Genomic DNA, 144,179 nt, shown 5'->3' with positions numbered 1-144,179 from the left:
GCAAGGGAGCAAGTGTCTTCTACAATTTGTACACATCATCAAGGTTGAAGGTATTGAGACACATGCTATCTCCAATGTGTCCTCATGGATTCCAATCTGCCCTCACTATTCTCCTGGATTTTATGTCCAGGTTTTCTTCCTAACAACTTATTCTGTGGACTGTTAATTTTTAGGCTCCCACCAAATACAGAGGCATTTTCCATAGACTTTTTCACAAGCTCCCACAATTGTGGATGGTTTAATCCATAAAATATTATATTCCCTTATTCTACAGCACTCCAAATGAATTGATTGAATTTAACTCATCCAGTGGTCCTCTTCTCTTCTTTCCCTATTAGTGACATAATCACAACTACGACTGAGCAGATAATACAGAATATTAGAATATGTTCTCCAATAACAATGGGGAGACCGGAATAAAGTAATAAGCATTTATCTTGTATAATGAAATAAGGAAAAAAATAATTTAAATCCAGAAGTCTTGATTTCAAGAATTAAACCCAACTCTCTACCTTAGTCTCAGATTTCAAGAGTCACTTATGGTTTAAATCTTTGTAGCTTCATTTTTCTCCATTTTACTGGCATAATATAAAAGCTTTGTTCAGGGTTTGGAAAAGATGATGTGGAGACAATAACTGATTATTCATTTTTACTGGGGTTACTGAACACACCTTCTGCTTCTTTCTTTCCTCTCCCATTTCTGTCATTGTCTAGTCAAGTTTAACTTCCAATGCTTTGCTCACAGATAGAATTTCATGCTCATTTAGCACAGGATACCTTCAGAGCTGACAGAAGTGATCCACCTGGAGCAGCCCAGCAACCCTATGCTTGGGCCCAGAAAGATGCAGAAATAGGCTTCTTTGTCTCCTCGATTCTCTATGGGTCATTTAATAGAAGCGGTGCCTCTATTCTCCTCTTTGAATGGTGCTTTTGAGAGTTGGAGTCTTGATGAAGCTGTTAGAAACCTTCCACTTTGGAGGTTAAACTACAGATCTAATGAGGGAAAATTATTTTTAGCTTAGCCTCCGGCACTATAAATTCCAGGAAATTTTTGAATTAAGCTTTATGACTTTATAGGAGAAAAATAGCAGGTTGCCAAACTGCCTTTAACACTATCTCTTTCTGCCTACTTTTAAATAAAAATCTAACTAGGTGACTTTTAAAATATGAATTTAAATTTCTTTTGGTAGCAACTACATGGCAGTTTAATTCAAACAAAAATTCTCAGACTCTTCTTTTTGGCGTGTTTATTTTCTAATTGGACCTCCACCTCTGACTACGGATGCCAGACTTGCAAAAACATTGCCCATGATCAATGACATGTGAGCAGAGCTTCTGTTGTCTTCTCTTCACAGTGGAAAATAAAATTTACCCCTTAGGTCTAATATTGAGGCTGAAGGAAAAATATATACTACCACTTTATCCTTAAAAGTTGAAAGTATTTCTCCCAAGGTAGAATTTTACCCTAGCTCAGTTAATAAATAAAATAGAAGCTGAGTCATATTAGAAACAAGCCCAGTTGTGAATCACTTGGGGATGTCTCCTCTGCAGTGTCTTAGCCCAGTGGTTGGCAAACCGCGGCTCGCGAGCCACATGCGGCTCTTTGGCCCCTTGAGTGTGGCTCTTCCACATGTGGCTCTTTGGCCCCTTGAGTGTGGCTCTACCACGGCCTGAGCGAGTCTATTTTGAAGAAGTGGTGTTAGAAGAAGTTTAAGTTTAAAAAATTTGGCTCTCAAAAGAAATTTCAATCGTACTGTTGATATTTGGCTCTGTTGATTAATGAGTTTGCCGACCACTGTCTTAGCCCAAACCCTGGGCTTCTCTTCTCAGAATCCCTGCTTTGGATATTTCACTGCTAATTAACAATTTCACCTGGGAGGAGGGAGTGGCAGAGACAGAGAGTAAAAGTGAAGAAAGGCCTTGTTTGTGGGCTGATGATTATGGAAAAAATATTGTACAACTACTACATGCACAGCAATGGGGGGTTTGGGGGATATCACATGTGGGGATAAAGATTGGCTGGAAGTAAAGCAACACATTACTATATATTAACTGTAAAGTTAATTAGCACCACTTACTCATAATGTTACAAAGTCTTACTCATCTATCCTCCAGAAATTATAAGATTCATTTGTGGGAAATGGTGGGCCTCATGACTGACTGAGAGAAACAATAGCTTCTTTTAAAAAAAATACTTTTATTGATTTCTGAGAGGAAGGGAAAGGAGAGAGAGATAACAACATCAATGTTGAGAGAGAATCATTGATCAGCTGTCTCGAGCTTGCAACCTGGGCATGTGCTCTGCCTGACCAGGAATTGAACCATGACCTCCTGGTTCATAGGCTGTTACTCAACCACTGAGCCATGTCTGCTGGGCTATAGATACTTTTTAATACCAGGGAAGGGCATGTTTCAGGCAGACATTGTGGTCAGGTTAGCAAGTCTCCTAGGCGGAAGCTGCTCTGTGTATTATAAAAACTATATAACTAAGCAGGGTGGGGTGCTAAGAAACAAAGGAAGACAATCTCATGCAAACAGGATAGAGACCTGGGAATCTTTGTTTGAATATTAAAAAGATGTGCCTGTATTTTATTCCAAATATGGTAAAGCCAGATAACTAGTCACAATGATAAGGGCAATATGTATTATTTTTCTATAGCCTCAGAATTGTGTAAATACTTTATGTGCATCATCATATTTATCCTCAAATGAGCATTATTGCCACCATTTTACAGAAGTAGAAACAGAAGTTCAGAAGATTCAAAAGCTCAAGTTTACTTAGACTATAATCTTAGATCAATTTTATTCCAGAGCTTATGATTTTAATACTAAAGATAAAGAGAATGGCTCAGACAATAAAAAACATTGTACCATTGTGAGTTTTGGTAGTAAGATAAAATGTTATGAAATCTGAAAGAGCTAAATAGACACTTTTCGAAAGAGGACATACAGAAGGCCAAGAGACATGAAAACATGCTCAAAGTCACTAATCATCCGAGAGATGCAAATCAAAATGGCAATGCAGTACCATCTCACACCTGTCAGAATGGCTATCATCAACAAATCAACAAATGACAAGTGTTGGCGAGGATGTGGAGAAAAAGGAACCCTCCTTCACTGCTGGTGGGAATGCAGACTGGTGCAGCCACTGTGGAAGACAGTATGGAATTTCCTCAAAAAGTTAAAAATGGAACTCCCATTTGACCCAGTAATTCCAAGTCAAGTTTAACTTCCAATGCTTTGCTCCCAGATAGAATCAACAAACGACTATATCCCAAGAAACCAGAAACACCAATCAGAAAGGATATATGCACTCCTATGTTCATAGCAACACAATTTACCATAGCTAAGATTTAGAAACAACTTAAGTGCCCATCAGCAGATGACTGGATTAAAAAACTGTGGCACATCTACACAATGGAATACTATGGAGCTATAAAAAAGAAGGAACTTTTACCATTTGCAACAGCATGGATGGAACTGGAGAGCATTATGCTAAGCAAAATAAGCCAGTCGGAGAAAGATAAATATCACATGATTTCACTCATATGTGGGATATAATGATCAACATAAACTGAAGAACCAAAATAGATCCAGAGACAAATGGCACGGGGAATGGGGGGGTTAGAGATCAACCAAAGGACTTGTTTGCATGCATATTAGCATAACCAATGGACACAGACACTGGGGTGGTGGGGGCTTGCCCTCAGGGGTGGGAATGGCGGGGAGGGTGTCAATGGGGGGGGGGCGGAAAGGAGACATATGTAAAACTTTAGACAATAAAAAAAAAAAGAAATCTGAAAGAGTACAGCCTAGTGAATCAGGTTTTAAAAGTTGATCAATGAATTTAAAAGAAACTCCCTGCCTATAATCATAATCAATAGTTATTTTAATTGATCTGGGAATGTTAACTATGGTCTTCATTAATATATATCTATTGTAACTATTAACATTTTCTGTTTTCTAAAAGAGGAAATTCATGGGATTCTTTATTTAACATCAAGAAAGATATGCAAAGAAATTTAGGGAAAATGGTCTTTTCTTTTTTTTTTTCCTTCAGGTTAAAGGGTGCTTACTCAGAAAGACAAATAATGAACTTTAGCCTAGTAAATGTCAAGTCATTTATTTCCAATTTTCAAAAACCAGATTTCCATGCAAGCTTAAAAATCAGGATAGGCATAGAAGGGGCGGGAAGACAGCCTTGGGGTTACTGGGGGTCAGAGGCCAAGCGCAAGCCCGGCAAAAACAACAGGTTGTAGAAGAAGGTTGGCACTGGGCAGAGAGAACTTAGAGGGGTTTTATCACTAAAGCCTAAGCATACTCTTTTGTCTCCAAGCATCCTGACTCACCTTCTTTTATTCTATATACAGGTTCTTTGAAAGCACTCAGGTATCACCTGCATTATCATATTTTATGACTCGACTGGAAGTCGCACAAGGGAATTATTCTCTAAGTACGCACAGCTACACGCTCCCTGGCATTAAAGAAGTGCCTTTAGAACAACACATCTAAACCTTTCCCCCAATCCATCCTATCCTTCAGCATCTACACAGCTGAGGAATCACATGTAAACCCATTGGTAAGAGTGCTTCAAATTTTCAGTCTTAACAGAGAGTGGGCGGGCTGGAGATAGTCATCTGGCTGGATGGTGTGCATCAGGGTCTCTGTAAGTCATGCTCGGCTCGAAGCAGCATTCCAGATGATCCTGGTACATCTTAGAGAAATGAGCAGCATTCTTCCCTCCCCAGCTCCGTGTGGAGATTCTTTTCTCTGGAGCTCTGTGCTTCCAGGTGGTACGTGCTGTCTGATGAACAGGCAGACTAACGCAAAATTTAGGCAAATGATGAGCATGGGCACGCGTATAAAGAAATGAAATTATGCAATGATTGATAACTAAAATGAAAAGCATTAACATGGTAATCTTTAAAACATTAGGACTCGGTTTGATGTCTAATTTTATAGTACAATTTTGTCTTCATTTTGAAATCCACTCAGGTGGCCAGGTGGCAGGGATACTTTTATAGCTTTAACATTTAAAGTGGTAAAGCTCTTAATCTTGTCCTGGTTTGGGTCTGAAACTCAGCCTGGGGCAAGATCCTATTTAGGTGGTCTCTGTGTATTAGAACTATGATAATTCTGGGGCTCCTTCAAAGATGAAAAAAAATAGAGCCAGAGACATAGAAGCATCGAACAGACTGTCAAACCTCAAAGGGAAGGTAGGGGTGAGGGGGAAAAGATCAACCGATGAACTCATATGCATATATACATAACCCATGGACACAGACAACAGGGTGGTAAAGGCCTGGGGGGCAGGGGCAGGATGTGAGAGGTCAATGTGGGGGAAAGGGACATATGTAATACTTTCAACAATAAAGATTTTTTAAAAATGCACACAGAGCCCCAGACACATAGCCCTCTGAGATTTCTGAGATTGCTGGGCTACTGAGATTCCTCATAGAAAACCATGACTCAACCTTTCCCAGTTTGTACTGTGTGATTATAAACAGGTGGCTCCTGAGTGAGCACCAAATGAAGGGCACGGTAAATATTACTTGGGGTGATTAGACAACAATCGGATCCTCCTTCAGCTGATACAGCTTCCAACTCCGTCATGAGCCACTGCCACCATGATGTGGTAGGCTGACGAGCAAGCAATTCTGAGATCCAGCCTGCCTTTAATAGACCTCTATCTGAGAGGAGGCTCTCTCGCTGGCCTATTTAAATAGCATCTGAAGAAAGGCAGTGATTAAGGAGGCAGGACAAAGATCTCACCCTTCTCATCACACCAGGCATTAGTGTGTGTTTTTTCCTTTCACTTCTGGGTACCGTATTTGAGGCTAAAACTCAAGTTTTAGGAACCTGGAGTGAAAGAAGAGTGTCCTTTTCTGGAAGACTTCAATATCATCTTAATCTGTTCTGTTTGGTGTGTTCTTGTAACTTCTTGCATTCAAATAATTTGTTTTACAGAAAAGCTGTAAGGATAGTGCAACAAACTGTATAGTACTGTCATCCAGCGTTTGCAGTTGTTAGCATTTTGTAACACTTCTTCATCATTGTGTGTGTTTGTTTGTGGGTAATATTTTTTTCCTGAATAATTTGGCAGAATGTTGCAGTCATAATTCTGTTTTACTGCTAAATATTTGGTATGCATTCTCTAAGAACAAGATATTCTCTTATATAACCAAAGCACAACTGGCTAAATAATGTAACCAGTAGTAGCACAATCTCTGATATAACTAACAGATCTTACTCAAATTTTACCAATCTCCAGAATGAATGTCCTTTATTGCTATTCCAGGACCCAACCCAGGAGCAGACATTGTTTTTCAGAATCTCTTTGCCTTACATAAATTAACATTTTTGAAAAGTACAGGACAATTATTTTTTAGAATGTCTCTCAGTTTGGGCTTGGCTGATGCTTCCTTGTGATAAGATTTAGGTGACTCATTTTTGGCAGGAATATTATAAAAATGGTGAAGTGACCTTCTTAGTGTATCATATCTGGAGTCACATAATTTTTGTTTGTCCCATTAATGCTGATAAATTTAATGGCTTGGTTAAGGGGATGTCTGCCAGAACTCCATGGCAAAGTTACTGAATTTTACCCTTGTAATTAATAAGTAACCTTTGAGAAGATACTTTGAGTATATGTAAATCCTGTTCTGTAGCAAATATTACCCAGTAGGTTGGAGATTTTTGCCTAACTCAATTCTTACTGTGATCATTGACAAATTGTAATTTTCTTCTTTTTATTAGTAAAATACACATAACATTTATCATCTTAACCATTTTTAAGTGTACAGTTTAGTAGAAGTAAGTACATACACAAGTTTTAGTTGTGGGACTCAGGTTTATAAATCTGAAATAGCAATATATATGTATATATATATGTGTGTGTGTGTGTGTGTGTATATATATATATATATATATATACATATATATATATAACATAGTTGTGGGAAAATTAAATAAATATATATCAAACCCTTAGTATTCTATTTTTTATGTATCTAATTTCATTATTATTTTTTAAATTTTATTTTTTTCAATTACAGTTGACATCAACATTATTTTGTATAAATTTCATGTCTAAAGCATAGTGGTTAGACAATCATACACTTTACAAAGTGATCCCTCTGTTATTTCAAGTCGTCACCTGGCACCATCCTATATAATAAAAGTGTAATATGCAAATCGACTGAAAGGTGGAATGACCAGTTGGCGAGGGTTGAGCGAGCAGGAGGCACCAGGCCAGCAAAAGCATGTGCCAACGGGCAGAGGGAGGGGATGGTGATGTGGGGGAGGCAGTGATCAGCTGCGGAAGATGGGTGATGGGGGGAGTGGCAGGGCCGGCCACTCGCTGGCCAGTGCCATTCCCTGATTGGCCTGCCCGGTTGCCTCCCGCAGATGGAGGCCACTGGTGGCAGCTGCTGTGGCAGCAGGGGGTGGGGCTGGCCACTAGGTCACCTCCTGCAGAGGGAGGCCAGACTGTGGCTTGGGCCTGATCTGGGAGCAGGCCTAAGCCATCACCAGTTGGACATCCCCTGAGGACTCCTGGACTGCGAAAGGGCAACCTCTAGTACATACTTTATTATTGACTACTAGAGGCCCGGTGCACGAAACTTGTGCACGGGTAGGGTCCCTAGGCCTGGCCGGTGATCAGGGCTGATCTGTGGGGTGACCCGCGGGGCAATCAGGGCCAATGTTCAAAGGTTAAGTTTTGAGTTAACTGTCACACCCTCATTAAGTGTAGTTATGTTATTCATTTGAAGCATAATGAAGTTTATGAGTTTGTTTCTATCCCATTTAAGTTTTCCCCTACATCTTTGTTGATTTATTTATATTTTGAGAATATAAAATAATAACAGGACACTGAAATTGGAATTATACAAAAAGATAGAAGAGTGTCAGGCCTCTGCTCTAACCACTTCTACTTCGCTTTCAAACATGCTGTAAAGATAATAAAAAACTACTTTCTGGTTTATCGTCCATGTATGCGCCTGTGATGGTGTTTTTTGTTTTGAAAAAAATATATATTTTAATGTCCTCTTCTTTCTTACAAAATAGCTAACATTCAATATATGTGACATATTGCTTTTTTCACTTTGTTTTTATATTTAACAAGAAATATAAAAAATCACATTATTTAATTTCCCACTGTCTGTTGTAGCTTTGTAGTAATCCATTGTGTGGGTGGACCAGATGCAGATATCACCTGGTGTTGCAGGGTTATAAAAATGAGCAATGCTTTACCCAAAGTATCAGACTCTTCCAGACTCTTAGATATAGAAACCCTGACCAATCTATGAGACCATGGCTCCCTCGATGCTTATCTGGACATGAACAGCACTATATGGAGCTTCGTGGGAATCCCCTTGAGTGTTCCTAGAACATATGGCGTGTGAACTGAACAAAGAGCAGCTGTTGCCCTTATTAGCTCTGTAGCCTTACATAAGTCACTTAGCTTCTCCAAGTCTCATTAGGAACACTGGAACAAAATTTCCTGTCCTGCCTACCGTAAAGGGTCATGTGAGGGTCAAATGGGATAATGGATCTAAATATGCTATGGGACAAACAAAATGTACTGCTCTTTATAACATCAACTAGGATTATTATCTTCAGAGCCAAAGAGATTACACTTTTAAAGCCTTTTAAATGATGATAAGAAAAATGGCCTTGCAAATCTACTAGTAGCCAATAGCAAACTAGTAGGGGCAGTGAATGAACCTGCTAAGACTGTTAAGAACATAACTGAAAACCTTTAGAAATCACAAGTTCTGTTTTGATCTTCCTCTACTGGCATTTTTCCTTGTTCCTTGTGATTTTAAAATTCAGCTACTGAAGACCTGAATTTATGTTCCTACTTATGTTTATCCTGTGAACGCCTCCAACTATAGCCAGAGGGGGGGAAAAAAAGATAGTGAAAATGAAAAAGAAGGGAGAAGAGGAAAGACAAAGAGGAGACAGAATTCTGTGTAGAGCTCCAAAGCCTAGCCTAGGAGGTCTGCGCTCACCTTCCCCAATCCTGTATTTTAGATCTTAGGAACCAGTGATCCCCTGACATCATGGGTTCCATAGTGAGTGAACTGATATTTTCTCTTTGCCTGGTGGGATATTTGCATGTTGACTGGTTATTCTAGGATGATATTTATCACTCACTGAAAGTTTCAAGGGCAAACAAATGTGCTAGATAGAACTTTGGGAAAGACTTAAGAAGCTATAAAATATTACCTCTTGGCAGCAAGATATTTTATAATGATGTCGTGTCTGGTGGGCAGGGCTGTCAGTGTAACACGAAGATTAAATCTTCAACCGGCAGTGAATTTTTATATATTGCCAAGGACAGCAACAGAAGAGGTCATTTTAAGGAAAGCGGGTACCTGCAGAAAGTGGTACAGCCAAGTGCTTGTGGGTGGTGGGCTGAAATGGGAATGAGAACAGTCCCCTATACAAGGGGACTTCTGCAAGGTGGGCGGGCACAGATGCTCTTAGAGGAATGATCCACAGAAGACGGCAGGCTACCTTCACAAGAAGCTATCCATATGCAAAGGAAGTGAATTCTTAGAAATTGCGATGAGAGCCTTTGCCCTTGATCACCACAAAGTTCCAACAATCCTCGGAACACTGCTAACTTACTAACCAATGAGACTAAATCACTGTAGTATCAAGAGGATCAGTATTGATCATTGGCTACATTTAGATTCCTACTCTAAAGGGGCAACTCAATATCGTTAAGTTCTTTTGAGTAAATTCAACTTCTGTTCTTCAGATAAAGGGTTTGTCTTCCTGAGTGAGTGATTTTTAGTGCTAAAGAGTTCAAATGCAGTTCAGAATGCCAATCTGATACATTTTGACTGGGAAAAAATGGCAAAGCATAATTTCCAACAGTTAATTATATCATCTGACATACCAAGTTTTGCTGGTATAAGAATTGCATCGGTTAGAATCCATACCATAAGTGTAAAGAGACCAGGTTATGTTTAAAAAGTATGATTACAGAAAGAAGACAACTATGGTGCATATAGGTATAGAAACTTAAATAAATTGTATTATCTCCTTGAGCCTCATTTTTCTAATCTGGAAAAAAAGTGTGGGTAATAAATGTTGTGAGCAAATGTTTCTTTACTGCTTCTGATATTTCCCTCCAGGTGAAGGGAACAGAATGTAACAATTCTGGCTTCTCTCTGCCTCATTTGTTTTGCTTCATGGATTGGTAAATTTATGGAGAACAATCTGAACCTGCTCTATTCAGCTCCTCTTTTCTTTTCAGGAAGGGTTTGTGAAAGAGGCAGGTGGGTAAGACAGTGTTAAGACACTTGATAATATTCTTCAAGGTCAATAACGAAGATGATAAAGCAATGTGTACAGACCTGCTTCGAGTTTTTATTTTCAAATATTTCATATTCTGGTGTGCAAGAAAAGTTCTATTTAAACTCCTAACAATAATACTTTGTGATGGACAGTTCTGTTGTGAGAGTCAAATGTAGTATTGAATATGGAACTGTTGCACAAATTTAAATCTGCATATAAATGTGTACGTTTTTTATTCTAGCAACATACTTTATTATTAAAACTCATTCTTTAAAATAGAAATAATAGTGAGAGCATAGGATGGAGGCTCCAGAGTTTTGAAGCAACAGTGGGCACTTACAGGATGCCTCAGCATTAGGTAAAGCATGGTGTGTTAGGTAAAGCATTTATCTACGAAGGGCTCATTCCCATCTCTCAGTAATGATCTCTGTTAAGAGTTGGATTATGCCTCCCAGAATAGCTTTGTTGAAGTTCTTACCCCTGGTATCTGTGAATGTGAATTTTTTGGAAATAGGATCTTTGCAAATATATTCAAGTTATGATGAAGTCATCCTGGAGTAGGGTGGGTCCTCCAACTAATGCGAATGGTGTCTTTATAAGAGAGGAGTCACAGAGACAGGCATATAGGAAGAAGGGAGCCATCTGACAATGGAGGCAGAGACGGGAGTGATGCATCTACAAGCCAAGGAACACCAAGGATTGCTGGCAAACACCAGAAGTTAAAAAAGCCAAGGCAGGAGGCTCCCCCACAGATTTCAGAAGGAGCATGGCCCTGTCAGTACCTTGACCTCAGACATGTAGCCTCCAGAACAGTGAGACAATAATCTGCTGCTGTGTTAAGCCATCTGGTTGTAGTGCTTTGTTATGGAAACCCTAGAAAATGAATACAGTCTCCATACCTAGTAGTAGGAAAAGCCAGGCATCATCTTTTCTGCTCCGCTGAATAGAAATTATTGTTGTAAGAACAGCATGGGACTCCTCAGCTTTTAAGAATGCGACCAAGACCATGTCCCAGTTGACTCCAGTTTCTCAGATGCTGCTGAACTCAATTCCACCCCAAACAACTTGCCCAGACTAAAACAGTGTGTAAAACAGTGTTGTGTCCACAGGACTGTATAAGTAAATGGAGGAGTCATGGAGACCAAATGGATGGCCAAGTGGAGTATGAGTATACTGCCTCCCAAATTCAGAAGATATCCAAAGGGAATCCTAGTAATATGATCATCATTTCGCAAAAAAGTAGTCTTCTTGTTGAGATTTACCAAATTTATCCTCTGTGTTTGAGTCTAGATTTGCAGAATGAAAGCCTAAAAATCCAAAGAATGTCATAGCAAAGAGATCTACCATCTCTCCCAGTGGATCTATTTCTAACTTCTCTCTCTTACACCTTTGACCCTATGCCTCTCAGTTATGACTCTACCCCTTTTATTCTGTTCACTCTCTTGATTATATACTATCCTGCATACTTTAGTCTCCATATTTATAGCTGATGATGTTTCTCTAAAGATTTCCCTTGCTCCTCTTTGGCCATCCAAATCCAACCTTCAAGATTCAAGTTACAATCCACTTTCTCCATGAAAACACTGCCAATCATTGGAATCAAGATCAACTACTCCAAATTATCTCATTGTGAAACTCTTGTTCCTAAATCACCTGTGTTCCTATTCAGTGATATTTATGGTGTGTGTGTGTGTGTGTGTGTGTGTGTGTGTGTGTGTGTGTGTGTGTATACATTTCAGTGAGGGAAGGGGAGTGAACAGAAGGTGGTAGCCTTGTTATTCAATAGGATTCTTAACTCTTTTAGGGTAGGTATTACATGGATTACAATTTTTGTTGTTCTCCTAAGGATATTTTTTCCCTATTGATTTTTGAAGAGAATGGAAGGGAGGAAGAGAGACACACAGAGAGAAACATCAATGTGAGATACATTGATTAGTTGCCTCCCACACAAGCCCCAACCAGGGCCAGGGATCAAGCCTGCAACCCAGGTACATGCCCTTGACTGGAATCGAACCCTGGGCTTTTCAGTCCACAGGCCAATGCTCTATCCACAGAGCCAAACCAGCTAGGGTAGATTTTACAAATGTAATATTCTCGTCAGCAAATAGCACAGTGAAGAGTATAGTAAATGGTTGATAATAAAACTTAACTTGATAATAAAAAATTTGTTATAATAAATGGGGAAAAATAAAGCTAAGTTATAGATGCAGAATCTGGACCCAATCATGGTATTCCATTGCATAAACAATATATGCAAACCAGGGTCAGTCCCAGATGATAGTTGAGAGAAATTAATATTTACTGAACCACTGGACTATGTTTCAGATACTGCACCAAACTGTTTACACACGTAATCCCTTCTCTTCCTCAGAGCAACTCTTTGAGTTGTCAGGGTCATTATTCAGAATTTTAAAAGTCAGAAAATTGAGAGTCAGAGAGGTTCTTGAAGTAATAATATTGAGTTCAAGGTCCTTGTATGATGTTATGCTCTCTCTTCTCTTTCATAGTCATGTTTCAAACATGTTTAGGAGCAGAGCAAGAGAATGCCTTTGGATGCTGTATAGGGATTCAAAGATCACATTAAAGTTAAATTCTTGATTGACAGCCACTACATGACTATGAGAGGATAATTTTGTTTCTTGTTGACATAGGGGGCAGTGTTCTCCCAAGAGTTAAAAGCCAAGCAGCAGGTCTGCTTCACGGAAAAAAACTTAGAAAAGAGTTTCTTTGAAGGAGAAACGTCTGCTATTAAAATTAATTTCAGAGACATTTTAAAATGTGCTTTGCTCTCTAAGATCGTGCTGAAAAAAGCATTTAACTATCAGCCCAAATTGACCTGTGTCATCTTGGAAAAGACTGGCTAAATATGTTTTATATGTTAAGCTTCCTCCCACTTTTGAGCAAAGAAGAATGAGGCTCAGCGATATGGAATGACTAGAACAGCAAAGGTTCGCTAATGTTCCTCTTCAGAGTTGAGGATTACCTAAGATCAGCCACAGCTCCAGACACAAGAGTGGTAGACAGGTCCTTTTCACATAGCAAAGTGATTAGAATACATACTTAGAAACAAGTACAGAGATATAGAAATACCTTATTTACAAATATATTCTTTTAAGTGCAGCTACATATAGTGGTTAAATGCTGGAGCCAATCTGGTGTTTTTTAATCCTGGCTACACCTCCTAAAAGCTGTGTGACTTAGGTCAAGTTACTACACTTCTCTGGGCCTCAGTTTCTTCATCCGTACTAAGATAATTATAGCGCCTACTTTAAAGAGCCATTCTGAGGGTGAAGTTCATAATTTATAAAGTGTTTAGAACCAAGTGTTTAATTCTGTTTTTATATAAAATAAATTTAATCCCTGAGAACATTAGTTATGGAATCATAAAAACATAAATTGTTTTCTTAGGAATCCTTAAATCTGAATGTTCCTTTTTTTTTTCTCTTGGAAGAAAACTGTCTTGCTCAGGTCACACAGTGAAATGTAGGCAGAGTGAGGGCTAGAGCTTCCAACACTTAATGGCTATTCTAGATCTTTTCCCATCTTGCACCCTCAATATTTGTCAGCCATGAAAACATGCTATTCACTCTTCCTGTTCTTTCCTCTCCAGCTGGGAGCTTCCCAGTCTTATGAATTTGGGAATTGACAAGCATGCTCTTGACACTTCAAAGCTTTCCTAGTCCCAGAAAGCAAGAGCAAGGAGGACAGCATTCTTCAGAGCTTTTGAGTTAAGGAATTATTCCTAAAGGCCATGGTCAAAATGGAAACTCTTTATTATACTATGGCACTGAATAATTTATCTGAAAAAGGATTGGTTGAGAATAGAGACCAAGGCAAGTAGATTATCATGAGATGATCAGTTTTTGGAAAATGTCATTGGTAGCAACCGACAGAGTAGATGGAGGAGGGGCATGTGAGAAGAATATAATCAATTCAAGAATATAATCAATTGGGGAGAATAGGGTAATGAGGGGGCGGCAAGAAGAACGAAGAGAAAGGGAAGCCAATGCTATTGGTACATGTGCAGGTACTGTGTTGGCATGTTCTTCACAATAACTCTGTGAGGTATTATGTTTTATCCCCACTTTCTGATGGGGAAACTGAATCTAAAATGGGTTTAAAAACTTGCTCTGTAGCTAAGAAGAGGCAGAGCTGGAATTGAAATATAGAACCATTCTTTGGAGTCTAGAATCCTTCTGTACCATACCTGATTCCCTCTGTATTGTAACAACCCCTTTTCATTTCTTCCACCCAATTGAAGGACCCTCACTATGGAGCACTTTTCTCTTATTGCTCTCCTGCCCCAAACCCATCATCCTGTATGAGAAGGTACGTGACTGCATGTCAAAGAGAGAAGAGAAATTACTCTTCTTCAGTTAACTATTTTTAGAACCAACGGACTAGCAGGCTCACCTTAAATGATGCTGGCACTACTCATGGGGCCTGGACCATTGAAAATACAAATGTTAATTGTGCTGACAGCTCTCTGTACAACTTCGACTTTTAGCTCATTCTAATCCAAAGGCAGACTGTAGGGCCTTGTTTCATGTAAATTTGTCTGAACTGGATGATTGTCTCAATTTCCCAGACTTATCATCGTACTCTTTGCTATATTCAACACGTTTGCTTCCCTGAATAACTCAGTTGCCTAAAATCAATTTCATCCATGTTTATTGAAAAGGGAGAAAGAGGTCACTAAACATAATATTAGAATCAAACTGGGAGGCTCACTTAGAGTGGAGAACATCCTGTTGAATGCCGTTCAGAATTACACAAAAATCATGAATGAAAGAGCTATGATTTCTTTGACTTCACATTCTCCACAGAACCCAATGACCCCAAACAAAAGAACAATGGTAATGGTGGGTTAGTGGCTGAAGGTAAGACATTCACATTCATCACTAAATTTTCTATGACCAAAATGAGCATTATCTTTACTAATAGTTAAAACATGAATACCGGTGTAGGGTCATAGATTTTTCTATATGTATATGATCATGACATTTTCCTTGAACCTCCACTGGCTTTCATATGCTTTGGTTAACGATAGAAGTTATGACATCTTTAAAGAGCACAGCCTTATAAATAATGTTATGTTTTACTTTTGTATGTTTCTAAAGAATGTATTTTGCTTTTGTGTATTTTTAAAAATATCTTTTTTTTTTATCCTTCAGTAATTGTGGTCTCTTTTCTGAGGCACCAAGAGATGGTATTCATTAATTGACATTCATTGGTGCTGAATATGTACACAGCACAGTGAGGAACACAAGAAAAAAGAAACGCCAAAGTTATTCCCTGTTAGCTTGCCCATTAGTTCTGGTTCTGTCACTTGTTAGTGCATAAATGACTTTCAGCAGATAATTTATATTGCAAGAGGCAGCTTCCTCAACTCATAAAAAAATAAATTAAAAAGAGGAGACTAATAGCCATCTTACTTAAAAGGATGTCTATGAGGGGTAAATGAAATAAAACTTGTAGTTGTTAAACACAGAGGCAGCCACATTAAAAAATGCCCCAAAATAATATCTTTTAAAAATAAGTATTACTGGCCTGGCCAGTGTGGCTCAGTTGGTTGGAGCATCGTCCCATACACCAAAAGGTGGCAGTTCAATTTCTGGTCAAGGCACCTACCCAGGTTTCAGGTTTAATCCCCGTTTGGGGTGTGTAAAGCAGGCAACCAATTGCTGTTTTTCTCTCTCACATTGATGTTTCTCTCTCTCCCTCTCTGTGTCTCTGTCTTTCTTCCTCTCAATAAAAGTTTTTAAAAAATTATTATGGGTAATATTAAAATTGTCATATTCCATTATTTTCTGTAAAACAATTGATTAGATATTAGAAACATTTTTCTTTCATTCATGGGAGCCTTTCATATATTTTCTTAATTTTTATATGTATTGTTTTATATTGTTTTGGTTACATACTATACTTATTTTGCTTATGATATTTGACTTCTTGCCTTTTGAATGTCGTATTCTGTCAAAAACATATTGACATATTATTTTGTGCTTTGTCGTTACATTATATATCATGGAGTACAGATATTGTATTACATTTTTAATTGATTTTTTTAGAAAGAAAGAGAGAAGGGAAACATCAATTTGTTGTTCCACTTATTTATGTATTCACTGATTGATTCTTGTATGTGCCCTGGCCAGGGATGGAACCCACAACCTTGGCATATCAGGACAATTCTGATTTTTTTTTTTACAGAGAGGAAGGGAGAGGGATAGAGAATTAGAAACATTGATGAGAGAGAAACATCGATCAACTGCCTCCTGTACACCTCCTACTGGGGATGTGCCCGCAACCAAGGTACATGCCCTTGACTAGAATCGAACCTGGGACCCCTCAGTCCGCAGGCCGACACTCTATCCACTGAGCCAAACCGGTTAGGGCATATCAGGACAATTCTGTAACCAACTGAGCTACCTGGCCAGGGCTGCATTACATTTTAATCACAAGATGTGGTAACCAAGTCATGAAATTTATAAATCTTAATGCTTCATTCATTCCCTGCTCAACTCAGTTTCACTGTTTTTAAACTCTGACCATTTACCTGTACTTACAATTGTATCCGTCGTTTGACCACCTTCTCTTTCTGTATTTCACCTGAAATTAACAACAGCTGCTTTACTAAGCTTCCTATCTCGGATCGTGCCCCCTTTATTTCAACCACGCCTCACCCTGTAAACAAAGTGGTGTCTCTAAATTTTATATATGACTGTCTTTTCTCTGTTTCTCAGAGGTTTTCATTTTGGATCTCAAGAAATGAACTTAACACTCATTGACCTCAAGAAAAAAATCTGAACTCCTTGAGGTTTTTATAAGGCCCTGTAAGAGCTGGCTGTCTTTTAAATGTATTGTTTAAAAAATATAAATAAATGCACAGAATTCAATTATTTTAGAATTGTTGATTCAAAGTTAACATGGAAAGGTATCCAAGAACATTGAAGGAAAGAAAGAATGCTCAGAAAGGATGTGCTTTTTGCTACCACATGAACTAGATGATTGCCTTAAATTCAAAATCATGTGATATTGGCTCAGAAAGAGATTAATAGATTGTTGTAACAGATTCAGAATTAGCATATAGAATCAAGTAGATATGAAAACAATATGTGACAAATATGATAGTTTAAATCACTGGAAGAAGGAAGATTTACAAATTTTGCTAGAATAAATGACTTTTCACTGGAAAGAAAATAAAGTTTGATTTTCTTCTTCACATCATATGGAAAATATGAAAACCACATATATTGATTATGAAATGTGAAAATACATAATTAAAGCCAAAATAGAACTGTGTACTCTAGAGCAAATAGACTTGGTATTATATTATAACTTACTGGTGGGAGCTCTTTTTAACTATGACAGTACATCTAGAACCAATACATATGTAGATGTTTAGAAATATACCTTTACTGTCTTATAATGGTTGTAAGAACAATAAAAGCCATTAAAATGTTTACAATAAAAGTATATGACAAAAAGTTATTATACTTACTGTTTGAAAAACTTCTTCCAGTGAGTCAAAAATGACAAACAACCTTATAATAAAGTTGTCATTGTAGAAAAATAGGCAATGTACAGAAGAAGAAATAAAAGTGTCCAGAAAATATGGGCTAAAGTGCTCAATATTAATGTGGTAAAAAAGAAAAAGCAATAATTGACTACCTTTTTATGAGGTTGGCAATAATTATAAAGTGCAGGACTGCCCACTACTTGCAATGATGGGGTTTTGTCCCAAATATATTGATGCTAGGAATTGATACCATATTTTATCAAAGTAGTCTGTTTGTAACTGGTCAAATTAATATTATAGAATATAACAAATAACGTAACAATATCATTTATGAGTGCTCATCATTCATTTAGCCTAATGTCCTCAAGGTTCATACATATAAACTATGACAAGATTTCCTTCTTTTTAAGGCTGAATAATATTTGTTATTTGTACATATTGCATTTTCTTTATCCATTCCTCTGTTGATGGACTTTTACATTGTTTCCACCGCTTGTCTATTGTGAATAATTCTGCAAAGAACATGAGAGTATAAATATCTCTTCAAGATCCTGCTTTCAATTCTTGGGGAAAGTACCCAGAAGTAATATTGCTGGATCATATGGTAGTTACATATTAAATTTGTTTAGAAACCACCTTTTCATGTTGTTGTTTCCTTTGCTGTACAGAAGCTTTTTAGTTTGACGGAGTCCCACTATCTACTTTTGCTTTTACTGTCAGTGCTTTTGGTGTCATACCTAAGAAATCATTGCTAAGATCTATGGCATGAAGATTTTTCCTTGTTTTCTTTTAAGAGTTTTACAATTTTGAGACATGGTATCAATTTTTTAAAAACACATATAAAGAGCCCTAGCTGGTTTGGCTCCATGGATAGAGCGTCAGCCTGAGGAACGAAAGGTCTCAGGTTCGATGCCGGTCAGGGGCACGTACCTTGGCTGCAGGCTCCTCCTGGGCCTGGGCCCTGGTTGGGGCTCATGCAGGAGGAAACTAATCCATGTGTTTCTCTCACATCAGTGTTCCTCTCTGTCTCTTCCTCTCTCTTCCACTCTCCCTAAAAAATCAATGGAAAAAATCCTCGGGTGAGGTTTAACAACAACAAAAAAACACATGTATAAAGATTTTTGCCTGGAAGGCACTATGATCATGCAATTACCGTGAATAGCTTATTAGTCAATTTTAAGACTTCAAAAATTTTTAAGAAACATGAGGATTTTAAAGTACATACAGAAACATTATTACAGAAATAAAAGTAAGTATGACCGAAGGAGGTTAAATCAGAGATAAAATGTTAAGCTCTAAAAAGCTTCACTTTTCCAAGAAACTGAAAGCTGAGAAATCAACATTTCATAGAAATAAAAATTATAACTTTGAAATCTTATTTTTAGAAAAAATATAATTTGTCAGTAGACATTCATAACTATATATATAATACTTTATTTTCTGCTTATAGTACATATATTTGCACACAGATATTTATGTTTCTTTATTTTCCTAAATCTAAATCTGTATCTCCAAATGCAGCTCTGGGACCCTGCTTGCCAAAGGTGACAAGTCATTCACACCAGATATTCTTGGTGAACACCTCTCCATTGCCAGGACTGCCAAGGCATCTTAGGGCTCACACTGCCTGAACATTTGGAACTGGACTTCTGGTCTTCAGTCCATCATGCTTACTTCTGCCATGCCCTGGCGCACATGGACCATTCAAACACCTGATACCCCTCTCCCTACCTGACAAGCTGGGGAAGCAAAAACTTTCACTGTAGCCCCAACTCCAACAACAGCCTTTACCCCCTACCTTTCTGATCAATTGAACTAACAGTCATTCTTTGAGCCTGAAATGCAAAATATTTTGCTCCTCTCTCCCCTATGCACACCTGCTCAGGCTTTAAAAATATACTGCTTTTTTTAAAATTCTTTTTCAGAATATGGGGATTTTTTTAAATGTTGATTTTGCCCTGGTGACTTAACAGCACAAGGAAAAGTAAAAAACACAAGGTAATTATTTTTCTTAAAAGTTCAACTTCTGACATATGTTAAAAAATTTGTTTTCTAATCAATTATTTGAGCATCCTGCTATGAAAATGGAAATATAAGATGACTCAAGATTTTTAAAAATCTTACTGAGTGCCTTTGATCCTCATCTTGCTTGTTGGTTTGTTAAATTACAATTGTCAAAGCCCCTCAGGAGGACAATCTTGTCTTTCTTCCAGGCAAACTTGGACATGGGCAGAGGAATTCTGGATTTAGGCTGAAAGGTGGAGTAGAAAACTGTGTCAAGTCTTCTTAGTGGCCTTTAATCAGTGTCTTCCTTCTTTGTTAAAATGACTTAAGAAAGGCACCCCAGGAAATCATTGGCCCTTTAAGGGTTTCATACTGAGCATCTTTTGTTTATATCTAGGGTGATAAAGGGATTTAGAAGAGGGAGCTCTCAGCTACATCTGAGTTGCAGCTTTCAGAAATAAAGTGCTACTTAGGTACTGAGGAAAGTGTCCACAATAACACAAATTTGTATTTAAGTTGATTATTCTTCTTATACCACCTCAGGAAAGATGATAAAAGAAGGGCTAACCTGAAGGCAGTCTCTGCATCCGTGGGAAATACAATGGGAAAAAAAAAAAAAAAGTGGTTCCCTAAAAAAATAAAAAGGGATCCCACGAAGAGGGCATAACTAGAATTTCTGCTGCTCTGGAAATCTCGGCCAGCCCAAAGACTGGAGTATTCTTCCCAAAGTCTAAGCCAGAGCAACAACCACCAATAAATGGTGCAGAACTCCAGCCAGGACAGAAATGCCTTTGAATGGCTTAGCTGGACCCCTGGTGCTCCTGCTTGGTCAGCTCATTAGGATTCTCTGTTCGTTTCACTAACCTCATAGTAACATAGCCTCATATTTTACTTGGCTGAATTGTTTGGATTAGAATATGATATAATTCTTAGTAGGCCAGGGAGATAACATTTTTCTGTAATCCAACATAATTTCTATTTTAAACTCACCATTTCTCAGAGCAACAGAAAATAATGTCAATCTAATTGTGCTCTTCCTTTTGTATTAGAATGTGTCTAAGGGGCTTACCTCATTCCAAGGCGAGGTGTGTAGGGGAGTGGGGGCAAAAGTGTTCATCAGTATCCTTGGAGATGTTCATCATCCCAAATGATTATCAACCATTGGTTTCAATGTCACTTTTGTCTTTCTGGCATCTGAGTGTCTGGAAGATTTCTCTGCTGTGTCTGTAACACAGATGGAGACCTAGAAATATCTACAGCCTATCTAAGAACTCATTTGTATGTGGGCATGTCACCTCCCTAGGATTCTGCCTGGGGAAAAGGCACAGGGCCTCACATCTGGATAAGCCTCTTTCCATCCCTCCTTCCCCAATCTGGGGGAACCTGTTTTCTGGCTGCCACAGAGATCCTACCTTCTTTCAGAGACAAAACCTGGTTCCTAAGGGAACTCCATCTCAGGACCTGTTTTGTTAATGGCTCAAGTTCTTGCTTTTCTCAAAAGCAGTCACTAAATGTTGGGTGGCTTCATTTTAGTTCCTGTGAATAAGACTTGGTCTGCATCCTTTGACATTTCAGGTACGCACATTTACGTAAGCTGTAATCCCAGGCAGTCCACATAGTAACTTTCTTTTGACCGTGTTTCATAGGCTGGTGAGCCCTGCACCTGCCCCGGGTTTCATGCAATTTATTTGACTAGTCTCCTGCAGGCACATGGAGCTCTTCTGTCCCCATTACTCTGCAGGAGGCAAATCCTAGCTGCTTCCAGTCCCAGAGCCCAGCAGGCCCCGGCTCCAGCCCCTGATTACTAAATTACTGCTGCGATTTTCTATTGCCTTTCTGTTCTGTTAATGTATTTTCCTTGGCTTGAGTTTTCCATATCTTAATCATGTTCCTGTTCTTTAAAAACTTTATTTTCCTGTTGTATTTACAGTTGATAGTGAAGTTCATGCCTAAACTCATCATAATGCCATCCTGACCCCGAGTCTCAACTTGTGTGTTTTCTGATTGTCCCAGTTCTCAGAGTGAACTTGGAACTATGCACATGAAGACCCACGTAGGCAAGTCAGCACTCCACCTATCCACAGCCCACCTGATCCAAGGAAGAAGACACAATGTCATCATGTGCTACAACATAGGTTACTTATGATGCAAACACAAAATTAAATACTAAAAAGTATTTTTTATAAGGAAGTCTTGCTAAATCCTATCTAATAAAAGAGTAATATGCAAATTAACCACCACTCCGCTACACCCACAAGCCACGCCCACAAGCCAATCAGGAGCAAATATGCAAATAAACCCAACCAAGATGGCTACGGCCACAGAGAGCAGGAGGGAGGCTTGGGTTTCCCCGGCAATGGAGGAAGCCAAGCTTTCCACCTGCCCTTGCCAGCCTAGGCCTCCACTCAAGGCTACAAAATTTCAATGATAGAAGATACATAAATCCCAACAGAAATGGCTGCCGCACGGAGCAAGCAGAAGGCTTGGCTCCGCTCCAGGCTACAAAGTTTCAATTGTACAAGATAAAGAATCTAAAAACCAATGTCTTAGTCACTGTGACTTCAAGGAAAACCCTATTTAATAAAAGAGTAATATGCAAATTAACCATCACTCCGCTACACCCACAAGCCACGCCCACAAGCCACGATTCTTTTAATACCAAGGCCTCCGCTTGGGTCACCAGGGGGTGTGGCCGGCCTGAAAACCACCACAGGCCCCTTGCCCAGGCCACCCCATACCTCAAGGGAACCCCCACCTGATCTGGGACGCCCTTCAGGGCAAACCAGCTGGCCCCCACCCATGCACCAGGCCTCTATCCTATCTAATAAAAGAGTAATATGCAGATTGACCATCACTCCAACACACGAGATGGCTGCCCTCATGTGGTCAAAGATCCTGCCCCCATGTGGACACAAGATGGCCGCCACAAGATGGCCAGCAGAGGAGGGCAGTTGGGAGGGACCAGGCCTGCAGGGAAGGGCAGTTGGGGGCGACCCAGGGCTGCAGGGGAGAGCAGTTTGGGGAGACCAGGCCTGCAGGGGAGGGTAGTTAGGGGTGACCAGGCCTGCAGGGGAGGGCAGTTAGGGGCAAATAGGCTGACAGGGGAGCAGTTAGGCATCAATCAGGCTGGCAGGGGAGTGGTTAGGGGGTGATCAGGCTGGCAGGCAGAAGCGGTTAGGTGCAATCAGGAAGGCAGGCAGGCGAGCAGTTGGTAGCCAGCAGTCCTAGATTGTGAGAGGGATGTCCGACTGCCTGTTTAGGCCCGATCCCACCAGGAACAGGCTTAAACGGGCAGTCGGACATCCCTCAAGGGGTCCCAGATTGGAGAGGGTGCAGGTTGGGCTGAGGGACACCCCCCCCCCCCCCGTGTATGAATTTCGTGCACTGGGCCTCAGTAAATAAAACAAAATGCCAAGAAAGGCTGTGATTCAACAATCTTAAACAGTATTTGCAGGTGTGAACTTGCCTTGGAGAAGTGGCTGTGATGTCTAACTGCATTCGCAGTGCACACTGATATACAGAGCCCTGGGAAGGCAGTCAGGGAGTCAGCATTCACAAACATGTGTGCGATGCCAGGGAAGCCACTGAACCCTCCACAGCATGTCTCTCCAATGGAAAGTGGGTATATTAATCCTGATCAATACCCCTCACAGCAGAGTGGATGAAGTACAGGTGCATACCGAGGGTTGGCATCACTCTTTTTTTTTTTTATCACTCATATTTTTTAAAAGACTTTTTTTTTAAAGAGCAGTTTTACATTTACAACAAAAATAAGAGAAAAATACAGATTTCCCATATACCCCTGCCCCCCACATGCTTAGCTTCCCCATGATCAACATCACTCACCAGAGTGCTACATTTGTTATCAAGGATGAACCTAAATTGACACAATGATCACTCCAAGTCCATAGTTTACCTTAAGGTTCACTCCTGGTGTACGAACAAATGTATGATGACATATATCTATAATTATAATGTCAGACAGATTATTTTCACTGCCCTAAAAATCCTCTATATTCTGCCTATTCTTCACACTCCTCTCTCTCCACCCTCCAGTAACCACTGATCTTTTTACTGTTTCCATAATTTTCCTCTTTCTAGAATATCGTATAGCTGGATCCATACAGTACATAGCCTTTCAGATTGGCTTATTTCACTTAAGGTTCCTCCCTGTCTTTTCATGGCTTGATAGCCCATTTCTTTTTAGGACTGAATCACTTTACATTGTTTGGATGTACCACAGTTTAGTTATCCACTCATGTACTGAAGGACATCTTGGCTGCTTCCAAGTTTTGGCAATTATAAATAAAGCTGTTATAAACACCGTGCACTGGTTTTTGCGTGGGCTTATATTGTTTATCAAACTTGGTGACAGAATATCAATGTGATCCTCATCCAGATTCTTATCTACACTCACCATATGGGGATGAAGGTCCTGCTGTCTAGTCTAGACCCTCCTTCCTGGATCAGTCGTGGACACTCCTTTGACCCAAAAGAACTGTTTCATATTTATTTTTTTTTAATTTGCTTTTCAATTATAGTTGACATACAGTATTATATTAGTGTCAGGTATACAACATAGTAACAAAGTGATTACCCTGATAAGTCTAGTACCCATATGACACCATAAATAATTATCACAATATCACTGACTGCATTTCCTATGCTGTACATATTTATTTTCCTAGCGATTTTTGAGGTAGGTCAGGGAAAGGTTAGAAGCTGAAAATACTGAGGAGCCCATTCTCCCTTCTCAGATTCCTTTCCAGTGTCCTGGGATGATGCTCCAAGGCTTCATCAGAACCCCACTACTAACTCTTCCAGGAGCTCTTAAAATCTGCCAAGGAAACCGAAGCCAGTCTATGACCTGGAGCATGTCTTCCCTGGGAGCTTTCATCCAACAACAATAACCCTGTCCTTTAGTATACTGCTATATTTGTGATGCCTGCTTCATATTAATCATGTTACTAATTAATTTCTAAATGGTTGTTGTTAAAATACTGAAATATTTAATTTAGTAATAAAAATGAATTAAATATACCAAAATAGCATTCCTTGTCAATTTTAGGCTCAGAAAATAGATGTTTCTAAGTTTCTTTTTTTCCTTTTGTTTTCTTGAATTTTTGGAGGTGACATTGGTTGAAAAAAATCATATAGATTTCAGATAGAGAATTCTATAACACAGCATCTGTATATTGTGCTGTGTGTTCACCATCCTCTAAATTACTTTTGAAGCCATATAAATTTTTGTCAAAATAAAATATATAAATTAAATAAAATATTTTTAAATAAATAAAATATTTAAAAACATAAAAATATATATTCATATGTTTTATGATCTTTGAAGTGGCTTATAAGTATAAAGTGTCCATTATTATTCAAAAAAGCAATGAGTCTAAGCTTATATTGTTGCTTGATTTCCTATATCCTATTTATTCAGATTTTCATAAAGTATTTCTTTAGATCTGACATATTATTGATGTTTTGAGTATAAAAATGTTATTTCAAGTCAAAAATACATGCCTAATCAATAAACCACTGAAATTTATTTCTGCCTTTCAATTTACACACGTTTGATTAAGGCTTTTCCCTCCTTTAATAGAAAGTCACTGTTGCTCTAGCTGGTTTGGCTCAGTGGATAGAATGTCAGCTTGTGGATTGAAGGGTCCCGGGTTGGATTCCAGTCAAGAGCACATAGGTATTTCAGTTACAGGCTTGGTCTCAGAGGCAGCCAATTGATGTGTCTCTCTCACATTGCTGTTTCTCTCTTTCTCTCTCTCGCTCTGTCTATCCCCCTCCGTTCCACTTAAAAAAAAAAATCAATGCAAAATATCCTTGGGTGAGGATTAATAAAAAAAAGAAAGAAAAAAGAAGTCACTTAAAATTGAGGATATTTCTCAGGAAAAGCAATACTTGGCTTAGAAACAAGGCAGGTAACAAATGCATAAAGCTGAGGGCAGTAATATTAGAGAACAGTGGGAAATGTGAATTTGAGAATGTATTCTCTGCCCACCAAATTCATTTATTTTTGACACTCACAGAATGAAACCAAACAGATAAGTGTTTTCCCCCATTTTGAAACCCTGTTTCAGCTGAACTGATAAACTATCTTGAAATAGCATCCTGTGAGGAAGCAAGATTTGTCAAGTAAGTTCTGAGGAAGAGCAGATGGAAAGAAAAAGAGGGTTACTCTCTAGAGTTGGGAGCCCAATATCCTCTGGTTTCCACCAATGCCATTGCAACATCTTCACTCTCAGAGGCGGCAAAGTTCTCTGAGGCTGCTCTGTGGGCAGAGCTGGGCTCATTATCTTGCAGAGCAAAGGAGCCTTTGTCGAGTTCATGGCTGTTTCTGTATCGCTTATTATAAATTGATCCTTTTCAAAGAACTGTCCGTTACATGTTTTCACTATCTTCTTAAAAAAATATATGTATGTATATATAGATATATATTGATTTCAAAGAGGGAGAGAAAGAAACATTAATGGTGAAAGAGAATCATTGATTGGCCGCCTCCTGCACACCCCACACTGGGGATCGAGCCCGCAACTTGGGCATGTGCCCTGACTGGGAATTGAACTGTGACCTCCTGGTTCATAGGTCGATGCTCAACCACTGAGCCATGCCAACCAGGGCTTCACTATCTTCTTTACCATCTCACACAGAATAATACTTACAATATGGAAGAATTGTTTTTTGAAATAGATGAAATTCATCATTTTATCTCAGATAAAACCTAATTTTAATCTCTGGCTTCAGCATTGGCTTAAAGCTGGGAAGACAAAGAAGCTCAAAAGCCCCCTAAAGAGTATCAGCATTCTTTCTAAAATTCTGTTAAGCGCAATGAGAAGCTATTGTGAATTTTGAAGGTTTTGTGACTATTATGATCTCTTTGTTAAGCATTTCAGTCAATTGTTAAGATAGCAAAATTTCATTTCTTCTTAAATTTTAGTTAATGACACTGGGTACTTTAAAAAATATTTGCCAAAATGTGTAGCTCACTGCCTGTATAGACAATATTGTACTATATGATATACTATTATTTTCCATTGTAAACCCCTGAATCTAAAAAAAAAAAAATCAAACTCACAAAAACAGAGATTAGAATGATAGTTGCCAGGAGTGGGGCATAAGAGACCTAGGGAGATGTTGGTCAAAAGGTACAAATGTTTAGTCACAATATGAATAAATTCAAATTATCTAATGTACAGCATAGTGACTAGAGTTAATAATACTGTTATACATACTTGACATTTTCTAAAATTAAAGTTTGCAATGAAAGGTAGCTATGTGAGGTGGTACATGTGTTAATTAACTTGACTGTGGTAATCGTTTTGCAAGATCTATGTTCATCAAATCTTCACACTGTGCACTCAAATATACTTTACTAGCTGATTCTATTACATTTTAATGAAATGTATTTTAATAAACACTGCCTTTATAAATATTCAAAGTGGGACACTTTGGGACACCTACATATAATTTTATTTATCAATTATATCTCAATAAAAATTATTAAAAAAAATTTAAAACACTTGTCTACATTTTAGAGTATCTAAATGGATCTAAATAGTTTTTAAAAACAGGAATTGTCTGTTTGAAAAAAGTGTCATGATGTTACAGTTGAAGAGCCAGAACTTGAACCCAAAAGATTCAATTCCAGACCAAATCCTCTTTCTACTTCCATTTACTGCACTGTTCATCTGCCAAGGAAGCAGGTCCCTGCCTGCCACTGAGCTGGTGAAGGCCATTTAACTATTTTCATTACAAAATGTTTGTTGAGCATTTACTGTAGTTCGGGTGTTAAAAAAGACCCAGATGTTACCCTCATGACACTTAACTGTTGGGCAGAAACAAAATACAAAAAATTAAAAGTAATATGAAGAATTATTTAGTTACAAATCAAGTAAGTTGCTTAAAACAGAAATGTAAGACAGATGACTATATGCAAAAAAAAAAAAAAAAAAAAAAGAACTTAACTTTGTTTAGGATGACGGACTCCTCAGGAACATTTGAAGTTAAGACCTTAATGACAAGTAGATGCTTTTAAGAAATTGGGACTATCATAGAGTAAATGTTTGGACCCACAATTCATACGTTGGAATTCTAACCCCCAAGGTGATGGTATTAGGAGGTGGAGTCTTTTGGAGATGATCAGGTCAAGAGGGTGAAGCCCTCATGAATGAGATTCGTGCTTATAGAAAAAAGGCCCCAAAGAACTATCTTGCCCCCTCTGCTCTGTTAAGGACACAGGGAGAAGATGGCCATCTTTGAACCAGAACCTGCTGGCACCTTGATCTTGATCTTGGATATCCCAGCCTTCAGCACTGAGAGAAATACACTTCCGTTGTTTATAAGCCACCTGGTCTATGGTATTCTGCTATAGTAGCCCAAACTCAGACAGGAATGGACAAAATCTTTTCAGGTAAAACAACTAACTTTCATACAAGAGCCTCACCCATTAGAGAAGATATTTGTACATTATGAAAAATTAAGTGAATTGTTGGTGGACTGTGAGGGAGGGGCTAGGCCTTGCTGGTAGATGAAGAAAAGCTGTTCTACATTTGGAACCGGTTTGATTCCCGGTCACAGAAAAGCACTCTCACATCTATTGCTCCATGACGCTGATCTGCTTCCCAGTACCCTGCAGCAGCGATTACCTGGAACAGCTCTTTCCCCTCGGTGCAGAGAGGCACTTTAAATTTCATACAGAATTCACATCTTGCCACTGCAAAGACTCCTTGTATGGATGTCTATTATGCTACCTAGAGATGCAGAAATGGGAACAGATAAATAACCTCTCTGTAGAATTTTGCAACACTGTGCCAAGACTTACTTTTCTCTGCATTTCCATAGAGAGAAGATTTAAAAAAAGAATAAAAAGAAGGTACACACTCTAAATTAGAATGTTTTTAAACAATTCATTTTGTAACCTGGCCAAGAACTAAAGTCCCAGCAAAAGTGCAGCTGATGAAGGGGAGGAACATTTATTTCCTGTTTTCTCTCACAGTAAACCTGTGGACCTTAGCTTTCATTCCTTGTTCTCCAGGTTAGTTTCCTCTCTGTGTTGGGGTCAGAAAGTTTGGCTAAATTAAGTTCCTTTTATTGACAGGACCTGTTCTCTGAAGTCTAAAGTCTATGAGTTTCCATCTCTAGCATTCATTCCCTTCATTATCAGGAACTCTAGATAGACTTGATAATTTTCTTCTAAGAATCACATTTCTTATATTTACTAGAGGCTCCATGCACGATCCATGTACCAGTAGAGTCCCTCGGCCTGGCCTGCACCCTCTCGCAATTCAGGACCCCTCGGGGGATGTCGGAAGCTTGGTGCATTGATTCAGGTGGGGTCCCTCGGCCTGGCCTGTGCCCTCTCACAATTTAGGACCCCTAGAGGATGTCAGACTGCTGGTTTCAGCCCGATCCCCACAAGGCAGGGGGAGGGACCCCACTGGTTCACAAATTCGTGTACCAGACCTCTAGTATGCATATAAGATCCTTGGTTAATCTCTTCCCGCCCTCTTCCCTCCCCATTCCCTCTAAGATTCGTCATTCTGTTCCATGTTTCCATGCCTGTGCATTGAGCGTCTGCTGCCTGGTGGTCAGTGTGTGTCATAGCTACTGGTCAAACAGTCGAATGGTTGAGTGGTGGCTTAGACTTTTATATATATAGATAACCAGTTATCTTTCTTCCTTTTTGTTTAGAACTAATTTCAGTGAAAGAATTATATGCATATATTTCTATAACTTTAAATTTTACTCATTGTCCTTATTCCACTAGAGGACTATTTATAACCTAATTATGTAAAATTATTGGTGACACAGTGTCAGCTCAGGAAAGGTTACTGTTTGGCACATGATTACACAGTCTCCTACTAATTGGATGAGAAAGTGGCATATGCTGGCACCTATTAACAGCAACACCCTCATCTTTATCAGTATCATTTCTATTAAGAACTTTTCCTGAAAAAGGAAAATACTCTGAAATAGTTTATGAGTGCAACAATATAGATGGCTCTTGAGGGCATCATGCTAGGTGAAGTAAGTCAGACTGAGAGAGAGAAAACACTATGTGGTCTCACTTATATGTGGAATTTAAAAAAAAACTCATAAAAATCAGATTTGTGGATACCAGAGTAGGGGGTGATGGGAGGAGGAACTGAACAAAGGTTATCAAATGCATATAAGATAAGTAAATACTAGGGATGTAATGTAAAACCTGATAACTTTAGTTAATAGTGTTGTAATGTATATTTGAAAGTTAAATAAAATATTACTAATTCCAAATAAGACTAATTGCTTTCCTGTTACTTATTATTTAATGTCATATGGTTACTCCAAACTTTGCCCTGTTGGGAAACATTTACAAATTACATAAATAGGCCACTAGAAACTAAAGTTCCAAGATTTAAATAGGGGAGTTAATGGAGCAGAAGAAATTTCTAATATCTTGTGAAGAGAGTAGCCATCTCCCAAGAACAGTGGTAGACAAATGTTTTCTGGGAGGCCAGGCACAGTTGGATTTAGACAAAGCTGTTTATTGAGGAAGGAGATGAAGGAAATACACCTGGAATCTCCCAAACAAAATAGAATCTTCTCTTTGTGAGGTCCATGGAGTCTAGGAGTGATGTTATTAAAGGCAATGTAAGAATGAGTGGGGAAATCTAGACATTAACAAAGGCAATGGGGTGTTACAGGAGCATTTTGCTGGGAGTGAATAAAAATGTATTTTATAATGACAACCAGCAAATTCTCCACAGGGTCTACAGAGCTCACAGTAGAACTGAATGAGAAAAGCATCTCTAGACCCCATGAATACCTTCAAACATATGGTATAATAAAGATTAGGAGATCCGGCTAAAAATCAAGGAACTAGTATTGATTATCTGCTGTCAAAAAGACCATTCTGCACCTGCCCCCCTAATTAGTCAATATTGTGTTCTTCTTTGGAGAAGTCTCCATTTTATTTCCTTACTGAATAAACTGTCTAGTTATAGAAAATCCAAGTCAGAAAGTCTGGGAATCAAGACATGGATTATAAAATATCCATTCAAAGGTACTATATATTTGAATTTCCTCTACCAAAATTAAGTGAGCTGTATTTCTGTTAGATTTCCAACTCTGATCCCTTCTTAAAGGACCTTAGAGACTCATCATAGACCCAGTGACATCACGTAGAATTAGGATGCTTCCAGAAGGGGTAGGCTACAGGTGATCAAACATTCAAGGATTACCCCAGTAATGCCAAAATTCCCATTGGGTGGTTCAAAGCCTTTATTTTCCTCCTGTCTATTCAACTTGGAAAAATAATCAGCAGAACAGAATCTACTAGAATAAACCATTGACCAATTATGTCTTTTTGATCTTATGACAATAATAAAAAAGCAAAATATTCTGTATAATAAAACAGAACCATTTGTTTCCAACAACCTGAACTTTCCCAAAATTAACATTAGTGAATTTAATGCTAAAATTTTAACTGTTAGAAGGGTTAAAATTTGCATGATCAATTTCTGACACAGAAATATTATGTAATCTAGTAACTAATCAAGCAAACTTTATGTCCAAATCATCATGAGGTCACAAAAGACATAAGAGAAAGCAGGAGTCATGCCAGAATGCAATCAGAAGCATTTAGAAATCCACTCCAAAGAAAGTCTCAAGCCCAGCTGGCAGGTTGAGTGTTGTCCTATGAACCAGGAGATCATGGGTTTGATTCCCAATCAGGGCTCATTCCCCAATATAGGGCATGCAGGAGGCAGCCAATCAATGATTCTCTCTCATCACTGATGTTTCTATCTCTCTCTCTTCCCTTCCTCTCTGAAATCAATAAAAAATATTTTTTAAAAAGCCTCAAAAAGCCTAAATATTCAGATCCAGGTTGTAAGAACAAATAGGAAACTCAGAAATACTGATTTGCATAAAGTGTGGATACAGGGAGCAAACTAAAATATTCACTTGAGTAAAAGTGATCTTTTTTTTTAAGTATCAACTAAAATTTCAAGGCCAGTGCAACAAGAAATAGTAAAAGCTTGCTAAATCATAATTTAACGTTTTTAACAATTGACTTATCAATATTAATTTATCCAGGTTCCATTGAGATTTGCCTGGAGAACATAGGGACAAAACCTACCTTTATAGCCAGTACAATTCCTGCACTTAAAGGTGCTTTAATGGATATCTAATATTATTGGTTCCCAATCTTCACTATGAATCAGAATCAGCCTGAAGATTAAAATAAATGGTATCCTGGTTCCACTCTTAGAGGTACTAGTTTACTTACTCTGGGATGGAACTGGTCACTGCTATTATTGTATTCTCAGGGTAATCTGGTCACACAAGGGCTGATAATCATTGATCTAGTTGAACCTGAATCACCCATTTTATAAGTGAGAGGACTAGAGAAGTTATGTGATCCACACAAAATCACTGTTAGTAGAAAGAAGAACAACTTATGATCAGAGATATCGGTTTGAGATGTGTCTTTCTTGCTGAGTAATAGTGTGAAATTGGACAAATCACACTGACTCTAAGTTTCAGGATATTCATAAGGAAAATGAAAATAAAATGCCTGCTTGACTTTACAGGTTTGTTGAGAGGATCAATATAAAACTATGTGACATAAGCTATGGGAAATTACTTTGTAAAATGCAAAGTACTGCACACATTTTTGCAATTGTTATTTGTAGTAGAAGCAAATTGAGAACACAAGTCTCTGCTATGTCCTAGTTCTTTAACCTTTCATTTTATTTATTTAAAAAATTTTTTAAATATTTTTTATATATTTCGGAGAGGAAGGCAGAGAGAGAGAAAGAGAGAGAGAGAGAGAGAGAGAGAGAGAGAGAGAGAGAGAGAGAGAGAGAATCATTGATTGGCTGCCTCCTGCAAGCACCACACTGAGGATTGAGCCCACAATCCAGGCATATGCACTGACTGGGAATTGAACCATGACCTCTTGGTTCATAGGTCAGTGTTCAACCACTAAACCACACCGACTGGGCATTCTTTACCTTTCTAAACCATTTTCTTTTTTTAAAATAAGTGATTATATCATATTACTAGTTATATGGCATTTCATAAATCAGCACAGAGTATTAACTAGCTTATCCCCATACAGTGGTAATTAGTTTTCATAATCATAACCCAGATGTCTAACAATTTCACTACTCAAAGCATCATTGGTACAAACCCAGCAGATCTGAATCCAGTGGAATCTTCAGTTTAGCAAGATCCCCTGGTGATTCATAGAACATTAAAATTTGAAAAGTACTGTTCTACAAGAGCTCAAGATGTTTTTGGCATGATGATACTAGGTTCAGAACCGTTTGAGCAACTTTTTTTTTATTTTATTTCTTCCAACACAAAAAATGCACATGATATATTTGTGCATAATTCTATCTGAAACTACTGGGTTAAGTAAATGTTCCCCTTCTCTGTTTGAACTAAATAACAGCATTCATTCTATTCATTTAATAAGATTCTCTGTAGATTTCTTCTCATAATAGTCAATTCTTAGCAGCAATTTTGATTCATTTGAACTAATCACTGTAAATTCCTGTGGAAGCTTAGAGATGAAACAATCTCATTTTAGAGGAGATTTTTTTTTTTTAACAGAAGTGATTAGACTCTATACAATCAGAGTCCCCCATTGACTATTACCTGCCTTTCCTCCCATTCCCAAAGCCACTAGCTCATATTAACCAGCCCAGGTTGAAACTAATTTATGATTCTTAGGGGTGACCAAAGTATGCATGCAGTTTATGATTTAGATCACATTTTCTTAGTAGGAAAGACATATCCTCAATGTTTTTAATTTAATAAGAATACTGCAATCTCAGGGCGGGGGGAGGGGCGCGGGGGGAGGTTAAAGGAGAAAAAGTATGGTCTCACAATTCAGACATTTTTTAAAAAGAAAAGAAGTAAAATAGTTTTGCCTTTCCACCTCCCTCTCCCCCCCCGCCCCCCCCCCCCCCAACAGAGCTGCTATGCTCCTATTAATTACCCTGTTTTAACTCAGTCCCTAGGCTCTACACAAATGAGGAGTGTCTGAGTGGAAATTACATAAGGTGAGACCTTAACAAATGGCCATTAATGAGTTACTCAGCCAACACACAGACTGCATACTGAGTGAATGGAAATTTTCTTACAACCCTAGATTTCCCTCTGCATCTATTTGGGTGTAAATTGCTGCCTATTTATGGTCAATCTATAAATAGATGCCATTCCAAATGTGTCATGGACTGGAGGTATATTGCAAGAGGCTTATGATGAATTTATTTCCCCAGGAAATATCGATTTTTGAAAAATGTGGCCACAAAATGTGAGCAGGGCAACAAGATGTGGCAGGAAATATGTTTCCTAGAACATCATGTGAGACTAGTCAGCAGTGAGGAAATTCAAAGTGATCCACAGGGCTTTGGCAGAGGAAGGGGGATGGGGACTCCCACTTGGGCAACTGTCAATTTCACTTTAGGAAGTCTAAATTCCAAGAGAGAATCGAAGGCCCAGACATCAGCTAATAGCTTGTTAAGGAAGATTAATTTGCTTGAATAGATTCCACCCCCCACACCTCCATCCCAAAGAGAAATACTGATTGTCAGCTATTAAACAGAATTTCTGGCATAGTTCTCTGGAATGCAACGTGTAGTGAGTGAATTAAATAGTGCTAAGCACACAGTCTTAGAGCCAGGGGTTATCATAATCAGCTATGCATGGAGCCAGGCTTGTTTGACCTTCATTCATCTAAGTCTGTATTATGTCATATGTCCTTTTTAATTTAATACGACATGGTACTAGATCATTTCTTTTACTCTCTGCAGGAATAATTCATGCTAAGGCAACAAGAAATGCTCATTGGTACATTCACTATTGATTGTCATTTGGTTTTGAGCTCCATGTCTCTCTCACCAGAAGCATTTCTCCCTGTGCTTCCTCATTCCCATTCTAGTCATCAGGACTCATCTCTGTCAGGGATTTATAGGCAGCCTGCACAAAAAACATTCTTTACGGCTATAAACATGTTCCTCCCCAGTTTATGGACACAGAGATAGATGATCTATCCAGTGTAGTGCCTGGGGTGGTAGAATGGACACTTACAATTAGCAATAAAGAGTTCCAATATTCAGAAGTTTCCCTGAAGATGGATAAGTTTCTAAAAGTTTCCACTTTTTAATACTCTACATTGTGGAGCACTTGAGGGGTTCTAGGTCTAGTTCTAAATGCTGTGGTAGGAGTCCTGTTTGGCATTATACGCTCTAGGAAATGCTAGATGCTTCTTAAAGGGCAAACAGATACAAAAGAGGAATGACTGATCTTGGTTGGCTCTGCCACAGTGCCTTTCAGAATGAGGTGAAGCCATGAAAAGTCAGAATAGATCATGGTCAATGGTGTGAATGAGTTACAGATTGTGGCTCTTAAAGTTGATTTGGGCTTTGTTACTTCATTATTTCAGGTGTTAGTGATGAAGTTTATAGAATGGTAAAATGTTTGAGAACAGTGAAAGTCCCAAGGCCAAAGGTCTCTGCTCCAATTTTACATCTTCCCCTCTACCAACGCCAACCACGAAAAGAGCCCCAATTGGTCAAGTTTGGGCCCAGTTCTCACTGCCTTCTGTCTTGGTCCTTGTTAACCTCTCTCCACATGCACCGGGCTGCTGATATTTTTGTCTCTACCCACCCTTCAAATTTGATCATTGATATAGTTTCTCCAGCACGAATCATTGCTCCCAACTTTGGGGGACAGAGATGTGAATGTGCCTATGACTCTCTCCAATTTCTGTGACTTTTTAAAACTGCCCTGTCCTCTTCTGCTTTCCATTTATTCCACTGGTTTATATATAACTGTAACTCAATACAATGTAGTCATTCTAAATTGCTTGTAATTATTATAGAATTATTCAACATTTAAAAATTGAATTAAAAACATTCAATTTATCTAAAGTAACTTTTTCTCTTAATAAACAAACCAGGTATACATATTCTCCCAGAGTCTAGGCAAAAGCCACAGAACCATGTGTTCCATTTACGTCTCTGAACTGTGTAGCAAGGATATCTTTCCTTCCCCAGTGAATGGAGAAGCTACTGAAGATCAATTCTAATACTGGACCTCCTGCTAGAGCAATGTTCACAGCCTTCAGTCAAAGATGTCAAGCTTTAGAAGAGCAACGGGACTGCATGTACCTGTAGCGGCGGAAATGGCACTGAGCTATGGAAGCACAGGGCTCTTAAGTCCACGTGTGAGGAACTGCCTCCCTACGGTTGCTTTGTTTTTATCTTGTAATGACTTTATACGCAAAGTAACCAGTCTTAATTTGTTTCTATATATGGTTAGTGAACGTGTTACTGCAATGACCCCTACTCATCTGTCATTGGTTGTCGCGATACACAAATTAGGCATTCTCCATATGTTGATGCTGATGAAATGCTGTGGCCAGAATTAAGACAGAAAAATTCAACTAATCAATTATACCTCCTGGAGCTCCCCATGTGGCTAACTCTCCAGCCTGCCCTACCTCGGACTCCCCTGTTAATATGCCATTTAGTGATGCCAATGGAAATCACACCTATTGACTTGGGTGACAGTCAAAAGAGTATTGCAAGGTTTTCCTTTTAGTAACCTGGGAGGTATATATTAAGCAATGGAATTTGATACAGATTGCCTTTTTTTTTTTTCTTTGAACAGGTTATACGAAGTTACTTCTGCTGGCGAATTATGAGAAGACAGGTCAAACTTTTTGACCTTTGCCAATACCAGAGGTAAATATGAAGACTCCTGTAGTTTTGGTTTACATTACTTTTATGATGTGTGATGTCAAACAGGTTTTTATATGTTTAAGAGCCAGTTATATTTCCTTTTCTGTGAACTATTTGTTCCTTTCCTTTCCTGTTTATTTATTGAACAGTTGGCTCATTTCTTACATTTTTATAGAGCTTGCAGCCATTTTTCAGTGATGAGATTAGCAAATGCTTCCCAGAATTTCATGTTTTCTTATGACTTTACTTATTGTGTTTTTCTAACATAAATTTCAACCACCTTTCTGGTGGAATTTATTTTTTTTCTTTTATGTTTGGGCTTTGTGTCATACTAAAAAAAGAATTTTTAAAATTATTCTCCATGTATTTGACCAATATTTTTAGCAGGTCATATTTCATGTTTAAATCTGTAGTTTATTTAGGTGTGAACTATGAATGCAATTTTATTATTTTATAGGTGACTGCCCATATAGTCCAGCATTTATTGAATAATCAATCTATCATTTCCTCACCAATGTCACATTTACCACATACTTAAAATCTCATATATACTTGGTACTATTTCTGGAGTTTCTATGATATCCCATTGATTGGTCTAATGTGTAAGTGTATTATATTGTTTTAATTATTCTACCTTTCTAATGTGTTTTAATATGTAGTAGGACTATCCTCTCCCATAATCAAGCCAATGGTGTCCTGGACATTGTTGTTTATATTTTTTCATATTAAATTTGTCCAGTAAGAAAACGATGTGTGAAATTGGTTTAGATATCATATTAAATGTATAGACCAAATAAAATATAAATTGTTAGCATTATTTGATTTTTTCCAAGAATATGATATTTAATTTTATTTGTTTGTATTTTGGGTCTCCTGGTAGTATTTCTGTTTTCTTCATGTAGAAGTTGCATATTATTTTTCAAGGTTATTCATTTATGTTTGTTTTTCCTTGTTTCATTCTTATTTGTTCTTTCTCAAAAATGGGGTGTTTTAAATATGGGACAGGAGTTTTTATTTTTAAAGGAGGAGAGAGTTGGTATGTCTGGTGCATGATTCAATCCTTATGTCTGGGGTCAAGTTTTAACCTTTTGCACTCAGATGTCGAGTGTGACTCGACACGGTTAGCATCGCTAGCAGCTCAAGAAAAAAGCAAGTGAGTGCAAAGGGTTAAAAAGCTTGAATGCTATGAATTTTGAATCTTATTTTTTTCTCATTTTAAAATTACATTAAATTTAATTTTTATTAAAATACTACAGGCCCGGTGCATGAAATTCATGCATGGGGGGGTGGTGTCCCTCAGCCCAGCCTGCACCCTCTTCAATCTGGGACATCCCTCTCACAATTCAGGACTGCTGGCTCCCAACTGCTCGCCTGCCTGCCTTCCTGATTGCCCCTAACCGCTTCTGCCTGCCAGCCTGATCACCCCTAACCACTCCCCTGCCAGCCTGATTGATGCCTAACTGCTCCCCTGCCAACCTGTTTGCCCCTAACTGCCCTCCCCTGCAGGCCTGGTCACCCCTAACTGTCCTCCCCTGCAGGCTTGATCGCCCCCAACTGCCGTCCCTTGTGGGCCTGGTCCCTCCCAACTGCCCTCCCCTGCAGGCTTGATTGCCCCCAACTGCCCTCCCTTGCAGGCCTGGTCCCTCCCAACTGCACTCCCCTGCTGGCCATCTTGTGGTGGCCATCTTGTGTTCACATGGGGGCAGGATCTTTGACCACATAGGGGCAGCCATCTTGTGTGTTGGAGTGATGGTCAATCTGCATATTACTCTTTTATTAGATAGGATAGAGGCCTGGTGCATGGGTGGGGGCTAGCTGGTTTGCCCTGAAGGGTGTCCCAGATCAGGGTGGGGGTTCCCTTGGGGTGTGGGGCGGCCTGGGCGAGGGGCCTGTGGTGGTTTGCAGGCTGGCCACGCCCCCCGGCTACCCAAGTGGAGGCCCTGGTATCTGGGATTTATTTATCTTCTACAATTGAAACTTTGTAGCCTGGAGCAGAGCCAAACCTTCTGCTCGCTCCGTGGTGGCAGACATTTCTGTTGGGATTTATTTATCTTCTATAATTGAAACTTTGTAGCCTGGAGTGGAGGCCTAGGTAGGCCAGGGCTGCAGAAGCTTGGCTTCCTCCATTGCCAGGGGCAACCCTAGCCTCCTGCTCTCTCCAGCTCCATGGCTGCCGCCATTTTTTGGGGGATTTATTTATCTTCTATCATTGAAACTTTGTAGCATTGAGTGGAGGCCTAGGCTGGCAAAGGCAGGCGGAAAGCTTGGCTTCCTCCATTGCTGGGGAAACCCAAGCCTCTCTCCTGCTCTCTGTGGCCACAGCCATCTTGGTTGGGTTTACTTGCATATTCACTCCTGATTGGCTTGTGGGCGTGGCTTGTGGGTGCAACGGAGGTATGGTCAATTTGCATATTACTCTTTTATTAGATAGGATAACACTGTATAAATTTAAAGTGTATAGCATTACTTTGCTATATCTATATATTATAATATGATTGCCATTGCAGTGATATTTATCACATTATCCTATCTAATAAAAGAGTAATATGCAAATTGACCATCACTCCAACACACAAAGATGGCTGCTCCCATGTGGTCAAAGATCTTGTCCCCATGTGGACACAAGATGGCCACCACAAGATGGCCAGCAGGGGAGGGCAGTTGGGAGGAACCAGGCCTGCAAGGGAGGGCAGTTAGGGGTGATCAGGCCTGCAGGGGAGGGCAGTTAGGAGGAACCAGGCCTGCAGGAGAGGGCAGTTGGGGGGACCAGGTCTGCAGGGGAGGGCAGTTGGGGGCAACCAGGTCTGCAGGGGAGGGCAGTTGGGGGGAACCAGGCCTGCAGGAGAGGGCAGTTGGTGGAAACCAGGCCAGCAGGGGAAGGCATTTAGGGGTGACCAGGCTGGCAGGGGAGTGATTAGGGGGTGATCAGGCTGGCAGACAGGCAAGAGGTTGGGAGCCAGCATTCCTGGATTGTGAGAGGGATGTCCGACTGCCCATTTAGGTCCCATCCCACTGGGATCAGGCCTAAAAGGGCAGACGGACATTCCTCGAGGGGTCCCAGATTGGAGAGGGTACAGACTGGGCTGAGGGACACACACCCCCACCCGAGCACAAATTTCATGCACTGGGCCTCTAGTGTAATTATAATTATAGCAGAATATTATTGTCTATACTCCTTATACTTTGCTTTAGACTCTATGGCTTATTTACCACTTGTTACGTTTGTACCCTTAAAAAATACTATCAATCTTTTCTTCTCATCTCCCATCCCCTGATGACCATTTTACTCTTTTTTTTTTTACAAGTTTGATTTTTTTTAGTGAGTCTTATTATTTAAATGCCAATTAATACCTAGTGATTTTTAAAAGGTGACATGTTATTTTTGGAACATGATAGTTCTGGAAGCAGCAGGAAGAATGGATTAGAATCAGGTCAGCTAGTTGCAAGGAATCTAATTCAAGAAAATGTTATGCTCTCCCGCATATTCAGGAAGAATGAAGAGAGAAAAATCATTACTTACTAAGAGCCTGTTACATTCCCAACATTGTGCTAGTACTTGCAGAATTTTCCTCTGGCTCTTTATATCAAGGTAGCCTATTCATTTACCACCCACTGCTGGTCTATTAAGAGAAACTTAAATAAAAACTGATAGTCTGTAATTTATCAACACTCTTCCCATGACAGACCCTTCCTTCTATGACAATTGGTTACTACCTGTTTGCTATTTATCTTGTGCCCTTAGGTCAAGGTCATATCTCTGTGTCCTCAATCTTGAATCCATGGTTTCGCAGCTTCAGATTCGACCTCATACTCACCTACCCATAACAACTGTGCTTCTAGTCTTCCTGACCAATTCTGGCTTGGCCTGGTTTCTCGACCAGCATTTTCCATGGTCAGGTAATAAACCTTTTCATCAGCTCTGGTCCCACAGAAATACATCCTCAGCCCAGTCACTGGACCAACTTTTATATTTGGGAAGAATGAAGGTAGATTGTGTTTGAACCTCAATAATCCTAGATTTTACACTATAAGTATTAGGTCACACTTCATGTGTATCTGGCCTAAATTGTTGATATCTTCTACCTGCTGAATGGCTGCCTCTCAGCCACACCCATGCCCCTCAATTATTTGAGGTCATCTGCCTCCCATAAAATCTTAGTTTCCACTGGTATTACATATTTTTACAAATCCTTCTGGTTAGGGCAAGCAACTTGCCCAGGACTCTCCCAGTTTAGCACAGAAGTCCCCAACTCTGAAAAACTTCTCAGACCTGGGCAATTGTTGTGCTTAGTCACCCTACTTCCAGTGCTCAGCCCAGGCTCCTTCTTGTGTCTTTTCTTGCAGCATTGCTGTGTGCCTTCCTCTGGAAAGAAATTTCTCATCATCATGGCACCTATTCCCATTTCCAGGACACTAACATTCATTCCCGTTGGCTGCTGCTGGCACGAATGTCACCTCTAATTCTGACACCTCTGATGCTCACCTCTCTCCCATCTACATGGGCACACATCTCTCCTTTTTTCCTCTGGATCTCACTGCTCTGCTCATTTTCCCACAGCCAGCTGGCTTGAGCATCTAGGTGTTACAAATATTTTAATATTTATAGATACATTGCTTCTCTCTCCTAGAAAGCATACACACTACTCAGATGGTTGGTTCTGGCTGATTTCAAATACAAAAACAATGCACTTATGCCTAAAGCCACTTTTCCCACAGGACCTTCAGGCTCTATTGCAGACTCTGGCTCACTGAGCTAAACTTTGATTTGCTTAGGCTGGATGAATTCTCTCCTGAGCCTTCTGTACTGGTGTCCTCATTTCTCCACCCCCATAGTTCTCCAGACATGTTCAGGTATCCCTGACCCCCACGTATGAATGGGCTAAAATTCGTAAGTTCCTTGCCTGGAGGCTCTAGACCCCATGAAAATCACTGGATTCAGTTAAGCACAAGACCAGGTAGAGGTGGATAATATATTTTCAGCACTGCTCTGGTCTGTACCAAGTTGATGCACCCATCCCAGTGTCAGCAGATATCTATTCAATTGTCATGTCAAATGTGGCTCCTTTTTTTCTGAATTTTCTCAAGTGGAATGAATTGTTTTTCATTTTTCACATCATTTCCCTCAGACCTTTTCTCTACTCTAGCCCATGCTACTTTGAGACCAAGAATTCATAGACCGCATCCTTTAGTAAGTTACTTTCCACAGAGCACTCAAGAAAGACAAAAGACTAGAACTAATTTCTTCCTTGTCGATACATTGATGATAAATTATTTTCTATGCTAATGTGTACCTGAAGAATGCATACAGAATACATGGATTCTAATCCATATCCATACTTTTAAATTTCCACCAGAATGATGACTTTCTCTTCAACTAAAATTTCTAACAGACAGCCTCAACATCAGCTCTAATAAAACTGTTTTTTTTTAGAATTTCATATATTCCAGATGCTCTAACAGATATTTGTAATTACATTTAGTCATTTAATATTCATGATAATATTTTTTTAAAAATTATAATTGGCATTTAAAAATGAACAAATTAAGATTCAGAAAGGCTAAACTAATTATCCTTCCTACGTCACAACTGTACAACACAACTTTAACTAGAGAGCCCTATTTTGGGCACATTGAGCACTGACTCAATATTATTCATTCTTCTTTTTGTCCCGTGTATACATGTCTCTCAGTCCAGTATTTTACCAGGAGATGAAGTAAATGGAGGGCATGATCTGGCTATGCATTTGTTCTTGGAAGTGCTATCCTCAAAATTCCACCCCATGAATATCTTATACAATAATAGCAATATTAATAATAACAACAATAGTATTAGCCCTGAGCTCTTCATAATCTTTTCTAAATGTTTTAGATGTATTAGCTCATGTAATCCTCAGGGCAATCCAATAAACTAAGTATTGAGGCACAAGTAAATTCACTACCTTCCCAGTAAACCAGCCAATAAAAGCAAAAAGCTGGAATGCAAACTCAGAAATTTTGGCATTAGCAAGTGACAGCTCTTATCCTTTCTTTTTTTAAAATATTTTTTTATTGATTTCAGAAAGGAAGGGAGCAGGAGAGAGAGAGAGAAACATCAATGATGAGAGAGAATCATTGTTCGGCTGCCTCCTGCATGCCCCTTACTGGGGATTGAGCCTACAACCCAGGCATGCGCCCTTGACCTGAATGGAACCTGGGACCCTTCAGACCACAGGCCAACACTCTATCCACTGAACCAAACCAGCTATGGCAGCTCTTATCATTTCTAATATACTGCCTCTAAGTAGGTGCCTATAAATAGGAGGTAAATGCAGAAATTGATCTGCTCCAGCCCACCTCACTATTATGGATAAATTAAAAAGTTAAGATAAGCCCCTTACTAGCTAGATTTGAATTAAATAAAAATAAAGCAAGTATAAATCCACTTATAGGAAGAAATAGGAAAATGTCTTTGAGGATATAACAGATTACTAGGACAAATATCTTACATGGATAGTAGGGAAGTCAAGATTATCACAGCCTACGTGTAATTGCAATAATAGCTTCTTTTCTCAACTGGATTTGGAGATTTTATATTTTATATTGAGAAGTAAGGAATGAGATTCCAACCACATTTCCACATACCAAGTCTTCATATTTACCGAGATTTGCCATCCTCTCACAAGGAGTCAAGTCTGTCCACACCCAGGACCTGCCATTTCTGTCTTCCTTTGTTTCCCTTGGCAGTGAGCAGGTCTCAAGCCAATATGCCTTTTTATTGACACTGAGCAGTATGAGGTTAGTAGCCTTATTCAACAAAGTTTAACTTTGGTAATTCACCTGCAAAGTCATAGAGCCCGAAAGACCAGATTCTACTACCTTTTAAGATTTGCATACAGTTTTGCAACCTTGAATTATAAACTAATTAACACACGTTACATTGATTGATTAACTGATGGGGCGACAATGATCCTGACCACTGATCGATGTTCAGCCACTGATAAGCTATAAATAGGAAGAAATGTGTCAGCAAATCAACACATATTAGCCAAGCACAACTTGGAGCCAAGATCTGCCCAGCAGCACAATAATGAACCACATATGGACCCTGCCTCTCAAGGGCCTCGAGTCTCATTAGGGATCTGAAACGTCAATACAGAAGACAGAGGTCAACATAAGATGCCAACAAGCTGAGACCGGTTTGGCTCAGTGGATAGAGCGTCAGCTTGCGGACTGAAAGGTCCCGGGTTCGATTCCGGTGAAGGGCATGTACCTTGGTTGCAGGCACATCCCCAGTGGGGGGTGTACAGGAGGCAGCTGATCGATGTTTCTCTCTCATCGATGTTTCCAACTCTCTATTCCTCTCCCTCTTCTTCCTCTCTGTAAAAAAATCAATAAAATATATTAAAAAAAAACAAAAAAACATAAGATGGCAACAAGAGGTATCAGAGACTGTGAAGAGCTAGTGGTGATAAGATTAACAACTATTGACATTTCAGCTAGCAGTGAAAAGGTATGTAATTATATACCAGTTCTGAACAATATAGCATTGCATATGCATTATTATTCACCTGAAAATAATTTTTAAAAGTTTGAAAATTCATTTTTCATATATTTTTACATGTATTAGGCATAACAGTGTAGCTCAAACAACAGAATCTTGGGACACATGTACCGTGGAGGATAGAAAAATGTTAATAATAGAAGGATGTAATAGCTAAAACTTCTAAATAAAAGAAATGATTGTGTTTTTCCTTTATCGCACATATGGCTATTGTACTTAGTAAATCATTCATCTGATGATTTACTTAACATCAGTCTAGGGCTTTTCCAGAAAGAGTTCTATCTAGGTTTGGGGAGGGGTGTGTGTTTTTTTCTGTTTATCTCCTGAGTTTCCTACAGCACCTGTGGCATAGTAGGTGCTCAATAAATATTTGTTAGATAAATGAACAAGGAACAAAAACATACTTAAGCAATTAATCACATAAACTAATCCCATTCAGGTTATGTGAAATTTAGAACTACAGACTGACAGCAATCAAGTTTCATGCAGAAAGAGCTCTTCATTCTTTATGAGGAAATCATCTGTGGGCACTACATATATGTTCCGAGTGAACATGCAAACACAGACCAACACACCTCGTTTCTCCATTTGTGACTCAACTGTGATTTGCTTAACAGGTTAGAAAGTGACATTTTTCTGGGCTCAAGAAATGCACTGAGGGGACTTGTTGAATAGTATGTTGTACAAATGCCAAACACCGCAAAGAGTCAGCATTCCCCAGCCGTTTCATAAACAAACTTCAGAAGTCAATTGGTTTAATTGAACTGTCAAAGTAGGTCAGACTGAGGGGGCGGAGAGTATATATAAATAGTCCAATATCTGCCAGTCTCAGGGAGCTAGTGATTAGATTTCAATCTGATCGTAATTAATATGTTATTAAAATCCTCACCAAATAAATTGGCTTCATTTAACTCAGAGAGTTGAAGTCAGGCCAAAGAAATGAGGAGGGAGAATATTCAGGGTGAAGGTCTGTACTTTCGTGGAGTTCCGAATTTAGGCAAACCTACATGGGCTGTGTTATTTCTCTGCTTGGAGAAAATGAAAAATATTTTAATTTAGTAGTAGTCTACTCACATTTTAATGCCTTGGAAACATAGAACAAGCATCCCCAAATCTGTCCGTGTTAGGTCAGAGTCATGGTTTTATCAATCCATTCTTTCATCTTCAACAAAAGAAACCAGTGAAGTGCATTCAGCCACCAGGTGTAAATATGTCCACAAAACATGGGCGTGGTTAGCATAGCCTAGAGCAGAGCAGAAGAGTAGACATGTAAAAATGCTTGCTGGGATGACTGACATTCTAAATCCAAGAATAACTCATGCATGTATTTTTCAAACTATTTCTAACTTTTAAATCTGTATTTTCTGACTGGCTCTGCTAGAGAATTATCTGGTATCATGTAGGAAGTACAATGTTTAGAAGAAATTTTAAGAAAAATTGTATTGAATGTTTGCTTCTGTACCAGGCACCAACTCTCATCGTACCCTCATAACAACCTTGTAAAGCAGGTGCTATTAGTGTGCCCATTTTCTAGATGAGGAAACTGACACTTTCAGAAATCAAGAAAGCAGCCCACATTTATGCAGCTAGAAGTGAGAGAGTCAGGATTTAAACAAAATCCTTATGTCTTCAAAACATCAACTTCCCTTGAGCCCAACTTTCCAATGAAATGCAGTGAGAGAAACAGCATAGCCCTCTCCCCTGAGCATAGTGTTTCTCTGTCTGTGTCCTGGGATCTCCCACTTCAAAATCTTTGGAGCTGGGGTAGGGGTAGGGGAGAGATCCTGATGCAAATGTAAATTCGTTAGCTTCACACAGAGCTTAATGAAGAAAGGTGGAGCCTGAAAAACAAATAAACGAACAAAAACACCTGCCACATTGGAAGAAAACTCAAAGAAATGAAATAAAATTTTGATGAAATATTATTAATACTAGAGGCCTGGTGCACGAATTGGTGCAGCAGTGGGGTCCCTCGGCCTGGCCTGCAGGATTGGGTCAAAACCAGCTCTCCAACATCCCCTGAGGGGTCCTGGATTGTGGAGGGTGCAGGCCAGGCCGAGGGAGCCCACCGGTGCACGATTAAGGCCAGGGAGGGATGAGGGAGGTTGGCCAGCTGGGGAGGGACCACAGGAGGGCTCCAGGGCATGTCTAGCCTGTCTTGCTCAGTCCCGATCTGCTGGACCCCAGCAGCAAGCTAACCTACTGGTCAGAGCATCTGCCCCTGGTGGTCAGTGCATGTCATAGCAAGCAGTTGAGCAGCCTTAGCATATCATTAGCATATTACACTTTGATTGCTTGAACGGCCCACCTAATGACCAGACACTTAGCATATTAGGCTTTTATTATATAGGATTTTTCAGAACTGGCTAATGTGAAAGGCATATATATTGTGTCTCTGTCAGTTAAGACTAAGTCCAAAGTAGAATTTCAATCACTTCCAATACCACTGTTAACTTAGAGAGACCAAGGGGAATGGGCTAACAGAGAAGGTGCACAGTACTGTTGACAGGAAGAGAAGAATTTCTAAGATAGAAATAGGTGAACAATTTGCATACTTTACTGGGAGGCCCTGAACACATTATTTAAATCTCTCTAAGCCTCAGTTTACTCATGTATAAAATGGGGGAAATAATACCTGTCAAGGAACAACAATACTGTAAGTTAACATGTGCAACTGAGTGTCTACCATGTAATAGGCACTGAGCCAGAAATAGCTTCCTTTTTCTTAAAATAGCAAGCTTCTGTGCAGGTAGTCCTAAATTCTCTGTATGTTTGAGAGTGCTCTGTTTAATTTTGGCTACATACTAAGCGAGGAGGCTGTTTCTATAGTCTGATTACTATACTGAGAAACCACCCTCCATGATCAAAAATGAAAAAACATATACACCCATAACATCATCTTGTGGGTTCCCCAGAATAGCAATGTACTCATTTTCTCTGAAACCAGATGCCCTTTGCAGACACTGACCAATGCCGAGGTCGTTCTGCTCCAGCTATTCTAAAAATGGCATAAAGACTTTTTCAAGTTAACTATCTTTATTGGATTAGACACATGACCTTGGGGCTAAGACGGCAGGATTTATCTGAGAGAAATTCAGCAACCACTTTAGAATCAGTTCTGCTGGGTAGAGTTGCTAATAAGGACTGGGTCATGGGTACAATCCTCGTATGGGCCCTGTCACATTCACCCTCTCATAAGGCCTCCTTGGCAGTATAGCTTGGGCCACTCTTCCCACCAGCCCAGCAATGGCCACAGAAAAAGATGGAGCAGAGAGCTAGGTTTTGGCAGACACCATCTCTATTGTTTCAAATCCCCCTGCACTAACTGGATGCGGGGTGTCTCTGTCACGTTCTCTTAGGAGAGACACCAACCCTTTCTCACTTTGACGCTCAAAGCATATTCTGAATCTGTTCTCACTGCAGGAGAAGATTGCAGTGAAGGTGCTCTATTGAATCAATGAATGGGGAGGTGAGCAGAGGGGAAATATATGTGCACAGATTTGAAGCACAAGGACACAGGGGTGTTACAGTATTTGTATTTGCAAAAGGATGTGCTTCTGGTGTTCAGAAAAAAAAAAGGCTATGGTAGAAAAAGGAGGAAGGAAAGGCATTCACATTTATTGAGCACTGTGAGAACCACTCTATATAAACCTTTTATTTAACTGCCCGTGAACTATTTCTAAGTGTCAGAAATTGTGCTAACAAGCTCTGGGTAACAGAGGAGCAAGGCAGCCAGTGTGCCTTGGTTTTTTAGAATTGACTTGTTGGTAAGGGAAACAAATGCTGACCAATTAATTACAAGTGTGACATGTGTTGTAAAGAGCAAAGGTACTACAGAGGCATTTAACAAGAAAGGGTTCTAGTTAAGATTTCTGAGTGTAACACACAGAAACCATTTCTGACTAAATTTAAACTGACACAGGTTTATGAAATGGACATTAGGACAGTTCACAGAATCCAAGAAAGAATATAGTATCCAGGCCTCTCACAGGACAAGCTGCAGTGCAACCCCAGGGTCCCATGATCAGCAGGACATCATGTGTCCACCGGGGGATCCTACCATCGCACGGGGATCCAACGATTGCATGACTTGGCTACAACCATAGCTAATCTCTATGTTTCCCCAGGCAAGAGTGGTGAAGAAAAATATCCGATTGGTGTTTTTTGGTCATGTGGCAAACTTTGGTCAAGGTGGCAGGATCTGTTACTAAATAGAGAAATAGCTGGGAATAAACCAGCTATGTTCTGCAGACAAAAGATATCATAATAATCTTTAACTATAAGGCAGGTATCTTTATGTCCATTTTACAGAAGACAAAAGTAAGGCCCAGGAGATTTAGCAACAGATCTATCGAGGGTCACACAGCCATTAAATTAAGGGGATGGGAAGTCAAGACTTTCTGCTTATGAAACTAATGGTTTTCCCATAACATCACATTTTTCCAACTTTTAAGCAATTAATATTAAAACATGGGCTTTCTTAAGATACCTTGGGCCAGTTTTTGAAATGTGATGTCACTGCCAATCCTCAAGAAAACAAACATATTTTACTCCCTATCCCTGATGTATTTTGCACAGTCTATTAAAGCTGTAGAAAACCAACCTTCTAAGACAGTGGTTACATTATATATACATGTAATAAAACTGCATGAAAATCAAACTTAGAGGAAATAATCAAGATAGCACTTGACTTCTGCTAATTGCTGCCAGCATGGCCAATATCAAAGGAGGCATTTGGAGTCAGTTAACAGATGGAGGGGGGAGGAGGTGTCTTTTTTCAGCTAGTTTGCCTCTCACTTGTCAGAATGTTGGCAAATTTATCATTTTCCCAATGTAGAACAGCAAAAATAAGTGAATTACCAAAAGCTAGAATAGCGATCATTTTTATTTTTTACCACTTTAACCATGGTAGACATGATAGTTGGTGGGTACCCTATGGGGAAATGTAATAAATAAGATATGCTGTTAGCTTTGAACTATTCAAAGCACTGGCTGTGTCTCTTTCATCACTTTTCCCCCCACTCAAAAAAGCTTACCAAAATATCCATGAGAATAATCATCACATATTCTTTACTCTCTCTCTGACCCTTCGGGTAGCCAGATATGTTTCATTGGGTACCCTCCTCAGGGTCTCAAACAATGTGAAACAGTAAAAAAAAAAAGTAGTTGTGCTGCCCCCTAAAAAGATAAAAACTCTGAAAAGTTAGAAAAATAAAGGGAACGAAGGAGATGCAATTTGAATTGAACCATCACTGGGTTTCCAAGAAGGGATCCAAGCATCCTGTAACCAACCCTGAAAGTCTCACCCAGGAAGGAAGCCATCCAGCTCATACATATAATACCTTTTTTAAAAAAATGTGGCTTTCAGAGAGGAGTAGAGGAGTATAAGGAATCCACAAGAAGAGATGACTCAGTAACCAGAATTTTTGCAAAGGTCTCATCCCATCTCCTCTGGGGCAACTGTGGGGTCCACATTTTAAGATATTTCATATTTGGAAACATGTGAGAAACAGCCTGGGATCTCTAACTGAAGACGTTACTGAAGGGTGGCTATTTGGCATTAGTAGTAACAAGAACTAACTGAACTTGAATGATTAACAGGATTCAAATTCTTACCCTAGATTTGGGGTTGAGGAATCTAAGAAAACTTGGGATATACATAAGATTCTAAGTTACTTTTAACATTTTGGCAATGTATTTGGTATGTAAAAATAATAACAGTAATAATAATACATCCTAGGTAAAATTTCAGTAAGTTTCCTTTGTTAACACCCCCTTAAGCCAGATGCCTCTTTTGAACTTTATTTACATACTATGCAATCCTGGGCAACTGAAAACATACTTTTACTGCTTCCAGGAGGATTCCAAACTGATTTCTTATCCTCTTTATAAAAATTTAAACTGAAAATTTTTTTGAAAAATGGCAGAAAGACTTTCTTTTCTATTAGATTATTTCTCAATTACTCATGTAAATGGGAATTTCTGAGGTTTGAAAAAAAATGAGGGCTCACTAAACCAGCAAAATTCAATCACAGAACAACTGTGCTTTCTGCTTAGAGATGGATCATAAATCACATCAGGAACTCCTTTCTCCCGATTTGCACACAGTATTGAATAATGCAATATAATTTGAGTGCTCACTGTCAAAGATGCTATCAAGGTCATCTGCATCTTTCTAGCCATTCATCACCTTCTAAAAATATTACTTAACCTTTAGAGCTAGAATTTAGGGTAAATTTTAACCATAGTATAAAGGCCTTGAATCAACTATAACCAAATCGTATTTTATTGAAATATTCAGTATGTATGATTAATTTAAAGGACACACGAGCTTGGTAGTAAAGTCAGGAAGAATAGTACCAGCCATGACTCTAAAGACCACCATATCTTCCCAGATTTACTCTCTTACTGCTTATTTACCTTAAATAAAATTCTTCTGTTTTCCTCTTACTTTGTCCTATTACTTTATGTTGACTGTGTTACTGGACATTGCAATTTATTCCATAATGTAGAGAATATCAAGGGGTTCATCATGAAACCAGAGGCAGAGGGATGGAGTAACCGAACAGCAAATGCATATTAGAGTCTATTTTTATGCCAAGCAGTCTTCCAAGCACTTTACCTGAATTAATTCATTTAATGTTTTTAAGAAGATACAGAATAGGTACTCACAAATAAAAAAAGCAAGGCAGCAAAGACAGGAAAGTTGGTTGCCCGGGGTCAGAAAGCAAGGATATAATGGAGTTGTATTTTTCCCCAGGCATCTCTGGCTCAAAAGTCCTCCTCTTAATCACAGTGTTAAAGGGACCCTCATCAAATGTTGGGTTCAACTTCATATGGAAGTAATTTTCCAAAGGTATCTCGTTCCAAATACCATTGGATAGATTAGGTAGTGAGGTCATGGCTTAACCAGCTATAACATGAAATTGAACTACTCCTAATGAGACACTTTCTATAAATATTACACTTTCCTATTTTTTAAAGGAAGAAACAATGAGCATATCATTTTATTTATAGAACAATTACATTATGTTGGGCAAAAATATTTGTCACTGTTGTTCTAGTTTGACATTTAAATATCATCTAAGTGCATAATTTACTATTGGGCCAAAAGGGGTGAACTGTAGCAGATGTTTTTCTTCAATCTGAATGCACCAATTCTTTGAACACTCTCCCTACATTTATGCAATTTGGTACTTAGGAGACCCCAAGTCCCTTTATAGAAACCAGTTATAGAAGCTTCCACCAAAAATATACATTCATATCAAGTTATTTTGAACTAATATCAAGTGGTCCACAACAATGTGAATGTATTTAATGCCACAAAACTGTACACTTAAAAATGTTAAATTTCCTGCTATGTATATCTTACAACAATAAAAAATAATTTTTAAGAGCTAGTGATGTGAAAAAGCAGGCCCTATGCAGAAACAGCTTTGCTGAGAGTGACACATGTAAAACATGTCTTAGACTGGAGACAGTGCAGAGGTTCCAGAAGTGGCCTCCAGAGTTTAGCATCCATGAGTTAGTTATGCAAATTTTAGGGTCAATCCCCAGGGTCACCACTACATCAATTCAGGACAGGATTTTGTACATTATTCCTACTGCATAGCCTCACAATCTAGTCTTCTCAACCTTCTAGGAAATCATTGAGCTATATAATATCTTTAATACATTTATTTTCTGCTCAAACTAGTTTGGATAGTTTTCTGATATTTGTAACAATGACTATTGATTGAAACAAATGATAAGTTTAAGTACTAATCCTCTCTAATAAAATGGTAATATGCAAATTAACCATCACTCCGCTACATAAGCCACACCCACCAACCAAGCCACGCCCACCAGCCAATCAGGGTGAGTATGCAAATTAACCCCAATCCAAGATGGCTACAGCCACAGAGAACAAGGTTTCCTAGGTAACAGAGGGAGCCAAGCTTTCCATAGCCGTTGCAGGCCTAAGCCTCCACTCAAGCTACAAAGTTTCAATTATAGAAGGTAAACAAATTCAAGCAAATGGCGGCAGAATGGAGCTTGAGAGAGCAGGCCAGGGTTGCCGGCGGCAACAGGGGAAGCAAAGCTTTCCGCACACCCTGGCCGGGCTCACCCGCTTAAGGCTACAAAGTTTCAATTGTAGAAGGTGAATTAACTGCCACAGAAATGGCTGCCAGAGCTCCAGGCTTGGCTCCGCTCCAGGCTACAAAGTTTCAATTGTAGAAGGAAAATAAATTCCAGATACCAGGGCCTCCCCTTGGGTTGCCAGGGGGCGTGGCTGGCCTGCAAACCACCACAGGCCCCTCGCTCAGGCTGCCCCACACCCCAAGGGAACCCCCACCCTTATCTGTGACACCCTTCAGGGCAAACCAGCTGGCCCCCACCCGTGCACCAGGCCTCTATCCTATTTAATAAAAGAGTAATATACAGATTGATCATCACTGCAACACACAATATAGCTGCCCCCATGTGGTCAAAGATCCTGCCCCCATGTGGACACAAGATGGCCACTACAAGATGGCCAGCAGGGGAGGGCAGTTGGGAGGCACCTGGCCTGCAAGGGAGGGCAGTTGAGAGGGACCAGACTTGCAAGGGAGGGCAGTTGGAGGTGATCAACCCTGCAGGAGAGGGCAGTTAGGGGTGACCAGGCTGGCAGAGGAGGGAAGTTGGGGGGTGATCAGGCTGGCAGGCAGAAGCGGTTAGGGGCAATCAGGAAGGCAGGCAGGCAAGCAGTTGGGAGCCAGCAGTCCTGGATTGTGAGAGGGATGTCCGACTGCCTGTTTAGGCCCGATCCCACCAGGATCGGGCCTAAACGGGCAGTCGGACATCCCTCCAGGAGTCCCAGATTGGAGAGGGTACAGGCTGGGCTGAGGGACAACCCCCCGCCGTGCACGAATTTCGTGCACCGGGCTTCTAGTGATTAATATTTGTGCTGGGCACTGTATTAATCTTCATTATGTCATTTAATGGTCATAGAAATATAAAGGAATGCAAGTTATGATTAACCTCTTTACAACTGAGGGAAATTAAGTTGAGTGGGTTTGTCCAAGGCCCACATGGCTAGGAATTGGTAGAACCAAGTCTGGAACCTAGGTTTGCTTGATGCCAATGTCCATGCTCTCAACCACTGTTCTCTAAAAGTTGCTGATTGATAGCCTTACATTAATATAGTCCAGTGGTACTACACCTTATAACTTGAGAGAACTAATATCAGATTTTAAATTGATATTAACCAAACCTGAAGTCTGAAGAGTTGATTTGAGGATTTGGCTAATCTCTATCAGTGATCCATCCTTCCAGGCCCAAGATTATTCCTCTGTAAAATTGGGGCTTGGACTAAAGATCTCTACAGCTGTGTTATTCCACAGTTCCAGCTCTCTAATTAGAAGTCTCTCTTCTTATCAGCTTTGTTAAGAAGGAAATGTTCAAAAAACGATTAATCACAGATCTTGGATGCTGTCCTCACATCTTCTGCATCCCCCTCCTCTCAGCCTGGATAGTGATGTTCTGATTAAAAGTCCAAGGAACTTTTCCATGTGTGACCCAGATAATCCAAGGTCAAGCTTCAGAAGATGTTGTGTAACTGGTTGAAAATCAATAGTACATGTCCTGTATTCAGGGACATAGACAAATAAGCACAAATCACTGAAGATGACATCTGGTCCTTTGATTTCCTAAGAGAAATGTCAAATGGTTATATTTTTCTCAATGTCATCTCATAAAGGCAAGGTATTCCATGGGGTAGGCTTTGGACCCAAGCATAAGTAAGGTCATTATTGTTGAATTCCAGGATTTTCCATGGGGCTCAAGGTGTCATTACTGAGGCAGTGTTTTCTTAGCCCTCGAGCAACCAATCAATTAGCCCATGCACCAGTTCCTTTTTTCATTATGACTGCTGTACCAGTTCTAATATTACTCATATTTTCATCACCCACATTAGTTTTTAGGATCTACTGCCAGACTAGGAACTCCAAATTAGAGACTGTGTCATCTCATTGTAGTATTTGAAGATGGCTGAATATTAATAATAATTAAAATACTAATACCTATACTATTTATTTAATCTGTGCCGATATTTGGAGAAAAGGTCTGTAGGCAGTATTACCTCCATAAGTATGGCACCCTCAAGTTATAGGTGCTGCTATTAACATTTTTATTATATATGGAAAAACTGAGGCCTGAAGAGGGGTAGTTTTCCCGAAGTCACATAGATAATATTGCAGGCCTGCCTGACTTCAAGGCCTATGTTCTTAATGCCTTATTGGTGAGATATTTATTCCCATTGAGAATCAGTCTGCCTAAAATATATATTAAGTAAAAATCTGGCCTAGAAATTCTAACAGAATAGCTGAGATCATCCTCAATCCATTATTGAAGAAAGTTTCTTTTTAGACTGAGTTTCAATAGTGGAAGACACTTGTGGATGTACCCAGATTGACTTGATAGTGACAATGAGGCAAGACCAAAGAGCAGATGAGGACAGAAGCAGTGATTTAATTTCAAGAGCAGTCACAGTGGCAAAGGTTGGGATTAAGGACCAAAGGCAAGGCCACTTACTAGGCATCCAAAATGCAATATGCCAAGTGAATAAAGAACTCATGAAATCATCAGTTAGCAACAAAAACAACAAAGGAGCTAGCAATTGGTCCTTATCAAAGAATTACAGCGGTTCAAATGAAAAGACTGCCTTGTGGGCTTGAATCATGCTTACTCACTGAGGTGTGACTGTGTCTGAAAAGATAAGCTCAACAAAACTCGTGTAGAAGGAAGAGTCAGACTTCATAGTCAGATGAAAAAACAATTACAAGATTTGTTGCAATGTATAATAAGGAAAAAAGCTGTGACTCTCAATGGGATGGACCTAGTTTTTGTTGTTGTTTTTTTTAACCAATACCTACAGTAGAGAAAGGCATATAAAACTTGATAGATGCTTCTATTAAGCCTCATTCCACAAGCCTTGCTGAATAAGCAACCCAGGCTGGGAGTGAGGGAGTGGGAAGGATGCAGTCAGGATACCACTCACAGACACCATGGTCTGCTTAACACACTGCTATCAAAGCTCTCTTTGGTGATGGAACTGATGCATTCCAGGACTGAAACAAACAGACAAAAATGTTTTCCTCATTGACTGCTGGTGTGGACACATGACAAAGGCTAATTGTCCTGCCTGTTGGATAGGACAATGTCATCCCTGCAAATGACAGCTCAAATCAGGTTTCCCCTCACCCCACTGTACCCGAAATCCAGGAAAGAAGGATCTGATAGGAGGATATCATCAAAGACAAGGGATATAAATACACATACGCACATATGTACACACACACATGCACACCATACACCCCGAGTTCTTACCTGGAAATAGCTTTTTTTTTTTAAAGAAACCTCTGTAGACTGAGCAAAACAAATAGGATTAAACATATATATCTTTGTTTTTAGACAATTTTTCCTAAAATATAAATTCTCTGAATGTGGGAGAGGCAACTAGGAGCATTTGTGCTCACAACAAGAAACTGGCAATAAAAAGTATTTTACAGAGACCCATGGGAGAAGCTTTCCTTGTGCTTCCCGCCTTGGGGCTGGAGGAAGTAGCCAGGACCTTTTGGATGCTTGCTACCTGTTTATCTTTTCAGGGCGCCAATTAAACATGGAATGCAGAATCGGTGTGCCTCCAGCAGTGATCTTGGCCAGACTCTTTCCTTGGGATGGAGTGAACTGTAGGAAGCCAACCATTAGAGATTAGTTGGCAACCTGGCTGAAACATTGCTTCTCACCAATCAAATCCCAGCAGCAGAGGAAAGCACTTCATCTCTACTCTTTTTATTTTATTTTTTCTTGTGCAGGGGCCATGCTAATCTTCTCTGTATCGGTCCAATTTTAGTATACATGCTGCCGAAGCGAGCACCAGCTCTACTTTTTAAATTTGTTCAAATTAATGAACTTGTAATACTGTAGAGCCAGAAAAAAAGCTAACAATTCCTAACTCGTATAGAAAATTTGATTTTGTTCAGCCTCTTAATTTTTTTTCTCCTAATCCCTACCTCCCTATCTCAGACATATAACATATACCATATTTTCACCACATTACTCTACACACATGAGAACCCCTTAGGACAAGTAGAGTATATAATGATATGGATATATATATATATATATATATATATATATATATATATGTAAAATGATAATTTTTATAGCGAACAATTGTAAGTATCATTCAGAATTGGATGATTTGATAAATGATGACTGTATAGTTATTTATGTCAGACCTAAATGCATGAAACTTGGCTGTGTTAAACTTTATCTTGTAGAAACTTTGAGAAAACCATTTAATTTATAGTTGCTTCAATTTATCTACCTGTAAGAAGATAATAATTTCAGATTCATCGTTGTGATATGATTAAATGAAACCATAAATCATTGCCAAGAAAACTATAACGTGATGAAAATCATTGAGATAATGGTTAAGATCTTTCATTCTAGAGGCTCTGTAACCAATAGCAGTGGATTCGAGTGAGGTTTGCTACCTTTTAGCTGTGCAAACTTTGTAAAGCCTCCAGACTTGAACATGAGCTGCCTCATTTGTAAAAAGATATCTATTCTACAGAGTTGTTTTGTAAGGTTTAAATCACATAATGAATATTAAGCTGTTAACACAGTGTCTGGCCAGCAATAAGTACTTAATAAATTAACAGCCAGGGTCCCATTGGAGAATATATGGCTTACACAGTTTAGAGTAATTTGAGGAGCATTCAATAAAAGGACAATTTGCAAAGATATGCAGAAGACATCGGAAAACCACAAGAGAGTGCAGGGCTATTACCATCACTGTATGGGAAGGAGTAAAGAGATGGAGTTACCTGACCCAGCAGAAGATTGTAAGGAAGAGAAACCTGCCTTAAGAGGTGCTGAGAGGCCTGGCATGTGTTGCTCAATGGTTAGAGTGTTGACCCATACATCAAAGGTTCACAGGTTTGATTTCTAGTCAAGGGCATGTACCTGGGTTCCAGATTCAATCTCTGACCCCAGTTGGGGCACTTTCAAGAAGCGCCCAATTGATGTTTCTCTCTTTCATTGATGTTTCTCTCTCTCATTGATGTTTCTCTCTCTCTCTCTCTCTCTCTCTCTCTCTCTCTCTCTCTCTCTCTCTCTCTCCCTCCCTCGCTTCCTCTTTCCCTCCTTTCCAATCACTCTAAAAATCAATGAGAAAAGTATCCTCAGGTTAGCATTAACCAAAAAAAAGCGGGGGGGGGGGGAGAAAAAGAATTGCTGGGAGCTTTGGCAGAGGGACTCCTTAGCCCAAGGAGCTCTTGCATAGAACTCATTCTTTTCCCTTTCTTCAATCTCTATCTAGCTCTTTGTTCCATTGACCTACCCAAGTAGAATTTAGAAGGCAAGGGAGCCATTGATGTAATCCAGAGTTCAGTTGTTGTTTTTATAAAGAGACTAAGAGTAAATATTTCAGGCTTTCAAGCCATAGGGTCTCTTGAAAATAGCCATGTAAACAATGAGTGTAACTATGTTTCAATAAAACTTTATTTACATAATCAGGCTATAATTTTCCAGATGCCTGATGTAGTCCATACAAATCAGATTCCTAGTGGAGAGAGGAGAAGACTGGAACATGGATCAGGAGGGTCAGATGGAGGACATCAGCTCAAAGCCATGTTAGCCGTGTTAACTTTTGCTATGCTTGCTCTTAATATGAATGCCATTTAAACTATATATGAACTGAATATATTAGCATATTTTCTTCAGCTCTATAGTGGCTTGTGTTTAATCATTCTGACCTTACACAGGTGTGCTACAGAAAACTGCACATAATCAAAGCTGTATATGCTCCATGAAGGTAGCGACTGCATTTTCTTCACAGCTGTAAATCCTGGGCCTAGCTCAGTGTTCTGGTGTATCATAGGTATTCAATAAGTGCTGAATAAATTAATGAATCCCAAAGGTATTAGATGCCATCAATTTGCATAGAAGTGTAACAGACACACAAAAAGTACACATTTTAAATATACAGGCTCAATAAATTTTGACAAAGTTGATACATCCATTTAAGCATCACTCACACTAGAAAAAGAAAGTCATTTTCTGATATACATATTGCAAATATCTTTGCCTACCCTGGCTTGTCGTTTTACTTTCTGAATGATGTTTTCTGAAGATCAAAAGTTTATTCCAATATTGTCTGATTTATCAACTTTTCCTGTACGGTTTCCATTTAAGGCCTCTGTAAGAAATATTTTCATACTTTAATAATATTAGAATATTATCCTGTGATGACTTCTAGAAACTTTATTGTTTCCATAGTCTAAAGAAATGTACTTTAGAGAAATATGCTTTTGTGTATGTTGCAAAATAACTGTCAAGATTCGGGCTTTACTTATGGGTATGATATTGACCCAGAATCATTTATTGAAAATACCACCTTTTACTCATTGCACAGAAGAAGACTGAGTAGCAGCTTAATAAGAATTATATATCATAGAGGTAGTAATAAATATTGCTAAGAAGTAGAACAATATTACGAGAGTTTCAGAGGCAAAATTAGTCTGTGGTGATAGAGGATAGGTGTTAGAGACAAGATTTGGAAGCTTGTTTTATTGCACAGGAGATAATAGATGTTACCAACAACAATAAAGCAAGGTTTAATAAATATATCCCTTGCAATGGTTTTATTTTTATATTTTTAGCTACAACAAAATTAAGAGAAGGGAAAAACTAAGGAAGGCATTTTTAGATGGGATAAAAAATGTCTTTTGTTTTGGTTTTCTTTTCTTTTTTTAACCAAAATGGAAAAATATATAGGGCATGCAATATAAAATAAAAAGGAGAAGCAACAAGTATGGCATAGGGCAGTTGTTTTCAAACTGCAGCATGAATTACATACTTAGAGGGCTTAACATGCAGATTTCTGGGTCCCACCTCCAGGAGTGAGACCAGATAATTTGCATTTCTGACAAATTCCTAGGTATGCTATTGTAGCTGATGCTGCTGGCCTGGGAACTATATTTTGAGAACCACTAGTATAGAGTAACCTTTGAAAGAATAGTAAAAGAATATATCCTATATAATAAAAGGCTAATATGCAAATTGTCCCCTCAGGAGTTCAACTGACCAGGCGTTCAACCGACTGGGAGTTTGACCACTCACTATGATGTGCGCTGACCACCAGGGGGCAGCACAGAACAAAGGAAGGCCCCGGCCAGCAGCCGACAGCCAGGGAAGGGAGGCCCCAATCAGCCCTGATCACTGGCCAGACCTAGGGACCCTTCCCATGCACAAATTTCGTGCACTGGACCTCTAGTCCTACCTAATAATAGACAAATATGCAAATTGACCGTACCTTCGCTATGCCCCCGATTGGCCAGGAGGCGCGGGGGGGCGGGACTTGGGGTGGCCGGGGTAGCTGATTGGGCCGGCGGGATGCTGAGCTGCATCGCCAGCAGCTGCATGAGCTCAGCGTCTGCGCCATGGCTGTGCTGTGCCACAGAAGGGGCCTCTGGGGCAGCGAGCTGACGTCCTGCCGCGCGGACCATCAAAAGCGGGGGAGCTGAGTGCCTGAGCGGACAGGCACTCAGCTCCCCCGCAATCGAAAGCAAAAGTGTGGGAGCTGGGTGCCTGTCCGCTGAGGCAGCAGGCCTTTCAGAAGCCTCCGCCATGCCGGAGGCTTCTGAAAGGCCTGGTGCACCAGCGATTGAAAGGAAAGCGTGGGAGCTGGGTGCCTGTCCACTCAGGCAGCAGGCCTTTCAGAAGCCTCCGCCACACCGGAGGCTTCTGAAAGGCCTGGTACACCAGCGATAGAAAGGAAAGCGTGGGAGCTGTCAACTCAGGCAGCAGGCCTTTCAGAAGCCTCCGCCGCGCCGAAGGCTTCTGAAAGGCCTGGTGCACCAGAGATCGAAAGGAAAGCATGGGAGCTGGGTGCCTGTCCGCTCAGGCAGCAGGCCTTTCAGAAGCCTCCGGCGCCTGGTGCACCAGCGGACAGGCACCCAGCTCCCCGTGATCGAAAGCGAAAGCATGTAGGGGACCCTACACGTGCATGATTCAATCATGCACTGGGCCTCTAGTATATATATAAAAGCCTAAGTGTTTGTCCAACCGTCCAACCAGTAGCTATGATGCGCACTGACCACCAGGAGGTAGGTGCTCAATGCAAGAGCTGCCATAATGCTCACTGGCCATTTAAAAAGAAATGGCACTGCGGATCTGGCACCGACAAACCAACACTCGGCTTCCCCCAAGTGGGACACAGGCCCCGCCACCAACCTGGAGTGACACCCCACCAAATCTCAGCCAATGCTGCCAAGACACCATGACACAAAATGTGGCCCACAGCCCAGCCCAGCCAGGAAACAGTCACTGTGGGCACCAGGTAATGACATCATGTAGCAATCCCTGGCTTCCTCTCCCTAGCGAATAGCCTCCTTGGAGTTTCTTCAGCCCAGGAACACGACTTGCTTTATAGACAGGTGCAACCATTTTACACTTTAACCAAATGTCTGTGAAGCTTTTTCCCATGCCTCATCTCATTTGATCCTCACAGAAGTCCTGGAGTAGGTAGATTTGAGACTCTGTGGAATCCTATTTTCTTTTCATTAGCCGGAAAACGGAGATTTAGAAACTTGACCTGACTGAAAAGAAGTAAGAAATAATCTGTTTCATGTTGATATTTACTGCTGTGTTGCTGACAATTACCTGAAGGAGAAGTTGGGATGCTTCACTGGGCTGGAAAAAGTTTAGCTAAATCAGAAAGCAGGTCTAATTAAGCAAGTTTATTCTATATATATAAAAGGCTAAGTTGACTCGCACATGCGTGATACCTATAAAGCTCTCACTGGTGCCAATCACATGCGTGTGTTTCAATATGTCATTGTTGATCATGAATTTGGTTGATACTTCTATTATAGAGAAAGAGTAAATAGCGATATTAAAATATTTCTTCTAATTAACTTCCTTTCAATGTGCACAAATCCATGCACTAGGCCTCTAGTGTGTAAATAACAGCTACTAGAGTGATGATATTGAACAGTGATTTAAATAATAATTCAAATACTTGCTTCAAAGAATTGTAATGTGTTTTATTTGACTGAAGCACGGGACCTGGGCATAGATTTCCGGCATGTAAGAGCATAAGCAATGTGGGCCTAGGATTATGAAAAAAAATTCTAATTTACTAAGAAATGTTATGGCCATGTAGCTAGTAAAGAGTATAATTACTTTATAAATCATTTTTCCTGAGCCAGCATCCTATTATCTCCATAACTTTGTAAATAGTGCAGTTTCCCTCTGCAGTATTTCTACCAAAAGTCAGCCTGATTGGTTTAAGAGCTGTAAGTAGCACTCCGTGATAATTTAACAGATTAATAATTGTAAGGAACAAAATCACCATACAGCATTGTTTTAATTCCATACATTGTGACTTTTACCTTCCATCAACTTACATTCCTAGGATAGAGATTAGTTGAACCACCACTATGATCAAGTGAATCTAGGTGAAAGGGATTTTCTTTAACATCCAGGGAAATTTGTTAATAAAAGTGTTAATTTAGAGTCAAGTTGATATTTACATATAGCAAAACATTACATTTATATGTTTCTGGAAAATCAAAAGAAAATATAGGTTTGTAGCAAAATTAAAATTGAGGTAAACTTACAAATAATCAGCATATTGCTTCTATAAACAAAAGGTTACATTGATTTTAAGTACTGAATAAAAATTAAATTATGGGGGAAAATTTTAACTCCATATTCTTCAGTCTTTGTTTGTAAAAGTCAGTCTAGGTGTCCTTAATAGTAATGCAGCTGTTTTCTTTAAGGAAAATGCATGTTTTAGGAAAGCTGACATCTCTAAAGAAGGTGCAGACACTCTGGCAAGTCTCACTATTGTCCCTGTCTAGTTTAATAGCTGGTGATGGGTTAATCCACAGCATTTCTGAGAATTCTCTTTTTTTAATTGATTGGGGGGTAACATCTATATTAATAAAAGGGTAATATGTTAATTAGACTGGATAGACCGGACGTCTTCCAGACATCATTCTGGACATTCTTCCTGACAAAGCCAGGGGTGTGGTTGGCCTGCAAATCCCCAACAGCCCTTTGCCTAGGCCGGCCCCACACCCCAGCGGGGACCCCCATTCCCATCTGGGGCACAGCCAGCCTGCAAACCACCTGTGCCCCTCACCCAGGCCGGCCCTGCCCCCCAGCGGGAACCCCCACCGATGGGGGAGTGGATGGTCTGCAAACCGCCTGTGGCCCCTTGCCCAGGCTGGCCCCACCCCCCAGTGGGGACCCCTACCCCAATCGGGAGTTTGCCTGCCTGAAAACACCGGTGGCCCCTCCCCCAGGCTGGCCCCAGCCCTAGTGGGGACTCCCCACTCTGATCCGGGGCCCCCTTCAGGGAAGACCAGCCGCCCCCACCCATGAACCAGGCCTCTATCTTATCTAATAAAAGAGTAATATGCAAACTAACCATCATTCATCATTCTGCTACACCCACAAGCCACGCCCACCAGCTAATCTGGAGCGGGTATGCAAATTAACCCAACCAAGATGGCTGTGGCCATGGAGCAAGCAGGAGGCTTGGGTTTCCCTGGCAATGGAGGAAGCCAAGCTTTCCACACACCCTGGCCAGCCCAGGCCTCCACTCAAGGCTACAAAGTTTCAATTATAGAAGATAAATAAATCCCAACAAAAATGGCGGCAGCCACAGAGCTGGAGAGAGCAGGAGCCTTGAGTTGCCCCTGGGGATGGAGGAAGGCAAGCTTCTGCAGCCCTGGCCTGCCTTGGCCTTCGCTCAAGGCTACAAAGTTTCAATTATAGAAGATAAATAAATCCCAGATCCCACAGATCCCAGGGCCTCCGCTTGGGTCGCCTGGGGGCATGGCCAATCTGAAAACCACCACAGGCCCCTCGCCCAGGCCACCCCACACCCCAAGGGAACCCCCACCCTGATCCGGGACACCCTTCAGGGCAAACCAGCCGGCCCCCACCCGTGCACCAGGCCTCTATCCTATCTAATAAAAGAGTAATATGCAAATTGACCATCACTCCAACACACAAAGATGGCTGCCCCTATGTGGTCAAAGATCCTGCCCCCATGTGAACACAAGATGGCCACCACAAGATGGCCAGCAGGGGAGGGTAGTTGGGAGGGACCAGGCCTACAAGGGAGGGCAGTTGTGGGTGATCAGGCCAGCAGGGGAGGGCAGTTGGAAGGGACCAGGCTGGCAGAGGAGGGAAGTTGGGGGTGACAAGGTCTGGAGGGAAGGGCAGTTGGGGGGGACCCAGGCTTGCAGGGGAGAGCAGTTGGGGGGGGGGGAAACCAGGCCTGCAGGGGAGGGTAGTTAGGGGCAATCAGGATGGCAGAGTAGCAGTTAGGCATCAATCAGGCTGACAGGGGAGTGGTTAGGGGGTGACCAGGCTGGCAGGCAGAAGTGGTTAGGGGCAATCAGGAAAGCAGGCAGGTGAGCAGTTGGGAGTCAGCAGTCCTGAATTGTGAGAGGGATGTCCTACTGGGATCGGGCCTAAACGGGCAGTCGGACATCCCTCGAGGGGTCCCAAATTGGAGAGGGTGCAGGCTAGGCTGAGGGACACACACCCCCATGCATGAATTTCATGCACCGGACCTCTAGTCCTATATAATAAAAGGGTAATATGCAAATTGACCCTAAAGGCAGAATGACCAGAACAACCGCTGGACCAGTCACTATGAGGTACACTGACCACCTCTCGGTCCCTCCCCCCAGCCATCAGGCACTGATCACCCGATGGTGAACGAGGAACCAGAGGTGCGTGGCAGCAGGGGGTGGGGCCGGCTGCGGGCAGCTGGGGAAGATGGCCCTAATCACAGGCCAGGCCTAGGGACCTAACCCGCACACGAATTTTGTGTGCTGGGCTTCTAGATTGTTAATAAAATTATATAGGTTTCAGAGGTACAATTCTATAATACATCATCTGCATATTGTATCGTGTGTTCACCACCCCAAATTGTCTCCTTCCATCATCATTTATACCCCTTTACCCTCTTCTGCCTCCCCCATCTTCCTTTCCCTCTTGTAATTACCATACTGTTATCCATATCTATGCTTAATCCCTTCACCTTTATACTCAGCCTCCAGCCCCCTTCCCCTCTGACAGCTGAGAATTCTTACATAGACAAAAATCACAGTGGAATTTGCCAGAACTCAGTACATTAGTATATTAACAATTTGAAAAAGGTACTGAATCTGGAGATACAATAGATGAAAACCTGGGGAAATGGCGATTGTGATAGCATCAATAATGAAATTCATTCTATATAGGTATAGCTGAGACTTGGTAAGGCAAATCTCTCAGCTCTTCAAAATGAGTCTAAAATGTCCAATAGCTTTCATCACCCTCAACCTGGGTCTGATCTGCCAACAATGAAGACGAGGCAAATTGAATTTCTAAGCTTTAAGCAATGGGTCAGCAAATCCCTTATTGGTTCTTGGCTCTTTAAAATAATTGAATGTGTGATTTTATTAAGCAGACATTAAAGACAGAGGAAGTAAAAGACTCCATGGAAAGCTGCTTATAAAGAACCATTTAATTAAATCAAAGTAGAATGTTCTGCTTTTTCTTTCCCTTTCTTTATCGATTAAGGTATTACATATGTGTCCTTATACTCCTATTGCCCCCCCTCCCTGCTCATGCCCTCACTCCCCTGGTGTCTGTGTCTATTGGTTGGGCTTATATGCATGCATACAAGTCCTTTGGTTGATCTTTCCTCCTAACCCTCACCCTCCTCTACCTTCCCTCTGAGGTTTGAGCATCTGATTGATGCTTCTCTGTCTCTGGATCTGTTTTTTGTTGATCAGTTTATGTTGTTCATTATAAACCACAAATGAGTGAAATCATGTGGTATTTATCTTTCTTGACTGGCTTATTTCACTTAGCATTATGCTCTCCAGTTCCATCCATGCTGTTGCAAATGGTAGGAATTCCTTCCTTTTTACAGCAGCATAGTATTCTATTGTGTAGATGTACCATAGGTTTTTAATCCACTCATCTGCTGATGGGCACTTAGGCTGTTTCCAAATCTTAGCTCTTGTAAATTTTGCTGCTATGAACATAGGGTTGCATATATTCTTTCTGATTGGTGTTTCTGGTTTCTTGGGATATAGTCCTAGAAGTGGGATCACTGGGTCAAATGGGAGTTCCATTTTTAGTTTTTTTGAGGAAACTCCATACTGTTCTCCACCGTGGTTGCACCGGTCTGCATTCCCACCAGCAGTGCACGAGGATTCCTTTTTCTCCACATCCTCGCCAGCACTTGTCATTTGTTGATTTGTTGATGATAGCCATTCTGACAGGTGTGAGATGGTACCTCATTTTTATAGTAAAGCATCAAATTGTTTGTGGTTACCCAGAAAAATATTCAGTCATGAAAATTATGACCTCCTTTAACATTGAGTGAAGCACAATGTATCCTTCCAGGATGCTCCAGTCTTTGATGATCAAGCAGGGGCAGTCCTCCCGGCCTCCTGCTGGGCACTATCTGTGGGGATCACTAAGGGACTGCTGCCACTCATTGGACTGTAGAATGACACGCCCATTACCATTTTCCCACAAGGAAAAACAATCAGTCCATATGGCACAGTCCTCCTCTCTCTAATCTATATAGAAATTATAGACTTGAACTATATGTTTATTAATTGCAACATGTTGAATAGCTTTATGTTTTTTTTCTTCTTAATATCAAAGGCAACTTACAAAATAATACATTTTCCCTCTGCCACAACCATATTTAACCTCTCTGCCAAAAACTAAATTTATTTTACTGGTGTGGAGACCTTGATGAATGTTTTCTGTGTTTCAGGGTTCTTCAATAAGAACAGGTTCTATATTCTTGCATTTTATTTGGGATATAGCTAGCTATGTATTTCTTTAAAGGGCTGGATAATAAATATTTTACGTTTTGCAAGGTCCATGTCATAAGTATTCAATTCTGCCATCGTAGTGGCATTTAAATTGGAAACAGACTGACCTGGGTTTGACATCTAGTTCTGCCATTATGTGACCCAGATAAGATATGTAACAACTCAAGTCTTAGAATTATGACTAAGTCTCTAAGCTGTAAATCATCTGTAAGATGGCATAACAAGGTCTTTCTCAAAGGCTTGTTGGGAAGGCTATTGAGTCCCTCGTTTGACCTGGAGACAGTACCACACCATTCCACTCAGGGCTCATCCTCCCAACAGTGGCTTGTGGAGTTGTTATTAGCCCTTAGGAAACTTTCAGCAATAGATTCAAAGGGATTAATTGTAGGTCACAGAGCTAGCAACATAAAACTGGGATTCTGAACCAACATTTCTGAGAATCCAAAGCCTTTTTGCTCCTTCTAAACTGTGATAATCTGGCTCACACTTTGCTTCCTGATAAGAACAAGAGAGCAGGCCTAGTCACTTTGGCTCAGTGAATAGAGCATTGACCTGCAGACTGAAGGGTCCATGGGTTCGATTCCTGGTGAAGGACACGTAACTTGGTTGCAGGCTCAATTTCTGGCCCTGGTCGGGGTACATGCGGGAGGCAACCAATCCGATGTGCCTCTCTCACATAGATGTTTCTCTGTCTCTGTGTTTCTCCCCCTCTCTTTCACTCGCTCTAAAAATCAATGGAAAAATATCCTAGGGTGAGAATTAACAACAAAATAATAATAAAATGAGAGATCATGCAAAAAAATGACTAGCATATTTGGTGGCCTGTGGTAGGTACTAAATAAATGTTGGTTTTCTTTCCCTCACTAGAGAGTCAATCCAAGGCTTGTTAAAGGCAGCACCAGAAAGATAGTCTGATAAATCTTTATGAGGAGAGAAGAGAACGGGAAAGAAACCTATCAGAAAATATCAACAGCTTCAAGTAGAAAATTCAATAGTTGTCTGTCTCTCATGCACGAGCAGTTTCTGATGCGCAACAAAATAAGACTTGAGGCCTGAAGCCTGCTGCAGCCCTGAACTCTCCAGGGAGAACACGCCTGGTAAATTTTCAGCTCCAGAGCGCATCTCATTACTTTCAGTGGTGCCTGTTAGTATGCCTAGGCATTAGCAATATGACGTTTCTCTCCTAAGCTTGCATTCTTTTCCAGAGGCCCAGAGATGAACCACAGTATGTGGCAAGGCCAGTGCTAGAAAGAGACGCCTGCCATCAGGACCCTGAGTAACTACTAGCTCTATACCACCCTAAAGAAGGCAGCTGCCCATATGGTATCCCCTTGTTCTCCTTTCCTTTTTCAGAGAGAACTTTTCTTATTTAACAAGGATACTGTCAGGTCCTGCAGAGCTCAACTACAATTACACAGACCAATGGATGTTACTAGGAGATAGGCTTTGCCTTTATATTACTGGAGAAAATCTACCTAGTCTTCATTTTCACTTACAGCAGAGAAATAATGGAGGGAGCTCTGGATTACAGGTTAGACTTCTAGCCCATTCCTCTTTTCCAGACAAAGGTCCAGAGGGTCTGATCTGAATGATCAGGCTCCTCAAAGATAGGGCTAAGGGAGGAGAGTTTGTCTTCCACTCTGCTCTTATATACAGGGAGGTAGGTGGACCCCAGGCACTTTTTATTTGAGGACAGTATTAGAGAAAAACATCCAAGTCATCTTCTAGGCAAGAGAACCAGAAACAGTTCAAGAATCAGGATGAGATAAAGGTCAGAATAGGAAGATCTGGACAAATTATTTTCATGGGCTAACACAGCTAGAATTTTTACTTCTAATGGAATATATAGAGTAAGACCATATCAAGGGGCCAGGAATGAATGGACATACCAGAGACTTTTGACTAAAAGACCTTTGGCTAAAAAAAAAGAGATGAATATTTGCCTAACTCCTAAGAGTGAGTTAAGGGGCCTTGAGAAGGAAGGATAGCCACCTCAGGTCAGGTGCCTGCCCTGATACACAGTTTTGATATAGTTTTAAAAAACACACACCTGCCGGGGTTCTTGTTCCAGCATTACAAAGGGTTTAGCAATCTGGAGAAAGGCTGTGTGTAGATTAAGTAAGAGTCCAAAGACTAAAGATAATTTTGAAAGGCATTGGGGATCAGAGGAACTTCAGCTAAAGGAGCTAAAGTTCTCCTTGCCTCAGGACCCTTGCTTTTTATTAACACAATTTGTCCTAAGGCAAGGTGGAGATAATACACTTCAAAGGGTAGGGTACAGAAGCATTGTCAGATTGGGGAATAGCCTATGGCTGTTCAGGTGTTTGGCCAATAGGAGGCAATAACATGTAGATTGAGATGCCCTGAGCTGTCTGGCAGCAAACAATCATCCTATTCAGGTTTGGGGGAAGTGCCTTTTAGCCATTCCAACAGGTGATTACATATGTGACTCAGTCCTTTGTTGAGTCCCCAAGTTTCATCAACCTTTTGATGAAACCCTTGTAATTATGACATGCTGGAATTGGCTTTCGGCACACACCTGTTACTTCCACCAGAAGACCTTCCTGAGAACATGTATATGCTCCTACAGAGAGTTCTAAAGCAGAAAGAACACAGTATCTCTTGTGGAGTAAAGAATGATTATGGGGAAAACAGAACATCTTTATTTGGTACAGAATAAAAGGTGGTGCTCAAGGGAACCATAGCTAAAAGGAAGGCAGCAGAAATATTTAGGTGCAGCCCTTCTTCTAAAACTAGGCCCACCAGTGTGAGTTGGAGCTAATTGAGATGGTGTTGGTGAATTTGCAGAAAAGTAGGACATTTGAGGGAAGGACTGCTGCTGGAATTGGAAACCCAAATCTAACTGAGCTGGAGTTGCGTGTCAGTGATAAAGAGTTAATTTCTACCACCCATGTCGTGCCTGGGGCATACAGCAAAGCAGGGGCAAAGAGGGCTGGCTGACTGCGAAAGAGTGAGTGACCTCAAGAAGTAGTGAGATTACTGTTTATGAAAACACCTAAGAAGAGGCAGGATGACCAACAGCCCGGGTTATTGTAGAAAACCTCCTGCTTTGACAGAGAAATTGTGGGAGACGCCTAAGGTCCCTTATAACATCTGTCCGATTGTGAATGAAGAGTCTGGTTTTCTTACGAGGCTTAGTTATGTCAGATCGTATCTGTGCATCCCTATTATTCAGAGCTCTGTAAATCCACGGCCGTTTTGGGAATCAAAGAGATAATGTGGAGAAGGATGACAGAGGCGGAGACAAACACTGTGAGCATGCTGCCCAGCATGTTCAATCATAGCTTCTCCCTATTTCAGCCCCTGCCATCAGGTGCAGCCACCCTGTCAAACTGCTGGTCCCAATCCACAGTGGCAGTGCTTCTTTTCATGACAGTCTAAGCCTGGGTGTTCATTCTGAGCAAGGCTTGAGATTAACTGATGAGGCTGCATTGGGTGTTTTTCTCTGTAAACTGTAATGGGCTGAGGCAAAGCTTTCAAATCCCAGGGCACCGCCCTCTGTGCTCTCTCTCTCCGGACACCTGCCCGATTCCTGCTCCAGAAGCACCACGAATCCAGTCCCCATCCCAGCCTGGAGGCTCATGAACTACTACCACAAACAGAAGGAGCTGGATGTCATGATTTCCCTCTGGACAGGGATCCAAGGGCACAGCCGTTCTCCCCCTACCCCGTTGCAAAGCTTGGGCCCGCAATGCAGCCTCCATCGGAATAGAGGCATTTTCTTTCCAAGATTCTCACGATGAGGCCCAGGCTCATTTGGATGCAGAGCCACCTGACTCCTGCCAACATGAGTTTCCTTCCATTCTTGATCAATAAGTCACAGACCTATTTAGCCTTTCCCTGGCCTTGAGAGAAGCACAGCTTGAATATTTTTTTAAAAAGGCCAAAATAAACTCTCGCCTTTGCCTGGTAAAAGAAAGGAAGGAAGAAAAAAGAAGAAAGATGACAAGGAATAAAAAGAGAGAAAAGAGACAGGAGAGAGGAAAGGATCAAAAAGGATGTTGTTAGGTATTGGAAGATGTAAAATATATATTTTTCTATTTTGAAAATATGCCCACACATTCTTATTCTTCCCACTGCTTGAACCAGAAGACACAGTCTAGGCCCTTTACTGATCCCCTCCACCAGCCTTCCCACTGCCCATTAGTAAGACTCCATTTCCCAAACCATGCCCTATTACATTTCCTTAGGTTCAAAGGCACTCAAACTTGGGAGACAACATTTAACCAACCACTTTTACTTGACAAAATAATAGCTATTAGCTTATTGACTGTTCCCCATGATTCAGGCTCGATTCCAAGTGCTTCATAAGTATGCTTGCCTCTAGTTGTCATCACCTCCCTGCAAATTATTATCAGCTCAACTGTAGGATGAAGAAACTGGGGCTAAGTCACTTGGCCCACTGCAAGGAAGAAGTCATAATTTAACCCCAGGCAATCTGAAGCTGGAACTCCTGCTCCTAACTGCCTCCCCTCAACCCTGCCTCCCATGAAGGAGCAGAGGGGACAAGACAGCGCAGGCTCAGACTCTGGAAGCAGGCTTCTCAAGCTACAGCGTCCTCCAATGAGAGAAGAGAACCTTCTCAGAATCCATGGGACAGCAGAGAGGCAGCCACTCTTTCCTTCCCCGAGGGTGTGCTCTGGAGCAACATGGAGCAGAAGGTTAGTTAAATCACAGAACCTCGGAGCTGGAAGAAAATGCATCCAAAGTCTATTTTACAAATGAAAACAAGGCCCTCAAAACCTGAGAGGACTCCTAAGATTACTTTGCAGAGTATAACTAGGATGAAAGCTGCTAGATCAAAGAACGTCAGAACTAGAAGGCATCTGATAATCCAGCTAGTCTCAGCCACTCTTTTTCTACCTGCCTCTCTTTTACAGATGTGGATACTAAGAAACATAAGTAACTGGTCTACATTTGAATCATAGTATCTACTTTCTACAAAATGTGGAGGCAGCTGAAATCTCGTGGTTAATTTCAGAGAATTATTGAGGTCTACTCTAGAACAATGGTGTCCAGAATGAGCAGATTAAATGAAGGATACAGTGTATAGTGCCTGGATATGGAAGGTACTCAATAAAGAGATATTGAATGGATGAACAATGTGTGATTAAGGGAAATTTAGAAGTAGAAGCATAAACAACTGGTTGATTCATGTGGTTCCAAATAAACTATCTTAAAATCTTCTGTAAGAAAAATCCTAGCATCTTCCTTATTAAGAAACTCTTTTCACTAGGATAAAATAAGTGGGACATTTTGACACTGTGATGAAAGTATGAGTAGGATCCAAACTTGCTATTTGATCTACAATTTCATCAACCGTACAGTTTCATTTAACTTGCATTGGTTTGGCAAGTTAAAAAACAGGAAACACGCTTCAATTACCTTCTTGACCTTGAGACAAGATTCTAGGGTCTGGTGTCTTAGGCTTCCATCCTGAATAAAACCTCATCAGAGATGTCCTCACTCTTTGTGGATAACTCATCCCAAAACACCTGGTATTGTTAGCTATCATTTTATGTATGTCTGCAAAAATTAAAGGAACACCAGCCCACACTGTAATGTAGTGGTTAGTTGGGCTCTAGCTTTGTCAAGGTCAAAAAATTTTTGTTCCAATTGTGTCTCCATTACTTAACTATAAGATCCTCAAAACCTTACTGAATCTCTCTGAACTCTGTTAGAGCTCATCTGTAAGATGAATGGGCTTTATCAACAGTCACTAACTTGCAACAGGTTCTTGGTGCAGAGAATTAAATATGAGAGGTTTTTTTTTTGCAGAGATTTCATTTCTTCTTTTCAAGAAGTTGTTCATATACTCCAGACCTGACCCAAGCAATTCCTCTTCTGACCACTAGTGGGCAATGATATAATAACTGCATCTCCCTTAGTTCTATTTTTATCAAACAAACTTCTTTTCTGGTTGATCATTAAGATACTTAATCCCCAGTCATTAACTATGAAGTTGGGAGTCCAAATCAAGTCTGTTCCTCAGTGTTAAAAGACAATTTCAGGCTAGAGTGAAGACAAATTGCTTGAGAAAAAGAGGTTTGATTTTATTTATGCATATATTCACTGTCCCCATGGTCAGTGAACGGTGTCTCATTCAAAATTCAATTTGGGGAATTATGGTGTTTCTGAATGAGAGAAAGAGAAGCATAGATAAAATCACCACGGAGTGGCATTTCTCTCTTTCTTACAGGTTGGATGAGTCACTGCAAATAGAAGAGATCTGCTCAGAGGTCTCTTCTGAGGGAATCCTAGGAGAGCAGACATGGGAAAAGAAGGTAGGCACTCTCTCTCTAAAGATTCTGGCTGACACTGGTGAGCCCTGCCCCTGGCAGCTTCCAGAAAGGAGAAGAGGATGGCTGGAGGGAGAAGCTGGAGAACTTTGTTCTGTTTTTTAACTAAATGATTCAGTTGCTCTCAGAGATGCCACATTAGACCACTAACCAAAAGATGCCCTGATCACAGTGAGTTCTCCGTTCTCTGTGTGTATAACAATTAAATATTTAACACCAGGCTCTTGTGTTTGAAGCTGCTCCTAAAACTCAGTTCTGGCATTTCGTCCTTCTCAGGAGGGTGAATTAAAGAAAAATTACTAGTGTGATTTTTTTCTTTTTCTATTTTTCACGGTACAGAAAGGCAACCCACCTGAACTGTGGAACAATAACTGATAAGCTGACACACAGAAGCTAGGAAGGGGAAAACAGGCTTAAAAAGGGAATTCAGAGAGGAGACAAGGAAGGAACATCTAAGCATCTATGGTACAGCTTGCTTTCCATACATCTCCTCATTTTAGAAGTCACCACAACCCCTGAAATGGGTGAGTTATATCAATTTTAAATATGGGAGAACTGAGGCTCAAACACATTCAATAGCTTACCCACGGTCACAGAGCTACTAAGTGGCAAAGTCAGGTTAGAATTTGTAGCCTGGATAACAACCTTACATTAGGTCTTCAATGCCATAGTTAGTGCCTAGGGATGAACTACCTTAACAGTCAGCTAAAGCATGAAAGGATGACTATGTTTTGCAAAAATGAAACTTGGGGGTGGGGGTGGGGGATAAGGTCATTAGATCATTGTTCACTTTCATCCTTCACTCTTGCCTAATTGTTCTCTTTCCTAAGCAGAAGTGACTGTTAGTCAAATGGACCGAAAGAGAATTTCTTCTTCACAAGGTTGCTAAATTATTGCAGCTGGAGAGAAATGTATCCCTTTTTATATACACAAATGGATGCATGCACACACACATATATATACATATCAAAGAGTTTAAGAAGGGTAATCAGAAAGTATTTTCTCCTCTTCCTCCTCCTCCTCCTCCTCCTCCCCCCATTCCTCCATCTCTCATCAAAGTCAGATGCATCATCATCATTCCAGGACCAGCCTTAATTAAATAGATAAGGAATCTCCTTAACTGTCCATTTGGGCAAATGTTTCCCTTATCTCTGAAAAAGGACTTAGGCAGTTCTAAGAACCATAAAGGAAACAGATTTTTCCAAATCTTTGTCTTTCAAGCAGCACCAGGCAGATAAGACTTTTGAGGCTCCTGATAAATGTATATAATCTCCTTCCTTCTTCCCTTCCTTCCTTCCTTCCTTCCTTCCTTCCTTCCTTCCTTCCTTCCTTCCTTCCTTCCTTCTCCCAGAAAATGTTTCCTGATTGCCTATGATGTGGCCAACACTGAACAAGGCCCTGGGGATGAAACTCTTATTAAAGTAGCGTGTACCTGTCAAATAGAGCTTTGTGACTGGTGGTGCAAACAGGCATTAATCAACCGATCCCACAAGTCATTGTGAGGTTACAACTGTGTCAGGTGTACTGAAGCAGAGGTGCACAGGGCTTTGAGAGGAGGTCTGGTCAGGGAGGGCAAAGACAGCTTCCTGAAGAAGGGACACGTGGCTTGAAATCTAAAGGATAAACAGGAATCAACTTTTCAAAGTAGGTAAGGAACATATTTTAGGCAGGTAGGACAGCATGTGCAATGGTCCTGTGGTGAGGGGTGTCATGGCAACTTGGAGGAAGTGAGCAGATGCCAGCATGGATGAAGAACAAATATGGTGGGGACATTTGTTGGAAGATGAGGCTGGAGAGATGAATAGGACTATAAAGGGACATGTAAGTTATTGTAAGAAGTTTTTCATGAAAACCTCAGAAGGGCTTTTGAGTAGGAGATAAGATGATCAGGTTTGTGTTTTTAAAACTTTATTTTTGTTTAGCTGTGAAGAATTGATTCTCTGGCAACAATTGTGTGTGGGGGGCATGAGGTAGAGTTAGGGGACACATATAAGTTCTCCTGCCCATCGTGTGCCCTGAATTTCTGTTGTCATTTAATTTCTATCATCCCAAGGGCATTGAAAACCCACATGCCTGGGTTTCGGGTTCGCTCCCTGTCCCCTGGTTGGATGCATGCAAGGGCAACCATCAATGTGACTCTCTCACCTCTCTCTCTCTCTCTCTCTCTCTCTCTCTCTCTCTCTCTCTTTCTTCTCTCTCTCTCACCCTCCCTCCCTCCCTCCCTCCCTCCATTCCACTCTGAAAAGCAACAGAAAAAATATCCTCTGGTGAGAATTAACAAATAATAATAATAAAGCAGGGTAATCTTTTAAAGTTGTGATTAGTTCTTTCCTTTACATGTACGAGAGTCATTTGCTTCTATTTTACTCTATGTGATTATTCTGCTTCAACACCAAAATGTAAGAAGTATGAGGGATGTTTAATAAAAAATGACTGTAGCAGATCAAAACCAGGCGATAAGAAATCAACTGGTTATCACAACACTTAGAAGAGAGGAGATAACAAATATCTTTAGAAACAAGTAGATAAAATAATTCTGTGCATGAATTTGAGGATGGGAAAAAATTTGCTGTAGGAAACACCCGCTCCCAAAAGACACTGAGAAGTGACAGCAATTGAGGCAGAAAGGAAGGTTAAAAAAAGCAAGAATGAGAAAACATGAAGGTTGCCGAGATGAACAGGACAATCTGCCCACATGTGTGTTATTCCTCTCATAAATTAACTTCACTGATGGGCTTAATTGTCTGAACAAATGGGATGAAGCTATTTTCAGACCAATTATTTTTTCTAATCACCAATTCCCTTACAGTGAGAGGAACTGCAGAAAAACCTGGATTTTCCAGGCTTCAACATTTCATTTAAATATTTACACATTCAAAGTACTTCTTGGGCCTTTAAAATATAAGGGTTCATGGCATTAGTGAGTTTAGGTTGCTGCAGTGGGTCCTTCAGGAAAGAATCCATCTCTCTGTGAACTTGCTGCCAGCAAAGAGCTACTTCCTTTTATTCAGACTGTGTGTGTGTGTGTGTGTGTGTGTGTGTGTGTGTGTGTGTGTGTTTGTGTGTGTGTGCGTGCGCAATTTAATTTCTAGAGTTAAAAACTGGACTCTAGCATTAGAAAGTCTAGGTTCAACTACTAGTACCATCATTGCCAAGTAGCACAACCTTGGCCAAGTTACCTTTCCTCTCCAAACGTCAGTTTGCTGTCTTGTAAAATGGGGATAATAGTACTTTCTACCCCTTAGGGCTGTTTGTTGTGATAATTAAGTAAGGAAAAGCACTCAGAATCATGGCTATCATATAAGGAGTTGCAAAAGCATCAATTATTGTGATAATATTAATTCTTCTTGTTATGAGTTAGTAGATGAAGTGATTTAGTTAAAGCACAGTAATACCTCCAGATATATTTGTCTTCGTGTGAGCTCCCTCAACTGTAGACCAAGATGAGGGTTTGAGTGCAGGTAGTTTAAGTGGAATGTGTAGAGATGACTAGGGAAACAAGACAATAATAGGAGCAGGGAAGGCTGTCAATACAAGCTGAGTTAAGTCAGCCATCGCACTGCATGACTGAAGCTAAATCCTGCAGGGAATCTCCCCAAAATGCTTGCATATCACTTGAAAGTTGATAGAACTGGTGCATTCATACACACACTAGCTTTACTAATTGATTGATGATGCTAAGTCCCCAGCATTTCCTGTCAACTGTCAATGGGCAGAGTAGCTTCATAGAAAGAACCCTTAAGCAAAGAGATGCACATATTGGCAGCTGGGTGATGTCCGGAGCATTGAATGGACATCTGAAATTAATAATAACTCAAGGTCTTGAAGACAACAGCTTTTAGGACACAGCTCTGAACTATGGCGGTTGATTTCCTTGTAACCTTAAGATTTAACTAGCCTTGGAAATGACCACATCACAACCGTCACTTTGCAGGTATGTTGATCCAAAAGAGAATCATACCATTTTTTTCAAAAGCAGTGTGTGATAAAATATTGAATATAAGTGCCATTACAATGCAGCAAAATAGAAGTAATTGGGGGCTGAATATATGGATTTGGGTCTTGGCTATGTTGTTTCCTAGCTTAGGAGTTTTTAATCTTGTTGTGTTATCTTTTTGAGCCTCTCTACTTGTTACATTGGAAATAATATTTGCTATTCATGGATGTCAAAATGCTTTACAGTTATAAGGTATTCTTATAGTCATCGTTCCCAGATTACTAGAGTTGACCTTATTTTTGGGGAGGGGGGCATTACTGATGGAAATGTTTGCAAAATACATATCCCAATAAAGTATATTTTATAAAAATGATTGAATTATTTCTCAGAGCTCTTACACTGCAACAATCATGATTTCCAGGCTAATACTATATGTCATGCGATTTGCTTTCATTCTTCCCTCTCCCTCATGGTATGCTTGTCCTTTCTTATTCCTAATAGTTTCTATGGCAACTAAGTGACTAAGTTCATTAAATCAGTAACCCACGGTAATACCCAATACTAATCAAATAAATACCAGCTAGCTTGAGGGTATGCACCAATGTAAATTAACTTTGTGATAGCTATTTTCCTTGCTGTTCAGAAAAATGTTTTTTACTTAATTTCAGATTCTTTGTTATATTTGGATAGTTGAAGATTCCAATAATCTGACCAATTTATAAAAAGTAGTGGTATACTATAAACATTTACTGTAGTATTAAAGAAGATATTCTATAAATTCCTCATTCATTCACTCAATATCTTGTTCATTCATTTATTTATTCAACAAATATTGCCTCCCACATGTACACTGAAAATATAATAAAGAATCAGAAATTAATGTCACCATAAAGAAAAATATAGTTTAGAAATGCAAAAAAAGAATGCAAAACTGATCAGTTATATTAATCATTATGCTTTATTAATATTTATGTCATAAGGCAGTTGCAGATAAAGTGCTTTGAAATGTAGAGTTCAAGGAGAGAAAAAATATATCTATTTTGGGAGATCAAGAATGACTTTGGGCCCTGGCTGGTTTGGCTCAGTGGATAGAGCGTCAGCCTGCAGACCAAAGGTTCCCAGGTTCAATTCTGGTCAAGGGCTCATACCTCGGTTACAGGCTCTTCCCTGGCCCGTACCCTGGTCAGGGCTCCTGTGGTAGGCAGCCAGTTGATGCATTTCTCTCACATCAATGTTTCTCTCTGTCTTTCCCTTTCTCTTCCACTCTCCCTAAACATCCATGGAAAAATATCCTCAGGTGAGAACTAACAACAACAACAAAAAAAACAAAAAAAATAAAAATAAAAAATAATAAAGAATGACTTTTGGCAGAGGACTTGGATAGACATTTCTCCAAATAAGACATATAGATGATCAACAGACACATTAAAAGATGCTCAACATTACAAATTATAAGGGAAAAATAAATCATAATGACATATCACCTCACACCTATTAGAATGAGTATTATTAAAAAGGCAACCAATAACAAGTGTTCAAGTGTTGGTGATGATACAGAGGAAAGGGAACCCTCATGCACTGTTGGTGGGAATGCAAATTGGTGCAGCCATTGTGGAAAAACAGTATGGAGTTACCTCACATAATTAAAAATAGAACCACCATAACTGAGCAATTTTACTTCTCTGGGAATTTATCTGAAGAAAACAAAAATACTAATTTGAAAAGATATATGTATCCCTATGTTCATTGCAGCATTGTTTACAATAGCCAAGACATGGAAGCAAAATGCCTGGCTGGTGTGGCTCAGTGGTTGAGCATTGACCTGTGAACTAGGAGGTCATGGTTCAATTCCCTGTCAGAGCATATACCCAGGGTGTGAGCTCAATCGCCAGTGCAGGGTATGCAGGAGGCAGCCAATCAATGAATGAGTCTTTCTCATCATTGATGTTTCTATCTCTCCCTTCCTCTCTAAAATCAATTTTAAAAAAAGATATGGAAGCAACATAGGTGTCTATCAATAAATAAATGAATAAAGACAATGGGATTATATATATATTTTATATATATATATATATATATATATATATATATATATATATATATATATATATAATCTAGAGGCCCGGTGCACGAAATTCATGCACGGGGACCGGGGGGGGCGGGGTGGTAGTGTCCCTCAGCCCAGCCTGCACCCTCTCAAATCTGGGACCTCTCGAGGGATGTCCCACTGGGATCGGGCCTAAACGGGCAGTCGGACATCCCTCTCACAATCCAGGACTGCTGGCTCCCAACTGCTCGCCTGCCTGCCTTCCTGATTGCCCCTAAACGCTTCTGCCTGCCAGCCTGATCACCCCCTAACCACTCCCATGCCAGCCTGATGGATGTCTAACTGCTCCCCTGCCAGCCTGTTTGCCCCCAACTTCCCTCCTCTGCCAGCCTGGTCACCCCTAACTGCCCTCCCCTGCAGGGTTGATCGCCTCCAACTGCCCTCCCTTGCAGGCTTGGTCCCTCTCAACTGCCCTCCCTTGCACGCCTGGTGCCTTCCAACTGCCCTCCCCTGCTGGCCATCTTGTGGTGGCCATCTTGTGTCCACATGGGGGCAGCCAACTTTGACCACATGGGGGCAGCCATATTGTGTGTTGGAGTGATGGTAAATCTGCATATTACTCTTTTATTAGATAGGATAGAGGCCTGCACGGGTGGGGGCCAGCTGGTTTGCCCTGAAGGGTGTCCCGGATCAGGGTGGGGGTTCCCTTGGGGCATGGGGCAGCCTGAGCGAGGGGCCTGTGGTGGTTTGCAGGCCAGGCACGACCCCTGGCGACCCAAGCGGAGGCCCTGGTATCTGGAATTTATTTATCTTCTACAATTGAAACTTTGTAGCCTTGAGCAGAGCCAAGCCTCCTGCTCACTCCGTGGCCAGCAGCCATTTCTGTTGGGATTTATGTATCTTCTATAATTGAAACTTTGTAGCCTTAAGTGGAGGCCTGGGCTGGCCAGGGTGTGCAGAAAGCTTTGCTTCTTCCATTGCCAGGGGCAACTCTAGCCTCCCGCTCTTTCCAGCTCCGTGGCTGCCGCCATTTCTGTTTGGATTTGTTTACCTTATATAATTGAAACTTTGTAGCCTTGAATGGAGGCCTAGGCTGGCAAGGGCAGGCGGAAAGCTTGGCTTCCTCCATTGCCTGGGAAACCCAAGCCTCCCTCCTGCTCTCTGTGGCTGTAGCCATCTTGCTTGGGTTTATTTGCATACTCGCTCTGATTGGCTGATGGGTGTGGCTGGAGGGCGTGGCTGGTGAGTGTAGCAGAGTGATGGTTAATTTGCATATTACTCTTTTATTAGGTAGATTATCAATGTGATATATATATATATATATATATATATATATATATATATATATATATCTTCTCAGTAATATATAAAAAGAATAAAATCTCATTTGAAACAGTTGAAACAGCACGAGTGGACCTACAGGATATTATGCTAAGTGAAATAAGTCAGATGAAGACAAATACTGTATGATTTCACTTATGTGAAATATATATGTAAAAAAAAAAAAGCAAATTAACAAAACCAAGCAGAAACAGATACATAGACACAGAGAACAAGCTGATGGTTGCCAGAGGGAAAGGGTTGGGGGGAGGGTGAAAAGGATAAAGAAAGAGGATTAAGAAGCACAAACTTACAGTTACAAAATAAATAAGACATGGGGATGTAATAAAGAGTATAGAGAATATAGTCAGTATTATCATAGTAACTTTGTATGAGGGCCAATGGTTGCTAGACTTATCATGGTGATCACTGCAAAAGGTACATAAATGTTGAATCACTGTGCTGGACACCTAAACTAATATAATATTGTATGTCATCTATCTTGAATTTGAAAAAAATAAAAAGAATGAGTTAATGAAGGGATTGAGGTATTAAATGAGTCTTTGAGAATGAGTAGAATGTGGATTTGGGAAGGTAAAGGGAAAGGCTGTTACTGGTTTAAAATAAAAAACATGAATAAAGGCAGAGAGGCAGCTCCTTGGGAGATATAGAACATGGAACCACAAGTGGGAAGTTTGACTTGAGGTAAATATATAAAGAAATCCATGGGAAATAATTTTCCTAAAGTAAGTGTGGCCTAAAGTTAGGAGGCATTGAATAACCAACTAATAGCTGTGGACAATGAGAGGCACAAATGATTGTGAACAGGTGTGGATAGAGTAGGGGTCATGGCTATTCTTGGGATATTATTGTACTAGGTGCAGCAGGGATAGACTGGAGTAAAGGAGACGAATATATATGTTTTTCCATGTATAAGATGCCCCCCCACTTTTCCAACCCCAAATTAAGAAATCAATATTTTAAATATTTTGCTAGTTTTCCTCTTAAGGCCTTCTTCTTTTTTGGCATCTTAAGGAGTTGTTCTTCCTGTTTTCTCCACTGTCTGATCACACACTCAGTGGGAGGAGGTTCAAATTGTCTCTCTGCAGCTCTATGTCCAAGCTCTTTTGCATAGCTGATTACATTCACTCTGAATTTTGCAGACTAAGATAATCGCTTACTGGTTTTTATCTTTTTATTTATTGACATCTTTATGGGTTCAGAATGCTCTGGTCCCTGTTGCATCTGCTCACTCTCCACCTCCACCTCCACCTCCAATTATGGCATCAACTGACATCAGTAACAATAAGGCTCATGATTGGAGGAAGCCTGTTTGACAAGGTATGGGTAGCTATGCACCCACGGGGCTCCCTCCTTGGCTGACTTCAGTGTACAAGACACCCCTCGATTTTTAGCCTAATGATTTTAGGGAAAAAAATAGCATCTTATACATGGAAAAATGCAGTAAGTGTTAGGGAGAGAGGAAGAAAATGATGAGAGAAGAGTTACTGCCCACTGGGAAGAAGAAACATGAATAATATCTTCTAAGGAAAAGACAGAGGAAAGAAGAGGAAAAGTCTTGGGGCCTTGACAAAAACAGAGAGCCACTCTGGATCACTCAGCTCCACAAATAATTTCCTTCCCTTGGAAATGAACTTATTTATTATAAACTCATTCTGCTCTCCCCTTGTCTGTCATCAAAACATTAATGTCAAAATAATTGTTCCTTAGTCATCTCTCACCTTAGGAACAAGTGTATGAATCATAATTTATACTTTACAGCAAGAAAAAAGAAAGCCTAAGAAGTTCTAAAATTCACTTACTATTAAAAGTTCAGGTAGAAGCTAATATAATAACCCATGTTATTAATGAAAAAAACAAATCTAAGAATAATAACAATAACAAAAACAACCCATGCATTTATTTAAGTTATAATAAGGTATTTGGCAAATAATAGGCACTAGATAAATGCATTATAGATGACTTAATAAATAAATAAATTAGGGAGTAAATAAATTATTGAAAGGACATGCATCAATAGGCAAATGAGCTATTGAAACAAAGTTCTAGATGTGACAGCAATGTTTCCTCAATTGTTTATATGCATATTTCTCAAGAATTTTTATATGCATAACAATCCTTAAACCATTCAAGTCAAGTCCAACCTTATTCAACAAAGTCACAATGACCCATGTGTTATGATGAGATAGTCAATCAACATACATTTGGCAACACTATGTGGCCATCAATGCATTAGATATAACGACATATAGGACTTTGATCTTGAGAAGTCAACAATCTGGGGAGATAACATATTGAAAAATAAGTATAAACAGTTCCTAAGCAGTTCAATTGCCCTGTTGACAAAACTGCGTGGTAGAAAATATACCTCTCCTGCAACAACTTGTGGTGAGGGCTATGGGTCTGTGTGTGATCTGTCCCAACTAACACCATTGACAATTTTGTTGGAGATTTCCAAAGGCACAATGCCTTAAACAAGTACTTTTCAAAAGCGCATTTTATGGAACAAAATTCTCCTGGGATATTTCTCTCTGTAATATTTAAAAAAAAATAAAAGGAAGTGGGATGGTGTCTATATCTCAGGACACACTAGCATGCCAAAGGAGTTGTGCACATGCATTAAAAATAAATTAAACTGTTATTTAATACCAAATTTCTGAACACAAAACACTTATTAACAGCCAGCAGGACCCCCTTTGGGAAACATCACCTTCCATGATGCTAGGAGTTACAGACACATTGGCAAATTGTTGAGACAAAGAATGAACAGTAAGGTAGATTTTCACTTTCCTCTCTATTCCACGATGTATATAGATAGCTGTTCTATTTGTGCGATGATTATCTCTGAGATTATTAAAAGCTTTTTTAAAAATTATATTTTTATTGATTTCAGAAAGGAAGAGAGAGGGAGAGAGAGATAGAACATCAATGATGAGAGAGAATCATTGCTCAGCCACCTCTGCAAGCCCCCTACTGGGGATCAAGCCCCTAACCCAGGCATGTGCCTTTGACTGAAATTGAACCTGGGACACTTTATTCTGCAGGCCGACACACTATCTGCTGAGCCAAATCAGCTAGGGCTATTAAAAGCTTTGATAAAAAAAAAATTTAAGCTGCAAAAATGAGAATGAGAGTAAATACGAAATATTGGAATAATGTCAGAGAGCCTAGGCTCTGGTCCTAATTTTAAAACTAACTACCCCTTTGTAGCTGGCTTGACTTGGAATAAATTCTATCCCTATCCCTGTGACTTTGGGCAAGTCTATAATCTCGATGAGTCTCCACTTACTCTTCTGATAAATGGGGGCATAATAATAAATATCTTTCATGATTGCTACCAAGTTGAATGTAAAATGAAGCGAATGCCACCTACTTGGAATGGCTATGCTAAGGATGATAATGTTGCATAAAAAGTACTCATCACAGCTGGAGCATGGTAGGTATCCAGTAAAATTTAGCTGCAAGTATGACCACTTTAACATCCCTGAGCATCACTTTTCTTTATCAGTAACCTGGAGTTGACACAGGACCTACCCATTACTCAGGGTAACCTCCATTCTTTCATTCACTCACTCATGCATTTTTCCTTCATTCATTAAAGGCTACTCTCTAAATATGTTGGGGTAAGCACATGACAGAGATGAATAAAGTGTATGCCTGTGATTCAGAGAGCACATCATCCAACAGAGAAGACAAATGTGCATGTGATACTCACAGTAGAAATGGTTTAGGGCTACAAGAGAATTGTGCAACAGATGCAATGGGAACACAATCAAAGGGGGGAAAATTATTCCTGCCAGAAAGAGAGAAAAGGAAGTTGAGAATGTTTCAAAGAAAAAATAATCTTTGAATTGGACTTTGTAGACTAAGGAAGAGATCACAAGGCAAAGAAGCAATGTAATTAAAAATTGCTATCATTATTGAGCTCTTTAAATATGCCAGGCATGTGGCAAACTGTAAATTCAAGTGCAACCAGCGCTACTGTGGCATCCCTATGTGAACCGTCTTGATTAATCATCTATGAAAACAGAATAATTTCTTTACTTTTCTATGCATTTCCTAAGGCCTTGCCTTCATTAACATAATCTTTTAAAATTAGAGCTATCTTTAATATTTACATATATGCTATTTTAGTGTCTTTTCATTTTTTAAAATTACATTTCCCTTTTAAACTATGCTAAATACAATGTTCATATGTTGTTTTTTGCTCTTGTCTTTAGTTTTTGAGAAAGGAGGATGCCTTCTTGTGCCAGGTATGTCTAACAGTAATTTAGCTCATGTCTTCCACTTCATTAAGATTGAAATTAGATTGGTTTCCTTGGAGTATTCCTTGGAGGGAATTAAAATTTTAAGGGAGTTCACATTCTCAAGTTCCCTTTTGATTCTCACTTCTTTAGTCTGCTGTATGTTAGTTCCCTGGACCGATTCTGACCTCTGACTCACCTAATCTCGCCAGACTGCCTGTCCTTACCAGGAAGATTTGAAGGTCATGGTGAAGGTCTCATAGTAAATAGCAAATAGCTTATCCAGGTATCAAGACATTCACCTCAACAAAGAGTCTTTTAAATACTATACTTACTGGCCTTAAGAGACAACTGTTTATAACTAATACTTTCCCATTTCTATTATAATTTGAGAGGCTGAAGACCCAATTTTCCACCTTACTCATGCATTCTTTTGACAAATGTTTACTAAGGACTTATCCTGTGACAGCTGTACTTCTTGTCACTGGTGAAATTTCAGGAACAAAGCAAATTATCTACTCTGAGACTTAGTTTGGTATTGTTTTGTGTGTGTGTGTGTGCGTGTGTGTTTCATTTGTACAAAGGTGAAAAAAAGAAATCGTTACCTTGAATTTTTTAAGGGTTAAATAAGATCTGTGGATAAAGCACACAATAAAGTGCCTGACACATACTAATAAGAATAATAATATTGCCCGGATGGTGTGGTTCAGTTGTTGAGCAGCAACCCACGAATCAGGAGGTCATGGTTCGATTCCCAGTTACAATACATGCCTTGGTTTCTGGCTCAATCCTCAAAAAGGGATGTGCAGGAGGCAGCCAATCAATGATTCTCTCTCAATATTGATGTTTTTAGCTGTCTCTCCCTCTCCCTTGTGAAATCAATAAAAAAATTTAAAAATAATAATAATATTACCACCAAAACCAACAATAACATTAAGGAGAAAGTTAGACTTGGAGAGAAACAGAGAAAAGCATTCCTTACATTCAGCCAGTGGTGGTGGCAAGGTACTTGTGATTAAGAGACAGATATTAAACATGTAACTCCAAAAGTATTATTATAGAATGTGTAAATACTAAGAAAACAAGGCATGGAGAAGTTGATACATGTGAGAAAGCTACCTGAGAAAAAATGGCACACAACCACAGAGATGTTCATGGTGCACATAACTACAATTATAAAATTCAACACGAAAGCCAGGGCCAGTGTGGCTCCGTGGATTGGGCATCATTCCATGCACCAGGAGGTTGCTGGTTTGATTCCTGATCAAGGGCACATGCCTGGGTCTTGGCTCAATCCCCAGTAGGGAGCGTGTAGGAGGCACCTGATGATACTGTACTCTCACATCGATGTTTCTCCCTCTCCTTTTCTTTCTCTCAAAAAAATCAATCAACTATTCTTTAAAAAAATTCAACAGGAAAGAATGCCCATTAAGATAATCTTTTATGCTTGCTAGATAATGATATACAAGTGTAGAGGGAGTTCCAAGATGGCGGCAGATTAGATGGAAGCTACACTGACACTCTCCCAAGACTAAACTGGAATTACAAGTAAAACATAGAAAAACCATCCTGAATAATCAACTGAGAATGATATACAAGTGCAGCTGTAGGAGAATTTAATCTTTTATTTTTTCTTTTGAAAAAAAATTACTTTTGCTTCCTATGAAAAATATACTATTCATTATAAAAATGAGAAGTGCGATTAACATGATGTGTATACACCTAAAGGCTCCAAGACATACAACCACATTTGAGTAGAGGCACCTGCCATGTAGTCACAGTCTTGGAATCTGGGACACAAGGTGTTAGAAATCTATGTGATGATGATTCCAAGATGTCAACCTATCAAATGATCCTCCCAAGGAAAGGCTTTGCCCATCTCCTTCAACAGCTTTTGGTGCCAATAGGAAGGACAACAATAACAACAACCAGCCCTCTGTTCTTCCTAGAAGCCATTTTCTTCTGCTCCATTTGCATGTTCTATGGAACTTGTACAACTAGAGAGGATTGACAGGCTGGGTCTCACTCTGGGCCCACATGTGCTTTTAGAATGAAATCTCTGCCCACAGGTGGGAGTTAAGAACAGAGCAGAGAAGTTGGTTGGTTGTTTGGCTGGATGAGAGACTTCTGTTGATATTCCTTAGCCAGGATCCTTCTTCCTGGCAGTTTAAGGGATAGAGGTGAGAAAGGGAGTTAGAAGGATCTGCTGTTTCACTACATAATGGAGGTGGTTGTAAAAATGTACCAGCATGCCTGTGAAAAGAGTCCTAGCATATAAACAAGACAGACCAGCAGAAGGTTTTCTCTTTAGTGTGATGAGTTGACTGGCACCCTAACATCCCCCCCCACCCCACAATTCTTTAATCACTTGGCTTCTCCCTCTTGATTTCTTTATCCCATTTCCCACCTCCACAGGCTCCCTTAGGAACCACTCTGAGGTCTGTTATGTCCTTAGACAAGGGAACGTAAGGAGCCAAATTCAGTAACTTAGATGACTTACCAGTAAGTCTCTTTCACTTTCCTTCCACAGTGACCCAGTGTTCCAGCCGTAGGAAATAAATTTCTCTCCTATTTTTGGCTAAAGATTCCATTTCCTGTGATAGACGTGAAAGCCACAAATGCAACTAATGAATCTGTGGATCTGGTTAAAGTTTCAGGGCAGAATGTTAAATATGTCAATTGACTTATTTTTAAGCCGATCATTATAAATTATGTTACTAAAGTAATGAATTAAAAAAGAAATTATCCTCTATGCAAATAGATTTTAAAAGAAATATAAAGGAGCCAAGACTATCTGGGTCAGGAAAGAAAACTATTTCACATTTCTGTTCTCTCCAGGTGGTAAAACCTTTTCAAAGTAAGAAATGACCTCAGGGTAGAGATCAAAACAAGGATATGGCTGTAAGATCCTATGTTAAGACCTCAGAAAGCCTTAAGGTGGTAGCTACCAGACACTTGAAATCTCAAAGATTTGGTTGCATCAAAAACTTTGTATGAATAATTTACCTGCTTGGACTAAAGGAGATAGTTCAAAGAGAAAAGAGGCCCATAGTCCAAAGTTTTCAAGCAGGAAGCAGGATAACTAAGCCACCGAGCTGTAAACATGGAATAGTAATTACATTTCAGTAGGCATAGCAGGAGTCCAGAGGTCAGGTTCAAGAGCCAAAGAGAAAAGGGAACTAAAGAATTACTTCCAGGAAGCAGAAGTTGCCCCTATATGAATCTAAGAATAAGGTAGGTCCTCGGGTTACGTCGGAGATCCGTTCCTATGGCGCGAAGTAATGCGATTTTCGCCATAAGTCGGAACCCACCTACATAAGCACCTACGTCACTCATATGGAGCACATGCACAGCAGTAATGAAGTGAAACAGTAAAAAAAAATTTTAAAGAAAGATAAAAATTCCTGACTTTTACTTGTGGTAAATACAGTAAATAATAAAAAAAATAAAGCACAGCCCTAACTGGTTTGGCTCAGTGGATAGAGCATCGGCCTGGGGACTGAAGAGTCCCAGGTTTGATTCTGGTCAAGGGCATATACCTTGGTTGTGGACATATCCCTAGTACGGGATATGCAGGAGGCAGCTGATTGATGTTTCTCTCTCATCGATGTTTCTAACTCTCTATCCCTCTCCCTTCCTCTCTGTAAAAAATCAATAAAATATATTTAAAAAAAAAATAAAGCACATATTTACATATGTCAAAATGACGGAATTTTTTTATTATAAATAAATGGGAGATGGTGACGTAACCACGAAATGACGTACGTCAAGTCCGACATAACCCGAGGACTGTCTGTATATTCTTTCCCACAAATAAGAGGAAACAGGAGACTTTCAGGTATGATGCCACAGTTGGAACGAGACACTCATGCTACTGGGAGATGATCCTAAATGGGGACCTTACAATGGAGTTGATAATATTTGGCATGTGGGAGAAATGTGAATAATTTGTGTCCAGAGAGCCAGACATTTGCCAAATTTACTAGTAAATTGTGATGCTATAAAGTGTGGCCATATTCTTCCACTCTTACTATATAAACCTCTTTGCAATACAACTTTGCCATTTCCCTCATCAGTATGTTAAGTCTACTTTTGCACCTCTTGCTTCTGGGCTGGCCTTGGGACTAGCTTTGACCAAAAGAAAGTGAGTGAAGCCATTCTATGCCATGGCCTCAAATGGCATTGTAGGTTCTTTCCCCTCATAACCTAAACCAGTATGCTGTGAAAAAGAACAGAATGAAAAACCACGGGGGGGAGAAAGAGGTTGGTTACCGGGGCTATTCCAGACTTCCCATCTGACCCATCAGGTGACTGTGGCTGCATGAAATCCACAGAAAAACCACCGTTCAAACCACTGAATCATGAGAAATAAATAAATTGGGTTTTTTTAAAGCTACTATGTTTGAGAGCTTAGTTTGGTGGTTTGTTATATGTCCACAGATCATTGAAACAACATGTGATGCATTATGAAAGTACTTAGCCTTCATCTATCTCTAATTCATCTGTGATAAGTTATAATATCAATTTTATCCTCTTTCCAGGGATACTGAGATAATTAAAGGGGAACCTGAGTATTTAAATACAGCTAAATAATAATGATTTATTTTATGTTGCCTCTTATATCTTTCAAAATTAGTTTGCATCCAAGTAATAAAGTTAAACCATATTTTAAAACCTTCGCTACAAATTTCTCAGAAGAAACATCTGAATCAATAGTAGTAAGGAAGTGGTAAGTAATTCAAGAGTCAGGTGAAGGAAGGGAGAAAGGGATAGAAGAAGAAAAAGAAAAGGAAAAAATTACCACAAACTATCAACCAAGCCAGAAGTATTCACTGAAATGAATTTTAAAATTATGATTTCTTTATACTAAAGTATAAAGTTTGGGGTGAATTAAACTTTGATGTCACAGAAGCACAGATACCAGTATTGGAAATGTTTTAAAAGACATGGGGTTCAACTTCCTATACAAAATTTAGGCAAGTGAATATCTATGCTTGTTTGAACACAGGAAGGAATAATTTGCTTTCTCCCCAAGTAATATATATTATCCCAATGCAGTTTAGTGCCACATATTTCTATTTTTGTTCTGAAACCTGACAGTGAACTCAGAAAAAGTCTCCCCAGAGACTCTCATATTTATCTAAAATCAGAGTTTTCCAGATACCGGTCTCAAATTAGATTAGTCAGCATTTCCTGTGATGCTCAGTGAAAATGCACATCCCCAGTCCATTTACCTTGACCTACCTAATTTGCATCTCGAAGTGAGTATCTGTATGTGAAATTTTAACTAGTGCCCTAGGTCATTCTTATGTATACCAACATCTGAGAATCTTACCTTACACTCTCCTCTGAGAAAGAAACAAAAATCTAATTTGATCTTGTATCCCTAGTCCTTGACATAGTGTCTGATACATTTCTGTAATTTTTTTCTGAATGAGTGAATGAAAGAGTAAATGATGAATAAATGACACACATACAGTTCTAAGATTTGAATACTACCATCTGTTATCAGTCACTGCTTTAGTCAAGATATCCAGTTTAAATGGGGCCAAACCATATTCCATCTAAAACTGCCAGGCACAAACATGTCTGAAGCTTTATGCATTTGCCCTCACTCTCACTATGTTCACTGATTTTCCTTCCTGGATTCTGCCACCAGCCCTGCCTAACTGTAGTCAGGGAAATATTTAGGAACACAGACTAATATTCTGGACCCAGTTCCTGGCCAACACAAAATTATTGAGAGGTCTTTGCTTTGAATTTTTTGCTAGTCTATTTCTTATTACTTATTATAATCTGAGTAGTTAGGCTTCTGTTCTGATAATTGAGATGTTAGTTAATATTTTGTCCTGAAAAATTTTCATGACTCCAGTCCTTGTATAAGGACTTGTCAATCTTTTACCAAAATCCTCAGATAGGACACCTGATCCCAACAGGTGTCGTGTTGACTTTCTGAGAACTGCTGCATGACCCTGTGGTAGCCACCTTCCAAGAACCCCAATAGTGCCCACTCTTGGGTAACCCACTTCTGTGATTTACCCACTAACCCCCCTGAAGCCAATTGCTGGCTTGATTCCACTGTCTGTTCCTATTTCCTCAGAAAACCATGCCCTAGCTTCTTCCACCATTCATAGGTCTGACTTCAAATTCTGGTCCCTTGTTGACTGAATTCTTTCCTTGGCACAGAATAATATTATCATATTCTAAACTGACTGCTTTATTCATTTCCAGTTCATGAAATAGAGAGCAATAATGCCTTGAAAATAATGAAAGGCCAGGGAATCATTTCTCTAATTTGATTTGAGAACTGAGAGTTTAAACTAATTATATCCTATTTTCCCTTTCTAATTGAGCTTGGAATTTGGAGTCAACCAAAAAATGGACTTGAAAACAGCTCTGCCTTTCACACCTACAAACTTACTTAACTCCTCTAAGTATCAGTTTCATCTATAAAATGGGGAAAATATTAACATCTCCTCATTGGACTATTATCTGATTCACTGGGATACGTGCTTTGCCCAGTTCCAGGTACAGAGTAAATGCCTGAAAAATGGTAGTATTATTGGGAGTGTCTGTGCGGTTCCTCTCCAGGGGGCTGTCATCTCACCTATGGCAACAGGGTGTTAGGAAATGGGGCGTTTTCCACCACCCTCTGTAATAATGTATGTGGATCATCTCTGGTGTATAGCTCCTCTTGCCTAAAAATAGAACACCTTCTGCTTTGTGTCAGGAACTATCATTATTCCATTAGCGGCTCTGCTGAAAGCCACAGACAGCTCAGCAGAACGAACCACAGTGTCTGCAGCTTGCTCTCTGACCCCCTAAAGAACCACAAGGGCTAAGTTTCATTCCGCAGACTACACATCCCTCACAGCTCTCCTTGTCTCTCATAGCTCCTACCACGCTAATAAACAAGTATCCACATATCACTCTTCTCTAAAGAATAGGAGATGACAGAAAACACCACGCTTATGATAATTGATCCATCAATTTATTCGTTGCCAGGAAGTGACTAATTACAAGAAGCTTACAAACATACTGAAAAACAATTTATGCTGGTTGGAAAATTTGTGTTTTGATTTCTTCCAGGCAGACAGGAATTGGTAGTTTGCATACTGTTGAGTAAATACTAATATTTGGCCCTGATACAAAATTTAATTCAAAAGAGAGCCGCTACCATTTTTACCCCTAACTGTAAGGATCATGGATTTGGCTAAGAAAAGGAATAATTTAAGGCTTAATAATGGTGAATTAAAAATAATGATGATAAAAATGATTATAGCCTACATTTACTGAGTATTCATTACGTATCACCCATCATATTACCAGATTAACATGTACTAAAACATTTAATTTGGAGAAAGCTTAAGGGGTAAGTATTTTAATCACACTTTATAGAAGAGGGAAACTGTGATGCTGAAAGTATGAGTACCATGTCCAATGTCCCACAGCTCGTGAGTGACGGAGCCAGGAACTCAACACTGACAATCTAGCTCCGGATCCACAGAATGAGCTCCCATGATGCTCAACACTGGGATCAACAAACTTTTTCGTGAAGTGCCACATGGTAACTATTTTAGGCTATATGAGCCATGATGTCTCTGTAAAAACCAGTCAGCCCCACTGGCAGAGTACAAAAGCAGCCACAGACAATAGGGAAATGAATGGGCTTGGCTGTGTTGCAATTAAATTTCCCTTACAGAAGTAGGTACACAGCCCGCCCCTGCGGGTTACAATGTGGGCACTGAGCTTCATTCCTCCAAGAGACCAGCAATCTCCTATCATAAATTTGACACTAAATGTGTTTCCTTTGACCCAGGAAAGCTGTGCCTCCCCACCCTCTTGCCAGACCTCTCCTTGGCCCCCCACTAACGGTGGGAGCCTGAAGGAAGAAGTTGCAATTTTACTCTTGCTCCCAAAGAAGCAAGTAGAATATTAGCTCGTGACCAGCAGCCTGGAAGAAGCTGGTCAGAGTGAATATATTTGATCCATCACCTCTCTGTTCACTCTTTTACATTTTCTGTAAACACAGAAAGGGAAAATAAAGTTGTTTTCAAACTGAAATCTTTATATGACCATCCCAACAGGAGAGTAGAAACAAACCTGAGAAACTCTTTCACCCCATTGCTGGCTACTGCACCAGAACTGCTGAATAATTAATTGATCATTATTTGTCACAGAGTACCGCTTCCTTACTAAGTAATTAGTCATTACTAAGCAGGCTCTATCACGCAGACCACCTGGCTTCAAATGCTGGCTCTGGCACTTCCTAACTATATGACTTCGGGAAAATTAACTCATTTTTCTGTATCTCAGTTTACATATCTATAAAATCAGAATAATCATTAAGCTAATTTAGTTTGGTAAGGATTCAATGAGCTAATACATGCATATTAAATGCTTAGAAAAACACCTGGTTCAAGATGAATACTTAATAAATGCTATTTTATTAAAAAAAAACATAGGAGAAAGAATTTTTAATTTTATCATTTTTTGGTTAAGACAATACTGACTGAGCACGTACTTTGGGCCTTTCTTGGGTGTTATTTTGAATAACACATAGTGTCAGCCCTCAATCTACTGGTCATTAAATGTTTGTGTTATTTCAAGGAGGTTTTAAGAAATGATACACAGGTTACATTAAAATATTCTAAGCATAGTTGCCTTAATTCTGTTTCCATTCTTCTTTTTAAAAAAATATATTTTATTGATTTTTTACAGAGAGGAAGGGAGAGGGAGAGAGTCAGAAACATCGATGAGAGAGAAACATCAATCAGCCGCCTCCTGCACACCCCCTACTGGGGATGTGCCCGCAACCAAGGTACATGCCCTTGACCGGAATTGAACCTGGGACCCTTTAGTCCGCAGGCCTACGCTCTATCCACTGAGCCAAACCGGGTAGGGCTCCATTCTTCTTATATACCATAGACATCTATCAAAAGCCTCAACATGTGTATTACCTAAATATATAATGAGGTGGAGGAATGACTAAAGTATGTTGTATCTGGAGTGAAATCTATATATATATAAAAGCCCAGCAACCAGAACGGTGGAACGACCAGAACAACTGGTAGCTATGATGTGCACTGTGGCAGCCAACCAGCCTGATCTGGGCCCTGATCGTGTGCTCCCCCCCCCCCACCCGCTCCCCAGCCAGCCTGACCTGATGGACCCCCATCAGGGCAGGCCGGCCAGACCCCACCCATGCACAAATTCATGCACCGGGCCTCTAGTATTTTTTATAAAAGCTAGTAGAGCAAATATTGGGGGACTAGAATACAAAATAATGATTTTCTTGGACTGTAATAAAGTTCATGACATTGTGAAAATCTCATAACCCTCAATAGTCAAATTGTGTTATGAAATATTCAAAGTGAGATTCATAATTCCTAGGTGGAACTGGGATCTAGTGGTTGTTTAAAAAAGGTTTTATTTGTGACAGTGGTTAGAAATTATGTCCTTTACAACAGATGCAACCTTGAGTAAGAACAATAATCTCAATGTCTATTTTCTCATCTATAAAATAAAAATTAAAATGATAATGGCTACCTCATTGCATTCTTATACAATGTAAATGAGATCATGTACATAAACTTCCTAGCATGGGGCTAATTTAAAATAGCACTTATCATTATCCTATCCTCCCTAAGAGCTCAGAATAAAACTCCTACCCAGAGTTTTTATCACAAAGGGGTATGTTCTATATTTATTATTCAAACCATTAAAAATCTTAAAGGAGGCATATTAGATTCCATTGGATACAATGGCGGCCTTGAAAACATGCAGCTCAGGTCTCCTGCTGTGGGGAGTATAATTGATTGACAGCCCTAGCAGCTGCCCTTCTGGATTTATCCCCACATTCATGCCGAGGCCCCACTTCCCATGGGCTGCTCCCAGTCACTGGCTGAGCACAATGGGAATGGTACTGTAGGTCCCTCCTATAAGACCCAGCATTATTTTAACAAGTGCCTTCAGCTTCAGGACTCCCCATCAATCTGAATGCAGTTTTGTTAGAACTGCCTCCAGCCTGAGATTCTTCCTCATCCTGTTCTCCCACACATGCACAGCAGTGCGAAGGCTCCCCTTCCTCCTCCGGCTTCCCCTCCCTTTTCATCCTTCGCAGAGAGTCCCCCCCAACAAATGCCCTGCAGTGTAAGCCCATGTTGGCCCCTGGTTCTTGGAGGACACAAACGGACACAAACACCCAGAAGGTATTGATATAGATCCTGACCTTTTTGGATTTACCTGCCTCACCCTCACTCCTGGTTCTGTTTTTCAACCATGTTCTATTGATTATTCAATACAAACGAAGTCAGTTGGACACATGATATATAGCTTTTTCAAGCCACTGACCTCTAATTCCAAGCGACGATATTTTCTCCCTTCCACAAATCAGTGCTCCCACTACTTTTATCAGCAATACCACTTCCCCTCCTCCACACCCAACCCAGGCCACTGTGAACACCAGTGCTTCCCCTTGTTGTCCCTTGCCCAGTGACTGCCAGGCTCCCTAGGAAGTCCCTTTTGAACTCATGGCCACCTTTCAAAATGGTTGGTATAAGTAAGGGGCCAGTCAGGATCTACTTGATTTCTTAATGGTACTTACTAAAATAAAGATCTAGAAAAACAAATCCTTTCTTGTTAGATCTAAGGAGGGTCTTAGAAATTACCTTTTCCAGTGAAGGGATTCAAAAGTACAAGCTGGTAGTTACAAAACAGTCGCAGGGATGTAAAGTAGAGCCTAGAGAATATTGTCCATAATATTGTAATAATTATGTATGGAGTCAGATGGGTACTGGAAATATCAGAGGGAACACTTTGTAAAGTATAGGATTGTCTAGCCACTCTGCTGTACACCTGAAACTAATAAAATATAATATTGAATGTAAACTGTAATTGAAAAATAATTTTTTAAAAAGAAGTTATTTTTTTCAATCTCGACTTTTTGCACACAAAGAATATAAGGACGAAGATACCAACTGACTTTCCCAAGGTCATACAAGGAATAGAGCACCGTGCTCCCAAAGAGAGAATGAGTATGGACAGCACATGTAGCAACTTTATGAAGAGCTCCAGCATCCACAACTCAGGCAAAAAGCAAGAAGTTTGAAGACAACATGTGGGGACAGAGTTTTAAAGAAGGAAAAAATGCATGCTTTTAAGGAGTTTCATATAGAGAAAAAGAATACTAATAAAACTAATTTAGAATAATGCCTTAGACAGTCAAGTGCATAAGAAATCAATTTTAGTAACCAAAGCTTTTTGCTTGGACATTTAGCTACAGTCTCAAATATAATGCTGAGTGTTCTGATAATCACCATCTGCAAATAAAGCCACATTGCCCTACCAGGTAAGGATGATACAATTTAAGTGAATAGACACTATTTTAAGGAGTTTGGCTTAGAGGAAAAAAAAAACCTAGGATTCAGAATAATGTCTAAGACAATCAAGTGCTTAAGAAATCAAGTTCAGTAATCAAAGGTTTTTGCTTGCACATTTAGCTACAGGCTCAAATATAATGCCAAGTGTTCTGATAATCACCATCTGCAAATAAAGCCACATGGCCCTACCATGTAAGGAGGATATAATTTAAGTGAATAGACATTATTTTATTCCTAACAATAAAACTGGGTCATTTATCCTCAATTTTTTTTTCCTTCTAAATAGTGATGAATGCAAGTATTTTTTTGAGGGTGAGGGTGTGGGGTTCTTTTGTCTCTGTCATTTATAGTTCTTCAACATTAAGTATACACTAGTACCAAGAAATTTTCAACCCTGAGTATATGTTTCATTACTTAATGTTACATTTGTCATTTTCATCTCTGAGATCAATAATTTACAAATCCTAGCTTAATATTACACATAGCAATTAGTACAAATTTTGAGCACACATTTCTCAATAATATATAAATACTGGTTTATTTATAAATTATGCACAGGTACTATACTAGTTGAACATATGCATATCATAATACATAAACCAAAATAGTACTTTACACAAGAATTAAATAATAAATATTAATGTAGAGTCTAATATATTTTTTTTTGTTTTCTCCCTCATTTTGAATTTTTAGACCACTGGTCTATTTCATGAAAATAGAAATAAAAACCCTCTGTATTTCACCATAATAAAATTCTATTTCATTTTCTTCATATTTATATTTCTATCAGAATGCATTTGAATAATTTTTCCTGCTATTCCAGCTCTTGACAATTTTCTCCCAACATTTTTTTCCATCAAGGCTTACAAACAGGTGGGTAATGGGAAACCAAACCCACAAATACATTCTCTATAGCCCCAACAGTATTTCTTAAATATCTAAAATCTAAGCTACATAGGAGGGGCAAGATGCCCGCTGATCTGCATGTTTCATACCACTCTTTTTAAAAATATACTAGAGGCCCAGTGCACGAAATTCGTGCCTGGGGGGAAGGGGTCCCCTCAGCCCAGACTGGACCCTCTACAATCCGGGACCCCTCAGGGGATGTCTGACTGCAGGATCAGACCGAAACTGGCAGTTGGACATCCCTCTCATAATCCAGGACCGCTGGCTCCTAACTGCTCACCTGCCTGCCTGCCTGATCGCCCCTAACTGCCCCCCCTCCCAGCCTGGTCACCCCCAATAGCCCCCCCTGATGGCCTGGTTGCCCCTCACTGTCCCCCTCTGCTAGCCTGGTCACCCCTCACTGGCCCCCCTGCTGGACTGGTTGCCCCACACAGACTGTTGGTCAGTTGTTTGGTCGGCCCTCGCTAACCCCCTGCCCGCCTTGTTGCCCCATGCAGCCTGCTGTTCTGTTGTTACTGTGAGGGCGTCGTGACCAATTTGCATATTACCCTTTTATTAGTATAGATTTTTATTGATTTTAGAGAGGAAGGGAGATGGAGAGATAGAAGCATCAATGATGAGAAAGAATCATTGATTGGCTGCCTTTGACATGCCTTACACTGGGGATCAAGCCTGCAACCCAGGCATACCAGTATGTCCTGACTAGGAATCAAACCCTGACCTCTTGTTTCATAGGTCAACGCTCAACCACTGAGCCATGCAGGTTGGGCTCTTATTTTTTGTTTTGTTTTTTAAATCTCACACTGTCCTGCTTCACTCATTTAAAATGGCCACAAATGCTTTGACACTCCTCCCAAGCAGAGGTGAGTTTTCATCTGCACTTGAACCTGGGTTAGCTCTGGATTTGCTCTGACTGATAGAATGCAATGGGAAATGATGCTGTATGTATAACTTAGGACACGTGCAGCTTCTATTTTCACACATTTTCTGATAGATTTCAGGTGTCACTCTCTAGGAAACCCAGGTAAAATGGAGAGGCCACGTGGAGGAAAACCAATGCCCTCCAGTAGAAAAGTCAGGTGAGCGCCTAGCTGACAGCCATCTCTTATTGGTGAACTACCTGAGTAAGTAATCTCACGTTTCAACTGTTTCCAGCCTCTGGACTACCACAGCTGCAGTTGGTACGTGATGAAGCAGAGAAAGAATACTATTTAGTGCAGTCTATGCACCGAATTTTGAGTGATAACAGATGCTTGTTATCATTTGAAGCCACCAAGTTTTGAGTTGTTCATTACACAGCAGTAAATAACCAAAACATACATTATCTTTAAATGGCATGTGAATTTGTGTACTTTGCCTAAGCAAACTTTTCATTCCAGTCAAATTGGTCTATTAAAGGATTTTCAATCTGACTTCACATGTGCATTCGCCATGCCTTTGCTTGTGATACAGATTTTGTGCTTATGCATGTATGTAAATTCTAACCATCTCTCAAGGCAGAACGGTTATATATTCTAGTTCCCATGTCCTAATTAAGTAATCATGGATGAATTGCTTCATCTCCTAAACCCTCTCCTTAGTTATAGAATATGCATAGTAATAGTAACTACCTCACAAGGTTGTTAGGAAGATTCGAACACATACTACATGTGAAGGGCTAACACAGTGTCTGGCCCACAATAAATATTCGGTGAAGGCTCTTTATTATTGGAACACACTTTAATTAAAACCTATATAATTTTATTAACCAATGTCACCCCAATAAATTCAATAAAAATTTTTTTAAGTTCTTAAATAGTCTGTTTTCTTCATCCGTTCCATGTTGTTTAGTGATTCATTTTCAGAATTCTGTTACCAAAGATGTGAAAGAATTCCTATTTATTCCTTTAAACCTTGGCTCTAAATCAATCATTGAAGAAAGTTGCTGTCAAAGAGCTAAGAGTCATCCTTCAAAGTGGAAATACTTTGGTCAGGTTAAGCCCCGAAAACAGTAGAAAGTCAATGGATATTTGTTGAATTAATGAATAAATGGACAAATGAGAAGGCACAACTGATGTTCACCAGAAAATGGGAAAAACAATCATTCCAGATGCTTTATGTTTTATCATTAATTGCCAACACCTTATATACCATTCACAAATTGGATTGCTTATTAACCAGACTTGGTTTTTGGATACGCCCTCTGTTATGCCATCTTACAAAATGTATTATCCATAAATGTGTATAAAGTAAAATAAAGGAGTTAAATTTCATCAAGTCCACTGTCTAAGAAATGTTTTTAGAACCCATGAAAGCCTCAGGGTTATTTAATGATGCTGCTATATAGCCTAAGAGCAGGCCTAGTAGATGCTGGTATTTAATGTCTTCCTAATTTTTGTCCTTCACTCTTACATTGCACTTCTCATTGAGTAAGAGTTCTAGCTACCCCATTGTCCTGGAAAATTAAGAACAGCAGAGGAGGTGACACTAGAGGGTAGAGACCAACACAGAGCCAAGTAGAGTGCCAAGACTACAGCTTAGAAATACAGAGATCTCCTACTTATAGATAGTAATTCACCTCTGAAACTCATATGCACTATGTGGGGGGAAAGCCAAACAACACTTGGGAAGTTTTCCCATTATTTTATACAGGAAAAATATATTTTCTGCCTCAACCCAAAACTCTCAACCTATTTGTAAATATGACTAACACACACACACACACACACACACACACACACACACACACACACACTACCTCTAGGGCAGTGGTCGGGAAACTCATTAGTCAACAGAGCCAAATATCAACAGTACAATGATTGAAATTCTTTTGAGGGCCAAATTTTTTTAAACTTAAATTATATAGGTAGGTACATTGTTATTAACTTAATTAGGGTACTCTTAAGCTGGTCTTTGCAAAAAACTCAAGGGGCCAAAGAGCCGCATATGGCTCGCGAGCCGCAGTTTGCCAACCACTGCTCTAGGGAATTAACAAACCATCATCTTAGAATATAATATACTCAGGCTATAGGTCTGTGATTATCAAATAATATAGTAATTTAAAAAAATACATTTTATGCAGCAACATTTCAATTTCATTGCAATCACTTTCTCATTTGCTTTGTTTACTTCCCCACAATCATCATGAATACTTCCTTGTGTTTGGGGGTCACAATGTACAATTAATTCTTGGCAAAAACTTGGCAACAATATGAAAGACATTCAGGACTGATTCCCAGTGGCCAAGGATGGCTCCCCTTGACGATGACACTGTGATGCCTTTCTTAGCACCAGACACACCCACACTCCATGTCCTCTTTGTCACACTCATCGTAGTTTATACTTTTCAAAACACTTATCATGATTTTGACATTATTTTAATTGTTTTTGCAATATAACTCAAGGCTTTTCTTAAACATAATTTTTTGAAATGTTGAATTGAACTCTAGAGATAAAAATATGAATTTTCTGATGCAAAGATAGGTTTGAAAATGTTATAATTGAGGGTGCTATAAGCTCCATGAAGACTGAATATTAAACTCTAAAAGACATCATTCCATCAGGAAATATTAACTAAAGAGACACTCTATAGGGCATATCTGTACAACATTGCCTAGAGTTAGTTATTAAAAGATAACGTCTATATTGAAAATTTGTAAATTAATGTGGACTTTTTTTTTTTTGCCTCCAAGCATCAATTCACCCTTTTTCAGTAATAGCAATTTTATTTTATTTTGTGGAACCTCTCGTCACTTATTGTTAGTCTATGTGATTTGCGTGGAACTAATCATTCCTCTTGGACTCTGAACAGGCCAATCACAACATAGTAAATCTATGGTCACAATTTCTCTTCATGGACAGAGAGATAAATACCCAAACCAATGTAATGGTATTCAATTCCAGGCATGTGTGTGTTTGTTTGTTTCAGAGAGAGGAAAACATTGCAATTAAATGAGCCTTTTTTTTATTAGACTGCTAAACTATAAATATAAGGAGCCAGCAATATTTTAGGGTAATAGCTTGTCTAGGAATGGAGTCAACATAGAGAAATGCAAAGCAAAGATGAGGCATCACTTAAGTCCAGCTATTCCTAAAGTCAGTTACCCATGGAGATTTAGACTATCGTTTTTGTTTTGTTATCTAACTTAATTTAATTCATTTACTCTTCTGTTTTTACACAAGTCACACTGACTTGTAATATCAGGCAGGATATAGAACAAGATTGTAGTAACAAGTAAACCCAGTGGCTCAAGAGAACAAAGATTTATTTTTTACTCACACAGAAGTCTGACTTGGATCAGACAACTCTCAAAAGAAAGTTCTCCATGCATTGACTCAGGGCCAGGCTGACTTAGCATGTGGCCTGCACAGTTACCACCAGGAGGGAAGAGACACCTCAATGTTCCCCAATATTTTGGCCTATATGTTACACGTGTCATCCAAAAAGTGTTTTGGGGTATTTGTAACTGAGTATCCTGATTAATACAGAAATATTTCTCAAGTAAATTATAAATATTTCCTTTTCATAATTTCTTACTGAAAAGAGGATTGACAAAAAAAAAGGTATTAGGGCAAAATGTGGTAAAGAAGGTGAAACTGAGTCTCTCTAGAATATGCCCAGTATAAAATACTGGATAATCCCTGGCTCCTGTGGCTCAATTGGTTGGGGCTTCATCCCCTACAACAAAAAAGTGGGTTTGATTCCTGGTCAGGGCACATACCCGGGTTGCAGGTTCAGGAAGAAACTGATTGATGTTTCTCTCTCACATGACGTTTCTCTCTCTCCCTCTCCTTCATAAATAATAAAGAAAATCATCTCAGGTGAGGATTGAAAAAAATATATAAAGAAATAAAATACTGGATAAATGCCTAATACAACACATATCATGGATGCACATTAGCACCATCGACAAATCACTTTTCAAAAATATTATTTGCCCAAACAACATAGCATTATGCATTAACCCAGACATCCAGTAATCACCCTCTTTTAGTTCTCCATCCCAGTATCAATCACATTTTGTAGTTGAGAAATGACAATGGCAACGTGGGCTCAGCTGTGAGGTACAGGGTTGAGAGTTTTCATTCATCTCTATCAGCTCCATCATCAACTTTGTTGCCATTCTCAGCAGCACACCATGTTCCAGCCACCAAGCCTAGTATTGTGTAGTTTAATCTTTTCAGCTCCATTTATTCAACAAATCTTAGCGTATTTCCTCCCTTTTCTGACTGATAATACTCAAACCCAGGCTCCTGGTTTGGGCCAATATCCTTCTTTTTGGTTGTCTTGATTTTAGGTCACCTCTCTGACCCCACTGGTTCACCCTTGCCAGTCTAATTTTACAACAACACCCACAACATAGTCATTCACATCATTTCATTGATTTTCTAGTGGGTCCCTATTTTCTACCAAACCAATGTTAGGTTCTCATTTTATTAATATGACCCTGTACTTTCTCCACCAAAGCTAATGGTACATTATTTCAAATATTTATCTGTTATTCTAGACAAGGGTGTCTCTAGTTCTTCAGAAGAAAGCTAGCTAGAAGAAAAAATCTGTGATGAATGAATCCAAGTAAATACTCCCAGCAGTAGACTTGGACTCCAAGGTGGGTAATCATCAGTCTAAATGTTCAGAGATATGGTAAACTCATTTATTATATTTAAAGGGGTCTATACTATACATAAAGGTAGTATAGTAGAAGTCTCCAGGATAATGAATTACTAAAAAACAAACAAACAAACAAAAACTCAACAACACATCTCGAATATAATCAGACCACATTGATTGTACTCTTTAAATGAATGTTATACCTCAATAAAGCTATTATTAAAATAACTAGAGGCCCAGTGCCTAAACCAGCAGTCGGACATCCCTCTCACAATCTGGGACCACTGGCTTCTAACTGCTCACCTGCCTGCCTGCCTGATCTTCCCTAACTGCTTCTGCCTGCTTGCCTACTGGCTTCTAACTGCTCACCTGCCTGCCTGCCTGATCTTCCCTAACTGCTTCTGCCTGCTTGCCTGATTGCCCCTAACTGCCCATCCTTGCTGGCCTGATATCGCCCCTAACTGCTCTCCCCTGCCAGCCTGATAGCCCCCTAACTACCTCTGCCTGCCTGATTGCCCCTAACTGCCCTCCCCTGCTGGCCTGATCTCACCCCCAACAGGCCTCCCCTGCCAGCCTGATCTCGCCCCTAACTGCCCTCCCCTGCCAGCCTGATCTCACCCCCAATGGCCCTTCCCTACAGGCCTGATCTGGCCCCCAACAGGCCTCCCCTGCCAGCCTGATCTTGCCCCCAACTACCCTCTCCTTCCAGCCTGATCACCCCTAACTGCCTCTGCCTCAGTCCCCACCACCATGGCTTTGTCCAGAAGGAAGTCGATGTCCAGAAGATGGCTGGTTGACCCGGTCTAATTAGCATATTACCCTTTTATTAGTATAGATAGATTATATAGGATAGGATTGCTTAAATGTGGGGGGGGTGGGGCTTTTTTCATCAGGAAGAGATGCTCTTGGCAGACAAAAACATATAATCCTTATATCTGGACTGATAGCCAGCCGTATGCACTATACTGCCAAACCGGTCATTAAAAAAATGAACCACTTTCTTACACCTTACACCAAATAGCTGTTGTCCTTAAAACCCCTCCTCAACCCGCCCCCCCGCCCCCCAGGTTCTGGCCTTATAGTTCACCCAGATTAGGTTCTGACTGGTTGGTTTCTATGCCAGTCAGCGTCAGAAGCTCCAACTCCTAGGCAGCTATTGGCTCCTCGCAGTTCATCCAGATTTGGTTCTGATTGGTCAGTTTCTATGCCAGTTAGTGTCAAAAGCTCCACCTACTAGGCAGCCATTGGCTCCTCGCAGTTCACCCAGATTTGGTTCTGATTGGTCGGTTTCTATGCCAGTCAGCATCTCCGGGCATATCTCCAGGCCTGATCAGAGAGTTGGGGCTGATCAGCAGCTGCCCCAGGCTGCTGGTGAGCGGCTGGACTGCTGACCTCTTAGAGAGAGAGAGAGGCTTGGCTGTTGGTGAGGCGAGAGCGAGAGGCAAGGGCTGACCAGCTCTTGCCTCTCTCTTTCTCTCTGGGCCTTGCCAGCAGCCTGGGGTAGCTGCTAATGAGCACAGCCTCTCTCTCTCTCTGAGAGGTCAGCAGTTCAGCCCGCTCGCCAGTCCCTGCCCACCTGAGCCTGCTGTGTGAGCAGCCTGGCGTTTGGTCGTCTCTTCAGTTGTTTTGGATGTTACGAACTCTGGCTCTTTATATAGAGAGAGATTATATCTTGCCCTATCTGGTTTCGTTCAGTGGCTAGAGTGTCAGCCCATGGGCTGAAGGGTCATGGGTTCAATTCTGGTCAAGGGCATGTACCTTGGTTGCAGACTTTATTCCCGGCCTTGGTCAGGGCATGTGCTGGAGGCAACCAATTGATGTCTCTCTCTCTCTGACTCTCCCCCTCTCTTCCACTCTCTCTCTAAAAAAAAAAAAAATCAATGGAAAAAAATATCCTCGCGTGAAGATTAACAACAACAACAACAACAAAAATAATAATAATTACATCTCAATTAGGGTACAACCATCAGAGTCAGATGTATGAACTATAGTAATATTTTTCACACTTTAGTGTAGTGTCTCTAAAAGTTTTTTTTTAATTTTATTGAGATACTAGAGGCTCAGTGCACGAAAATTCGTGCACTTGGCGGGGAGGGTCCCTCAGCTCAGCCTGCACCTTCTCACAATCTGGGACCCATCAGGTAGGGTCCCTAGGCCTGGCCTGAGATCAGGGCCTATTGGGGCTTTCCTTCCCTGGGCTGCAGGCAGCTGGCCCCACTCCCACTGCTGCCACTGCTTGCCATCTCTGCAGTGTTGCCCCCCCTCCCCTGCCACTGGTGGCCTCCCTCTGCAGGCAACAGGCTGGAATGCGATGGCTTGGCTGGTCTGGGCCTCCCTATTTCTTTGCTGGGGGGCAGGGCCAGCCCTGCCAGGGGCTGTCTGCCTACCTGATCACCCCTAATCACTTGCCTGCCTACTTGATCACCCCTAACCACTGGTCTGCCTACCTGATCACTCCTAACCACTCTGCCTGCCTACCTGATCACCCCTAACCACTTGCTTGGGGGCAGGGCCAGCCCACGAGGGGCCATCTGCCTACCTGATCTCCCCTAACCACTCTGCCTGTCTTCCTGATCACCCCTAACCACTTTCTTGGGGTGGGGCCAGACCAGCGAGGGGATGTCTGCCTACCTGATCACCCATAACCACCTGCCACCTACCTGATCACCCCTAACCACTCTGCCTGCCTGATTGCCTCTGACTGCTTGCTTGGGGGCAGGGCCAGCCCGGCGAGGGGCCATCTGCCTACCTGATCTCCCCTAACCACTGGCCTGCCTACCTGATCACCCCTAACCGCTCTTCCTGCCTGCCTAATTGCCCCTAACCACTTTCTCGGGGCCAACCCAGCAAGAGGCCATCTGCCTACCTGATCTCCCCTAACCACTGGCCTGCCTACCTGATCTCCCCTAACCACTGGCCTGCCTACCTGATCACCCCTAACCACTGGTCTGCCTACCTGATCACCCCTAACTGCTGGTCTGCCTACCTGATCACCCCTAACCACTTTGCCTGCCTGCCTGATTGCCCCTAACCACTTGCTTGGGGTTGGGGCCAGCCCTGCGAGGGGCCGTGGTGGTCTGGTCTCTGTTCATTCCAGTCGTGACACCTCTGTCCTTTTATTATATAGAATAATTCATATACAGTGCTGTATAAGTTTAAGGTGTACAGCATAATGATTTGATTTACATACACTGTATAATGATTACCACAATAAGTTTAGTTAAAATCCATCATCTCATCTAGATACAAAAAAGAAAAAAAAATGTGTGTGTTTTTTTGTGTCTCAAAGTTTTATTAATTGTTTATTTACATGCCAAGTTCAAGGCCCTATATACATACATTATGATTTGATAACTCTATAGTAGGATACTGATAATTGTACATTTATTAATCAGTCTAGGAGACACTACAGGTATCCCATGGCCCATACTTTAAAATAATAATAATAATACCACTGGTCTACACAACAACCAGTCCTAGGAAGAGAAACTGACCATGGCTGGAGGATTTGTCAAAATACCAGTCAAATGTATTGGTCAGGAAAAAATTCAAGATTTTATGAATGGGAATATACCAGTAATCAGAAATATAAGAAAGACTCATTTTATTCAGATTACAAAATGGCTGATACAGTGGTTAGGGCAAGATTGCAGTTCATTAACTCAAAAGTACTCCTGATCAGACCTGAGGGACTCTAATTATCAGGCTTTATATAAGGCTTAATACAGCAAGACTAGTGTAGGCCCCACTTACTCATGGGATGATTAAATGATCCTACGCTGTCCATTTTGGATTGAAGTGACAGGGCAACTGGGATAGGTAGCTACAGGTTGGCAACCTCAGGGCTGGCACTTAGAGAAGGTTAGAAATATGAAGAGTGGCCAACAGTGCAAACACCCATATTCATTGCTGCTTCCCTACCTCAGGAGCCTTTACTCACTCATACACCATCTCTGACTGGGTAGTGCCCAGAGTGACAGAGCATTGGATAAAGTGTATGCCTGTAAGATCGGTGCTGAATATCTACAAAGTGCTGACCAGCATAACCTGTGACTTCAATGATTTTAATCTAAGTCATCTTAAAAGTCACTATTCAATATATACATAAGATCTCATGCCTTCTGGCTATTTCTTATTCCTTCTTATCAGGGCTTTATGGCAAGCATCATCAATTCTACACCATTTAGCTCTAAATTGTTTCCTTCCCTTCACTAATATATCATGTATTCATTTAGTAAACGCTTATTGAACACTTTATCAGGCTAACATGGCAAGCACAAGTTCCTTATTCTCAAAGGGCTTTGAGTCCAATATAACAACACTTGACCCCAAATAAACAAGAAATATTTCAGTCAGTAACTGGACTGTATCTCCCAGCTGTGTCCACTTTAACATCCATCACAACAAAGCTCAATGTTATCTTTGAATACGTTTGCTGATTTTAAAACACATTTATTAAACCCTGGCTTTCTTATGAAAATATTTCAGGCACTGTGAGTTAGGTTATGCCTCAGGATGACCAGGGATTATAATCTCTAACACAGGGCATGCCAAGCTCTACAATTAGTTTGAATCTTTTCACGGAAATTAAAAGTTGATTTTACATTTTAGAAGTTATCCATTACTCAGGCTTTTACTATCAAATAAACTGACTGGAGGGATTCCCAGATAGAGGAAATTGTAAAGGTACCAGACAGGTTTTATAGAATCAGACTGAAAAAAATACCTAAGTGTCACCATTATCTACAATAAAGATGAGATTCAATTAAGGGGGGCGGGGATGGGGTGGGAAATGGTTAAATGGGAGGAAAACTAGTAGTGAATTAGTTATTTGACATAAACAGTCTAAACAAGACAGCTAGGAGATGGAATTTTTAACTTTTCAATCAACTTTCAGAAAAACAAGGTGCTAAATTGCCTGTCTCTGCTCATTACAAACAGAAAGTTAGGAGTTGGAGTCACATTTATGTAAATGATTTATTCACCATCCTAGTATGTGTTACTATCAACCAATTTTAGCAGGTTTCATGGCATTCAATGGAGTAAATGGTGGAGTCTGGGACAAGGTGTGTTTGATAAAAATCAGTGTTGATCTCTCTGGAGATCAACATTATATCATTATATTTGAACCTGGCCTTTCCCAGCAAAGGAAGAGAAGATTTAACTTCCTATACCCCTTATGAGCACTATGCTTATAGACTAAGACACTTCTGAAAGGTCTTTGGGCGATCAGCTGAAGGCAGCAGTTTTTATTTTCCAATACCCTTATATATTGAATTAAGAAGATTCAGAGTCTCAAATAATTGAATTATTTTGTCAAATGTCTACTTAACGATTATTTGGGCTGTTATATCAACATAGTACATGAAATGAAACAAATTTAAGAAATAAGGCTCTTCAGGTCCTTTAAAACTGTTATGCAGACTTGGTGGATTTTCTTAGTCAATATGAAAGGAATATTTAAAATAATGTCACATAACTGTGTTTTGTTTAGGAGACTAAGTATAACTCTTTGCAGCGATGATTCACAATTCCTCCCCAAATTATAAGGGACTACAAATACCAAATATCATATGTTACCTATAATTGCAATAATGTTTTGGATAAATGTCATGACTTATCTAAACCCAGTCTAAGTTCATGCTGAAACTCTAGCTAAAAAGGATTGCTGTAGGTCAGGGTCAAAGGAGTCTTTGGTTGCTTTCTGGTGCCCAGAGTTTGCCTTGAAGAAAGAGAAGCATGATAGTTTTGCAAGGGCCTATGCATGAAAACGGGTCAGCTGACAGAGAAACTATGTATATCTAAGGAAACTGGAAGAAAAAAAGCTAGAATATGAGAAATGTATAATTCCATATGAAGGAGTGACTGTCAAACTGAAAAGTGAGGATCAACAGATACCCCAAACAGATTAAGACTGAGCCAATGTGTATATTGCCAGGAGAGGAGAGAGAAGCAAATTCTGCCTGGACACCCACTCTGCTTCTAATCTACTAGGAATAAAAAAAGCTACTATTGAGCAGCCAGTGGAGCAAACTGCTAAAGAGGTCGGAGCTATCAGGAGCACTCGATCACAGTTACCATTCAACTGCACTGTCTTGCCCTTTGCTGCTTCAGCTTCTTCAGTAAACAGATACTATCCATGAAGATGGCCTATAAGAGGGGGAGGAATACATTTAGAGCCTTGTGTCAGTTCAGGAAGCAAATACCAGGACAGAATTGGAAGTGCAAGATATATTTAGTGCAGCAAGGCCAGTGCAAAATTAAAGTAAGAGGGAACAGGAGTAGGCAGGGACTGCCTTTACACTGGTGCAGGTTTGTGAGTGTTGCAAGAAGCTCTTACTGGGTAGGGAAAAGGGAAGGAAGGATAATGCAGTAGAAAGAGCCCGGTGTGAAGGATAATGCAGTAGAAAGAGCCCGGTATTGCACTGTAGCTCTGAGAAAGTCTCAGCCAGCTGAAAGAGGAGCCCAGGGGAGCCCTGCATTGCACATAAATAGCCAGAGTCTAGTCCTCCCTGTGCTCAGTCACTGGATGGAGGGATCATGGCCCCGGGGTGAACATGCAGCGCATTCGCATTCCAATAACAATGTAGCTAGAGGCTATCAGCTCCTATTCTCATCCCAGGAGCTTCTCTCTTTTAATTGAACAGAATTCCATTGCTGCCACAGTCCACCCCTCACTCTATACAAAGCAACTTCACACAGTTTCAAAGCTGTTGCTCTGTTTTCCCTTTGACCCTCTCTTCATAAAAGGAAACTTAAAATGTAGTCTGTAACCATTATACACATTTTTATTCCTTTTGCCTACTTCCCCATTTAATCTTTGTCCTTCTACCCAATACAAGCAGCTGGTTTATAGGGGATGCAGAGCAGATTTTCGTGGGTGACCTGCTGCTCTCCCATACTGCCGGCAGTATTGGAATAAATGCTCATATATGATTCAACTCTGTTTCTGCTTAATTGGCTCAAGTAGTGACAGGCACCTGGACCCATTGATTGTCTGGTTTCATAAGTCCCTCTGATCATTCACATCAACAGCAATGCCAGGCCCAACACCCCAGACATGGCTGTTGTAAGAAACATGCCTCTGATTCATCTTCATAGAACAGAAACAGCACGTGGCCAGGCAGTTACTGAATTTCCCCAGAGCAAACAGGATGTGGGGTGTGGGGAGAGGATATGAGAGCTGTGCCTGTTGCTGCACATTTTCAAGGAAGATTCGCCTAAACAAAGGGAAGTGGAGTCAGCTAGAAAGGTCTCAGTCCAATATTTTAATGGCCCAATGGGACACAGCAAGACCTAGGCCACATATTAGGAAACAGGTGACCAAATAGTACTTAGCCAATGAGGAACCAGAGGAGGGACTAAATAAATAGGCTATGTTCCCTGCCCCAGGGGTGTGCCGAACAATGGACACCCACTATCAAGAGTGTTACTAAAAGTCTCATTTTTGCCATGTTTTTGTTTCCCAGTCTGTCATTTGAAATTTGGACAGGTGAGCCATTTCTCACAGCTGTAGACCAACAAAGGGGTGACTTCTCCTTTTTAGAAGCAACAACTTCCTCAGAGGCAGCGACTTCTATAGACACCTTAAAAGTTACCACTTCACTGTCCACATTGGCTCTGACATGTCCACTCTCACCAGTGCAGGTAGACTGGTTAGCAGCTGCTACTCTGACCCTCGGACTTAACTTTTTCAGACCTCCACTTCCTTACCTCCTCCTCCATTTGTCTAAAATCTAATTTCTAGAATAAACCCCCAGTTTTCACAAAATTTATAATGGCTGTTTGCTGACAGATAGAAAGCTGCCATAATTTTCATGCCTGCTACAACACTCTTGACAGATTTGATACCTAACTATATTAAGAGCTAAATATGTAAAAAAGTATATAAAACTTAGGAACTTATTTTTTTCTTTTGATATATAGATTTTATTATTGCTAACACATTGTTTAAAAGCTAAACATATTTTTAAAAAGTATAGAAAACTTAGGAACTTACTTTTTCTTTTGACATATAGGTTTTAGTATTGAGTATTTAATGCCTTTGAGTGCTCTGAAATTCTTAGAGATTTTTGAATAACAAAGGACCTTAAAACCTACTTCCTCTATGTCCTTATGAGGTAGATGAGAAAACTGATGTCTGGGATGCCAAGTATTTGCTTATAGTCCCTCAGAGTCAGTGACTTTCCATTCTGGTAGAAGTGTATTTCTTTTTTTTTTTTTTTTTAAATATATTTTTATTGATTTTTTACAGAGAGGAAGAGAGAGCCAGAAAAATCGATGAGAGAGAAACATCGATCAGCTGCCTCCTGCACACCCCCTACTGGAGATGTGCCCGCAACCAAGGTACATGCCCCTGACCGGAATCAAACCTGGGACCCTTGAGTCCGCAGGCCGACGCTCTATCCACTGAGCCAAACCGGTTTCGGCATGGTAGAAGTATATTTCTTAATCTGTTCCCATAACTGATTACAGTAGGTCCTCGGAGATCGGTTCCTACGGCGCAATGTAAAGCGATTTTCGCTGTAAGTCAGAACCCACCTACATAAGCACCTACGTCACTCACATAGAACACATACACAGCAGTAATGAAGTGAAACAGTAAAAAAAATTTAAAAGAAAGATAACAATTCCTGACCTTTACTGTGGTAAATAAACAATAAAACACATAAAGCACATATATACATACGTCGAAATGGCGGAACTTTTTTTTTTTTAATAAATAAATGGGAGATGGCGACGTAACCATGAAACAACGTGCATCAGGTCTGAAATAACCCGAGGACTGCCTGGTATAGGAAATGCAAACCATCTTAGCCAGTAGATGCATTCAATTCAGAATGTCCCTGCCTATGTTTTAAACAGCTTCCCTTTCTCATCCATGGTCCTTTTCCTTACTCTTTGCTTACTTTCTTTTTGACCCCCAAGCCACTATGGTCTGTGCCATGCAATGTGAATTGCATTGCTTTTGTTTTACCTAAATATATTCTTAAGAAATTTCCCCCTCCTTATTTTTGCCTTAATAAAATACACAATCTCCTAGTCATATCTGACATCCAGTGCATTGCTTATAGCATGCTCTATTAATAACATCCATTCTGTGTTATCTTTGCTTACAAGTTATTTCAATGATAATGGAATGGGGGAGAGGTGGTGAAGATTGGATTTTTCATGAATAAAACTATCAAATGAATGGAGCACTGAACTCTATTCAGGCAGAGGAAATACACTCCATTATAACAAGATGTCAGTGCATGGTGATGCGTTACCCATGGGAATATAATTGCTAGAAATGGAAGTTTCAGACACACAAATTACCTGCAGGCAGCCCTTTCTTAGGTCAGTGTTGGAAAGTTTTGGAAATGATGCATTGCTCCCTCTAAAGTCATTGGTAACACAGTGGTCTTCTCCACAATTAAATCTTGTCCAACCTGAGAAAGATACGTTTCTTAAAACACCTCACCTATCTTCCCCTTTTTCCTTTGCCCAGGATATATTCTCAGGATAGTTCCTTTTTATTATAACTATATATTGGTAAATTCCATCATTTATTTTAACAGGTTTGTTAACTATAAATTTAGTTTTTCGTTATTTATTTTGTCAACATTTTCTCACTATCTCCCATATGCCGGACTCAGTGGAAAATGTTGGGTGTGGAATGAAAGAAAGTCTATTAGACTCTAAATTTTGTGAGACCAGGACCTCTTGTTCACCAATAACATAGTCTATGCCTTAAATTTACCTGATACAGGACAAGTGCTCAATAAATAAATGAGTTTTTAAATTGATTGATCAATTGATTGACTGACTAACTGGCTATAAACAGTCTGGTGGAGATAATTGCATTATCTATAATCTTCACTATTTATGATAATAGTGATATTGATACTGAGTTGAGGAAGCTGACAGGGGAAAAGTCTAACTAATATTCCTATTTAGGAGTCCCACTATAGAGAGTGAGTTGGGTGCTGTGTTTGGACAACTGAAGAAAGACACCCACCTACAGCGAAACAGTGAAGGGGAAGGCCACTCCTGATCTCTGTCTAGAAGGGCAGGAAGAGGGAAGAATGTTCAAACGTTAAAGAACCCCAGACAAGTTGTACAAAATGCTACTTTCATTGAGACTCCCGAAAGCAAGAAAAAGAAGCTGGAATTCCTGAGAAGTGAATGGTGTTGCTAAAAACTTACAGGGAATTTATAGAATGGCAAGGAGGCCTTGCAGTCTGACTAACCAGCCTTGTTGGAATATATTAAGCTTCTTCCCAACAGATAGAATAAAAACAAACACTGGCCAGAGCCACCTAACCAAACAAACAAAACAAACACTACTTCATTTAATTACTTATGTCCCTTCAGCCTTGTCAGGGAATCGGGGGTTGATTATAAAAGGAACTGGTAAAGATTTGTGTTCTGGCAAAAGAGACATAGAGAAACAGTAAGTTCATACTAATGGGCTGCTGTAGCATTTTGCATATTTATAATAATGTCTAAAACTACTGCTGGTAAATCATAAACATTCTAAATTCAGTTAGAATATCTAGATATCTAGAGTAGTAGGAAAAATATGAAACTTAAATCTAAAATTAAACCCATGAGTATAAACAATTCGACCAAGAGCCAGGTGTTGGATGCAAAATCAACTAAATTTTAGCGACTTCAGTGTTATTTTCGCTAGCAGAAATCATTTCAGGAGGCTGGAAGGCACAGCTTGCCATACCCAAGAGATTGTGCTTACATCCCAAACTTAGAACAGAGCCTTTCCTGGTTCTGCTGTTGGTATTTTAAGAAATATGACAGCCCCATCTGCCATCCATATGAGAAGTCACTCTTTCCAAGATGTCACTGAATTTATGCCTGCAACCCCAAACTAACAGGAAAAGGAAATATCATTCTCCTCCATCTTTTTCCAAGAAAGGTTTAATGTGCAATAGTCTAGCACTCTTTCCAAGAAGATAACCAAAGAATTTTTTCTACAAATACGAGTATATATGAAAGTATATCAATATCCAAAGAGTATAAAAGGTAAAAAAAAAAAGTAGCAATACCCACAATGATTATTTTTACCCTAAAATTTCCCTGCCAAACCTTCACTAATCACTCACATGCATTAAAGAATGTAAATCTAATCCTTACACTGACTCTAGGAGATCAGTTACAGCTACAATTATTTAGTTGCTGAAAAAAATTCCTCAGAGCTGTTAAGATACTGGTTCAATCAGTCCACAAAGATAGCAAAGTTATGGAAATGGAATACAATCACACATTTTTCTGATGTCAACTTTTGTGCTCTTAACTATTCTGACATAGTGTCTCTATAATGACATTATTCCTTTGATTACAATCTTGGACAGTCCCTGTCTTCTGTAGCAAAGTTTCTCATTCTGCTATAAATTGGCTGTGGATAGAATTCTGGGTGTCTATAAACATAGATGAGAAAAAATTTACATCTTTATGTTCACAACCTCCAATGCACTTAGCAGCTCCCTTATTTATGAATGTAAGCAAAACACGAGAGCAGCATTGGTAACACCTCTAACTTTGTCGCTAATAGAAATCACAGATACTTTCATATCACTTTACAGTTACAAAATATCTCAAAACATTATTGTCATCACCACTTTTGTAATCATGTCAGTTGTTAGGCCTGCCACTGAATCTTGTCATTTAATGCATTAATAAAGGAGCAATACATATTATGACATCAATTTTAAAAATATTTTGGTTCAGTCCAAATGCCTTCCTTTAAAATCCCAATAGTCTTGTTTCATAGCACTTAAAAATATTATTCTGAGAAGGGGCTCATAAGCTTCAATGGACTGCCAAAGAGGTGCATGGAACACAAAAGTTTAAGAAACTCTGCTCCATAAAATATATCCAAGCTCTCTGATGTGGCATCCAAAACCTTTCATAGATAGAGCATGCTAGACAAAGAACCTTTCCTGGCCCATGTTGAGCTCATCAGAACCTTTCTTAATAATTTTGGAGCTGGAATTCAGGATTGAGTCAGCGTCTCTCCAGGAACATAAATTTGAAGTTGTTGAGCTGTGGACTCTTTGGTGGCTGTGTTTCCCTTCTTGTGGCCAAAGTAGCCTATATGTGTTAGGGGAGGTTAAAGTTAAATAAGTATACCCATAAATTAAAAAAAAAAATCAGCAGGATGTGGTCACCTCTATCGCCTTACTGTTTCTCCCCAGGCTCAATTTAAAATTCTTCCAAGTGATTATCCTCCAGCTTTTGTCCTCTTCCATGTCCATCCTGTTTATCATTAAGCACACCAGGTTAATCTTCCTAAACAATGACTATGTTCACATCACATCACTCCTCAAAATACTTCCCTGACTCCCCATTGTCTCCAAACCAAAGTTCAGATTCCTTCAATAAATTCACAGTCAAGAATTCCCATGTCATGGGCCCACCTTGCCTTTCCAACTGAATCTCTCAACTTCTGTTTCTCTGTCGTCCTGTGTGATAGCCAAATTGGGTCAATCACTGCTTCCTATTAGTGGCGCTGTACTTTCCTTCCCCTGTGCTTCTAATTATACTCTTCCCTGTGCCTGGGATGCCTCCTTAATCCTCACGGATCTAAATCATAGTTACCTGTCAAGGTTCAGCACAAATGCAACCTTCCTCATCCAATCCTAATTCCTAATGCTTCCTAATATCAATAAAGTCTATTTTCTGAACTTTATTTATAATTCATGTATACCCTCCACTGACCATTTAGCCTATTCTAATTATATAATTATTTAATACATACATTTTCTCCCATAATAGTAACAGAGTAATAGCAACTGAGCACTTATCCCATGCCAAACACTTTAACTGAACTGTCTAATTTAACTCTCACAATAATTCTGAATTAAAAACTATTACTGTGCCATTTTACACATGAATAAACTGAGGTACTAACAATTAGAATATCTTGCAAAGGGATGGCAAGACTAGCCTTCAAACCAGAAAGTTTGACTCAGCCATGCTCTGCTATTCGGCCATCTCAAATAGACTGTCAGCTCAGTGAAAACAGTTCTGAGTTGGGTACAACTTAGCCTACACAATGCCCAACAGTGCTCTGGGTAGACAACCTGTGCTCAATAAAGGTTTGGGTACATCATTTTTAGACATGTACCTAAGGATCACAGTGTTGGAGACAAAATGAAATGGAGAAAAAGAATTTCTCCTTCTAAAAAAGCAAAATTTTATTCCTTTTTGGTGGTATTATCTATCATCTGTGAACCGAACTTTTAAAAATATAGTTGCTAAGCTAAGTAAAGTATGTAACTTGGTGGCTACATATAATTACTCAGTAAATGTTAGTGGTAGTTTTCTTTTTCCTTGCTGTTATTACTGCTCTTGTTACCACAGTGAGTTAGGAAGAAATGTTTAGCACTGCCATTGCACATCAGAGAATACTGAATGCTCAGCAGGTTGAACAATATGGTGAAGATTATGGTCTAGTTGGTTTCAAAGCCAGAACTGAAACCAGTGGTTTTTCATTTTCAGCCTGGCTCAAACCCACAGACAGCTATCACCTAATCTCAGGAATCACATCTGCCTCTTTAACAAAGAGCAGAAATGAAATCCATTCATTACCGGCCTGTGACAGTAGCGTTCAGAAATTCAATTTCTATGATCATCTTTATTCATTTATTTAAAACAGACGTTGTAATGGGAAAAAAATTGAAGACAATTTATGTGCTTAACTAGCCCCAGAAAATTCAAGATGTTATGCAACTTCAATTTTTAAAATAGCATTTTCTTCCACCTCAGAATCACAAGCTTAGGAAAAATAACCAGCCTTTGTTTTGAAGTCCCCAGCTTTTGTCATTTCATGGCAAATTTTAAAATGCTTAAAGATAACATCTTTGATTCATTCTGGCTGGAAAGATGAAGCCAGTCTAATAACAAATGCTGGTGTTCCAACTTCAAAATACATATACTGCTAAGTCATTCCCTATTTATGATCCATCATCCTTTCAGAAGAAAAAAAAGTTCTGCATAGACGGACAGAAGGGGAAAATTCAATGTAACAGCTTTCTGCAATAGATATGCCTTCTCTGGAGACAACTCCAATTATTTTGACCGCAATAAGAAGTTAATTGTTAGTAGCCTTCCCTCTGCCAGCTTCCTTCAAGCTCAGTCCCCAAACAAGCTTGACTGCCTTCAAAGTGAATAGATTCTGTGCAGGAATGGGCAAACGTGAGTGCTCAAGCTGGAAGCAATGACCCAAGTGTACCATATTCCATAAACCTCGGATTTTCACTGTGACTCAAAACAGATGACAAATTACCCTTGATTTGAACTCAGCAGCTGTCTGCTCTCCCCACCTCATTCCCACTCACTCCGTGGCCCTCCTCTACCTTAATATAATCCTCTTCCAGTATATCTAATAACACCATGATCTACCTAATCATTGTGTCCTTTCATTACCTCTACAAAGACCTCTATTTGATTATGTTGGTCCCTCTCCGAATACCTGTCCAGATACTAAGGAATTAGGTCCTTTCTTGCTATTTGTTTTACTACTTCCCCACCAGATGTTGTTGTTCACCTTACCACTTTAATGTTTTGTCAATAGCAAAAATAACTATCCCCATTACTGTCTCATAATAAACTGGAGGGGATCAATTCCTTTATTCATTCATTTTTAATTTATCTTTATTGTTGAAAGTATTACAGATGTCCTCCTTCCCCTCACGCCGCCCCCCTCCATAACCCCCTCCACCCCACTCTCTGCCCCTCCCAAGGCCTTCACCACACTATGGTCTGAGTCCATGAGTTTTGCATATATGTATATAAATTATTTGGTTAATCCCTTCCCACCCACCCACCCCCACATCCCTCTGAGAATCATCAGTCTGTTCCATGCTTCCATGTCTCTAATCTATTTTGTTTGTCAATTTATTTTGTTCATTAGATTCCACATATAAGTAAGATCATGTGATATTTGTCTTTCTCTGACTGGCTTTTTAAAAACTTGCAAACCCTAATCCATCACAGTGTAGCAGGAGGAAGGGCAGGAGTAATGCACAGTCCTAGCAGTCTATGCATTGAAAAGACATGCTAGGAATCCATGGAAGGGAGCTGCTAATTAAGCAATACAATGCATGCAAACAGTGAAACTAATAGAGCATCATCAGATTCTAGGGAGGACAGAGAGAATGCTGGGCCATAACCAGAAAAAAACCTTTTTGGAAAAAGCAGGATTGAAATTGGGCTCTAAGTGATCTGGAGAAATGAGTTAACTGGACATAATTTAGAAAGGGACTAACCACAAGTACAAAAGCAGTAGTTTAAAAGAAAAAACACAACAACAATCAATCTGACTAGGGCAGAGGGTTTATTTGAGACAAATAATACATTTGTCATCCAGAAATGTAGCATTTCACCTCTTTGAACTGATATCAAATAGCTTAGCCTTCTGACCAAATGCTTTCATTCAGCTGTCAATCATTTCATTAACAATTTTTATGTTCTAAAAACCAATTTTTAAGAACTTTCAGGAATGAGAATACTCTGGAGCATCCAGGACTGATAATTTTGAACTTCCCCTATAGCTCCTTACTAAACACAGGATTTGAATTACTTTGATGAAAACAATTCTTTCTCATATTATATTTTAAAGACTGACCCTAGCACTTTACACAACATTAAAGTCTTTGTAAATCTTTGATGTCATTGAAGCTCAATTTCTTACATTGGCATCTAGAAGATGCGGTAATTAGATAATGTTTTGGAACTTTCCATTAAAATAATGAGGAATTGTACCTGTCACCTTATTAGCCTCATAGATTCTCTCTGGGTTTATCAGATATTCTGAATTGAATTTTTTTATTTGTTTCTCATATAGATCAACTGTTAAGAGACCCTAGAAAAGGACTGTCTGGGTTTAAATCCTGTTTCAACTCCATACTGAGCTATCTAACCTTAGGCAGCTTTACTTCATTTGTTTCTGCAACTCTTTCCTCATCTGTAATATGGTGATGCTAATAATAGTACCTATCTTGTTTGTAGGGATTAAATCAACTAATACTAATGTATGTATTATTTGCAATTACTTTCAGTTATGAGAACCAAAGACCCAGAGAAAGAAGTCCACGGGTGAGCAATCTGGTATGGTCGCTCCATTGTATCAGTGAACCAAGCTCTTTCTCTCGTTTCTGTTCTCATGGCCATTTGTCATTTCATTATCCCAGAGAACAGTTAAACCTGGAGACATCACATTTCAGAAGGAAGGGGCAAAGGAGAGAGTATTACTTATCTATAAAGAATACTTCATACTAAACACCCTGTACGCAACACCCTCACTATCATCTCACCAACCAAAACTTACCACATGATCTACACACAATTATTGTAATCCTTTCAGGTTTTTTTTTGTTGTTGTTGTTAGTTTGTTTTTTTAAATCCTACCATCAACAGATTTTCTTATCTACAACTCATTGTCATAGAAGTAGAGTTATATACAAGCTCTATTTAGAATCCCAATTAGTTACACAATCATCAAATAAAGATTTCATGTGCCACTGGAATCACTGAAATTCTAGATCTATTTTCTGGGTCCAACTAATGCCTGTCTCATTTTCATTAAGGAAAATGTCAATGCTATTTTGCATTAATATGAGCCTAAAATCGTATTTTGCCTCATAGTGACCCACTGCAAGCATTACTTTGAAAAAAATTATGAAGAATAGTTATTTGGAAATCCAGATTTATTTATTGTCCTAAACTAAGGACTTTCCAGTTTATCCAATTACCATATGTCATGTTTATTCATAAGTTTAAACTGGAATGTCATAAGTTCTTAGCATGGTAAATAGCCACACAAAAAAAGGCATGCTTTTAAAGGACCACCCTGCAATATGTCATCTGTTAACATTTTAAACAAACACAAAAGTCCATGCTTCCAATTTGTTTTTCTGCCCAATAAATTCATTACTTGGGATGTAAGTAATGTACCATTACTTCAATATCACTGACTCATATACTTAGTCACATAGTTCACATGGTTAGAATAAAAACTTTCCAAAAGTGAATTGTTAGAAAGTTGACATCTTAAAGCAGCAAAATCACTTGTCATTCAATAAATAATATCTTCAGGAATTAAGGTACCTGATCTAGTTGAGAATAAACCTGCTCCAAAAAAAAAAAAATATGTGGTTACTTTGCTATTTCTTTTCCTAGGAATAAAATGATTTTGCAGCACTATCTTGGACAAAAATTTGTGTTCATGTTCATCATGACTAGAAGTAACCAAAAATAGACTTTTATAACCATATGCTCCAAAAAAATAGTTATCAGAAAACTAACTACAATGAGGGTTGCGAATGGCTCAAGGACTTACTATGGATATGTTAGTGGCTGGTAGAAATAATTGTTTAAAATTGGGAAAAGGGTATTCAGAACTATAAATAGGACTAAAATGGGTGATAGACTATGGATATTTTTGTAAGGAAACTTTAGGAAATCTAAAACTGTATGTAAGCCAGGATTTGCAATCCTGAGTTGGTTGCTGAGAAAAAAATTATGTGCGTGTAAAAAGGCAGTAAAAAGGATGGATAAAACCAGCTCTTATGATGGTTTCTATTGTGTTCTTATGTACTCTATAAAGTACCTAATCCTGCAATTTGGAAAATAATTTTTTGGGGAAAAACAAACTTTATTGTACATGGTTATTTCTCCCTAGCTATTTTTGGCTAGAAACATGGGGGAAAAAATACCTATTTTTTTTCTCTTGTCTGTGGTCATATCTAGTGGTTACTGGACCCACTAGTACTGGATACCAAAAGCCAAGCATTAAGTTCTCAGGAATTTCGCCAACTAGTTTTTAAACACAGCTATTAAAAAATTACATTATACAAACTTATAATTAAAAAAGTATATTAAAAACAAAGGTAATAAATACCTAAACTGATCACTTCTTAATTATTTTTATTTATAATATTTTAGTATTAACTATGCTCTTGAGGTTATTTGCATCTATTTTGGATGTATAATGAAAATGTTATGTAATGATAGATTTTGTGCATCTCTTCCCAATTCCATGTTCAGTGACATTACATGGGTAACTTGAAATTGGCCATGTTATGGAAACCATTAAATCAAGGGTTGATTTATTGTTTTGTTGTGTCTAGACTTAAAGGGATGGAAAATGTTAATAATTAAGATCACATTTAAAGTGGATCATGTTATAGCTCTTATATTATGAATTTATTCCCTCCAAATGAAAAAATATTCTTCCAGTATTCAAAAACTATTATTTAACTCAGCAAAAACAAATCACTGGCATGATTAAAGAATGAATAAAGTTGCAACCAACATCTTCATTGTTTCACTTTTATCTTACTCATTAATGTAAATGAAAACATCAATCAACATTTATGTTGAATCTACACTCATTTATCAGTGTCATGAGTGACTCCTTTGTCAAATCTGAGAGTAATCAAGCATTTATATGTAGTCTAATTTTGTCAGATAGCTGTTGAATTTCAACCATAGGAAGATGGCTGAAAGAAGAGTTTTTAAAAATCAACAAAGCATTTGTTGAGAATTAATTGATTATGTGGAATTTATAATAAAGAATTTTGTTTATTTTATTATTTGTAAATGTGTTATGCTGTCTTTATATAATTAAAGTTTTTATAAATTTAAGTACACATACATATGCATGCTCTTCTATTAGACAGCCTGTTCATAAACATCTCCCATACCACACTGTCACTATCTAAGTTATAGAGCATACCTTTAAAAGTATGCTACTCTAATAACAGTATGGCTTTGTGCTCCAAGAATTTATTTATTTTATTTTTAAAAATACGTTTTTATTGATTTTTAGATAGAGAGGGTGGGGAGGAGGATAGAGAGACAATAGAGAGATGGAAACATCAATGACAGAAGAACATCATTGATTGGCTGCCTCCTGCACACCCTTTACTGGGGATGGAGCCCACAACCCAGGCATGTTCCCTGACCGGGAATCAAACCATCAACCTCTTCGTTTCTGGATCGACGCTCAACTGCTGAGCTACACCAGCCAGGCTGGGGTCCAACAATTTAATCAATCTGTTCTTGAATCTATTATATTTTTAACCTGCATTTCCTTTTGCCCTTAGTAATCAGTTATTATGGTATAAACTGCTGCTTCTCTCATATTGTTTGAAAATTTTAAGTATAGTATTTAAGAATTTGACTAATTTATGTTTGTCCTATTCATATCTTGCCCATTTGTGAGTCCATCTATCTCAATCACACAATCTCTTGGCTTCCCTTATTTCAAAATGAAGATACCTCACCTAACTGAGTAGGCCTTTGTCGTTGCTCATTTCTGTTACTCAGAAATTCCCATATCAAAGCATGGTCTGAATCCACTTGATCAAAGTCATTCTCAGATCATCCACTAATACTTCCAAGATCTGTAATTTAGAAAACCCAGAGAAATTTATACCATCAGAGGTATCAATAACAGAAGGCAAGTTCTATTCTCAACCCTGGGCCAGAGACTGAAAATGGCAAATGAATAAAAAGATCAAGATCCAAGCAGAAATGAGACCATATTGGGAATGAGAAGAGAAAATTATGGGAGTATTGAACATGATCAAGAAAGCATTCCCATGCCTGCAGATTAGCATTAATGATTTTCCAAACTGAGATGCATCCATAAGTAATTGGTTGGATATAGAAGGTTCTTTCATATAAATATTCATTGAAATATTGGTAACACCTAAAACACACCATGTCCAGTGCTCGGTGCTATGGCTATAATACTAAGCAAGACATACTTTGTGCCTGATACCAATGGGCCTACACTCTAAGGTTGGCAGGGATGAGGTTGTCATTTTTGCTTCCTAGGGAAACATTTATTTCCTTTATTTTTGTAGTACTTGTTCTTTCCTTGGCCTTCTTCAGAACTATACCATCCAAGACCATTCTGAGAAATACCTTGATTTCAAATAGTTCTACAAATGTCTATCACTATATCTCACCAATTTAGTGTTGTCTTCATCCACTCCCTACTTATTCTTCTTTGATGCTTTCACCTTACTCTCTGACCACATATTTTGTTAATTTCCGACTCCTTCCCTCTATTTTAGCCATGCTGGCCTCTTTGCTATTCCTCAGACATGCTAGACACACTCCATATTTAGGGACTTTGCAGTAGATATTCCATATGCCTGAAAAGTTCGTTCTAGGAGATATTCACATGAGTAACTTTTCAGATCCTTCAAGTCTTAATTTAATGTCACTTTCATAATAAGACCCATCTTGTCTATCTGTGATGGTTATTGTGTATCAACTTGTCAAGACCTGGTGCCCAGCTCAAACACTTGCCTAACACCAGTCTAGATGTTTCTGTGAGGCATATTGTCACTGTAGTTAACCTTTACAATCAGTTGACTTTAAGTAAAGGAGGTTACCTTCGACAATATGAGTAGGATTCATCCAGTTAGTTGAAGGCCTTAAGAGCAAAAGCTGAGGTTTCCAGAAGACATTCTGCTTCAAGATTGGAACATTGATCCAATCTGAGTTTCCAGCCGGCTGGCCTGTCCTACAGATTTCATTACTTGCCAGTTTCAACAAACATGCAAGCTGATTCCTTAAAATATTTCCATCTCTCTGTCTCATATGTATATGTCATATATATGTATATATCTCTATATATACACATAAAGATTTAAAGGGATTTTAAAGGAGTATGTGTGTGTGTGTGTGTGTGTGTGTGTGTGTGTGTGTGTGTACAGAACCAATGGAAGAACCCTGACTGATAAACTACCCTATTTAAAGTTGTACTCCTTGGAACTTCCAATTCCCCTTATTTTTCTATACTCATTTTTCTCCATAGAATTCTTCACATTAAAACATACTCTTCAATTTACTTTTTTTTTAAGTTTATGATTTATTAACTATCTCCCATCCACACTAGAAAGAAATTCCAAAAAGGCAAAGAATTTGTGAGTTTTGTTCACTTATTTGTCCCAGTGAATAAAACCAACCAAATAATGCTTGACACATGGTAGGTACTGAATAAATATTTGTTGAATCTATTAATGAACTATGTCCTCCAAATACAATGTACAAGACAAAACTTAGGGTAATTATTTATATGATTTAAAAATAACTTTACTTCAATTATCTGAATGTTTAGTAATATTAATATTAAAAACTCCTATGATTTACAGAGAAATTACACTATTTCATCTTCTATTGTTTTTGGTCCTTTTTTTCTTTATCTCATTTTCTTATGTGTGCATTACTTAAGGTCATAAGAACCCTCTGAAGTAGATGCCGTGATTATTCTTAGTTTTCCAATGAAGATACCAATTTACATAGTGATTAGATGACTTGCCCAAGCTCACAAAACTCACAAATGTCAGAATTTAGTGAGTGAACTAAAACTCATGTAGACCTTCTTATAGATCCTATGCTCATTTTTAAATTTTTATTATTTTTTTTAATCTTCACCCAAGGATATTTTCCCATTGATTTTTAGAGAGAGTGGAAGAAAGAGAGAAAGACAGAGAGAAATATCAATGTGAGAGAAACACATCAATTGGTTGCTTCCTGCATGACCCCCGACCAGAGCCCAGGTCGGAGAGAAGCCTGTAACTGAGGTACGTGCCCTTGATCAGGATCAAACCCAGGACCCTTTGGTCCGCAGGCTGACGCTCTATCCACTGAGCCAAACTAGTTAGGGCTGGAGCCTATGCTCTTAATTATTCCAATACTGGAAATCATTTGAGGTATTAAATCTTTACATCAATTGTCCAAATTATTTCACATGACTGGAAAGACTAAAAAAGCTAAAACTGGCTAAGTTATTTTGTAAAGAGAACAGGGTTTTGCCCTAATGAAACCCATCTCAAATGCATACTTATCTAGTAATTTGTCTTGTTTTTATTCCAATCTAAAGAAAGACGGATTTTATTTTAGAAAGGCTTTTATCTTTCCACTCATATTTTTCTACTGTTTGAACAGTTCATCTGTAATTTAAAACTATGAACTATAAATCTTCCTAATAGCCATGCATATCTCCTCAGAAGAGCCTTCATACTGCCTGGGTTTTTATTATTACAATTTGTCAGACTGGTTGGCAATTGAGAGACTGGTTCTTATCTATCAGCCCTAATAGGTAGTGAATAATAAGCAATTTAAGCACATATTCATTGATCATATTTTCCCAGTTCTTTTCTGTAGTCAAACTCATGTGACTTTGAAATCAAGTGGCTTTACACACTTTCAGAAAATAACCAGAGAATGGGTGTGAAAAGAAGTGGCTTCTACTGAAGGTCTAATTCAAGAATATGGCCAGTATCATGAGGCTCCAAGAAATGTCTGTGTCTGAGGTAAAGTTATCAGCACGTATGGAAGAGTTCATGGTGGCTGCTGGGTTGTCTGCTTGAGCACACTTAAAAACTGTGAATGTGATTGAATTTTATCTCTAGGATATGTGTAGTTCAAAGGATATTCAAGCTACACCTCAAATAATGGCATTTTCTTCTTCTTTGATTATATTAAGATCAGGCTTTTTCTAATGAGGATCTGAATCTTCATTTCCTCATATAGGGAAATAGTCTTAAGGAAGGTACAAGCTCTAAATGATCACCTTAATCTACAAATATGCGGGTCTTAAATTCCAGTAAACCACTGTATTATTTTTATTGCAAATGATAAAATAGTAAACTGGCTTAGGCAAAAGATTAAAAAGTATTGTCTCACATAACTAAAAGGTTAATCTCAGCAACATCTGAATCCAAGTGTTCTCCATTTTTCAACATGGCTTTCTTTTCTGTCGGCTTTATTCTCAGAAGATGTCTCACATTGTAATAGAAAGCTGGCCACCACTAGCTTCATAGTTCAGCAACTCCACTTGGGATGAGAGACAAAAAATGTTTTAATGCTTTCTTCTGAAAATTTTTTGATTATAAGTTTGGACTTAAGTTCCATTGACCTGGTTGGTTTTGCTTGTCCATCCTTCAACATATCCGTGAAGCTAGGGAGTTAGAATATTCTTAATGATCAAGACTGTGTCATACGCCCACCTTCAAAACAGGATTTGGGATAGACCAACACTACCAAAGAGCATAGGCTGGGAGTTGAGGAAGGGCATGTCTTTTCTCACCAGTCACTAAAATAGTGCACTATTCACTCCACCTTCTTAAAGAAACAGAATCTCAAAACATAACAGCAAACCACTAACTTTTACAATAGGGATAACTTCCTGCTAATTTTAGTTTAGTTGTGTATTTTTCTTTTTCTGAGTGATGGCCTTGTAAGAAATAAAGGTCAGTGATGTGAGAATTCTGAACCTCAAGTCCCAGTTCTGGCTCAGCTATCCCCTAAAATAAATGAATTTCTACAAGTCTTACTGCTTATGATTCAAGTTCTAGAACCAGTATGGCTGAGATGAGATCTGTAACACTGACTAGACATTTGGCCTTGCATAATGCTAAGAGTTGAATTGTGTTCCCCAAAAAGATGCTGAAGTCCTAACCCTTGGTACATGTGAATGTGACCCTATTTGGAAATAAAAGTTTTTGCAGATGTAAACAAGTTGGATGAGGTCATTAAAATGGATCTTATTTATTCTAACACTAGAAGCCCGGTGCAATGAGGGGGGGCAAGCTCCCTCAGCCCGGCCTGCGCCCTCTCGCAGTCCAGGACCCTTTGGGGGATGTCCCACCACCACCGCTGCGCTCTCCAGCTGTGAGCCCAGCTTCTGGCTGAGTGGCGCTCCCCCTGTGGGAGCGCACTGACCACCAAGGGGCAGCTCCTGCATTGAGCGTCTTCCCCCTAGTGGTCAGTGTGTGTCATAGCACCTGGTTGTTCCACGGTTCAGTCAATTTGCATATGAGGGTTTTATTATATAGGATGACTGGTGTCCTTATAAGAAGGGAAAACTGAGACACAGAAACACAGAGAGAAGATTCCATATGAAAACAGAGAGAATTTAGAGTGATGCATCTATAAGCCACGTTATGTCAAAGATTGACTGTTTCCAAAAGAAAGTAGGAAGAGGCAAGGAAGGATTCTTCCATAGAGTCCTCCCAGGGTATATGATTCTGCCAGTCCTTTGGTATCCAGATTTCTAGCCTCCAGAATTGTGAAAGACTATGTTTTTGTTGGTTTATGCCACCAGCATCTTGGTAATTTGTTACAGCAGCCCAAGAAAACTAATGTAGAGGCTACTGGCCACTCTTTCCCCTCTGCCAAAGTTCACTGGCAGTTCTGTTGTTAAAGGTTTTACTTCTTGTCACTTAAAGGAAGTGGTCTGCTGTGGAGCGTGGGTGAGAGAGTAACAAAATTATCACTCATGAAAGAAATGGGGGAGAAACCAAGATGGCGGCATAGGTAAACACCTAAACTGCTGCCTCACACAACAATTTCAAAACTACAACTAAAAGACAAAACGGACATCATCCAGAACGACAGGAAGCCTGGCTGAGTGGAATTTCTACAACTAGAAGGAAAGAGAAAAGCACACTGAGACTCAGAGGAGCTGCAGGAGGCAGAGGTACAGAGACACGTGCGCGGAGAGAACTAGCAACTGAGTGCTCAGCTGTCTTTCTCAAGCAGGAGGGAGACAAAAGCTCCCGATTGTGCTGAACTCCAGTTCTGGGCGAGACTCTGGGGACCCAGACTCATACAGGGTGAAACTGGACTGTCAGGAAAGAGAAAAGCACACTGAGACTCAGAGAAACTGCGGAAGTAAAGGCAGAGGTACCGAGGCGCACGCGAGGAGAGGGCGGGCAACTGAGTACGCGGCTGGCTTTCTCAAGCAGGAGGGAGACAAAAGCTCCTGACTGCACTGAACTCCAGTTCTGGGTGAGACTCTGGGGACCCAGACTCATTCGGGGAGAAACTGGACTGTCTGGCAGCGGGCGGAACTCGAGGGCAGCTTTCTCTCAGAGGTGCTTGCAGTGATTACCACGGGACACTGAGACACAGGGGCCTATTATGGCAGGGCTGACGGGAAACCAATGCTGTCTGCTCCGCCCTGAGACTCCGCCCCATCCAAGCTGAGCACAGAGGCTTTTGCAAGTCCTGTCTCATAAGGGTGTCTCCAGCACAGAAGTTCTCTCAGTGTAGACACAGCTGATCCTCACAGCCAATTGGCCTGGAGGTCAATTCCTACCAGTGATACCAACAACAATAAAGGCTTAACTACAACAAGACTGTGCACACAGCCCACAAAGGGGTGCACAAAGAGTGTCCACCTCAGGTAACTGGGGAGGCTGAGCCACTGGGCCCTTATAGGACACCTAGCACACAAAGCCACTCTATCAACTCAGGGAAGCAGCCAAAATGCGGAGATAAAGAAACAGATCACAAATGAAAGAAATGGAGGAAAGCAAATGACTGGATATAGAGTTCAAAACCACAGTTATAAGGTTCTTCAAGAATTTTCTAGAAAAGGCCGATAAATTTAGCGAGACCCTTGAGGATATGAAAAAGGACCAACTAGAAATTAAGCATACACTGACTGAAATAAAAAAAATATTATACAGAGATCTAACAGCAGACTAGAGGATCGCAAGAATCAAGTCAAAGATTTGAAATACAAAGAAGCAAAAAACACTCAACTGGAAAAGCAAAAATAAAAAAGAATCCAAAAATATGAAGATAGTGTAAGGAGCCTCTGGGACAACTTCAAGCGTACCAACATCCAAATTATGGGGGTGCCAGAAGAAGAGAGAGAGCAAGATACTGAAAACCTATTTGAAGAAAAAATGACCGAAAACTTCCCCCACCTGGTGAAAGAAATAGACTTAAAAGTCCAGGAAGCGCAGAGAACCCCAAACGAAAGGAATCCTAAGAGGACCACACCAAGACACATCATAATTAAAATGCCAAGAGCAAAAGAAAAAGAGAGAATATTAAAAGCAGCAAGAGAAAAACAGTTAGTTACCTACAAGGGAGCACCCATATGACTGTCAGCTGATTTCTCAACAGAAACTATGCAGGCCAGACAGGAGTGGCAAGAAATATTCAAAGTGATGAATAGCAAGAACCTACAACCAAGATTACTCTACCCAGCAAAGCTATCATTCAGAATTGAAGGGCAGATAAAGAGTTTCACAGATAAGAAAAAGCTAAAGGAGTTCATCACCACCAAACCAGTATTATATGAAATGCTGAAAGGTATTCTTTAAGAAGAAGAAGAAGAAGAAAAAGGTAAAGATAAAAATTATGAACAACAAATACATATCTATCAACAAGTGAATCTAAAAATCAAGTGAATAAAAAAATCTGATGAACAGAATAAACTGGTGAATATAATAGAATCAGGGGCATAGAAAGGGAGTGGACTGACAATTCTTGGGGGGAAAGTGGTGTGGGGGGTGTGGGAAGAGATTGAACAAAAATCGTACACTTATGGATGAGGACGGGGGCGGGGGGTAAGGGCAGAGGGTGGGGTGGGAACTGGGTAGAGGGGAGCTATGGGGGAAAAAGAGGAACAATTGTAATAATCTGAACAATAAAGATTTATTAAATTTAAAAAAGAAAGAAAGAAATGGGAAGGTATTTTCTAAAGGCCACTCCCTGGGCTAAGTGTATTTCTGCTTAATTCATTAAATCTTCACCATGATGCTAGAAGATAACATTTTAAACCACTCTATTAAAATGAGAAAGCTACATCTCAGAAAGTTTTTATTAAAATGTCTTATTATACAGATGTATATGAATCTCTCTCTTCCTCTCTGACCCAACCACGGAGTTCTCTAGCCTAGAGAACTTGCCATGAATTCACACATTTATACATATGGATATCATTGCTTTTCTCCCAAATGGCAGCAGCATACACAGCTGGTTCTACAACTCTCTGTTGAGCTTTCTTAAACTCTGCTCTGAGCTAGTCATAGAAACCTTCCATCCCTTATAATGTTTCTCTCTTCCCTAAAATACTGTTGAACCACCCACATCATCACTCGTATTCTTCCTCTCTATGTCCTCTTTCCTAAGGCTAGCAACTTCAATGTTATTTTGTTCCATTCTACTACTGTTGAAGAAACACTCAAGTTAATTAGAATGTTCAGTAAACCAGAATGCCTCTCTACTCCCCGACTCTGGCAATACTTTGTCATAATCTAGGTAACCAAATTTTTACTGCTCTAGAAGAAAATGTTTTACAAATGGACTGTGGAGTTCAGGGATTTTTGTTTGTTTTGTTTTTGTAAACTATTTGCCCTGAGAGTACCTGGTGGAGATTGCTCTCAAAGGAAGCCCAGATCCTGTCATGGAAAATCCATTTGTCATTTTTCCTTCCTAAAATAAACTAATGCGTGTTTGTGCCAAATAGAGCAAAAAAAGATTAACTTTGTTTAAAGATTCAGGAAAGCAAAATTGTAATATGCCGTTTGATTTTTAAAAAACATTTACAGCAACTCACCTGACTCACGTTTGCATCTTCAAAATCACAGAGAAAGTTCCTTGCTTACCTTTTTTCAACACCCTAGAGCCAAAGACAACTGGGAGTACTCCTTAACAAACTGGACTTAATACAACTTGTAGCGAGGGAAAATGCACACCATGAAAAATCATGGGACATCTCAAGGTTAGAAAGTTAGAAAACACAGATGTAGGCTTGTTTTGGTGATTTTAGGAAGAGTACAAAGAGGTGGAGGTTTGCTTTGGATTGCATGCATCGAGAAAGAGGGGTAATTCTATGACTGGGTATCTTAATAAATCTTATCTAGAAGGACTAGACTGAGACTTACACTTTTTAAGTGAATAATGAAGTAGCAGCTATTCCTATGGGCCAGGATGAGAAAATGTTGGTCATTTTTGTGGTCTGGACAATGTTCGTGTTTTGTCTTGGTTCAGACACAATTACAGAGTGATCTTGTTTTTGTCTTAAATTACAAAGAACACAGAGTGGCCTTGTCCGATGTTGATGTTCTGGGAAATTGTTTATGTTTTCCACAGAAGAATACCAAGCCTAACTAGCTGGGAGTGCTAGGCCAGGGGGCAGCAACCATAAATTCTAGCTGACAGCACCAGGCCAGCTTCTGGATGGCAGGGGCTGCTTACCTCTGTCTCGTTCCTCCTCTTCTGACAAAGGGCAGGACATTAATCCACACTACCCACATCTTCATCGTGGTGGAAATTTTGCTGAGCAAGTTGTTCAGAGAATACGGTCTTCCATGGGACTAGGGTTAATCTCTCCTGCTCCTTTGGTTACAGGATGAGTGGCTGGACCCTCTGAGGTGTCAAGGTCTATGCAGGATACATCTACATACCTGCAACACAAGTCCATTATCAGAAACAGCCTGAAGCCAGGGGCCTAGCTTATAAAACCCTAGGGAATGAATACAATGGGGTCTTTTTGAGAGAACCAAGAGATTTTTTTTTTTAATTATTCTTGGTTTAGTCATGAGCTTATTTATTCGCCTTGCAAGAAGTACTTGTTATAGCATAAATACTTTCTTGGTTAGGTAAGAAAAAATCAAGGAATATGTGATTGTCCATTAACAATGAATTTAGACTTGTTGGTTGGGCTTTCAGAGTAGCTGTTGTATGCAAGCAAAATTTTGGATGAAAGCAAAGTGCTAATGGTAATTGTAATAGTAACTTTGTACTCATTTCATTGAATCCTCAGAGAAATTCTCTGAAGTGTTATTTATCTTCACTGGACCTCAGGTCTGTCTGATCCTACAGCATGCATCCCAGCTATTCTCGGTTGTCACCATGCTTCTGGAATCAACTCCAACGATCCATTCCTTGAGTAATGTGCCTGGAAAACTGCCTTGTATAAACTAGTCTTCTCCCACTGCCTCTCTCTGTACCCACCTGCTGAAGCGCCACTGCTTTGAGAGTCCATGGGAAAAAATATATATCAAGAGCTCCAAGTACTGGGCAGTTTAGTGGAAGGCTGGATGAGAGATTGAGCGATGCCATATGATGACCTTCATTCCATAGTCATCATTTTGCCACCCCACTAACTGACAGAATAATATCCATTTAGAGGGGTGGCATGTATTAAAAGTCAAGACTTCAAACAATAATTCAGAAGGCAGACATTTGTCCTGTCTTTTTCTTCAATAAAAATGGCTACAGAGCTTTTGCATGGTTATTCATTTCACCCACTTTTTACAAGTTTTTATTTAGTTATTTTAAAATATATTTTTATTGATTTCAAAGAGGAAGGGAGAGGGAGGGAGAGAGAGATTGAAACGTCAATGATGAAAGAGGATCATTGATCAGCTGCTTCCTGCACGCCCCCTACTGGAGGATCAAGCCTGCAATCCAGGCCTGTGCCTTTGACAGGAATCGAATCTGGGACTCTTCAGTCGGCAGGCTGACGCTCTATCCATTGAGTCAAACCAGCTAGGGCTATTTATTTTTTATATTAGCGTTCTGTTTTAATTTTATTTTTCAATTACAGTTTATATTCAGTATCTTTAAATGAATATATAGGGGTTAATAAAATTATACAGGTTTCAGGTATACAATTCTATATATAATACAACATATGTATATTGAATTGTGTGTTTACCACCCAAGCCATTATTTCACCCACTTTTTAAAATGCTATTTTTAAAGCTTTGTTTAGTTAAAATGTTCCCACTTAAATGTAATAAACTGTCAAACTCCCAAAGCTGTACCATCCCATTTAACTTTGTGAAGTGTGCTGATGGATACCCCCAGCTAATTAGAAAGAGGACTCAAAGACCAGATCCCAATGACTCAGAAAACCCACCTCAACTATTTCTTGTAAGTTAATTATTGGTTTGGGAATGCACATCTATTTTGAGAGCTAAATTTCCCTTTCCTGGAATAAAACACACAGATTTTTGCATCCATGGGTCTGATTAAACTTTTCTATTTATACCTATCAGATCCTCACCCAGATAAATCACATTCAAAACACAGAGTTCCATAAAGATTCTTGTTTTTTACCCTGATGATAGGTAGGATACTAAAAAGATATATGTAAAAAATGTCTAGGAATTTAAATCATATTATGAATATTTCATTGCATGTAAAATTGTTCCATTATAGAGTTGCTTTAAAGCCAAGTGTTGTTTTGAAACTTTTTCGTTTATCTGTTCCAAAAATTCATATGCTCCTATCTCAAGTTTTCTCAAAGTAGGCAGGCCTATGCTGTCGAACACATTGCAATTCTGGGGTGGAAAATGTGCATTCTTACAACACTGCTTATGTAAATATCAAGTATGTTACTGTGTAATCTAGAGAAAATGCTATGCAGTGTAGTCATGCAAATGTATCAGAATTCAGGAGTTATTTTTATTCTTTGGAACTTTCAAAGAAATGGGTGGCATTAAGTGTAATTTCACAAAAACCCGTGGCTGAACATAAAGTTCTAACAAATCTAGCATGAACATAATCTTTGTTCAAAATATTGTGGGCTCTATTAACTTATGTGTTCATCCTAATTTTATTTTTAAAATAATGCTCATTTCTAGGAAAATGAGATCCAAAAATCAGATCTGATCCATTCAAGATAAACTATGGCAAATTATTTGTTTTGTTTTGTATATAATTCCATGTTTGAGATGCATTTAGAAGAGGCAAGACAGGAAAGGAGGAGAAGGAAGAAAAAGAAGGATACATTTAAAGAAGAGGAGGAGAGGGACAGGAGAAGGCAAGGAAAGTTGACACTGATCTAATAGAAAGTGGAATGAAAGACCAAAGAGGAATCAGAGTTTGTTCCACATCCAGCAGTTCGTGTGATTTCTAAATTTGGCAAACCTGAAATCATGTCTTCTCTCTACAGTGAAATCTCTTCACACTCTGAGGCTCCTCACAGAAAACCTTCTGGAAGGTAGGACTATTCATGCTTCACTCTCAGATGTTCCAGAAAACATTCTGCAAATTTAATTAGACCTTCCTACTCATGAAGATAGGTACAAAGGACTTTTTAAATGTCATTTAAGAGAAAAAGATGCTTAGGAGATCACCTCTGGAATGTGGCTGATGTCACAGTTTAGGGCAGTGCTCTTTTATGAAGCCTGATTCAAACCCCAGTCTCTCCACTAAGCATCCCTGACCACCTCAGTCTGAAATCACCCATATTTCTATGCTCCCATAAGCAATTTGTTCATATTTATTTCAACAAAATACAAATAACATCACACCTATGTATTCCTGAGTTACTTAAGGATCCATGTCTTGCAGCCTTATCGTTGGAGTTGAAAATCTGACCCTACCTCCTACTAGTCATGTGGTCTTGAGGAGAACACTTACCTATTGATTATCTGAGATATCATCAGTCATCTCAATTATAAAATGGAAACAATAATGCATATCTTGCATTGTTATTGTAGTATTAAAGTTTTTAAAATGTGTAATCCTCATAGAAGAGTCTCTAGCACATAGTAAGAGCAAAATGAGTGTTAGCTACCATCGTTACTACTATTATTATCATTCTAATAATAATTTTTATTATCTCTGCAACGGAATATATACTATATTACCTTTAAAATACTTTTACTAATTTAATCAGGACTATAATTCCCACAAATGGCAAGTATCACACGCTATCCTTTGTACCCACCCCCGTCACAGATCTTTGAGATTTAGATGTGCTCATCAAATCTGTGTTAAACAGTTGAAAAATAAACTTATTTAATGCTGACAATGCTAACTCTATAATGCTAACTCTACCTACTAGTTTTACAGGTGTGAGTATGCAGAACACAGTTTATTCTTATACTATTACTTATTAATTATGGCATTTTTCCATACAAACAACTGTAAACCTACTTTTGTACCACCTCGTATAGATTAAATTTCTTTGCCATGAATTATATATAGGCTCCTGGAGGTCAGGAACTTCATTCATTTCTGCTCATACACCACAGCACCTAGCATACTAGTATAGAAAATAATACATATTGTTGGGTTAAATAATTGAATGACTGCTAGAATGTATGCACCATAAATGGCAGTACTCGGTTTTGTTTACCCTTGTATCCTTATCACTTCACACAGACCTGGGACAAAGTAGGCCTTCAGTACATCTAAATGAAAAGTCTATTTACTAATACTTGATGACTTTAAAGATTCCTTGGAGTAACCTCTGGGAATAGGCAAAATCCCTGAAAAAGAAAATAGTGTCCAAAATGCATATCACCTAATATCAAGTAAGGTTGAATACATACAGGAAGTATGAAACCATATTTGGACAAAACGGACTGACATGATCATGCAGCAGAGTTATGAATGGCCTCAAATAAACTTCAATCCTACTTCTCCCAAGGTGACTTACTCCACTTGCAGGAAATGGCTACGAAGTTGCCTAGAGCAAGTCTCTTTCCCTAGTCTTCTGCTTTTGCAAAGGCCAAACACTAATCTATTTGTCTAGAATGATGGCTCATGTAGCTAGATTTTGGAAGAGGCATAGTTTTAAAGCAAGATTAATATCCTCATCCAGCTTTTCTCTTCTCCAATATGAACACTGGGTTGAGCGCTAACAAATACCAGCCTCTGACCTCCCTTCTGAGATTTCCAAATCCACAAGCTCATGGTTCTCTCAAGCAGAAAATAACTTATTCTCTCGGTGCTGCTATCTTTCTCTTTCTTTTAGGCTTTTCAGCTTCTTGAATAATATGCTGTATAATTGACCACAAAAGAGAAGGAGGCAGGGAACTATGTGCAGCCAGCAGCTTTGGGCTACATTGGACTAGTGATTGCAAGCAAATAGTTTCTGGGCAACATTGTGAGTCTTGTGGCCTTTGGGTAAGGAGTTAAGTTACTTGCCAAGTGGTTTTCAGTTGTGGAGAGAGAAAATAGAGTTTATGAACAAAATACTTTTAGAGGAATCCTGAGGACAAAGATGTTTTGACTTTTTCTCCCTCTATAATATCAGAAAAGCAAGCAATCAGTTACCTTTCTGAGTAAGTCAAATATGCTGAGCATTGTGCTAAGTACATATCACTGTTACAGGGATAAAATGAGCTTAAGACGTGAACATGGCCACTGCTAGCACCATAATGCACAGTAGAAATCATGCACATGGATCCACACACACACACAAAGATTCACACACAATGGTCTTATGGGTAAAAAACACAAATAAACGCAAATAAGTAATTAGAAGTTATATCCGCACTTTAAAAAAATTATATGATTTTTCCTAATTATTTATTCTCATTCTCTCCATGAAAAGATGACATGTCCCTCCCCCATGGGCATCCAGCATGGTCATGTGTCTTGTTTTGACCAAAAAATTGAAGCAATGAATGTCACTGCTGCATGTTCTACCATTGCTCTTTTTCCAATGCCATGAGCCCAGATAGGGATTCCTCTTTTGGCCTGGATCCTAGTGTGAAGAGGCCTTGAGCAAAGCCACAGCTCACATGAAATATTAGTGAGAAATAAAATCTCTTTGCGGAAGGCACTGAGATTTGGAAACACTTTGTTACCGAAGCAAAACCTAATATAAACTGATTATACACATATCCTGATAGATCAAAATATCTCATACTCGATTCATTTTGTCCCAGCTCCTTCCCTACTTCACATATTTCTAAAGTTCTTCTCTGTTTATTATGTAAAGTCAAAATCTTAAGATGGAATTCAATCGTCCATAGGATGGAGACCCTTTAGCCTCATTTCCTGCCTTCCATTCCACCTATTACGGCCAAACTTATAGATCTACAATTCTTCCATTTCCCCAAAATATTTAACCTCTGTACTGGCTCATATGTTCCCTCTTTTTGGAATTCTATCCATCCCCAGCCTCTGCTTTGTCTATATCTGCAAGGTCATGTCTACTTCTTTGCAAGGCTCCACCCCTTTTACTCTTTCTCCCCTTAGCTTTCTCTGACCCACCCAAATAGTTACTCTCTTCCTATTTTTGTCATCAGTGTAACATATTAAACCTCACTACAATTACTTTTTGACATTTTTGACACTAGTTATTCCTTGAGAGCAAACTGTTATGCTATTTGAGTACCTAGTACACACTATGTCAATCTCAGAAGTTTCTACCTCTGAGATTTTTGCATCTTTTTCAGTATGACACCATCCTAACCCCATCAGTATGTTCTTTGTTTCATCTAGAATGTAACACTGAAGAGCTCCAGGTTCTATTTGACACTTCTTCCCATCTTAATACAGGAAATAAGTTTTCTCATACGTCTCCTCAACCAATAGAGGCCAATTTTATTTCTGGCCAAATCATATTGCTTTTGTCCTTTTGTATTAGAAATACTCAAGATCCAGCTCAAGTATAAACTGGTTGTATGTCCCCGGTTGTGTCACTTACCCTTCTTTAGTTTTAGTTTCCTCATCTCTGAAATGAGAGTGGAGGGGGAGGGGGAATAATGCCATTTCTTTATCATTATAGCTATCAGGAACAAATCAGAGTAAATTAATTTACTTATAAATTTACAAACAAGAGAGGCTGGCTATTCAGATCTGGAACAAACTAAGAAAACTATGAGAAAAAATTTTAAATCTTCCTTTGTACCCCAAACTAGAATCTATAGAACAGGCTGTAAAATCAGATAGACCTGAGTTGGAATTTCAACTCTATGTTTTCTTGACTATCTGATCTTAGACAAGTTGTCTGACCCATGTGAGCTTCAATTTTCTCATGTACATAAAGAGGATACATTGCTTTATCCTATAGAATTTTTATAAAAATAAAGTCTCCACATCTCAGTTTCTTCTGGTTACTCACACCAAACTTTTCAAGTCATCTTTGATTTCTTTCCTTTTTATTCCACATCTTATTCCTAGAAATTCATCACATATCCTGAATGCAACAATTTCTCAAAACCTTCACTAGACCCATTAATCCTCACAAAAACCTTAAGTGTTAATAGTGATGATGCTGATGATATTGATGATAAAGTTAACTCTTACTAGTTATTATCTGCCAATCACTTTCTAAGAAATTGAGCTATCTCATTTAATCCTTCTAATAGCATTACAAAGTAGATGCTAAGATTTGGTATTTTAACCCAGGGAGATTGGTTCCAGTACTCTACTGGGATGCTTACCTTCCAAATAAAAACAGGTACTTGGAACCCTTAAATGGGTTCACTGAAATTCAAACCAAGCTGCACTCTTTAAAAGAAATGCAGCCTTTAAAATCTGAAAATGTGAGCTTGAATTCCAGTTTCACTTTGTTCTATGTTACCCCATGCACCTTGTGATCTCTCATTCTGACATAGAATTTTTATTTTCATCTTAGATATTTGTAGGTGCCATGCCAATATCCATTTCTCCTTATCCATTCCTACCTGTACCTCTTATTTCTCAGCTACATGTATTAGAAAGACATTAACTGAACTCTGATCCAAGCACATGTAGGAGAGCACTACCCACTAGAAGATGTGACCTCCAGTAGGAAATCATCACAGCTGTCAACCCTCAGCCTAGCAGTTAGCACGCTGAGGGAAAATTTCCCTAATTTCACATTTTTCTGCCTACCAGCTTCCTGTTGAATCCAAGTAGAAACCAATGGGCAAAAGAGACTATGATGGCAGCCCATGAAGATCAGCTTCCTAGTATGGAGCAGTATAGAACAAACTCATAGACGTAGACAACAGAATGGTTACCAGAGAAAGGGGGGACCAAGGGGGTAAGGGATCAAATATATGGTGACGGAAGGAGACTAGGTTTCAGGTGGTGGGCACATATAAAGTATACAGATATATTATAAAGCTGCACACTTGAAATTTATATAACATGATTAACCAATGTTACCTCAATAACTTTAATTAAAAACAAATAGAGAGGGTTTTTTTTATGAAAAATATCTAGAACACTTCAATTGTCAATATAAAGTCTGAATGCCTGGAATGCCAGACCTCCAAAAGGGGAAGACCAGGAGAAGTCTCAAGGGACCCCTCAGAGATGAACATCTGTATCTTAGCAGCTTGGGACATTATAAGTAAATACATTTTCTTTCAACTTAATAAAAGAGGGGATAGAAAGTAGAAGTAAAAATTGATTTATGTTCTAATGACAAAAAATCCTTTCAGTGCTATTAAATTTTTATTTCTCAGCCTTTGCATTTTTATCCTCAACAGTCTTCCCAACTTTGTATTTTGTCTGCTCACCTCAGTCAGTCCTTACTCTTATTTAATGACTTTTCCATCTTGACTAAATCATGTCTGGCCTGGCAGCTGCTGTTCACATAAAATTGGGGACTGTGCAAAGACTGAACTGATAATAACTCCTCCTTGAAGAAAGTGTCTAGAGTTTCCATAATATGTTTTCTTAATAAAAATAAGTCTCTTCAATTTTCCCCCTCACTTCTACTGTATGCTGCTGCCTGCATTTCCAATCAAGCCAACATGTAATACTGGCTTTCAAACCTACCCTTTAAAGTGTTTTCTGTCTGATACCAGGATCAGGCTTTAGTTTATCATATCAATAATTAAAGGGCTTTCAGCTTTTCATCCAGTCAACCCTGTGAATTACCATTTTTTGACGAGGGAAGGGGAGTTTTACATTTGCCTTTGCTTGGGTTTCCTGGAACTGAAAGGAAATTTGTATCTTTATATAAATCTCTTGCCACTATATCAAAAACAAAAGTGGTCCCAAATTTATTCTGGGAGACCTCTGTTGTGTCCAAACTTTGTACCCCACAGATTCAGATCAGTCTATGCTGGACTAGGAGTCTCCGGGGAAAGTTTTACACACTGATTCCTTCCACAGAATTGTCTTTAAATTTTAGAAGCTGAAATTTCAAGATCCAACTGTGGCTTCTCTAAAAAATATATAAAATTGCAATCACCACATGGGGCAAAAACTTAGTGTCTTATAAAGAAATGGAAAAGAGGGAAGTAATGTTGCCTTTTGAGAGTTAAACCATACATATAATCAGTGCAAAAAATGCATCAAAGCATAAGTATGCAGTCATCTTAGAGAGGCAAAACTGACTACTAAGAGGAAAAGTACAATGTCAACAACAATAATAACATTAGCAACAAATTAGAAAAGAAAAAAAATTTTGAGAGAGTGGGAAAGACAGAGAGAAATATCAATATGAAAAAAACACATCCTCATGCACAAGCCCTGACCGAAGAGGAGCTTACAACTGGAATCGAACCCAGGACCCTTTGGTCCACAGGCCAATGCTCGGTCCACAGGCTAATGCTCTATCCACTGAGCCAAACCAGGTTGGGCAGAAAGTTTTAAAATCGATACACCCTATGTGTCAAACACTACATAAAGCACTTGTCATAATTATTTTATTTAATTCTAACAAAAACTTATAAGGAAGATATCATCATGGTTCTATTTTACTGATGAGAAAACAAAGGCATAGAGCCATTAAATGAGTTACTTTGCTCAAGATTCACACAGGTAGTAAATGGGAGTTGGAACTTAAACCTTTAGAACTACTACAGTCTATGTAACTAATCTAAGAGGAAGTGCAGACAATGGAAACTCTGGCAGACACATGCTGGTAGATTCGCACAAGGTAGCATGACCTCGTAAAACATACCCATTCTTCCTGGAAGGCACCTTCCTATAGTGGAAACAGACAGAGCAACCTGCACTGGGTTGAAGTTATTAAATGTTGCATCACAGAGCTGACTGCTCTTCTCTAATTCCCTGAGACTTTCCTATAGGGAAATAACGTGTTCAGTCTATTGGCATTTTAATTATCTGCTGCAGACTCTTATGCATTATTAGAGTTGGTTTTATACACCTTCAGAAATGAGACACTAACTAGTTTGAATTTAAGGACCTGGGAAATGAGCATCTACTGTGTTTACCATCCTGGAGCAGGAAACAACTTCAATCACCCCTTCACTGAGAAAACGTTTCTTTCCTCTAATTCTAAGCACGTACGTTGAATGGACATTTCCAGATTTTTGCAGAACCAATCTCCCTCGCCATAGTCAGCATCTGGCCCACTGTAGGCCTATCATAGTATCCACTCTACCCAGTCAAACTGCCAGTCCAGAGATGTGCACCTACTGCAAAAAGACAATCATAGCTTCTCGCTGGGACTGCTAAACTTGGGATTAGAGGGATAGAGCACATTTCTTGTTCTTTCCTTAAAAGACTTTAGAGCTATGGGCAATCACGGTCTCCATCCTGTGAGGAAAATCAGTCTAAAGAAATAAGTAAAACTGCACACAAAGAAAGCAGAGATGAAAGAATGAGATTAAGTTATCATGGAGGCAGTTGTTTCTTGCCCCAGCTGCACCACTACTCTACCCTCGGTCAAGTATCTAATTATCCTCCTTTTAGGCCAAGGTTAGTTCACATTTGGTTTCAACTAGGAGTACTAATATATCTGTTCATCCAAAGACCAAACATAGAGCAGTAAAGGCAGGACCACCACCCTGCTGGGCACTCTGCCCACTGCACAAGGGTCCCCAGCCAAGAGGAGGAGCAGAGGCCGAAATCCAGTGTGCAACTTGGAATGAGGCAGCACCATCCAGAGGCAGTGACTTAAAAAAAATCACTAATTACAGGGCTAAAGTTGGTCCCAAGTGAAGTCATCAAAGTAAATGTTAACTTGTAAGTCTTTTTGTGAGCCAAGTATACTGAGAATACCCAGATCTCATCCTATTTCTTCTCACTTAAAAGTCTATTCCCCTGAGTGTGCGATTGTGAGATGTCAACATCTGAGAATGATGTATCAGGAAACCCCCCAACTCACACACACACACATCTGAGAATGATGTATCAGGGGTTTCCTGATACATCATTCTCAGATGTTCACACACACACACACACACACACACACACACACACACACACACACACAATTCTTTTGTTGCTATAGGAGAAAAATTAGCCAGTTTTCTTCATCAACAATCATGTAAAGAAAGTAAGTATATTCTAACATGATGAAATTTCTTACAGATATAAAATGTTTGACATACATTACAGATTCAGCTGATAATTCCTGGGTTAGATATGAGTTTCTTATAAGTTTCAGGAGACATAGTATGCATGGCAATACCTATGTCAAACTCCCATTGCAAGCCATGTGACCTGTGCAAATGCTCAGTCACTTGGATATGATATTAAATGTTTCTAAGCCCACAAGCTACACTTATCCTATTTCCTGGGTATCTTAAGGGTTCTGTTGTTGTCATTGTGCTGAGTAAGCCACCCATGTCATAACAGCCTATAACCACCAGCCACCAGCCTTCACCTCATCATAGCTATCTTTCATATTTCTCTTGACTATCATTAGGAAGCATAAAAAGATAAAAACTGGGCTGTTGGATTTTCCATTTACCCAGTGAGTCACTTTACCTCCAAGCCATACAGGGAATGGTAGAAAGAAGGATGTTTTAAACATTGACTGCATTAACAAGCAACCAAATGGGGAAATAGGTCACAATTCTTATTATGCAGGCTTCTGAATGTCAGTCAAATCTCTTACCAAATATGGTCACTGAACTCCTGAAAATATAGCTGATGATATCAATTTACATTTCCATTCATTTGGACTAATTTACTGATCCTTTATTTAAGACACAGTATGATATAATGGCTAAAAGTACAGGCTTTCTGGTTGGGTAATGACCTTGGTAAAGTTACTGAAATTCTCTAGACCTCAGTTTCCACATTGGTAAAGTAATAATAATAGACTTATGATATAGAACTATGGTAAGTATGACAATACATATATAGTATCAAGAACCATTCCTAATACATGGCAAGGACTCAATAAGCATTAGTTCTTATTAGTTTATAAACATTTTATAAATATTTGTTAAGCTTTATCATATGCTGGGTATTATGTTAAGAAATAAATATGTTGAGCTGGTCTGGCTCAGTGGTTGAGCATAGATCCATGAACCAAGAGGTCATGGTTCGATTTCCAGACTGGGCACATGCCCGGTTGCCCAGGGGTTGAGAGGGAGCAGTGCGGGTGGGGGGGGGGAGGGGGAAGGAGGAGAGGGGAGGGGAGGAAGGGAGAAAATCCCAGTAAGGGACATGCAGGAAGCAGCCAATCAATGATTCTCTTTCATCACTGATGTTTCTATTCCTCTCTATGAAATCAATAAAAACACATTTTTTTAAAAAGAAAGAACAAAAGAAAATATAAAAATGAGTAAGACAGTCTTGCTCTCAGAAATCCATATTATGTAGTGGGGTAAGAAAATACATAAATAGAATAAATTAAGCAGAATGAATTGTGTTAAATAGAATTTAAAAATCACATGCTAACATACTGTACATATTTCAGGAATCTGATTCTAACTGGGGCTTCAAAAAAGTCTTCTTATTGGGACTTCTCACCTTAGGTATGTGATAAAGAGTAGATGATTTAATTAAGATTAAATGTGGAATAGGAGAGAGATGAAAATTTCCATAGAAATCCTTGGTTAACTCCCTTCTTACAGATCCTAGGCCATAGTAACTGTTCGACTAATCTTTGCTGAAGGAATAACATAAATATTATATATTCTTGCTAAGGTAAGTTTATAACACCTGAGCCCGCTCAATTAGTCTTCATTTGGATATTCATCAACCTGAACTCTCACAGTAAACCTACTTGCAAAAAGAGTCAGAGGGAACCAACACTTGTCATTGTGCTAGAAACCCTGGTGTTTCTTTCCCTTATGCAATAATTATGTTTCCACACCAAAACAACACGAAACATCTCCTGGGTAATGAGACATTAAAATAAGAAGAAAAGAGAATTGCTCTGGAAATTCATACTAGTATTATTCCCCAGCTTCCTTGCCTTTGTCTCCATGACCATGATGCTGAGAAAATGTTCTCACATTATTAGATGTTGTCACTGAAAGGAAACTGACAGTCTAATCACTTCCCATCCCATCCTCTAATTGTACAGATGAGGAAACAGAAGAGTCAAGCTATCCACCCAAGGCCACACAGCTCCACAGCTTGTGAGGAGCAGAACCAGCATTCAAACCAGATCTCTAGCCTCAGGGGACAGGTCCTTTCACCATGCGGTGCTCCATCCCTTGGAAAGGTCAGCTCCTTCATTTCTTCTTACATCTTGAGGTTTTCTTCGGCCTCCTAGAGTGCCGGTCTAACTGACTTAGGGATACCTCGAAGGCTTCTTTGAAGAGCCTTTCATTCAACATCATAACTTCCCGTGTAGAAGCAGAGCTGAAGAGCTGGATCCAGGAGCTGGCAGGAATGCTGAAGGAACAGGCATCATCCCTTGCATGGACCCAGCAGATGGAACCACTACATGCCTCCTGCTTGAGGCTAAGTGGACGGCGGGATAAGAACACTGGACACATGAAAGGCCTTATTTATAAAATGTTTCCCAGAGCAGCAGGAGAAAGGAATTGGAATCCACACTGTAAATGTTGTCATTCTTCTTGTGTAAAAAAAAAAAAAATGCTGTTTCTAGTCCCAAATGGCCCTCAGCTAAATACAAAAACATATTGTAAAAGGTATTCAAAATCTTAGAATTATGTTCACTGATTAGATGGCTATCAGTATATTCCCTTTCCTATCTCAAAAATCTTGCACCTAGTCTCAGCTAATCTAGGTCAATCACATTTCAACTTAATAAACATTTTAATTATCACTTATATTTCCATTTCAATGCTTGTGAATTATCAGGTTTTTTTCTCCCCAACTCCATTGAACGTAGACCTATTCTAGAAACCTAAGACCAGAGGGAGCCTTGAGAAATGACCAGGCCAAGCCTGTAGTCTTCTAAGAAAGGCACTGGGAACGCATGTTATTTTCATGCAGATCTCTAGGATTAGAGACCCTTCAGTCAGGTAGGTGGCTTGGGTTTTATCACTCTGATAGCAGAATGGACCTTTATATTTCCACTTGAAACCACACTTTTTTTTTTTAAGTTTGTTGCACTTTATCCTGGTTTTCATTTATAAGAAAAACAACTAACTGCCAGAGGTCTACTCAGCCTCTAGGATTCTTCCCAACTTAAAGATTTCATGCCCCTATTACACTCAGCATCTCCCACATAAACTTGAAAAAAGTAATTACGTCTTCTCTCAGCTTCTCTAAGCTAAACCACTACTTTCATTACAATTCATTCATTTACTTAGGATATGCCCAATGCCAGATATTTTGAAGAGCTCTATGGAAATGAAGTTGAAAGAAAGTGTCTAAACGCTAGTTGCTCATGGTCTCAGTAAAGGGACCAACAAGTAAATGTGATAAGATCTGGGACAGAGATAAGCACAGGGTGTCATAGAAAGAACAGAGGCAAAGCAAAGAACTCACTGAGGTGTTCCATTGCCAGGTAGACAATGGGTGACCAAAATGTCCAAAGGTGGCAACCAAAGGTTTGAGAGCAGAATGAATTCAGGTGTGAGGAATGGGTCAGGGAAAGTGATTCTCACCTAAGATTGTAAGACAGGTAGGTGCAGCATGACCAAAGACAGACAGAGGCCATCAGAATAAGAAAGAAGTATAAGGCCTTTATGATGATGAAGGCAAAAACCAAAAACCAGGCACATGCAGAAGTTGTGCCTGGATACTTGCCAAGCAGA

The sequence above is a fragment of the Cnephaeus nilssonii genome (genome assembly GCF_951640355.1).
Source record: "Cnephaeus nilssonii genome assembly, chromosome: 13".
NCBI classification, from domain to species: Eukaryota; Metazoa; Chordata; class Mammalia; order Chiroptera; family Vespertilionidae; genus Cnephaeus; species Cnephaeus nilssonii.
Note: the sequence above shows the minus strand (reverse complement) of the source record.